General features: G+C 41.6%; 4 protein-coding genes across 14 annotated transcripts; 1 reads left to right on the forward strand and 3 right to left on the reverse strand.

Moving 5' to 3' along the window:
- Positions 1-42233: 42233 nt before the first annotated feature.
- Positions 42234-47779, reverse strand: CUNH3orf38 (chromosome unknown C3orf38 homolog). Its single transcript, XM_041480302.1, has 3 exons — positions 47530-47779; positions 45764-45984; positions 42234-44052 (listed from the first exon to the last, which is right to left on the reverse strand). Exons 1-3 carry the CDS (start codon positions 47660-47662, stop codon positions 43477-43479), a joined length of 930 nt encoding a protein of 309 aa, XP_041336236.1. The 5' UTR covers positions 47663-47779; the 3' UTR covers positions 42234-43476.
- Positions 47780-51421: 3642 nt separating this feature from the next.
- Positions 51422-81241, reverse strand: ZNF654 (zinc finger protein 654). Of its 7 annotated transcripts, none has more exons than XM_041480253.1 (10): positions 81044-81163; positions 79650-79665; positions 72327-72472; positions 69301-69382; positions 67817-67952; positions 63922-64124; positions 63031-63170; positions 58741-58882; positions 54954-57279; positions 51422-54615 (listed from the first exon to the last, which is right to left on the reverse strand). In XM_041480253.1, the coding sequence occupies exons 6-10, from the start codon at positions 64036-64038 to the stop codon at positions 54608-54610; spliced, it is 2733 nt and encodes a 910-aa protein (XP_041336187.1). In that variant the 5' UTR covers positions 64039-64124; positions 67817-67952; positions 69301-69382; positions 72327-72472; positions 79650-79665; positions 81044-81163; the 3' UTR covers positions 51422-54607. The 7 variants fall into 7 exon arrangements, with proteins under 7 accessions (XP_041336187.1, XP_041336188.1, XP_041336181.1 ...); XM_041480254.1 differs by lacking the exon at positions 81044-81163 and adding an exon at positions 80783-80843; XM_041480247.1 differs by lacking the exon at positions 79650-79665 and having other exon boundaries at positions 81044-81241.
- A 365-nt stretch (positions 81242-81606) lies between these two features.
- On the forward strand, positions 81607-93234 carry CGGBP1 (CGG triplet repeat binding protein 1). 2 transcript variants are annotated; one of them, XR_005956198.1, is made up of 3 exons: positions 81607-81629; positions 83813-84770; positions 93144-93234. XR_005956198.1 is itself a non-coding variant. In XM_041480213.1 (2 exons), the coding sequence occupies exon 2, from the start codon at positions 83834-83836 to the stop codon at positions 84335-84337; it is 504 nt and encodes a 167-aa protein (XP_041336147.1). In that variant the 5' UTR covers positions 81607-81629; positions 83813-83833; the 3' UTR covers positions 84338-89066. The 2 variants fall into 2 exon arrangements, 1 of the variants encoding a protein (XP_041336147.1); XM_041480213.1 differs by lacking the exon at positions 93144-93234 and having other exon boundaries at positions 83813-89066.
- N6AMT1 (N-6 adenine-specific DNA methyltransferase 1) lies at positions 90091-97720 on the reverse strand. 4 transcript variants are annotated; one of them, XM_041480207.1, is made up of 7 exons: positions 97174-97316; positions 95708-95797; positions 95217-95307; positions 94616-94699; positions 94392-94533; positions 93591-93718; positions 90091-93211 (listed from the first exon to the last, which is right to left on the reverse strand). In XM_041480207.1, the coding sequence occupies exons 1-6, from the start codon at positions 97305-97307 to the stop codon at positions 93612-93614; spliced, it is 648 nt and encodes a 215-aa protein (XP_041336141.1). In that variant the 5' UTR covers positions 97308-97316; the 3' UTR covers positions 90091-93211; positions 93591-93611. The 4 variants fall into 4 exon arrangements, with proteins under 4 accessions (XP_041336141.1, XP_041336142.1, XP_041336144.1 ...); XM_041480208.1 differs by lacking the exons at positions 90091-93211; positions 97174-97316 and adding an exon at positions 97578-97720; XM_041480210.1 differs by lacking the exon at positions 90091-93211 and having other exon boundaries at positions 97174-97334.
- Between the last annotated feature and the right edge of the window lie 46459 nt (positions 97721-144179).

A 144179-nucleotide genomic window follows, 5' to 3' on the forward strand; every position in this document is an offset into this window, starting at 1 on the left:
GAAATGCAGCCTCTGGTACATTATTTGTATGTTTCTGTGAGGTGTAGTTATTATCTGTCCAATTTTTCCTACAGCAAGTTCAGTGTACTGCAGCCCCAAAATTTATTAAGGTGGTTGAGCTGATCCACCAGACAGTGAGTGGTGACCATAATGAAACAGTTATGGAACTTGACTCAGCTTTCCTTCACACTTAATTCCACCCTCCCTTCCCACCTCAAATCCTAGAAAGTAGCACACCCTCTAAAATTAATCTCCACAGATTGCCTCTTTGGGCAGCAGGATCCAGGATCCAGGAAGCTGCCATGGCCACATTTCTGTCACAAAGAAGTGCATTCTGCATGACCAGTGCTCACACCCTGCACATCACCCAACAGAGCCATCCCCACAAAGCAGCAGCACCTTCGTCTGTCCAGGCTTCATTTCTCACCCTTGCTGTCTCGAGGTGGAAACTCCTCAGAAAGCTAAGAGGGGGGAAAAAAAGCACTCCTTGGATGCTCTCTGGGTGTTTGCCCACTTCCTCTGCTTTGGATCAAATCTGGTTATTTTTCTTTTTAATACACAAAGAGCTGGATAATCATGTCCCACTTCATGTGTAACAGCCCACCCAGAGCTCGCTGGGGAGTCTCTCTCCTTTCATACCCTCTGAAGGCTCAGGAGAGATGGCATCAGGGTTGTCCCCTGCCTGGCTGCATTCTGGACACCAGGAATGTGTGCACAGAAATGTCTGAGGTGCATCAAGGAGGAATCAGCCTGGCTGTACACAGACTTTATTGACTTTAATTCCCTGTAGTCCATGCAGAGTCTCTGTTCCATACAGCCCGCATTTAGTGCACAGATTATTGGTATTCCATTGGGATGCTCCAGATACCTCTCCAACACCCTGCTGAAGTCAGGCTTAAGCAAGACAGCCCCAAAGTAACCAGCTTGAAGTTCCTCTCAGGTCCAAGCACATCGCTGACATCTTGCATCTAACTGAAACTTAATTGTACTTCCTGAAACAGCTCCTGTATTTCCTCCAGAGCTCAGCATGATCACTCCCTACAGTGATATTCCCACAATGTAAAGGAACTCTGATCATGTCACAAGATGGTGTTACCTCCAAACACCTTCACACAATAAAATATTAAAACTGGGGGGCACACACTCTAGAGCAGAGAACTTCCCACTCAACCTCTGCATAGAATCAGCAACTGCCCAAGTTAAATTTAAAATTTCTAAGTTACAAGTGTACAGGGCAGATCAGAATCAAGCAAGCTCCACACCAAACAACTAGAAAAGTTTGCCAGGAATACAGAAAAAAAAAAAAATATGCACATTCTCCTTAAAGTCTAAAATAATTTAGAAGCTTTAACTAAAATGTCAGCATGTGTCAAGAAATATTAACTTATATAATACTGCACCATTTTACTTGCCAGATAATATTGTAGAAACTTGGCATTCTAAGTGCTTCATGCTTTTCTAAGTGTTCTTACATGACTACAATAACTCAGCATGATTGAAACAGCAGTAAATCTTCCCCTGTTTAATTTTCACTTTCCATTTTATTCCACGACTGCTACGAGCACAGTTATATTTGGTTACAATACCAAAGTTGTAATGACTTAGATTAAGGGTTCTTGTTTTCAAATACCCAGGCTAAACTGGTCTTTAAGGAGTTGAACACTTCAGCACCCATTTAATCAAATAGCTCATAATTCTACACCACTAACTTCTATATACATAATCTTATATAAACCTCTGCATCCCTGCATGCCTTGAAAAATAAACATTGACTCAACCACCTTTTTGAGGGTCTGAGTCCATGAGGACCTCCCTTTGACAAACACCTATTAGCACATCTAAGTTTTCAAAGGAGCCAGCCCCAAGACCCCACAACATTTTTGGTGATTACTACGAGAATATTAAGACAGATTAGAGTCCTTTCCTTCAGCATAAATACAAGCCTGAGCCATCTGGACCTTAAAACCTGGCAAAGAGTGGACAGAATTTTATTTAGATTTAAGAAAGATGTTCCATAACACTAAGAATTTGTGAACTGGCTTTGATCTAGGCAAATAGAATATAACAAAGTTTTTTGTTTTGGTTTTTTTTTTTAATTTTTCAGACACCACATCGAGGTGCCTGCAGTTCCATAGCAGACAGGAAGAATGCCATACGGAATTACCCCACCCATTTGCAAACATCCACTGCATTTTTAAGTGCACTTCATACGTTCCACTCAATGCCAGCTTTGAAATCTTTCCCTGTCTTGGAGATGAGTTGAGTGGGAACTGGCAGAGCAGCAATGAAGAATAAAGGAAATCTCTGTCCTAGAAGGCAGAGATGGATTGCCACAAACGTCTGTGGTACAGACACCAAACTCCTGGTGGTTTACCAGGATGATGACTTGATACATCATGCTCTTTAAACTTATTCATAATTTATGTCTGCTTTTCTGGGATTCTGAACCCTGTGCCTGCATTTTAGCTCTCATTAACTACTATAAATTAAATTAATAAATGAACAGTTAAATAACTTGCTGGAAAACCATTAGGACCACTAACCAGATATCAGGGTTTGTAACCTTTCCTAAGACACTGGGAAGAGAATACTAAATAACATTTTTATTTTCTCTTGGTTGTTAGATATTTATTCAGCTTTAAAACAGTGACATTCTAAAGGGTGATAGCAAGCCAAAAAAGCACAGCCAGAGACAGCTGCATTCAATCCACATTTAAAAAACATAAAGACTTAAATTCAATTTATTTTTTAAAGTATTTTTAATCTTCCTTCCAAAATGTACCACATAATTATATATTGTATATTTGGGTTTTTAATAGGAAACAGTGAATTGACAGCCTGACACGGAAATCAATATATTGTTATCTGAATTTTGCTTTCAAGCTGCCAACAAACAAGGGAAGACTGGGGATTAAGAAGGGAGAATTTCTTGGTGGCAGTGTTTTATTTGCTGGTAGAGGCCAGGACAAGAAATTCGGGCTGGCAATTCCAGGAATGGGGGTAGGTAGGGCTGTGCAGGCTGCTCCAAACCTATGGAGGCATCCTACACCCAGCACAGGATTTGATTCTACTAGGCAGTGCATGGGACTCAGGTTGGAATCAGATGTTCTCCAAGCTCCCTTCCAACCCAAACCATTATAAAATAAATAACCAGAAATGGCATGGAATGGTGAAAAAGCCTAATTAATGAAAACAGCTCTTTTTTCACCCTCTGTTTTCCCCAGATAAAAAAATGCACATTTGTACAGCCCTGTAACTTTTCAATTCGAAAACAAAAAGAAGTTTTTGAACCCATTTGTGCTACAAATATCACCTGGGTTTTTGCTACATTCAGCAGCCAGAAGAGCCTAACTCATCAGCCTGGGTGTGAGTGCAGTGAAAACACGAGTCACCCACGCTGGTTAATCCCAGGGATTCAAATCCCATCCCATAAACATTCCTGACATCAGCTGTAAAGAGTGATAACCCTCACCTGGCACAACCAGCACACCTGCACCAAAAAGAGCTCTCATTTTAAAGGTTCCACACAATCACCCAGAATGAAAATATCACCAGATGTGAACAACTTCAGGAGAAAGCCACTCATCTTAAATGTGACATTTTTGGTCATGTACTGACCAGGTAAGTAGATCACACTGTATTGGAACATCTGCTTGAAAACATGAGCAAGTTTTGCAAACATATTTGTTTCAAATTTGCTTTATATGAAGATATCTGTGCCAAATTTCAATTCAGAAAAAACTTCCAAAGCTGAGATATCATCTAGGTAGGAAGAGTGGAAGGGAAAAATCCACCCCACCCCACACACTGTTAGAAAAATCTAAACTTAAATTTTAAATGCACATACACACACAAAAAAAAACCCCAAACAAACAAAAAAAACTAAACCTAAAAAAAAAATGCACATACACACACAAAAAACCCAAACCTAAAAAACTAACCACACAAAAAAAACCCCGCTTCACATACATGGGAAAAAAAAAAAAAAGACACAAGATGGCCACATAAAGATTTAATTCTGTCCCATACCCAGACACTACACAAGTCCAGAGCAGAGACTGAAGATGCTGTAATACAGATTTCTCCCTGTGAGACTTGCATGTGGGTTCTGAATCTGAAAGCCAAGAAAATCCTGTTTTCAAATAATATCAGGCCTCTGTACTTTTTTAGTGTTAATGTACAAGTAAAATATTTCCTACCAGAACCACTACAAGGAAAGCTTGGGATGGAACCCACCAAAAATAGCTGCCCATGTGTAATTTTGGTTTGTCTCTTTATGTAAGTCACAGAGAAATTAGGAAAATCCAAGTAGCTTGCTAGAATACAGTCACAAGAAAGGTGAGGTATAAATATAAATTTCACAAGAAAGGGAAAAAATCACAGGGGAAAAACCAGAAAAGTTTCATCTTCATGATTTTGAGAAGTCACAGCTACATCCCTTTGTGCAGAGATCAGCACAAAGAGCAAAGTGTCACAATGCAACATCTCAGCAAACCTCTCTCTGCAGCTTTTGAATACAAAGGGAAGATGAATTTGGATCTTGGCAGCTCTGGATACAAGGTGCTGAAGAAGGAGGCTCAACTTGGAGAGCTCTTGCCTCGACCTTTGTCATGTTTTTACCACAAGGATGTGCTGCTGGTGTTCCTTTTACTCAGAATGGCAGTGAGACCCTTCCACCCTGCTCTCCTCATCGCTGTTCCACCACAAACAGAATGGTTTCTGCCCAGCCAATGCAGATATCTATGCATTCATGATGTCTAGCATGTAGCAGCAAGCAGATTACCTTAAAAAAATCATCTAACACTGATTTTCATATTCTGCAGTTCACCCTCCATGCTGTTGTCAAACCCCAATGTTGATGAAGCACCAGGCTGACCTACATGAAATTCTGCACTCAATTGGAAATGAAATTTCTTTTCTTTTTAATTTCTCTTGGTTGTGTTGCTCCAGGGAAAAATCTGGAAAACATGATCTGGAGCAGTGCTAGAAACCTACTCAAAGGACAAACAAAAATGCAAGAGTCTCTTGTATCTCCTGGGCTCCAAACCCAGAACTGCTGAACCAGACTTCTGCTTGCTTACATCTGCTCAGAATAAATTTTATTCTACTTCATTTTTTTTTTTTTTAGCATCTTAATGTAAACATTCTCTTGGTAAGAGTGAGAGCTACAGCTACAGCCCAGGAGGATGCATGTGTGAGGCTAAGGCAGCTGCAAAGCTGAGCAAACGTTGCTTGTGAGAGCTCGTGCAGATCACAGGAGCAGCAATCTGCTGAACCTGCACCCTCACAAGCCATGAATCTCCTGTGCCAGTAGATTCCCCTACAAGACAGATGTGTGTATGTAAATAGTTAATAGATCATGTCCCTTTCATTAAGGCAACTCATCTGAAAATAATAAACAAAAACGTGCAAACACAGCACATGAGAAAATGCCTGAAGAGGGCCCAATTTACATTAAAGACAGATGTTGTGACCCTGAGCACACTGCCTTCCTAAGGATCTTTTTTTTGTGTCAGTCTGTCAAGCACACCCATACAATTCACACAAAGTAAAAAAAAATTAAGAAAAAAAAATCTGGCATTACATTTTATTTCTGGTGAAACAGCAGGTAACTCTAAGGAGATCAGACTTCAGCTGAAGTTGGATGCCTCAAAGTTGTTGTTTTGAATGTAAAGACAATGAAAACACTGCCACAAAGACAAATTTTACATGCTCATTTTAATGGGGAATTTTATTCTACTTATCTGTATTACCTACTTCTTTCACCCAAATAAAGGGTTTGATTTGCAAAACCATTCAAACTCAAACATTTAGTTCCAGACATATCTGAGGAGTCAGAGGGCAGGAAATAGGTCACTGGTTTTGCAAGACCTTTATTTACATTTCAGCCAAATAACACGTTCGGATGGATTTTTTTTGGTTCGGTATTGTCATTTCCCATCATCCCTGCCAGGACACCACACAGAGGGGAGGGAGCCTTGGTGTTTTCCCAAGAGGGGCAGCTTGTGGCAGGCACTGCAACCAGGAATGTGACAGATGTTGGATGCTCCCCCTTCCCCTCCCCTGGCAGGGATCTGCCCTTACAAATGCTGGAGCAGGAGTGGGGTTAGCAGCTGCCCCTGGTGGCATCATTCCAGGTGGGAGCTCCTTCTCTTCTGCTCCTTTTCCTTCCTCACAGCCCTACACTCAAACCTGGATTTTGAGCAAGCTGCTGCTGGAGCTCTCTCCTCTGTCTCTCTTCCTAGGAAGATGGATTTCCTACAAAACTTTCCCTCCCATTTTCATTAAGTCTCTGACTGCATCTCCTCTCTTGCCCCTTTCCCTCTCACAGCACTCTGCAGCTGTAAGTGGAATGTGCCCTCACACAGCAAAACCAGTCTCTGTTCACTACCTCCCCCTCAAAAAAAAAAAAAATCCAGATAATTTGTAATAAAATAAAGGTGTTTTCAGGCTAAAAATGTGTCACAACCCTCTATACACAGAAGCTACGCTTTAGGCTCTAGAACAACCAAATGTTGGATCTATGTGGTCTGAAGTTTTGGTTTTGGAGAAACAAAGAAAGGGTTTTTATCCCCCTGAGTGTACAGCATAGCCCACGTCCCTGGGAGGCAGCCCCAAGGAAATGCATGGTCCCAAAGAGACATCCAGTGAATCCTATGGACATTCATCCTATTTTTCCCCCATTTTAAGTAAGCTGACTGCACAGGAACTCAGCTCTGGTATGCCAGGTATCCTTCATGCACTGTAATTTTAATTCCTGCAAGGATTACCAGATAAAGTTTCCTCCAAAGTTATTTTTCCTTACAGAAAAACAAAGAAAGTCATAAAAAGTTTCAACTTTCACTGTCTTAAAATGGGTTAGCAGAAATTAATGTTATCTGGGTATGTTTTGTGATTAAGTCTTCAACATCTTTTCGGATAAAAAGAGTTTATCACTTCACACTTTAATAACAGCTGAGAGCACGAGCCTAAAGCTAAAAAAGTCGTCATCATGCCAACAAGAAAATGATCCAGAACCATCTTAGACAAATATCTTAATAAGGAAAGCAAAACTTTTGCCCTCTCGCTTCAGAAGCGGAGATACACTAAATTACTCAGATCCTCATTAAAGATTTACTTGGGAGGAAGGAGGGGAGGAAAAGAACCAAGGAAAAAGTTGCAGCAGTTTTTCAAAGAAACTTCCAGCAGCAGATTAAAGCCTAAGGAACATCAGCCTTCTCTCCCATCTGTTACACAGAAGTGCTGGTTCTGGGCTTGGATTTCACAGCGGACAAAAGACCACACACAATTCCACTGGCATTATCAGCAGTTCACCTGAGCCTAAAAAATTCTGGTGGGGGACAAGCACTCAATATCCTGAGCTAAACCAGGAGCAAGTCTTAAATTTGCTGTAAATATGCACAAAAAATTTAGGCATTTATTTAGTGTCTACATTTGCTAAGTGCTTTAAAAGACATGCTAAGTATTTTAAAAGTTCTGAAGGTGGGGGAATATGTACATTAAAATAGGGGTGGAAAGTCTGAAATCTTCAGGTGATGGTTGTTTGAAGCACAAGAACATCAGAAAACTTCAGAGTCTGCTTGGCTAGGAGCCTGTCAGTGGAGGGGAAGCAAAAATATTTCAGCTGCTGCTTTGCTCCTGGTGAACTTGTTTCCATGAGCTGAAATGCTGTTAATTGCAGCTGTGGAATCCCTCCCCCAAAAACTTCCCTTCAGCCCATTTTCAACTTTGTTTAATGAACCAGCTTTATAGACTACATAGAAAGTGTTCCTAATGCCATTCAAGTCTTTTTTTCTCTTTTTGATCCCTGCTGAAGCCCTGTGTCGTATTTTGCACAGGCCAAGGAGAAATCCATATGAAACATATGCAGTTACATAAATTGTGGTCAAAGACTTCCTGACATGGAGATCTATGAGGCTGTGGGATATTCTCCCAAAGGAAGTGGAGGAGACTCTAACAAGTGAGACCCTTAAAACATGTCCTAACAGGAGAATGGCAGATATTAACTCTGTAGGAACTGCAGGAATATTGCTCAAAGTAGCTAGTCCCAGAATTTCAAGTTTGTCATGGTTACTCTCAATAGAAAGGCCAATTAAACACTGTAAAATGCAACAAAAGACCATATAAATCTATTTGCATGGTTTCCTCGATCTTTAATAGGTTTTTGCAGCACAGGAACCAGATGTACTTTTATTGAACTGGGACCTTAAATATGGTGTAATCCATATGGCCAAAATAACTAGGTAATAACAGTGCATTTACTAGGGGACCATAATAATTATAGGATATTTCTCTTTATGATGTATAAGCAAAAGTTAACCACAAATGTAATTTATAAACTATTATTTTCACATATGAAATAAGCTACAGAGTAAGTGGCAGTGGGACTGCACTGCAAAAAAAAAAAAGCCATTTCAGGAAGAGAAGACATTGAGTACAACCATAGCTGGATCCTGTTTATCTCCCAACTGAATAGTAAGGAAGAGACCCCCCTCCAGCACAGATCCCCTTCCCATCCAGAGGGAGGGAAAGCAACCCTCACCTCCCAGCATCATCCCTCCCCAAGGCTGGAGCTACAGGAACCACTGCTGGAGATCTGCAGCCCAAGTGCTTCCAGCTTTCAGCTGGAGGACTGGGAGCTCCTGACCACATCCAGGAAAGCCACACGCAGAGCTGCAGCCCTGGGCTGTTTCACAGGGCCCTGAGAGCTTCCCTCCCTCTCACATCATCAGGGCAGACTGGAGCCTTGCAGGCAGTTGGTGCTTGGCCTTTCATTCCTTCACGGATTTAATAAAAAATATTCCCAGCCACGCTTGCCTTGCTCCTCTCCCCAGACTCCTTTCCTTGCAGCTGCCCCAAATAGATGTTTCCAGAAAAAGTAAAAATATCCCAATCCTGACTGCCATCCACTGCTCTCCATTATTTGTTGAGCAAAGGACTAGTTGGGGAAATACCACCCATGATTTTCTTGATTTCTCCAGCAAACATGACACTTAAAAGAAAACTGTTCTAATATAAAGTTTCTAATCCAAAACTAACAGGACAATGTTTAAGACTAATTGCTCTATTCTTGTATTTTGATGCAGACCAGAGCATAATATAAAAGCAATTTTCAGTAAAAAGTAAAATTTTTACTAAAGTTTTACCCTAGAGTAAGGGTACAAAGTGCTGGGACAGAGTTTCAACATGTCCAAACTTAACCTCTTTCTTCATGGGATAACCCTACACTCAACATGGATTGATTACAGAGTTTCAACGTTTCCAAATTTAACCTCTTTCTTCATGGGATAACCCTACACTCAACATGGATTGATTGTCTCATGCTTCCCAGTATCCATCCCAATTCATCAAGGTTTCTGTTTACCTTTCAAATTATCCCTAAATGCTTTTAGGATTGGGATTGTTTTGTTGCTCTGGGGGCTTCTGATTTTTTGCTTTTAATGAAATTCAGCAGCAGGGTATGTACATTTCCAGCACCAGATTTTTTTTCTTCAAGTTCCATCCAGAAAAGTACACCTGAAAAATCCTTTGACAACTTTCAATGAATTCATATTATAATAATAAAACCAGCAATTTAATTTTCTCATCTGCACTTAAAAGAAGATCTTGCAAATATCTCTAGGCTCTTTTTCCCAAGATGTCAGGCTGCCAAATTAGCCCAACAACCACAGTAAGACAAACCTTTAACTTCTTGTGAAGGTTTTATCTATGTAAAAATTGTATTAAATTGGTTTTGATGCTTCCAGATGTAGTGATAGCCTAAAATGTTTTACTCTGTGACAGAGAGCAACATTAACAGGAAACAAAGATTTCTGAGCATAAGTGGAAGCATTTTTTAGTATTTCACTTTAGTTCCGTTAACTCAAATTATTGAATGACTGATTACAAAAATCCCTTGCAGTACTAACAACTTCTCAGATGATGTCTCTTGAAGCGAATTAGCATTATTCCCTTCTGAAAACCTCAATTTAAAGCACATATAGCTGTCATAAATGGGGGGAAATTATGTTAACTCCTCGATTTAACCCCAGAGCAGAGGAGGAGCCACGGAGACCAGCACAAAATCCTTGTGGCAGAGTGTGCGTCCAGCCCTTGAGGCAAAGCTGAGAGCCCAAGCAGAGTCCTGCTGTGCTCCACCACAATTTCCAGGACACAGCTCCACACCCAGCAGGCAGGAGCTGTGCTGGCTCCCAACCAGGCCACCAGCAGCAGCTCCATGGCCTCAACAACCTGTCTGACCGCCCTGGCTGCAGGGGGAAGGCTCTGCTCTCCATCACCCCTCTCACACCCCCTGCTCCTGCCAGCATCCAGGTACTCACTGTGCAGCACTCCAAACAAGAGCCTGCTTCTCTGCCACCATTCACAATCAATCCTGCAAGAGCAACCAGAGCTCATAAAGAACGGCTCGTAATTAATTACACTCCAATGGTCTTCCAGCGAGCTCCCATACATCACAGGCTGCTGGATGCTTTTAATCAAAGTGCTTCATTATCATATAGCCATGTATCACTTTTTCTTTTTCTTTTTTTCAAATAATGGATGACATTTTTATAGCAGTAACCTTAAACTTTCCAGCCACACATCTTACTAGCAAAGAAATGCCAAGAAAAACTACAAATATTATAGCAAAATATTCTTCCCTCTGGAACATGAAGTGGCATCTATACACTTTGGGGATGTGGTGGGGAGGAAACAGTGGGTACAATATAATTTCAACAGAACAAATCAGTATGGAAGCTACTTTAAAATAATTTTCCACCTGTCCCCAGCCAACCAGATCAGGTCCCTACTCTAGCACCAGAGGGAGGTGCTGCTGAACTCCCTGGTGCAAAACCAATTGCTACTTGGCATCACTCCACATCCACCAATCTCATTCAATCCTGGACAAAAGTGGTCAAAGTTTTCACATTCCTGCAAAGTCCTTTCCTGAGGGGACACAGCACACGAAACACAAGACAGGGAGAACACAAGGCAGGAAACACAACTTGTAAATTTGGGTTTTGAAACAGCCACCAGTCATGAGGTGAGACCTGAGCCATTAAGTTCTCCATTTTTAATTTCAAATAACCCAGAATCCTTCCCCATGTTCATTATAGTACCAACAACTCTCTGAAATGCACAATAAATGCTGTTTGAATAAAGTCCCTCCTAAAGCATTCCCAGCAGTGGGCTTTCACCCTTCCCTGCCTCCACAAACATTTGTCTCTTTGAAAAGAGTTGGCCTCAAAAAAAAAAATGTATCACAGAATAATTTAGGTTGGAAAATACCTCCAAGATCCTTCCCTGGACACACTCCAGCCCCTCAGAGTCTGTTTTGATGTGAGGGGCCCAGAACTGGACACAAGATTCGAGGTGTGGCCTCATCAACACAGGTGACAATCGCTGCCCTGGTCTTGCTGGCCACACTATTCCTGATCCAGGCCACTGCCCTTGGCCCTCTTGGCCACCAGCACCTTTTCCTCTGGGCAACTTCCCATAAAAATCTTTGTGGTGAGGTGTTTCCCCATTTATTTCTCCCCTGCTGTTAATCTGTGGGTAGTTAATACATATTTTTATAGGAATTATACCTATTATGGAAACTTCATTTGTTTTGAAGCATAGCAATAATCTGCTAACACTCTCCTGGAAAATTAATTGGCCACAAGCAAATACCTCTAGCCTCTCTGTTCGGAAGTCAAGGGCAAACGGCACACAAAATTCATATTCCAAGACCACATGGCTAGTTTCATGTTCATCACACCCTTCCAAATCTGTTTGGGCTCCTAATGACAAAAATTTCTCACTGGAAAAATTGTGGGAAATACAGCTTTAAAGATCCCAAACACTGCGGAAAGTAAAATAGATCTCAGGCTAGACAGATACAATTTATTAAAATAAAGTAAGTGATACAGAAATCATTCAACTGTTGCGCCATAGGACCTCCCCCTTTCCTTTTCCATGGAGACAGAAGGTACATACCATTTTTTCTACACAGAACACTACATGGTTTAAAAACTATGCCCTGAAGGTCAGTTTTTACCAAAGTGATGCACGGGTTCAAAACTTTTTCTGGGGTACATGGCCTTTGCAGCATGGGCAGTGACTGCTCCTGCAACAAGGGGTGCTCAGAGCTGCCAAGGAACAGAAAATCAAAATATTCCCATAATTTCATATATGTTAGACCAAACCAAGGAGAAATACTTCCACCAAATATTTGCATGGAAATGGATGGTTTCCTTCAATGAGCAATGCCTCACAAGGAAAAGCAAACAGTTCTCAGCTCCAGAGCACTTTAAATAGTCTAAGTTAAGATGCCTTTCCTCACATAAAGCTCCTCTGGGGCTGAGCAGGCAGAGGATGGAAGTTTCTGCAGCACCATTCACTGTTGCTGGCACTTGGCCTCAATTCTTGGCTGCTTGTGATAGGAAAATGGGCATTCATTGTGTCCAGGAGCAATCAAGATGTAAAATAAAGAGAAGTATTTTAAGGAAGATTTCTGTGTCCACTGTGAAATTAATTTTAAATTGCCCCTTTAGCAAGTAAGTTATTTTTACATATATGGGAATAGAAAGGTAGGGAAAAAATAGGCTAATGCTGAAACAGTGGCACTAAAGTTAATGTGCTGAAGACACACACATTTTTACTTTTCATCTTAAAAAAAAAAAAAGAAAAAGAATAGCGTTAGCATAAAAGCCAGCTGGAGAATCTGGGGTATTTTCTACTAGCTCAATCACATTTCTTGTCTTACAAGTAATCATTATCTGGGTTCTGATAGCGTTTGGTACTCAGACTATTTTTTCTGGATTGTTTATGAAATCCAGCTTCCTACAGCCATTCATAAATATGTTTTTCAATCAGAGATATTCAGGTAACAATGGACAATTAAGCTCAAAATCCTCGAGCTGCAGTGTCCAAGTGCTGGGGAATTGTTGGATGCAACAAAACTTGTAGATCACTTCTAACTGAAAATATTCTGATTTTAAACAGCATCCATGCCCTCCAACAGCAGGATGGGCTGCAGGGGGTCCTGTCCATGGTCACAGCAGGCTCTTGGGAAACGATGACAGGAATTCTGTCCCTACAAAACCAGGGATGTGGAGAACAGCCTTTCCTTAGGCATGCGCACTTCTCATCCAGCACTGAAACATTAAATTGCCCCGTGAGCTGCCATTTCTCACCACAGCGACTCCAGCTGATGGTGCCAAGCACACCAAGGAGGTGCGAGGTTCCTTTTCCTCTGCAGAAACAAGAAACAAACCCTTGCCCTCTGATGCCAACCCCTAGACAGCTGTGCTGACAGAAATGGAGCGAAACGTTCACTCCCTGCCACACAAGCACAGTCGTGGGACAAAGCAGCTGGCAAGAGATGGCTCCTGTGAAGAAGGACTCCCATGACAGGCTAAAGCCTCAAGTTTTGGTTCCTGGAAGCCCCCTGCAGACATGCTCCACATCTCCCAGCTCACACAGTCGCTGCCTGTCCCCCGATCCACAGATTGTCCCTGTGAGGGAGGCTCCACACTTGGGGTTTAACTCCTTCTCATGGTTCCTTCACTGACAGCCCTGAAAAACCTCGATTTCGAGCAGCACTTGGCAGCCCTTTAAACACCATAAGCACCTTTGGGTCTTCTCATTACAAATACTTAAAAAGCTAAAAAATGTTTAGACAGGGTCCTGGGGCACGCTCAGTGTGAAATGCCAGCCTGGGTAATTCCAAGAGTGCTCGCAGCAGCCCAGCTTCATTTACTGACAGGCTCTCAGACATTTCCACCCTAGGCAGAAGCGGGTCCATGGGGCATAACTCACCTCCTGAAAATTCCTTCCTTCAGATCTGCTATCTGTCAGTTGAGAGGTGTCATTATTCAAAACAACAAGCCTAAAGAGGTAGAAGGCAGGGGAATAATTCTGAGTCAGGAGTATGAAATTATTGCCACAAACGAAAGGTCATTTCACCAATTATCTCCTGCACATATTTTGTATTAAATCCTGCATTATTAGGTTCACCAGGCTTTCTTCTGATTGCTATAAGGAGAACTGAATATTTATGTAGAGCAAAAGGTTAAATTATAAGTCATTGAAAAATTATGATGATGGATTTCTGTTTAATAAGCAGTGACATAAGGAATAAAACATATATGCATATACATAAAGTAAATATACTGTGCTTAATTGATTGAAAAAACCTGCTTTCCTATTCTAGGTGATCTCCCACCCATGCAAGGAAAGCAGCATCAGGAAGGGTTTCAGATTAAGCACTATCCCCTGCAGTGATTAGGCACTCCACAGCAAGGCAGCTTAAAAGAGTTTAATTTCCTTTAGAATTTACCATTCTGATCGATAAGCCTTTTGTAATTCCATTGTGTTAATACAAAACCACCTCCATTTCCAAACGTTGATACAGAACAGGAGCCACGTTTAAAGCACGATTTTGCGGACGGTTTTTTCCTCCCCTTGCCCGTCTCTTTCAGAGCAGGTCCCTGATTTTGCAGAGGAGCTGGAGGGCACCAGGCTCACCTGTGAGTGATGGGGCCAGGCTGGAGCCCAGGCACAAATCCTGTGGGCTGGCAGTGACAGAGACAGATGCCTCTGTGTAGCTGTGCAGATGGCACCAGCAAGGCATCTCTGGCTCCTCCAGCTTGGGAATGTTATCCCACCAAGAAGTGCCTCTGAGCAGAGATAAGAGGAGCAGGGGGGAAAGTATCAGCTTGCCCATCAAGTGGGAGAGATCTGCAGGCAGATTGAACAGCAGAGGATAACAAAATTCGAGTGTTCCAAAAGCAACGATCTGGCCCAGGGGGCTGAAATCTGGGGAAGTGATAAGGAGCTGTAATAGAGTCTATCAGAAGGAGCAGCAGCCTGACACTCAGGGAAGCTCGCTTGGATGTCTGTTCAGCAGCCCTAGGAGCGGGAGAGAGAGAGAGAGAGGCACAAATGGGAGCTCCAATACTTGAACCAGCACTAGAAGAGATTTTTCTGGGCAAACTCTACAGCTGAGCACCACTCACTCTGTAGGAAGAACAGAGGAATTTATTATATTAAATTCCAAGTGTAATTCAATATGAAATGAAGAAAGAAAAAAAAACAAACCAAAAAAAAAAGGAAAAATAAAACCACAAGGGTGATGTCACTATTTACTATCACCAGAAGCAGCCCAGAAAAGAAGCCACTGATGCATAGGGCAGAGAACTTCATCTAGGGATGTTGATAAAGCAGCACACAGCCACACTGACCACCTGGAATTCACTGGGATAATCTCTGGATAAACTCCTCTAACCACCTCGAGCTACCAAAAAAAAAAAAAAAGATTAGAGAAAGTACTAGAGGAGTTATTTCTGCTCCAGTCCTCACTAACAGGAGAATAGAAGAGAAGCGATTGAGAATTTGACATATGGGAGCAATAAATAACACTGTGGATTAAAGCAGTCCAAAAAAAAAAAAAAGCATGAGTATATACATCCATAATTATTTTAAGCAAAACAGCTTTTCTTCTGATAGAGAGGAACAGAATGCATAGCAAGACCATCACGGCTGTGCCAGAAACAGGCACTTGAAAACAGAAAGAAACATAAATCATATGTCAAAAACAAGTTTACATGGCTGAGGAATACAAAAGAACCAACATTAATCACAGTGCATTAAAGACAAGACACAAAGCTAACTAGAAAGGGACAAAATGCATCAGGAACAAATTGGCTTACATATAACAAGAGGAAACAAAGGAAAGCAAGACCTCGTTCCTAAAGAGAAGATGATGCATTTACTCCCTTGTGCCAAGGAGTTCACCAAAAGGGGAGGTGTCCCCCTCCTCCTGGGGTTACTAATGGGAGAGCAGCCCAAGGGCTTCCTTTCCTCCCTTAGAAGGTCTTTGAAAGGATAAATAGACAGGTACTTCTCTGCAGTTCTTCAGTGCCTCCTTGATCTCCATGGGAAGTTCTCCATTGATAGGGGATAATTAGGGAATTGCACTCTGCTAGGATCAGTGGGAGGGCACAGCTCGGTCTGTAGTGGTTACAAAGTGGTAGGTTGGCTCCAATAAAGCCTAAATTAGGGCAGCATTCCCCTACCATTATCTTGGATTTCTCTGGGAAAACCAAATAGCAGGGAGGGAACATTGAGCTGTCCTCTCCAATCCAGCTGTGTTTGCACAACTGACAAGGACACAGAGCCCAAACCCTGCTCGCCTCAAAAACACACAGGAAAGAAGGAAACACACATCTGGAAAAGAAGGAAATTTTAAACAGTGCTGGGAGCTACAGTGCAACCAGTGACAGATCTTGAAAACAAGCTGGTCCTGCAGGACGTGTGAGAAAGCACATTTTGAGGCAGCAGAAGCTGCTTTTAATCTTGTATCTCACTGATGTCTTGTGTTGATACACTGTTGAGTTGATACTACAAATATTATAGGAGGATTTCTGAAATTTTTCCTTAAATTTTAAACAAACAAACTCTTTGGAAAATTCAGCTGATGGAGGATTTCCCTATATTAGCACTGGCTTAAATCAGTTTTCATAGGAGAAGTACATTAGGAAACACTAGATTGAGTTTACACTAGGAAATACTAGATTGAGTTTATGTTTTCAGAGCGCTTAACAGTGCTCACGGCATGAGCAATGCCAGGAATGCACCAGAACCAAGTTTTCAACCATTCACAGTTTAATAAGTGTTACATTTTAAATGGTTGTTATTGAAATGGCAGCTATAGCCTTCACATTGAAAGAATTTTCCATTTTGTGGGGGCAAAAAAGCTACTCCATCAGAGCTGTGTCTCACAAACCCCAACTCCAAAAGCTTACAACTGAAAATGGATTAATATAATCTGACCAGAAGTAGTTATGCAAGAAGAGGACTTTGGTTCAATGAAAGAGGCTGTAGACATGAAGCAGACGATTTCTACCTTGCTAGAGAGCAGGTGGTCTGCATAATAAAGGGCAGAGAAGCTTTCATTTGCACCAAAAGCCATAAAAACACATCTTAGGAAGGAACAGCACAGAAAACCAAGCAGCAGCCAAGGATCAGATCAGTCAGACATCCATCACAAATGACTTCAGGGTACTTGATGGCTCTCTGGTGCACAACTTTTTTTCCCCAAGTTTCCTCTGCCTTTGTAGTTTGATCAATCTTATCTCAAGGTCTAGAAATCAAGCATGAGATGCTGCTGCTGTAAATCACAATCAGGCACCAGAGTGGTGACGTGGGGGAATTTGCTGTCATTATTTGATCTCCAATGGTTTTCAATACTGCTTTGCTGTGGCAATAATTTGCATTCTTATTAAGATGAATTAAGATCATCATGTTGCATCATAACATACCCCATTAATACAAAGCAGCTTTGCAGCTTTATCAGTGATACTAATTTTCCACAACAGCCCAACATCCTTGCACTAAAAAGCTTTTAATGTTGTTACCATTCTACTGCATGAACACAACAAATCCTTTCTATGGCTTCCCTACGTATTATAAAGTATTTTATGTACATTTTGCTGGGCATATATTGGAAGCACAAGTGTTGTGTCAATACTGCCCTTGTAGTGCTCCTGGCTTTCACAGCCAGAGATAACACAGTGCATTAACACACCCCACTGGGTTCAGTTTAACAGCTGAGCAATGAGAAGATAACCATTTATAGAAGTTGATATGATGTGCTGGAGCCATTTGGACCAGGACCAGGCGTAGATGCTTTGTGTGATGGGGAACAGGAGACTTTCCCTCTACCCCCACACGCTCTTATTTTGACTTGGGAACATGATATACTTTTAAACACACTCTCTTCGAGTAGAGTGGTGGAGAAATTTCCTCTCTAAAAAGCAGGAAGCTATTTTTCAAAGGCTACCTTTTAATTTTGAAAGAGACTGCATTCAGGCCAGAAAATCAGCTACCAATATTTTTTAAGTGATCTAAAGCATGACAAGCTTAGCCAGCAATAGAAAACCCATACAATCTATCCACTATTGTCTGAGGGTTAATATAGTTATACCAAGCCTATTACTTCTGAGCCTCCTAATGAAAAATGTTCTATTTAACAAAGTGAACATCAACATCCTGAAGAGGCTCTTCTGCTATCTGTCTTCTACCTTTAATTTTAATTAAGAAAACAAATGGACAGTAAATTTGAAGCAAAGAATCAACATTAATCTCTAAATCAAAACGATTTACATTGAGATTACAATTAATCATATGCATGAAATATCTTATTTAATAAGGTGATGCCCTCAGTTACTTTGTTTAATCACTAAAACAATTCAATTTCCAAAATTAGAATTTGGAACCATTCCAAACATAACCCATTAAGATTATCAATCCAGCAAGAGCAGTGACACTGAACCTCTGAAAAATAAACTCTTCAAAACTTTTTATTCCTTTGCTGAAGAATGTAAAGTGGGCCCAGACAGAGAAAACTTCAATTAAAAACAGGGAGGGGTAATGCAACATCTAAACAAGGAGATGACCCCAAGACATTTGCACTTGAATTTGTTGGTGACATTACTCAATTCCCATTCTAATAAAGGCCACAAGGCCAGATTTTAACCTTTAGTAAACAAATCAGCTCCACAAAATTACTGGATTTACCTCCAGTTACAGTGGGCATGGGTTTGGTTAATTAATAAAGATTTTGTCAACATCTTTAACAAAGGGCAGAAAGGACACAGTTTAAGCTTTGCAGCTGGGATCAGCAGCTGTAATGGGGGACACTGCACAGAGATCAGGTCTCAGCCCAGATGCACACACAGGCTGTCACCAAAATGTACCAGGGCACACCAGTGATGGCTTCTAAGCCTTTTATTCAGGTTAAACACTTAAAAACGTCTCTTCAGCCACCTTATTTGAACAGAGTTACCATAAACATGGTCCACACCCTCCTGTTGTTAGGGAGAATCACACATCCCTCCCAACAATCTCCTGTTGTCCTCTAAAACAGGTGGAGGCAGGATTTGAGCAGGCAAAGCAAAGCAGCCAGCTTTGATTTAGCCTGGCAATAATATTTCAGCCAGCACATCAAAGCATGGCTCACTTCATGGAGACATGAATTTACACACACACACACACTTTTTTTACCTCCAGCCAAATGCCAGAAGTCTTGAGACGCTGCCTCAGCAAGATGAACACAAGACTATTCATTACAGGGATCAATAAGCCAGTCCTCCAGTCTTCTCAGGTGCTCTTTTCCTCTTGCCCCACTTAGCTTTCCACTCTGTGGCAGGGTGGATTTATTTAAAGGATAAGAGTCTTCTTCACTGAAGACTGCCCAGTGATTTTTGTTCTCTTCTTGTATTCTAGCACTATGTCTTCAAATTTTTTTTTTTTAAAAATAAAGAAGCAAGAAAAGGAATCAAGAAGAAACTGGGTCATGGTGCTCTGGACATCCCAAAATGTGTTTGTATGTCTTTGTGTCACATCTTAATAGAGAAGAGCAGTCATATTCTGCTTTCTTACTTAAATGACACTTCTCATCTAAAAATTCATTTTTCAAGTAGATTTTCCTCGCTCTGTGTGCTCAGAGTCACCCTGCCAGCAGAGGAGAACAAGTCCTTCTGGCTCCCTGCCCCCTCCACGTGCCAAATCTCCTCCGGTGGCACCTCAGCCACCTTCTCCTTTTCTCCCTCACACAGCTCCAGCCTCTGCAAATCCACCAGAAGAGCCAGCAAAGCAAAAGGTACCCCCACAGCTCCAAAGCCAGAGCTGGCATTGAGATCCACCCCAGCACATCCCCACCTTCACACAGGCCACCAAGACCCCTGCTATGAGACACTGATCCACCTCAGCAAGGGACAATCACAAAAGACAATAAAATTCAGTGCTACTCTTCAAACCATTGGCCCAGAAGGGGTGAGCAACGCCCCTCCTTCCTCTCATCCTCAGGAAAACACAGGTCTGGCCATCACAGCAAGGTTCTTCATCCTATAAGCTTCTTGTGGTAGAAATGTACTTTTTATGTCACAAAACTCTCTCTGGTTCTTTTGGGAAGATGGCACATGGCTGGGTTACGGAACACTCCTAACTCTAACCCTTATTTCTCATTTGCTGGAAAACATTATTTTGTTACCTCCAGGGATGTTATAGGCTTGCTTTTGCCTGGATCGCTGATGTGTGTGGAGGAAGTACCTGCAGTTAATGCTAAAATGGGACAAGACACTGGAGGGGGCACTATTTTATTTCATTAATAAATAAATAAAATAAGTTCTGCTCAGCTTGTCTTCTGGACATATCAACTTCCATATCACCTTCAGGCAAGAAATAAAGAATATTAACCAACAAATCAAGTAAAGTCATTCTGTGCTCATTCTGTGTGCTGCAACCTGATAATGGGTTTCCTAAAAAATTCTCACTTTTGCTGGTGCCAAACCAAAGGAAGGACAAATACAGCAGCAGCCCATCTCACCTCTTCTGAGCATGCATTTGAAGGGAGTCAGGAGCAAACTATTGGACTGCTCTGTTCCATAAAACCCATGGGGGAAAAATTCAGCACGACAAGGCCGACACCTGAAACCAAGGGCTGTGACAACAAGGTGACACTTGCTGAACCTGGCTGACACTTGTCCTTCCCAGAGGTGCTGTTCCCCTGGAAGCCGTAAGGACGAGGCCCTGCCACCGAGCCCGTGCTCAGCTGGAGGAGGCCCAGCCAGCCACGGCCGCCCCCCGGGGCTGGGGAGGCCTGACGGATCCCGTTCCTGGGGAAATGGAACACCTCGTGCTGGGGGAATCCGATCCTGCTGGCTGGCAGGAGAGGCAAAGCTGAGGAGAGAGTGATGGATGGAGAAGGACTGATCCTCCTTGCCACTGCTGCCTCAGACAAAGAGGGCTATGTGGAATGCTACCAGGCAGCCACTCAAATCATGCCACAGCTTATAATGCCTCCCCATGCCTCCCCCCTTCCTTTTTAACAGCTACTTATGTGCTAAACAAACCTCTTTTTCTACACGTTTTGAAGACTGACAGCGGAAAAACATCCCTGAGGTACCGCAGCCTTATCCGGCCAGCGGCCCCCAGATCACGTCCCACTTTCTCTCAGAAGCAAGGCCATGAGGAGTTTTCAGAAAAATCCAGAGGAGACCAGGCCAAAGAAACTCTTCCAAAGAATAGAGACAGATGGAGGGACATTTTGTGAAGCTTCCTTGTCGAGACAGCCAACAGGTAAGGAAGGAACAGGAGGGAGGATGAGCAGAGCTTTCAGGGCTGAAGTGTGCTCTGTCAAAACCCAGTGAAGAATTATTGTTGCCTTTTGGCAGTACGCATCACATCCGTGAATTTTTCTCTTTTTTTCAATCTTGATACATTTTTTTTTTCCCCCGAAATTAATTCTGTGGCATGGTGAGGCAGGAGAGTGAATCCCTCCGTGAAGGGCAGGAGCACACCTCTCCTTCAGGTTCGACCCTCAAATCTCATTAATTGCTGCAGCATCCTCAGGGCCCAATGTTTGCCCACGACACTCCCGAAAGGAGAAGGGAGGGAGAGGAGATGAGCGCACCCCACACGAACAGAAGGCTGACTGCTCCATCTGGCTCCCTTCCACCCTCTCCCTCCGAGTCCCCAGGGCAAAGCTCTGCTAACAAAAAGGGGCTCTGCAAATACCGCGCGAGATAAGCACGGTAGCACACACGCGGCTTTTGGCATCTGTTTATCATTAAAGATAACCTCACCTGGATGGCTGGGGAAACGGCCCACCTGCTCTTTAAAGATAGGTTTCATCTCTTCTCTCACAGCAATCTGCCTGTGCTGAGTGATGCTTTAAAAATATACCAAGACATGGTGCTAACACTGAAGCATTTCCTTACCGAGCCGGGCATGGATAAGATCTGCATCTCACAAAAGGCCAACATATGGTGCTGATAGCTCCCTGATTATGTCAACATTTATTAGTTAAGTAAAAATCACCAGCCTTCTTTAAAGGAAGGAGCCCAGATGCCTGCAATTAATATTTCTCTACTCCACCGAAGAAACCGTAATGCAATTCCTAATGTCTCTACTTGAGAAGGCTCAAAACTCACAAATTATGTCATTAGAAACTGCAACGGGGTAACGAGAGGCTCGGTATAATGTATTTTCATTAGCCGAGGCTAATTGGAGCCAAATGAGTAAAACAATGCAGGGAGGGCAAAGCAACAGAAATCCTTGGGTCTTTAGGAGCCGAAATAAATGAGGGTAATCAGCGGTGTATGCAGAATACAGCATGTTCAATTAATATAAATGGGAGAGCAGTCAACTGCAGCGCTCTGCCGGGGCACACGCGGGAGCTGGTGGGCAGCAGATGTCTCCTTGTGCTGTGCAAACACCAGCAGGATGAGACAGGGAGGATGCTCGTGTCTGAGGCACCCAAAACAACAGGATTTGGGGGTAAAAACCCCCACGAGGTTTTCCTGAGCAGGGAAAGCAGCACGGAGCTCAGGAGGAGATGGAAAATGGGAGGAGACAGAGACCTGTTTCAGGAATGCCCAAAAAAACAGGACTGGGGGTTAAAACCCCAAAAATTGCCAGAGCAGGGGAAGCTGAGCAGATAAACCAGCACGGACATCAGAGGAGATGGAGAAAGGAGAGGAGATGACTGCCTAAGTGAGTAACACCCAAAAATCAAATTGAAGGGGTTAAAACCCCCAAAAATCACAGAGGAGGGAAATGTGAGCAGGGAAAGCAGCACAGACCTGGGGAGGAGATAGCTGCCTGTTTGTGGGATACCCAAAAAAACAGAACTAGGGTTGAAAACCTCCACAAATAATCACAAGAGAGATATCTGAGCAGGGAAAGCAGCACGGAGCTCAGGAGGAGATGGAAAATGGGAGGAGACAGAGACCTGTTTCAGGAATGCCCAAAAAAACAGGACTGGGGGTTAAAACCCCAAAAATTGCCAGAGCAGGGGAAGCTGAGCAGATAAACCAGCACGGACATCAGAGGAGATGGAGAAAGGAAACACCTGAATGTGTCACTCACCCTATGTGAGTGACACCCAGAAATCACAACTAGGGGGTTAAAACCTCCAAAAATCACCAGAGGAGGGAAATCTGAGCAGGGAAAGCAGCCCAGACCTTGGGAGGAGATGGAAAAGGGGAGGAGATGGCCGCCTGTCACATTAGAGGAAAGGCAGCTTTAGTCGTGGCAGCTCTACCCTTGGCAGCTCCAACACTTGCCACCTGCACACACAGATATTTTGTGGGGGTGGATTCTCTGATCCATCCTCCTCCTCCTCCTCCATCTTTTCATCACGTCAGTTTAATTGTTGCAGTAACCACAGTAAATTGATTTTGCAATTTAGCTTTCAGACCCTTCTGAAGCGAGAACAACCAACCTTGTCTTTCGCTTCAATCTTCTTCTCAATAAGATCAAGGCTGCTGTCCCTCAATTTTCTTCTCTTTTAGAAGAGAGAATAATTATGAGCTCCCTCTTCAGCATTTGCTTCTGGTCCAATCTGTGGCAGAGCAATATTTTTTTTTTTAATTTCCATTAGGCAAATTCCCTTTTTTCATATTATGCTTTGGGACTTAAGGCCTTAGAGATGATGTTATTTGGTAGCTCAAAAGACACAAAATGCCTATGCTTTTTCAAGTTGCTGGCATTTGTGTGGAATTCTTGATGCACTTTTTTTGCCTTTCCCAAAGAGGAATTGCCAATAAATCTATTATTGTTCTCCAAGTACAAAGCTAAGAGGGTCACATACCTGTAAAACACTGAATTTCACTGTACAAATCCTACTGAAATTGAGCAAATTATATGAAATCTTAGTGAGCTATCCATCACTCACAGCCACAGATACCCTGCCTCTTTTTCCTATTCTGGAAAACAATAATAAGGTTCTGCATCCATTAATAAAATTGCAATTTCATGATCAAGTCTGCACTGACTAACCTTGTCTTTCATCACTTCCCATCAATTAATGATGCTCTATGACTAAAGCACTGTATGATAAACATGTTTTCAGTCAAAGACCAATTTTATCTTAAAGCAATTAATCCATTTTTGTTTTAGCATTTAGTACACAGGTTTAGATGTGGGGTTGATCTTAATTCCAAGATTCTCCTCCTTCCTTATTCACTCCCAGAAAAAAAGAACTTTCACACTGAAGAAATCTGAGGGAAAAGACAGAAATTGAATGCTAGGAAGGTCAAAAAGCTTTATCATTGTGAAAATGAAGATGAGGCAGCATTTCCTTTTGTGCCCTACTGCACTGATTGTGTCTGAAGTTTAGGACAGACAGCAAATTATACAGGAGCTGTCCATGCCATACAGCCAGAATTAAAAAATAGCCAAACACACAAGATGGCACACCAGGAGTGAATTAGGAAAGAATTAAATAGAGAAGCAAATAATTGAAGATATTATGGTCCTAAGTCCTGCAAAATTACTGATGAGCAGCTGAACATTCATACCCAGGATCTTTTAAAATGTGTTCCTAGTTCCTGAAGTTTGCCTAGAAATTTTTCCCTTAGCTTGGTTTGTTGAAATCCGTCTATGTATATCAAATTAAAAACCCAAAGAGTTCCTACTGTAAAAATCAAACAGCCCTAATCCTGCAACAAGTCTTTGAAAGAGGCCTGAAGATGCATCATCCTTTAAAACCCAAGTAGAGGCCAACTTCAGTCCCTGCTAATGCCAAATCCAGAATAAATATATGAAATTCACTGGAAAAAATAAATTAAGCTGAATTAAGACAATGATCAGCTCCTTGGATGCCTTACAGATGCTACAAAAGAAGTTTGACTTAGGTTTAAATTATTTTTTTCAGAGAAAAACATATTCCATAGCTATTTCCCTGTGAAATACCAGAGAGGAAAAAAAAAAAAAACCCAAACAGATTACTGATGTCCATGCAAATTCTGCTCCAAAATAATTCTTTTCCCTTCCTCCCTCATTGATATATGACAAGGAGAAAGGAAGAATATACAGATCTAAGAGGAGATTCAATAACTGTTTTTAAACATAAAGAAGAAGCTGTGAGGATAGGACAAAAGCCACATCACTTATTTGAGATTAAATCCTGGTCCCTATTTAGACTGTGGGGAAACCTTCAAGAAGTCTATAGATTTGCCTCTTCTGTTTTAATACATTCCTCCCTCCATTTTTATGTAACTAAACATTAAAAAGGTTAAAAGAAAAAAAAATCCTGAAGCATTCCTGTAAATCAGCCCTCCCCAAGCAAAAAAAAAAAAAAGCTCAAACCCATACTACAGCCCTCCCCAAACAAAAAAAAAAAAAAAAGCTCAAACCCATACTCAATTAAAATAGTATTTCTCCCAAAATAGCATGAATATGTAAAGCAACATTTTAAAATGCCTGTGTGAATAACTTGACATGGAGAAACTCTGGTGACATTTATTTCCATTTTAGAAATTAATCAGGATGAGTATTTCTAATAATAAATACATATTTTGAGGTAAGAATAATTTTCTAGAAGATGGCAGGAAAAACACAAGTCTAAAGGTGTTATTCCCAAGCACAACATCCAAACCACTTCCAAGTGAAATCCTACAGATTTTGCTATTTTAGCAGTATTTTGCTTCCACATAAAACAATGGGAGAAAGGACAGGGGGATGGTCAGTGAGAATGAGCTGCACATTTTTCAGCACATATTTGTAAACAAAAAATATTAAAATATCTCAGTTAAGTCCCATCTAGGAAAGTCCTAAAGGATCTGCTGAGGGTCAGGAGCCAGGTAGATTTCAGCTCCAGGAATCCACAGACACAAACAGAACACAAACAATTCAGGTTTTCCAGACAAACAGAGCTCAGTGAAGAATCTGTTTTCCCAAATGATAGGGAAAAGTGTGTTCTGTGCAAAACCTGGTTCAGCTTTTCCTATTTAGGTCAGGGTATGTAGGGCAGGCAACTTTTGGGACACCAGAGGTGCCACTACACAGCCTACCTGCAGCAAGTCATTTTTCCAGCAGCCAGCCCATCCCAAAGGTTTCTCTGATAGATTGCTTAGGTTAAGCTCCTGCACCCCAACTCATCTTAATGTTCATGTTTGGGCATCAGTGTCCAAATGCTCCCTGTTTCCCACCAGCCCAGCATCCTTGCTTTTGTCCTTGCCCTACATTCTCTTCAGTATGGAGGGAAAAGGAAACAGTGGCTTCCAAAGATGATAACAGGAGAAGGCAGAGTAATTGAAAATTACCCTCTCAGGCCTGGATATCAGACATAGAAACAAGAGCTGATCCAGTGACCTGCCCATCAACAGTACCTAGAACAGGAGTCTTGTATTATTATTTTGTTCCTTTAAAAAAAATAAAGCTCAAAACACCACTGCTAAACCCACAGAGCCTCGTGTCACTGTATAAATAGAAGAGTATTTCATGTTGCATTTTACAGCATCAACACTTCAAAGGCACAAAACCATCCGTGAGCATTTCCACTGCACCAGAGACAGAGAAACGCTGGCTTTCTGGACATTTCCCAGGTTTATCTCACAGCCAAATAAAATGAGGATTGTTCAGCTGATGTTTATTTGCCAGACTCTCAGCTGAGGCTTCCCCTCTGCAGTGCCCAGCTGAGCAGATTAGAAGGACGCCAGTGAGTGTTTCTCTGCAGATGTTCTTTATTTGCCAAGCAGGAGCTGCAGCAGGGTAAGGCCTTTCTGCCATGAGAGGACATCTCAGGATTTTGGGATTCCTCACATGCCCTTCTTGGCCAGTGGGAGACCTGGGGGCTGTTCCCTAGCAAGGAGGCTCCCAGTATCCTTGCTCTTGTCATCACTCAAGAGTCCTGCATCTGTTATTTCCAAAGAGGAATATTTATTCTCTCTCTCCACTCCCTGAAAATTACATCAACCCTTCAACTTTACACCCCCCAAAAGAAAAACAGCTCTTCCACATCCCTTCTGAAAACCATGTTATCCACAGTTCACTGCTTTGCTTTGACATATTTAGGATTTTCCCCCTAGCATTTAGGATTTACCCCCAGAGAACCAAGCTTTCTGTGGAGGCAGGGGGAGAACCTCAATCACCAGGACATCCCAAACACACATCCTCCCTTACACAGCTCCTTGGATTCAGACAAGGAAGCAGCACAGCTGGCATCACAGCCATGAAGAAAGCCTGAACAGAAAGTCACAGACAGAAGCAAAGGTTGAGGTTTTTTCCTCCCCTCGTTGCCACTGAAGTGCTGATGAAATTGCACATCATTCCTGTGCTTTAAACATTCAAGCAGCAGGTAAAGGTCAGCATGGTTTCTAACTGCCCTCTTAGCATGCAAGTTTCAACTCTGATTTCTCTTTTAAAACAAGAAGTGATTCTCTGTCCTGCCTGTGTTTTTAAAAAAGAGACTGATTTGCTCTTGAGCAATAAATACCACTTCTAATTACAGTTACACAGGGAATAGATAAACCAAGGTATGGGAACAGGAGAGAGAAGAGAGCACCAGGACTTTTTGCAGACACTTATCAGAGACCAGACATGAAGCACTGTGGTTTTTCAGAAGGGTCACCACCAGTGCTAAAGCACTAACACAAACAGAGGCTATATCCATTTCCAAAAAAAAAGGCAAATAACCAAAATAAGTCTTACACTCACGAACACTAAATAATTTCAGAATACCTTAGCTCAGGCCCACAAGCCTGACACAGACACAGGGAGAACAAAAGCTGCTACAGCTGTTCATTGTCAGGTCTCTTCTGAGAGAAATTTCACCATGATCATGAAGACCAAGCCAGCAATAAATAACTCCATCCCTCCATCCAACACCATCACCAGCTTCTAATTTCTGCTCCAATACCCCACCACAAACAAACTCTAGCTCTAAAAATGACCAAACAGGCTCCTTCTAGCAATAATCTCTCTCCCTGGCCATCATTGCTGTTATCATATCAGCTCTGGATACCAGGCCCAGCAGGACACCTGAAAGACCAGCTCACACAGACTGTGGGACACACCAAATGTTCCATTTTTGTGGCCACTGGGCCACACAAAAATGTTCTCATCCTGTGCTGCTTTCCCCCAGTCTGTATTCAATTCACACAAACCACAGGGGATGAGATTTTTATACCACCTGAAGTGACACAGGGTTGTTTGAGGGTTCTTACAATGCTATTTTTCTTTGTTATTCCACCTGATATGGCTATAAAACATTACAGAAATGAGAGAGGAACTTTCACCAACCTTCTCTGCACCAGGGCAGGGGGCACACCAGGGTCAGCCACGGGATCCTTCTGCTGGGGGAAGAGCTCTCTCCACTCTAACAGGGAATCTTCCAAAAGTTCCTCAAAGTAAAATCCCCTTCTGCTCCAGAAAAGAGGAAAAGCCTAACCTCCCTTGCTGCCTAATTTTTATATGACACTACCATCAGCCCTTGCTATTGACAAATCAGCTGTGATTAATCAGCCAAGATTCATGAACCAGGACACTCCACAAAGCACAGATTAGTAGATTAGCATACACAGCTGACTTTGCCACCTCAACAGCACTTTACAAACATCAACTAATCAGGGTTTCCAAAACTCCCTTCACCTGGCTCCCTCCTATCTCTTTCCCCTCCCAGCTGTGAAAAATCTGTATTCTGCCCTACCCACACCTGACTTGCTCCCTCATCTTCTCTTTTCCTCTTTCCAGCCTCAGGCATCCTTGTTCCAATTAAAAACCCCAGATGGAGCAGCTGGAAGGTGCCTAAATATCCTAATGAACAGTGAGATGCAGCAAAAGAGATATTTAAGGCTTCACAAGGAGGTGAGCAGCACAGAGGGAAGGAAATGTGAGTGACAGAAATGGGGTAAGGCATGTTTGCCTAAAAATGAGGATAGCAGAGAGCTCCAAAAAGCAGAGAATAAGCAGAAAAGAAGAAAAGAACCAAGCCCATTAGCATTTGTCTTTCCTTATCAAGAAGGTTTCAGGTGTGGTGAGTTTCTTATTGCAAGCTGCCCGTGGAGACACAGCACCATGTAAGCCTGTAGGAAAGAGCAGAAGCTGATGCTGACAGATATTTAAAATGCACTGAAATTCAATAGCTCTGGTTTCATTCCCCATAAATTTCCAGATATCCACAGAACTGAAGTGAGATGTGAATAAAATTCACTTTGTATTCCAGAAAGAAGAAAGGAAAACTATACCATAAATACCAAAGTCTCAATATAAGTCTTCTTCTTTCTGTTCAGGATGGCTTAGAAAAAAAAACATTACAATAGACATTTCAAGGAGAGAATAAATAATTTCATTTGAAGTCAATGTGTGCATAAAATCCCATTGCAATAACTTCATGGAAACATGGAGTGGTTTGGGTGAACCTTGAAGTTCAACTGGTTTCACTCCCTGCCATGGTCAGGGACATTTTCCTCTATCCCAGGCTGCTCCAAGCCCCATCCAGCCTGGCCTTGGGCACTGCCAGGGATCCAGGGGCAGCCACAGCTGTCCCTCACAGTCAAGAATTTATTTCTAATATCCCAACTAAATCTCTCTTATTTTAGTTTAAAAGCATTTCCCTTTGTCCTATCACTGCAAAAGTCCGTCTCCCTTTTTTATACAAGCCCTCTTCAGGCGCTGCAAGGGGCTCTGAGGTCCTCATGTCTGCAATTTCCAAAGCTCAGGTGCAGCACCTTGTACTTCTTTGTCACCTTCACTAATCTACTAATAAAGTTTAAAGGAACCATTTGAAATTTGCTAAGAAAACAGAAGTGCTCAAAAGGTCTTTCAAGCAAGATGATGAGGAAACCGTGCTGCAACAGTTCCAGCCTGATAACCTGACAGAAATGGCTGTACAACAAAATACAGAGATCCGTAGAGAAAAAGAAGTTCAGCTGGTGATGCCAGATCCCCAGGATCTCTGAGCAGATTGAGAAGGGCTGAATCACTCTTACTTTCACCCTTGCTCATGCTGCAATAGTTCTGCACTGTCAGGTGCACTGTGGGAGTCCACCACGGACTGGATTTCATCCCTTGAGACACAACTTGCCTTTTGTAAGAAAATGTCAAGGTTCCTGTGAGATGTTGCAGACATCAGGCACCTCAGGTGGGAATTTGCAAAATGCTTTTGGTACTCAGTGCTTGATTGTCTGGTTGGGGTAAGAAAGGTGAGACGAAGTGATGCCTTTCTGTCTTTAACTTTCACGAAAGTACGATTTGATTTCCTAGAAAAATCTGGGAATTTGCCGTAGGCCAATCTCCAAAGACAGTCACAATGCAGACAGGGACTGTACCTCAGAGCACACCTGCCTTGTCTGCACAGTGGAATCCTGATTAAAAACCAACGTGGAGGATGGCCATGCTAGGAGTTTCTCTTGTTGTGCTGGAGATGGGGAACAAAAAAAGCATTGTGGTAAAATGGCTCAATAAATTACGTGCAGCAGAGTTAATGCAGGTGTGCTTTCTTGGCCATGGAGCAGGCAAGGGACTCAAGAAGTGACTCTGAGGCAGGGAAATTTGAGACCAGCGGTGCTGCCTTCAGCAGAAAACTGATTATTTGGAATTAATGTTAATAAATCTAGCTCTCTTTTCCTATACCCACTCCCCCTTCTCCCAGCCCTGCCACAAAGACGCTGCTGGCCGATGACAGTATCCAGCACAAAACAAACCCTTCCCCTTCCTTTGTGTCACGTATTTCCACTGATACTGAACCTTTGTGTCTCTTGCCGTGGCTGACATGCCAGCCAGAGCCAGCAATCTTCACTTGGCAGCAATTTCCATGTGAAAGGGATATTTTGAAGAAAGCCTGTGGGCCGGAGCCAAGGTAAAAGCTTCTTACTCTCTCCAGCAAATGCTGCTTTTCCAGTGTGAAAGCATTGAGCCACTGCCCTCCAAACCACCGTTCCCATGGATTTGCCCCAGGTTGGAGCCTGTCATCATCACAGCAGGAGTAGGAAGAGGGTTTTTCAGCGGGATGGGTACAGCCAACAGCACAGACATTGTTTCTTCACAAAGGAAACAAACTTGAGCCCGAGGTTTTGGCCAGCAGCACATCCCTAATGCAAACAGTTCTATTGCTCTAGGAAGGGTGACTGGACCTAGCAGGGAGAGGAATAACCCCAGGCAGGGGCTGACAGCTAAATCCAGGTCACTGAAAATGAGAAGCACAGTACACATTTTTAACAGCTACCCCTTGAAATGAACTGCCAGGGGGTGCATCTAGGCGGTTTAGGTTTTGTTTAAATTTTTCAGATCAAGATTAGGGTGCCCTCCCTGCATCACAAGTTACTGCAGACCTGAGCAAGACTTGTTGAGCTGCAAACACCCTTGCACGGAGCGAGCGCTGCCAAAGAGTGAAGCATTGTAGAGCCGGGGTTTCAGCGAGAATGAAATTACCCATATTGGTACCGCCACGAGCTGGGTTTGGGCTTGCCCACAGTGTCCCCGGGGAGGGACAAGCCCTTCCAAGTCACCTCAGCATCCAAACTCCGCTCCTGGCTTTCACCCCGCCCTGCCACCATCAGCTTTCCTGCCGCCTGCTCAGCGTGCCCGACACCTGCTGCTCAAGGCAGGACGGCTGTACCCAGGAAAACCCACCCAGGGACTCCGGGCCAAAACGCTGGGGTTTAGTCAGCAAATCTGCCTGCTGCAGCCACCCTCTCCTTGCAGGACCTCAGCGCCTTCCTGCTTTGCACGGAGCGAGGCGGGAGAGCGGGGCAGCGCCCTGCCGGCTCCCGCAGCTCCGCGGGGCTGGAGCAGCCCGGTGCGCGGCTGCAGAGCCCCGGGCAGCGCACGGGATGCTGCGCCGGGATCCCCCCGTGAGGCCGGAGGAGAGCACGGTACCCACGAGTTACCCCGAGGCAATTGCCTGCGGAGCTCGTCCCCTCTTGCCGTGGCACGGGCGGGCTCTCATTCCTGCCTTTCCTGCCTTTTTCCCGTGCGGAGCGCCGCCACCGCGGGGCAACAGCTCCGCAACGCGGCCGCTGCTCGCACTGCGGGTGGAGCGGGGCTGGGGGCTCTGCCCGCTCCTGCCGAGCCCTCCCCATCACCTTCATGGCTCAGGCACCTAAATCCCGGGTGAGCATCACCCTGAGCATCATCTCTTCTCCATCCCATTCTCTCCGAACCACCCCTCGCTCTCTCATTCCCGCTGAAGTTTCTTATCCCACCTTTAACGCGGCCAAGTTTTGTGATCCTGCTTGGTTTACTCCACTTGAAACTAGTGTTCAGCTAGAAGACCCTCCTCTAGAGAGTCCTGCCTGTGAAAGAAATGATTGCCACAAGGGTTCTGCGGGCTGTTCTTCCTGTTCTCCAAGAGAATGTGTGTCATTTTTCCATGCTGGTGGTCATGAACTATGGGTGGCAGTGAAGGAGTTTCTCACTTGTCTGTAATATGTGTAATTTTGAGCTGTCTCCCTGCTGTCTCCATAACTGCAGGAAAAATAAAAAACTCCCCAACATTTTTAGTGTTGGAGAATCAAGGCATTACTTTTTGCTGGCCAGGGTGCTGTTCTGCCCAGGATGTGCAACAGAAATCATTTCATCCACACAGGGCCCGAGCCGTGCAGAGGAAATCATTCCATCACACATCAATTTGACTAGATTTTTCACACACTTAGAGAGTCAAAATCCATAGAAATTCGTTGGTTCAGTGTTCATTGGCCCCAAGTTACACAGTTCTCAGTATTTGGTTTCCTATTGGTTATCAATCTCTTCGCCTTCGATGTTAATTAGGTTCTCATTCCCTGATTCTCTCATCAAGTTTTTTTGGACCAGGTTTCTCTGACCATGCCAGGGGTGTTGTTTGGTCGTTGATGGTTGTTATCCTTCTGTGCTACTCCCACTCTGTTGAGACATCAGGCCTTGAGTGCTGAAACAGTCCTTTGAAAACAAACTTAAAATTCCCTTCCCCAGGGGCAAAGGCGAACAAAACCCCTGACTAAAGTGATATAAAAATATTTTCAACTCTGTATCATTTCCAACACTACCACTTAACACTAAGGGCCTCCTGCTTGGAGGGTTTTTCCCTGCTGACAGGCTGGAGCACACAGAGAATCCCACATGGAAACACTGCTAGTACATCACACACACGGGGGTTTCCACCAGCATTAAAGGGAGGCAACCCCACAAATACCCTGCACAGCACGCAGGGATAACACATTCCGTGCAGAAAGGCAAATTTCCCCACTGTGACCTCTGGAAGACCATTCCCTGTGCCTATTCCTGTTCTGCACCCTCTACCTCCACCCTCCTCCCCAGTGCCTCTGCACCCTGTCCCCTTCACCCCCAGTAATCACCAGAGGACCCCTTATCTCTGTGAAGATCTCTAGAAATGCCTTTTGTCTCCAACAGCTCATCTGCCCTGCCCCTCACGTGCTGAGATCAACTGCTTTCCTACTGGGAAAAAAGAAATAAAAAATGAACCCTGCGAATAATGAGGAGTTCTGAGAGCTTTCAAGTTCCAGAAATAAATAAATAAAGAGAAAGAGGAAGGGAGAATTGTGTGCTTCTTTTGATTAATTCCCTTTCTTCCCACCCCCAAAGACCATGCAGTAAATAAAATGAAGTCCAGTCCTGACAGACACAAACCTTGACTGTCTGTTTATAGATGGTGTGAGTGCCAATATTCCAGAGGGACTGTGCAGAACGAATCTGTCAGGGAATCAGAGCACATGTTACAGAGTGTGAAGGTACATGCTTCACATTAAAAACAAATCCTTCAGAAAGTGCAGAGTACCCTAAATCTACATCTGCCACGCTGGTTATTCCTGTTGCCTTCTTAAAATTCATCCTGAATTTTATTTTCCACATCTTTCAAGTGTTAGATCTGCAAAACAGCATTATAAGTGCAGCTGTTGTGAAGTTCAGCTCTGAATAGATATGCAGCTGAATGCTGGCTGGAATTCTGATTTTTACCTCTGAATATTTTCCCATCTTTTGGAAGCTGCACAGTTTGAGAAAACCACCTCTTCTGCCTATGATCACTGATACCATCACATTTCAGGGTGCAATTTTTTTCACATCTGACTCAACCCAGCTCTAGCACCTTTTCCTAATTGCCTCGATTCCTCAGCACCAAATCCCTGTGCAGCTGCTTTTGCTCCTATATTGCCATTACTGTGTCCCCAAGAGCCACATTCAGTGCCACTGATGTCATCGAAAATAATGTCAAGGAGCAGAAAGAAGCCTTGTAAATGACTAATTTATTTCTATTTTTTCAATCCTTTGTCACCATCACCACCTCCTCTCAAAGGAAGCAGACTTGAGGAGGGTACAGCAATTTGCAGTGTAAATTTTGAGCAAGGCCTTTGATCACACCAGAATTCAGTCATCTATCTTACCAGGCAAATACAACACAGAAACCTGCCCAGTTCTGAGACACGGTTTAGTATCAGCTGATGACCCTATTGATTCATTTTGTATTTTTCCTAATGAGTTATAGCTACAATATAGAGTTGCCTGCATTGGACTGCAGTTTGATTTTCCAAGTGCCACTTCTCAGATGTGAGGTTTTTATAAAAGCTTTCCTCACAACAAAAGCCACTTTCATCTTAACAGAACGGTGTTGCAAGTTTGTATCTACAGTTGAACAACAAATTAAAAACTTTTTATTTTCATCTACACACCCATGAACAGAGGTTGGAGAACAGCAAAACAGGCTAGTGTGCTTCCTCTGATCCCATTTTTCCTTGGAGGTGGAGGAGAATACTATTTCTCCTCTGCTCCTACACATCAACACTGCTGGAAGCTATCACCTCTCCCCGGCTGGACTTTGCCAATAAAAATAGAATAAAACATTTTAGCTCAGCATTCCTAACTCACAGCTCTTCCTACAGAACTTTGCCTGAAAAATCTGTTTCCTCAGCAAAGTTCATCCCCTTCCCGTGTTAGCTGGAGCTAACACCAGCCAAAGGCATCAGCAAAACTTTGCCAGGTCTGAGTTGTGTCTCTGCAGACTTTACAAGGTCCTGACACAAAACAAAGATTCAAAAAAGTGAAAAAAAAAGAAAAAAAAAAGAAGAAGAAAACTTTTTTTTCCCTACCACGCTCCCCCCACACGTTATGGATTTCAAACCATGGCTCACACATCAATTCAGAAGTATGAAAATTCAGAAGTATGAAAATTCAGAAGTATGAAAAAAAGCCACAGGAAGGGAAGAGCTGTAAAATATTCTTTTCCCTAATATCTCAGAATCGAGGTCCCAAGTGCTTGCTGGGGTTCTTTGTATGATTGCACGTCCTCCTCATGTGTCTGTCACCAGCAGACCAAGCTCCCTGGCCCCTGCATTTCCTCTGCTCAGAGCAGAGGGGACATCTCAGTGACCCTCAGGTGGGTCACTGTCCCCTCACAATTATTCTGCCACTTTGTTTCCTTGGGGACATTCAGAGTGACCAACACACGGAAGGAGCAGCCTGCCCTGGGTGCAAACAGAAAACATCCCTTTTTCTGCTCAGGAACAGGAAAAGAGCTTCTTGTTCCATCCCAAATCCTTCCTTCAAGGAACTACAGAGCTAATGGTGCTGTCAGAGCCCCCAGACAAAGTTTTGTGAATAACTGTTTGGGGGCGGCACAAAATGAGCTAATGGCGCTGTCAGAGCCCCCAGACAAAGTTTTGTGAATAACTGTTTGGGGGCGGCACAAAATTAGAAAGTGATTTGATCAATGTGAAATGTTATTCTTTGGGGGCGGCACAAAATTAGAAAAAGAAAGTGATTTGATCAATGTGAAATGTTATTTGAGCTGAGAAGGAAAAGGGACACTTCTCTTTGCACATTAAATAGGAGAACAAATGCATACAGGTGCAACATTTGCCACAAGCAAGGCAGCAATCCCCAGCACTGCTCCAATGGACAGCTTCCCTCCCCTTCTACTCACCTCAGGCTTTGGCATACACAACAGGATTTAAAATGGGAAAAAAAGAGAAAAAAAGAGGAAAAAAAAAGAAAGAAAAGGACCCTAATGAGCTTGCAATATTAAACCTGGCATTTCTCCTTGAGGATATTTCCTAGTGTGCACTCAGTAGTTGAGAAAATACTGACAAGATATTCTCTCAAGAGGTCTAAACAGTTTTACTGGCACTTTAGAAAAACCAAGGGAGTTTGACAAAGGGCTTACCACAACATCCAGTCTACATAAAACACTTCTCAGAGCATTAACTTGGCCCATTCAACTTAGCAAACTTTAAGCCCCTTTGATGTTAAGTTGCTCAAAATGCTCAAAGGAGGGGGAATTATAGGAGGAACAGAGGAAGACAAGAAGACAGAAAAGACACAGCAAAGCACACAGGCCACATACACATTCAAAGAATGCAAGATTTGAAATTAAAACACCCTGAATACCATTCAGGAGCACACAATTCATCAGACAACTTTTACCTGCAGAGATCAAACTACATCACAAAAAAAAAGTAGTTACAAATAGAAATCCAGTCCAGCAGCCCTTCACTTTTGACCCAGGATTTGCCACAAGCAAGGCAGCAATCCCCAGCACTGCTCCAATGGACAGCTTCCCTCCCCTTCTACTCACCTCAGGCTTTGGCATACACAACAGGATTTAAAATGGGAAAAAAAAAGAGAAAAAAAAGAGGAAAAAAAAGAAAGAAAAAGGACCCTAATGAGCTTGCAATATTAAACCTGGCATTTCTCCTTGAGGATATTTCCTAGTGTGCACTCAGTAGTTGAGAAAATACTGACAAGATATTCTCTCAAGAGGTCTAAACAGTTTTACTGGCACTTTAGAAAAACCAAGGGAGTTTGACAAAGGGCTTACCACAACATCCAGTCTCCATAAAACACTTCTCAGAGCATTAACTTGGCCCATTCAACTTAGCAAACTTTAAGCCCCTTTGATGTTAAGTTGCTCAAAATGCTCAAAGGAGGGGGAATTATAGGAGGAACAGAGGAAGACAAGAAGACAGAAAAGACACAGCAAAGCACACAGGCCACATACACATTCAAAGAATGCAAGATTTGAAATTAAAACACCCTGAATACCATTCAGGAGCACACAATTCATCAGACAACTTTTACCTGCAGAGATCAAACTACATCACAAAAAAAAAGTAGTTACAAATAGAAATCCAGTCCAGCAGCCCTTCACTTTTGACCCAGGATCTGTAGCCACACTTCTCTGGCTCAATTTTACTTGTGTTTCAAAACAGGAATACTACAAAAAGCCTATCTATAGACAGTAGATCCAGGATTTCCCAGGTTAAAAATAGACATTGAAGGTGTTTTGATTAAACTTTTTTGTTTAAATGTTTGTGTAAACAACCGCTGGGACTGGGAGAAGGGGAACAACCTTCCAGCAGCACCATTTTCCTTTTGCACACTGACAATGTCAGGGATTTTCCAACATGTGTTACTATCTTGTGGGGACACAGCAAAAGGAATCTGGAAGTGAAGTGAGGAGCTCAGAATTTCAAAGTGAAAAGGGTGAAAATGAAAAGATAAAAGAAGTAAAGCTAATTTTAAGCCCATTCCCTAATTTGTAACGCTCTAGTTACTGCCAGCAGATATGGAAATACAAAGCCTCCGATTCTCTCCAGCCCTGCCCAGCATGCAGGAGGCCAGGGGAAGCACACAGGGAGGTGGAACACAAGCCTTCTGATGAAAAGTCCAGACTTAGGGCACTCCAAGTGGATTAGACACAAGGAACTGTCCCAGGTAACTGCACCACCTCCTTGCAAATGAAACATGGCATAGTTACTAATTAAACTTCCACATTTATAGAATCCTTATGGCTCCCAGGACATGAGAAATCACAGCTGACATCATGCAAGCAAGAGGCAGGACACTTGTGCTCAGCAGTTTCCTACATGTGGAGTCTCAAATCCCAGAAACACATTTTAGGATAAGCAGACACTTTTAGCTCTTCCCAGGTCCTGTGGAGGACAGGGCGGGTGGTCTTTTCCAAAGGTGACTCCTTGTGTCACAGGAGCACTGGATGGGCTCATCCACACACCAGCTTCTCCCCAAGGAGCCCACGACCAGATATTTTCCATGGCAGGGTTTAAAAAAATCCTATACATCATGCTTAGCAGTGTCAGCCTGCTGCCAAAGTTTGTCAGCTGTAGCCTGGAAGCATCCAACTTTTTTAGGTTGGAATCCAAGCCCTCTGTTCCATATGTAAAAGCTTTAGGGCAAACACAAAGTTTGCTCAAAATTTCTTGTGGGTGGTTTTCTCCCAGATGCAAAAGCAGTTAACAGTGTTTGAATTAGAATGTTTTTAACGTGTCCATTTTATGATCTAGTGGTTTTATTGTCACCACTGACACTGCTCATGCTTCCCAGCCAGCTGTAAAGGGGTGGCATCCCGGGCTGAAGCAGCAGCTGCCTTGGCAGTGACAAACCAGCCCTCCTGGGCTCCTACAAAACCTGGCAGATCCACAACCCAATCCCAGTCTGGGTCAATAACATGGAAAACCAACCAGCACTGAATTTCAGCTCACCTGGGGAAGAATTTGTCCTTCTGTTGCTCTGAAAGCCTTTATCCTTGCTGTTAACCCCTCACTGAGCTCCAAGTAAATTGTGTGATGTCCTCCTGCCTCCAGCAGAGTCCTTGCCTGTTATATCTGGGGAAAGCAGCTGCTGGAGACAGCTGGAAGGAGACTTTGATGATTATTACAGGAGCTGCAAAGTCATCTGTGCCATGGTTAGCACTCAGATGTTTAGCAGTTTCTGTCACCAACACAAACTGTAATGTAGAAATGAGTCTGCAGGCAGCCAGGGAACCCCCAGCAGCCCAGCCCAGCCATGTTTCAAGAGAGGGGCAGCTGCAAAGGGCTGGCAATCCCCTGGAAGATGCAGGAGAACATTGCTGGGAGCTCACGGTTTGGTCACTGTCAGGATGCCACAGATGTGACAGAATGGAAAATTGAGTTGTAAACTGAAAATACTGAGATCCTTTTAGTGTCATGAGATGTATTTCTAATGGCAGCATTTGAAGAGTTTGTGTCTCGTAAGATGATGTTTCTAATTTCAGAGAAAAAAAATGACTGCTCATCTGAGCCTTTCAGATGCACATCAGCCAGCAAGTAATTGAAGACAAAGTGTTTTTCTGTAATAAACCTTCATAATGAAGCACCAGAGGAAAATCCTAAAGTTCAACTCAATAAATCACACTAATCTGCAGAATGGGATTTTCCTGCCACTAATCTTGTTAGAGCTGGGGCACTGTGCAAATATATCTAAACACATAATTACTGAAGAGATATTAAACGGATCGATTTATTTCAATAAAAAATGCAAACTTTGAGGAGAATTCATTAATACTCAAAATCCAGCCAGGCAATAAATAACACTAATGAACTGAGAAAAAGGAATAGATGAACAAGTACTGACATGATGTCTTATGCTTATTGCTGTTAAAGAGGAGCTGACAACTACTCCACTTGAAATATAAATCCTGCAAGGGAAATGCTAGAAAGTGAGTGAAAGACTTGTTAAAAATACGCATGTACATATATATACACACATTTTAAGAAAGCATTAGGATGAAAACTAATTTAATTTCATCCTAAGGAGGCCATATTACCATTTTCATCACCCTTAAGCTGTGTTTACATTAGCAAGCAGTGCTGTGCAACAGGAGCATGAAACAGCTGCTGCTGAGATGCTGCCAGCACAGCATCTCTGAACGTGTTGGGGGTTTGCTGCCAGCCAGCTCCAGGGTGGTCCTGCAGCCCGAGTGCCTCACAGAGAGCAGGGTACCCTGGCCACAGGGCTGCAGCAGCTCCCTGGTCCGTTTTGTCCCAAGGGAACTCCAGGGTGAGCGCTCTGTAACGTGAAAGATTACAGGAATTGTGGGTGTGGCAGCAAACACAGCATCTTCCTCAAAAGCAGCCTCTGACTGGCACTGAAATGCTTCCTGCAGCAGAAGCACTCGGGGCACTGAAAAGGGCTCACACTAGGACAGCCCAGTGCAACACTCACCCACACAGCCCAAATGACCCAGTGACAACCAGGGGCATCTAAAAGAGCCTTTTCAGTAAGGGCTGTGAGAGCTTGTCAACACACAACCCAAGAACGTGTTTTTCCTTGTGCTTGGGAGGTTCAGCAATTTGCCAAGAGGAAAAATCAAAACATTTGGTTTGGTAGTTTGGAATTATACCATGGTATTCAAACAGCACGCTTGGAGTTATCCAGGCTGCTTCAGAGGACACTTGCAGTGATTTTTCTACAGGCTCCTGAAAAAGCAGGAAGACATTGAGGGGGCTGAGGTGTGTCCAGAGAAGGGAACAGAGCTGGGGAAGGGTCTGGGGCACAAGTCTGATGTCAACCAGCTCAGGGAGCTGGGGTTGTTTAGCCAGAAGCCAGCTCAGGGGACATTATCAATCTCTACAGCTACCTTCAAGGAGGGTGTAGTGAGGTTCTCTTTTCCCAGGGAACAAGACAGAAAGAGAGGAAATAGTCTCAAGTTGTGCCAGGGGATGCTTAGACTAGATGTTATGAAGGATTTCCTCGCTGCAAGGGTGGTCAGGCGTTGGAACAGGCTGCTCAGTGTGGAGTGATGGAATTGCCAGCCCTGGAAGTATCCAACAAGGAGTGGATGTGGCACCTGCAAGTTTTACTCAATCCCACAGTTCTTACAGCAAAGGAGGCGCTGCCATCTCTCCTGGTGGAGGAGCCCCAAATTATTCACTCATTCCTTACCTGAAAGCTGCTCCTGTCCATTATTTAGGACAACAGGCTTCAGTAGCTGAGGAGGAAGAAAGCTCAGATACCAAAGATGAGCCTGTTTCATTAAATCACAGTCAAGTTATTAAAAATCACCATTTCCTTTTAATAGTCTTAAGTGGGAAAATGCTGGCAAGGCACCCAAACCTCATCTAGCTGAGCAGCTCATGCTTTTATTGGTTATAAAATGAGTGATTTATGGCAGCATGTACAATATGATGTTATTTCCCTTGCAATTTATGCTCTCAGAGGGCAGAGAAGAGGTGGCTGTGCAGGAATTACACATCCCCTGCTCCTTCCAGTAGATGCCTCTCTGCACAAACACCACTCTCACAAAAATCTCTGCTTTGTTCCGACCCATGTCTCTAAAGAACTTCTGTAAGGGCAACTACTACTGGCAACAAGCCCAATAAATGTTGTATTTTTGTCATTTCTTTAAGTTTATCCCAGAAATATAAGAGGTTTCTTAGTTTTCATTCTGCTGAGGGACTCCCTTCAAGCTTTCCTTTAGATCAAGGCAAGGGGGAACCTGGCAATTTCAGGGCATTTTGTTGCCAGCAGGGAGTGGGATAAAGCAGCCTGCTCTGCACAGTCTCCTCGGGCAAGTGATGGATCTGCCACCAGATGTCACCCAGAGGCCACTCCTGTCCTGCTGAGACTCCAGCAAGCCCCTGGATTTCCTGCAGGCAGCAGGGATGGTCACAGCACTGTCATCACTGCAGTGGCACTCACATTTAACTTCGGATTTCTACTTTGTGCCCTTAGAAAAGAAAAGAAACTTTCAAGCTGCAGTACATCTTCAAAATGCTCTGAAAGCTGAAGTACACTGCAAGAGTTAAAAGCAAAGTGCTGTGGTTGTTGATATCTTTACTGGAGGCCTGTATTTCTCCTTTTACAGGATTTTATCACCCTGCAGAGCTTACCCTTATCCAACTCTTAGGGGAAAAAGAACAAGCTACTGAGACAGATAATGGATTGCAAGAAAACAGCAAGCAAGAAGCATCTTGTGACAAGGGAACATAAAAGATTTCCTGCCATAATAAAGGCAATTATAACAAGAAAGAACCAGCAGAATAAAAAATGATAGTCTGAACAGATGAAGACTATCAGACACCTTTTACAAACTCCTGAACACACTTAAAACCTTCATTTCATGGGGAGCATCCAGAGGAAGCACAGAGGGACACGATTTCCACTGCTTAACATTCAGAAAGTTCCATGTGCTTTGCTGCAAATCAGAATTTTGCTTTTTACCAAATAATTTACCAGAGAAAGATCTAGAAATCACAAATTTAGCACTGCAGCTTCAGGGGTAGTGAAAGACGTAAGAAACTGTTATTGAAAATATTTGTCGTGATAAGAAACAGGAAAATGGATGATAACAGTTTTCAAGAAATTTTACTTCATTTTTTCAGACTCCTAAATACCACTAAAATGTCCAGTGCTTCCAATGGTAAATCAACAATTAATTCCTTCAGCTTTGAACAACAGCATCTAAAAAGAGGGATGAAATCACTCCTGTAAATATTTCAGCTTTTTGAAACTTGTCCAGCTCCCTTTAAACAAGTCCAGAAACAATTTCAGCTCCATTTAAACAAGTCCCAACTTTTCCCTTAAAGTCAAGGTTAAGCTAAAAGTACTTTCTCATATTTGCCACACAGTCAATGTTTTTCTACTCTTAAAACATTCTGTCTGTGTCAATGATTTGAAAATTGAGGTTGGAACTCAAAGTAAGGATATTTATTTTAAACAACAGAAAAATCAGAAGCCACAACTCAGCTGTTTATTGAGAAAAAACATCCCACCACAGTATCTGACCTTTTGCTTAGAAAATAAATTATTTTAAGGAGAAAGCAAGATTCAGACTGTTCACAAAGATCAGTTCTGTGCATTCCTGAACCTTCTTGTTTCCTCTCACCCAGCCACAGTTCAGCAACACAAACCTGGGAGCAGTTCTTCTGGTTCTGCTAAGTTATGGGGAATGTTTATGTTTTCAGAACTTTAAACAGGGAAGACAGGAAATTAAAACAAAATTCCCAAACAATCAAACAAGATGCAGAAAAAGAAGTTTTCACCTCACTTCACCTCTAGTCCCCTATAAATAGATAGAGTAAAAAAAAAATCGAGTTTTACACTGGCAATAATTTCAATAATTTCTTATTATTAAGTAGTAATTGGATACTTTTCTTAGCATGACCTATCACTGTAACCACCCAGTGGTAACAAATGGACTTTCTGTACCTGTAATAAAGCAGCTCAGAGTAAACAAAATACTTGTTTTGAGAAAACATACAAAAATCACAACTATTATATTAAGAACTCTGTTGTAATTATATAAAAAATACCTATCAGAGCATTTGGTTCACACAGTTTTGCTGCAAGTTTTGAAATCAAGTTCTTGATCCAAGACAGTCAGTGCTAGAAATGGGCACCCATCTCAAGCCTGTCTGGGGACACAAACAGAACAATTTGTGTGCATTCATGACAAAACTGGAGCCATAAGGTAAAAGGGCAGGAAGCAATTAATGGAAAGAAGCTAAAAAAAACACTTCAACAATGCCAAGTTCCCTGCACTGTCCCATCAAAGCACACCCACAGCAGCTGCCTCCACTCACAGGGTTTTGTTTTGGGTTTTCTGTTGGTTTTCCTAGGACTCAGATGTCCCTTTAGACATTTAGCCCTCCCAAATTTCCAAAGCCAGATGCAATGACTTCCTGCTACAGCTCAGGTGAGAGTTCCAGCTGGTGTCCTGAAGAGAATTTGCAGTTTGTGAACCCCTCATTACACAAGGCTGCCAATCCACATTGAAATGCAACCCTGAATAACCAAACTCCACTCTAATGCCAGTGCAAAACGTCAAGGAATGCCCATGAAATATTTGTTAGCTCTTGGAAAGTGCCCACAAGCATCACTTGTGTTAATACCCTTAATTAATATCTTAGCTTGCTACTCAGCAAAGGGAAACTGCATGGCAGCAAGAAGCCAGCCCCTCAGCCAGCTGTGCCAAAATGCTCAGAATGTCTGAGGTTCAAACACAGTCAGCTCATTCCCATCATAGAACTCTCTCAGCTGGTTTGACTCGTATTTTATGGAAGGTTCTTCCATTTGCATCCCAGGCTCCAGAGCGTTCTGCCCTACTATTTTAAGGTTCACCACTTTTATTTTCCAGGTGTTATTGCTCATGGGGCAGCTGATGAGCCCGAAGATTTGCTCAAAGACACCCAAACAGGCGTTGTCTCTGTGCACTGTGCCAGCCACTGCCACCAGCACCAATCCATGAGGGGACATGGCACATTTCAGGCCACTGGAATGCAAATTTGGGTTGAAGAGGAGGCATTCTTCTTTAACCAAGGACAGCAGGCGCAGGCTCACCATGTCTGCACCCACATATTGTTCCACGTTTTTTTCCAAAGTGTTGTAACAGAACTTCAGCTTGGCATCCTCCCAAAAATGCTGTGGTCCCCACGTTGCTTCAGATTTTAATCCCAAAGGGTGCTGAGAGTTCAGGAGTTCAAAGTACCACTGGCAGAATTCTCCTCCTAGACCACGAATGTCATCTTGTGGCGACTTCTGTCCATTTCCATGACTCTGCAGTCAAGCAAATTTGTTTTTCTTAGAACTGTTCAGCAAGATTATCACTTAGAAAAACATCAAATCATGCACATGCTTATATTAAACCTTTTAAGTGTTCTGAGGCAGAGTGCCTGAAGAGAAAGACCAAAGTAAAATCTCATTTATTTTTACTAACATGATTATCTAATGTAGAGAACCAGGACAGGTTCTTTGAATTACACCTAGAAAGTGCTTCAGTGTCTTGGGCTCTTTACAAACAAAGGGGAAAATCCTAGTTCTACTGAAAAAGGGCAGGGAGGGATGTAAAGTGACATTTTTTAGAACTAAATGTACAGTTACTTTATAGGACTTCTCAGTATTAATGAACTGACAGCAAGACTTTTTTTAGAAGTAAATCAAATATCAAGTTTTCTAACACCAAAGTCTAGTAAGTATTAAATTGTGTATAAGCATTAAGCAATTAAGCATGAAAAGTCTGGAGAATTCTGTATAGAAATGCTGTATTTGCTTCACCACAAGTTGAAATAATTCCCAATTCTGTTACATAGGTTCAAGTTTCCCATTTCTTTAAAGTGGTGAAGAAAGAAGGGACAAGAATTAAGAGAAAACAAGTGCAAAGAAAGATGTATGTGATAAATAAATCAACTGACTTTCTTTTAAATTTATGAACATGTTTGAAGTACTTCATTGATGTACCATCAACCAAAGAACTTTTTTTAAGAGAAACATTTCCTTTTTCTCTAATTATGCACACAGAAAATTGTTCTGAAAACAATTCTCAGCCCAATGCTAACTGTCATCAGCTAATCCCAGGTTCCCAGCAGGGACAGAGCTCTCACAGCCCAGGAGGTGAGGCTGCTGCCACGAGGGCTGTGAACTACAGCAAGGAGGCCAATTAGAACCACAAATAAACCCCTCGAAGTTCATTACACTGCGAGGATTTGCTGAATGGCAAAGATTTTAACTTCAAAACAACCTATTATTGCCAAAAGACATTTCTTTTTGCTGTATTAAGTGCTACAAATCCACGGGCAAATTTTGTTCAGCTGTTTCTGGCTCACATGGAATTCATTGCTGCAGCTCAAGAGAACAGCTCTTACTCAGCTCAGTGTGTGCTGCTTTTCCTTCTGATCAAGGGAAAAGCAATCTTCCTGGGACATCTGCATGGACATTTTTTAGATCTCAAAGAGGAAACGATCATCTAAAATACAGGGATAAGGAATGTGTCCTCTGTTCTCATCAGTGTTCTGTTGCAGGTTTACCAGATTTTGGGGGCAGGCATTCCTCACTACAGCTCTGATCAGAGCCCATCACAATGATGAGTTCAACGGTTTGGAAAAAAGGGAAAACAGATGGCACTGACCTGTCACTGCTGGAAACTGCACATCTTATCAATATATAAACTCACTAAAATCACAAGGGCCTCTGCAGGACTTCTGTGCCATTCCTACTCTTTTCAGTTCTCCCTGAACCCACAAAACTATTCGTGAATATCTTCTATTTTAGCCTATAGGACAATCTAAAAACTCAAAGCACGGAGAAGACCCCGCACATTAGAGCTCAAATACTGCGGCAAACAGAGCAGACACCTTCAGACGCTGCAATTTAAAAACCAACCAAACCAAACCGACTAAGAGTGAAAAAGGTTTGGGACCCTCCTACAGGCGCACATCTGCACTGCTCATCCCGTGGAGCAGCCTGAGGATTTCCAGCAGCGCTCACCCACCGGTGCAGGAGCTTTTCTGTGCCCCGGCTCGGGGGCTCGAGGCGCGAGCTGCCCGCTCCAGAGCTGCCTCACACGCTCGATCAGGACGTGTTTCTCCGAGGAAGGAGGCACCGCGATTCCCTGCGCCGCCAAGTACTTGAAGATGATTTCTCTGCAGACTTTCCTGCGCCTCAGAAGCTCCTCCACGTTTTGGCTGTACACCAGAATGGCATGAATGGCCTCTGCAAAGAAAAGGAATTGAAGCTGGAGTTATCTTCTTTCACAGTAAAACCCCAAACCTAAGCCACTTCTTAAACTCCTGACCTCCAAACACAGTACAAGACAAGGTGGCAGGACATGAAGAGGCCAAAAGTTTGTAAACTGAAATCTGGCCTCATCATATCAGGCACAAAATACACCCAAAAGCCTGCAAATATCCTTCTTGGGCAAGAATTCCAGTGAAGTGTTCCAGCAATGCACAGCAGTTTGAGAAAGTGAGGCTCCACCTCCTTCCTCCTTCCTGAAGCCTGCTGGAAATGGAACTAAATCTGTTTCATTTCCACACTAATGTGTGGAAATTACAACTCCTATGTTCATGAGAAAATGCATCCTAGCACAACAACAGTGCACTGAATGGCAGCAATAAACAAAACGCAGCTACAGGGCTCTGTGGCAGAACGAGGAAACATGACAAACTTAAATTCTCTTTTAAAACAGTTGTAGCACACAGTTCCCACCTGAACTGAGGCTAGCACTTAACACGGGACCTATAAAAACCCTAAATCTCACCAGAAAGAAAGCGCTAAAATAAAACACAAAAACCTCTTAATTTAACTTACAACCACTGCAAAAAGTAGGAAAAAAAAAAAAAAAAGGTAAGGAGAAAAAAAAAACCTACAGGCAAAAGGCCTTTTAAAGAAACGTGTTGGGCAAATCTTACAGGTTTTAGTTACATCACATGAAACATACTCAAGGCTTTGGGACGAGCATATATATTATATATATATATATATATATACACACACACACACATATATATATACACACACTCATCAGGGGTATATATATATCTATATATATATACACCCATACATACACATATATATGGTGTATATATACATATACATATATATACATATACACCCATATATATGTGTATATATGTATATGTGTATATATATATATACACATATATATGGGTGTATAAATACACCCATATATATGTGTATATATATATATACATATACATATATATATGGGTGTATTTATATATATATACACCTGAGGCCACTGGGCAACAAACCTAGTGGCCTCAGGTACATACGGCCTCACACAAAAAACAAATTCTTATCAAACGAATCTCAACAAAGTGACGGAGGATGGTCACAACTGGAAGCATCCTGCCGAAAAAGGAAATTCAATGCGGATTCGTATTTTACCCTTTCAAAACCTGAAAGCAAATGCGAGTGACGCCAACAGCGAGACTCTTGAGCTTTCAATACTTTCACCCACTGAGGGCACAGCCGCGCTGGCGGCTCGGTCTGGGAGCAGAGATGCGTGCGGAGCTGAACCTTTGCTACGAGCCCGTCTCCACCGCAACCTCCTCGGCCTGGACACCCCCAAGCCGCGAGCAGCCACCCCCGGAGCTGCTGGGCTGAGCAGGAGAACTCCGCTCCGGCCGCGGCCCCGAGCCCGGCGAGCCCCCGGGGCAGCCGCGGCCGCCGGGCCCGGGGAAGCGAAGGCGGGGCCCGGCCCCGCTCGGCAGGCCCCAAGCGCTGCCCGCGCACCTTGGCGGCTCTCCGGGTGCACCAGGCGGTTGGTGACGGTGTCGGTGAGCGCCAGCAGCTCCTCGGTGTGCAGGAGCTCCAGCAGGTCGCGGCAGCCCGCCCGCTCCCGCTCGCTCAGCCCCGGGCCCGCCATGGCCGCGCCCGGTGCAGCGCCCGGCGCCGGCTGGAAAGAGCGGCCGGCAGCGAGGTTCCGCACGGAGAAACGGCCGCGGGGGGAGCGGCGCGGCGGGGAGGCGGGATTAAATGTGGAGATTGTGTGTTATACCTATGGAGGGCTCATAACTGAGCCTGTCCTAACCTCCCGGCCCGCCCTGAAGTCGTGCTGAGCTCTGGGGAGACGCTGGAGAGCAGCAGCATGGAAAGGGATGTGCAGGTAACGGGCCATGGGCAGGGGATGGGAGACGGCCTTGGAGCCAGGGGCGACATCCCGGGCCTGGGGACATCAGGGACAGCCAGGGAATTGTCCTGGGGACATCAGGGACAGCCAGGGGATTGTCCTGCTCTGCTCTGGGGCAGCCTCACCTCCAGTCCTGGCGCAGCTCTGGGCACCACGCCATCAGAAGGTTATAAAGCCATTGGAGAGTGTCCATGTGGAAGGGCCTTGAGGAGAAGCTGCATGAGGAGGGCTTGCTCTCTGCAGCTGGACAAGAGGAAGGCTCCAACATCCTCGTGAGGGGACGAGGAGGGACAGACACGGATGTCTCTGTGGTGACAGTGACAGGACGCAAGGGAATGACCTGAAGTGTGAGGGAAGGTTTAGGCTGGATATTAGAAAAAGGTTCTCCCCAGCAACAGCCTGGCAGAGCTGAAGCAGCATCTTGGGGATGCTCTTAGCACAGGGTGTGACTCTGGGGGCCTGTGCAGGGCCAGGAGCTGGACTCGGTGATCCTTGGGGACCCATCCAGATCAGGATATTCTCTGATGTCATTCTATGATTCCTACCACTGGGCACCTCATCTGGACCACGCCAGAGTCATCCACTTGTGCCTGAGGCAAGAACTGCATGTTCCCAAGTGATGCATGGCCCCAGGACTCGGAAATCCAACAGCAGCACCTGTTTAAGGAAGCAAAGCCCTATAAACTAAACATGTTTTGTTTTTTTTTTTTACTAAATGCAAGCTCTCAACCTTGTGTTGCTCTTCCACAGCATTATTTTCTCTCAGGGGCAGAGCAACCAGTGATGGACACTTCATAAGAAAAAGAGGAAAGATGAACAAAAAAGAGAATAGAAGACAGCAGAAGCTTCCGCCGGGCTAAGCATCAAAATCTACATTCCAAGAAAAGTAAAGGTGCAAAGAGTGCTTGACCTCCCTGTGGCAGAAAAAGCCAACACTCTCCTCCACCCCATGCTTAAATATGGATGTGTAAAGAGACCACCTTTATGTGCCAAAGCTGCCTGTGATTTCAAACCCAGGAACACCCAGATCCTGTAAAGACACACAAAAGAACCATGTTCAAATCATTGATGATGCTTTTGTACACACGACTGAAATCATCATTGTGGTGGGCTCTGTTCAGAGCTGCAGTAAGGAATGCCTGCCCCCAAGGTCTGGTAAACCTGCAACAGAACACAAGAACAGAGGACACATTCCTTATCCCTCTGTTTTAGATGATTGTTTCCTCTTTGAGATCTAAAAAAAAAAAATCCATGCAGATATCCCAGGGTGATCAGAAGGAAAAGCAACACACATTGAGCTGAGTAAGAGCTGTTCTCTTGAGCTGCAGCAATGAATTCCATGTGAGCCAGAAACAGCTGAACAAAATTTGCCCGTGGATTTTAAGTTCAACATTCAGATAAAAACTCAGTCTGGAAGCATCTGGAAAGCTTTAACATAATAATGCTTATTGTCTGCTGTGCCAAACTTCCCCTCACGTGCACAATGATTTAATATTCTTGATTAGCATCAATCCTGCAAACTACAAATTAGACAATGCATCTGATAAATATAAATTACCTTCACTTCATTTTGCTTGTTTCAATAATCCTTTATTTATATTTGCAGCCTTCAAGGAGTAATACCTATCCAATTCTTCTGGAATTCAGGGGGAAAAACAAACAACCATCAACATGCCATTTTAAAAATTAGATTGTGTGCTGTTTTCAGTAAGAAATCAGGGGGTGGGAGGGGAAGGCAGGGAGAGGTTGCCTTGGAATAGTCACATTCCCATTAATCCTTAGAGAGGAAAAGTGCACTGGCATCAGAGAGATTGGAGACTTTTCAATATTCAGGACTGATGTCTCTCCACAACCCCCTTCCTGTTCTAAACCAAGACCAGCCCCTTCAGCAGGATTATTTATAATATATTTACATATTATCTTACTTGTAAATCTTTCCCCTTTGGAGGTGATGGGGGTGGAAGAGGGATAATCTCAGAAGTAGGTTTCATTTTTTTCTCTTTCTCATAACTCTAAAAACCCTTTAGAGTTTTTATTCAAACTTGTAATTGACTTGAGCATTGAGCAGGAACTGGCATTCCCAAAGGGGAAGAAACAGGAAAATTTTTGGCCTATATAAACCAAAAGGTGAACAGTACTCTTGTAACAATAAATTGCTGTTAAAATTCAAGGAGTTACTACAAGGGCTTTTGTTGTATTTTCTGTCTCCTGTTCATCTGAGGAGGGGCAAAGAAGTTGATATTTGGTGTCAATATATTTAACAATTAATTTATTAAATGGCTTATGCACACATTGCCATTTTGATAAACATTTTTGCTGGTAAAATGTACCTGAGGTTCCTTACCCTTACCCTCACACTTACCTTCCTCAGGTAAGGACTGTGTCAAAATTATCCACAGCAGAAAACAAAGGTAAGTTTGAAGTTACACACACACAAAAAAGTCACCATCCAAAATTTTCCAGAAGACTGTCCATCTGCAGTCAAAAAAACCTAAGAATTTACGGGGCTGTGAATAATAAATTTAAATTATCCAGTAATTTCAGGTGGCAGTATTGAACTTTCTGAAGCAAAAGAAAAAAGCAGCTACACTGTCTTTCTGTCTGAACCTGACAACCAACCAGAAGCAGAGGGATCTTGAAACAGCTGCACCCCTCCTTGTCTGTGGCCCCAAATTTGGATTTTGAGCCCTGGGAATTAACTGCTGCCTCCGTTTTGAAGCTTGGTCTGTTCAAATCCAAATACCCACACACCTGGAACATCAAGACCTGGCACCTTCACACAGGTGCCACTCAACCATCACGTAGCAAACATAACACAGCAGCTCTGAACATCACAGCAGCATTTCCAGTGATTCTCCAAAAGACAAGATCAGTTTCTATCAACAACAAAGACAATGTTTTATTGAACAAATCTATGTACAGTACAAAAGGTCTTTAAAATGAAACACTACTGTAGATTTATTGCAGTTTGATGGCTCAGTTTTAATTTGTACTCTTATATAAAATGCAAAGTAAAATAATTTAACATTCAACAAGGAAGCACAAATTTCCTTTCTTGCTGAACCTGTAACAGCTTTTACAAATTAAAGAGTCCCAAAATGCATACACTGCATTTAATCAGAAAGGTGTTATACAGTACCAAATAAATTAAGAAAATAGTAACACTACCACCCCCTTTGGGTCTTTTGTCCATAGCACTGGTGTTAAACAATAAAAGAAATGAGTACAGCTGAACCTTCCATGTGATATTAAAATCACAAAGTTTAATGTTATAAATTATCCAAACTATACAATTCATATAATTTTTTATGAATATGGCTAAATAACCAAAGTACCAGTGACCTCGTCCCACAGATATGACCACTTGCAACCTACTTTCAGTCTTTTTTTTTTTTTTTTGTGAAAGGTGCCTACACCAAGCTGCAGCTTTTTGAAATTAGAAATTCCATGACCTTTACATTGGAACATGATGGGGTTAGAGGAGACACTCTTAAAAAGAAAGTCCAAATCCAGCTGGAGGAATGTTATTAAATATAATTATGAGCACTGAATTGCACCAACTTTGATCCAACAAGGCTCCTAAGCTCATGGATAACTTCAGGCAGCTTTAAGGTAGGCTGGAGGCTTACATTACACATGTACTTCAGGATTTATCGAATCAAAGTGATACATCTTCAAGGATTTCCAATTATATCACACAATGATGTAAAAAAGAAAACAAAAGAAAAACCTTCAGCTTTTAAGACTTGTAACCTAAGGTTTTCAGCCTTAGAAATTGCAGGCTTTGTATGGGGTATTACTCAAAATAATAAAGAATCCTTAAAAAGCATGGAGAATTATTCCACACATGATCCAAGCATCTTTTTACCTCTGATTAAAGTTGCTTAATACTGCAACTATCTGAGAATACCAACAGGTATCAGAGAGTAGCTTAAAGAAAATGCAATGTCTTTTGAAGTAAAAATAATTCTTTTAAAACATTACCACCCACTTGCTACTTTAAGTCAATTTAACAGATTCCTGATAATTGTTAGATGATGCTCATCTTCACCTAGGTAAGAATTCGTATTTCCTATTCTCCAGAGTGTACACACTGAATACATGAGAGAAACAAATGGTGGTGTCCCAGAAAAGCATCTTGGAACAAAAATTACTTTAATGCAGGTACAAAAAATTATGGTCACAGTTTATGCATGTACACAGATGCATTTATCTACACACTTAAACCAAAGATAATACAAGTCTCAATCATGATTTTAAAGCATCTTCAAACACATGGAGCTCCAGGGAAAAGGAAAAAAAAGCACCAAAGATTAAAAGGTACATTAAAAAGATTTTACACAATCATCTTTGTTGTATCTTTGTTGACTCACTTTTTAGATTTTCAGAACTGTAATACTTTAAAATGAACCTTTTTTCTACTTTTCCCAAATATATTTAAGCAATCTCGAGCAAAGAAGGGAGAGCCTGGGAACATTCAACACAGTACCTGGGTCCTTAAAAATTAGTTGGTATCTTAAAGTAAAAAATGTGAAAGTGCATTTGTCTGATAAGGACCCCATTAACTTTATGTTTAAAACTTTTAATGTATTTATACATGTAAATATATATATTGTGTGTATATATGTATATATAATGAATGATGCATTTAAATCAGGTTTTTTGCAACTGCAAAAAAAATTCTTTGGTGCCTCGAACATGATACAAATCTCTGGAAGTGGGCCATAAGTGGGATTTATGTAATGCACACATACCTGTGATCATAATTTTATAACCTTTTATGTTAATCCAACTCAAAGTTAAGGCAAAACTCTTCTAGAACTCAAGAGCATGATTTTGAATTTGCATTCTTTTTACCTTGCAGGGAGGGAAAAGAAAGCAGAATTAATGCAAATATCTGTTTGGCTCCACAGAGGCTTATTAGCAAAGGCATTACTGAGCTACTGAGTTTATGTTCCAGAACTACTTCACAGCCAGTCTTACAGAGAAACCCTTGGGTTTCCAAGAGTGAGCCACTGCCACAAAGAACGGGGGTTTTATGCACCCCCTGATCTTTCACTCATTAATTTTCACCCACCTGTTGATTTAAGCCCTGCACACACTGTGACAAACTCTTCAGTGGCAGCTGAGCAGGAACAGTTGCTCTGGGCTGTCCTGCATTTCTGGAATGACTCTGAACATCAGTCTTCACCCCCGTGCCTCCCCTGCCTGCAATCCCACTGTAATTTCCATCGAACGGGATGCCAAATAAAAAAATATCATGTGGCAAAACAGTGTCAGATAAATTAGAGGATAAATGAGCACAGTAATTGGACAATGTGCATGTTTGCCACACCTCTGCCTTAGGGTAGGAAGACCAAAAATTACAATGGCATCTTTTTGGTTTCAAAATCTTCTGTATTTCAGTTTTCCATATAGAATTGAAGAACTTCTATTTCCTGTCTTCACATTGTGATTGTTTCTATGAACAGTGAATTGTGAATAAAGTGCTTAACATTTCAGTAACTCCTTCACCAGCCTCAGGGAAAGGCTCTCCTTTCAAGGGATGCTACGAAATAGGACTGCAATGTGTCTTGAGGATTGAGAGGATCCCTGTTTTCTCCTTTCTAGACAATGAATAATTAGTGACAGCACTGAGTTGTGGCCCACCACCATTAAGCAACATAACAGATGTGAAACAGGTTCTTCCTGACCTTTTTGTTCCCCCCAGCCTGATGTGCTCTGCTTCTGTTTGCCTTCTCAAGCTCTTGTCTGTCCTACCAACAGCTGAGGGACCTCTGTACTTGCAGAATATTAGTTTAACTCTGCAAGCTTAGCCCTCCCAACATTCCAGATTTACTTCCATCAGCTGCTGCTAATATCCACACAATCTATCCCTTGTGTTGGTCTTCCCACACCTACAGCAGATGTTTTACAGGAGTCACTTTTACCTCAGCCTTGCAAAGGGCTTCTCTTGCACACATCTGACTGCCACCGTGTGCAAGTCCCACAAAATAGCACATCAACTCACTTTTTCCTAACTGTTCTGTATTTCAAGTTTTTGGCTACTCCAGCATCCCATCTAGCTCAAGATTTCTTTCCACATTCCTCTTTGGATTTCAATAGAAGTTTATGAAACAAGCTCCATGCTTTTGAGCAGATAATGGACTCACATACTCAGACTTTAAAAAAAAATAATTAAAATGCACGGTTTCTTTATGCATTTATCCACAAGGTAAGAATGTAACACCTCCTTGAATGATTCCTTCTCATTCTGTGTGGACAGATACCCATGAACCACACAAACTACAGCAGCTTTCAGAACTGGCTGGTTGGATTTCCACAAGGCAATGAACACCTCTACTTCCTCTGCCTCTCCCCTCTATGCCTCATTGTCCTTCAACCTTCATGCTAGAAAAGCTGTGCCATTAAGCTTCAATCATACATTTGGAATGAACATGGCTTTTTTGGATAACTGGTACTTTGGAGGTTTTGTAGCAACTTTTCTGGACTCAAGACCTGCAGAGCTCCTATTACTCCTTTGTGAGTTTTGTCTAGAAAATGTGCTTTATCAAGGTCATGTTTTTCTATAGGAATTTGAGACTGCTTCATGATTAAGGCCAACTGGGAAACAAACTGATGCTGCTTCATGTAGTGTTTCCTTACACCACTCCTCATCTGATACTTTTCCACAACATTGAATCAGGCACCTATAAAAGACAAAAGATCAGAATGTAAATCATTCCTTACTCTAGAACACTGCATACTTTTTTTTTTTTACCATATTTAGTTTCAAACATGCAAGGAAAGACAGATTGATTGAATTACCCCATTCTGTTTTATCACAAGTCTTTTCCATTCGTTTGCCTACAAATTCTCAGCACCTCATTCTGAACAGCACGTCCAATTTCAACTTCCAATTTAGCAGAGTACTGTGATTTAGTTAGTGTGTGTCTTATCTACTCCTGTTAGCAAAGACCATTTTCTGATTGTTACTCACTGCCAAAGAAACCAGCATGGAAGGACTGCAGGACATGGAAGGACTTACTTTCATCATCTGAATCGAATCCAAAGAGCGTCTGACACTTCTTTTGTGCAAGGTGAGCCTCAAGTGCTTCTGAATTACAGTAGATGGTCAAGCAGTTGCCACATCTAAATCTTTCTGTTGATTTGCTACAAATTTTGTCTTGTTCAGAATAAGCATCTACCTCATCAGCCAAAATTTTTCTCCGTTTTGGCATGCTAATGTAACGTTCATCAAGGTAACTGGGAGGCAATGGTCTGACGTAGGGTTTTGTTAAGATGACACCATATGAAGTAGTCTCTGTTGTCTGATTTGGTTTAGAAGGTACCTGTGAGGCTGCAGGAGCATTATTTTGTGGTGCATCGTGACAATTCTGTAAAACTGGTAACACTGACCCATTTTCTGTCCTTGTTTCATCTGCTACTCTGTCCAAAGGTACCTGGGCTGCCTTGGATGATGTCTGATCTGGGTCACTGTGCCCATTGACCAGTTGGTCACTAACAACATTGCAGTTTTCAGGATTTGGCTGTAACACAGGTGTCTTTTGGTCTATCAAACTTAAAACTGGAGCACTACCCTCAGATGAGCTTTCATTTCCATTGTGAATTACATTATTTGCTTTCTTCTCCACACTTTGAATATATGTCTTTGGTTCTGCAGAATCCTTCCTTGACTTCCAGGTTGGAATTGGTAAATCTACAGTTTCTTTTTCATTAACGGATTCATCCTCATCTTGGTAACTACAAAGTTCTGAAGGATCATCTGAAGAATCTTTTTCACTTGCATCTTCTGAACATTCTGGGCTTTTATTTAAATAATGCTGAGCCTCGTGTTCATACAGCAAAGGGAGCTCCTCAAATAGCTCACAGCAGTTTGAGAAATTGCACTGAGCTTTAAACACACTGTGACTTTTTGTATGTTCTGCAAGCTCAGTCGACAGCTTAAATCTCTGATTACAATTAAAGTGTAAACAAAAGTAAACATTTGGATACACATGTCTCTTCAGGTGGTCTATAAAATGTTGGGAATCAGCGAATTTCCTCTGGCAGAAGCGGCATTTTCCTTTATTCCATTTCATTATATGCTGCTGCACCTTCAGATCAGTTGGGTGAGTTTTTCTGGCGTGTTTGTTGAGGAATCTTATTTTTTTAAACACTCTAGCACAACCATTAGCAGGGCACTTAAAGGTTCCTTCCTCATCCAAAGCATCAATATCTTTTTGAGGGCAAAACACTCCATTCACTTTATGCAGAATGGGTGACTCTTTACTGGAGCTCTCATCATCCTCAGGCAAACTCTCTGTACTTAATGCATCTGGAACATTATTAAAGCAGCTGTCACTACTGTTTTCAGTAGCATCATCCTGGTCACTTAGATGGTTTTCCACTGCCTCAAAAACCTGTTCTGCATTCTCAGCCTCCTCTTGGACCTGATCAGAACTCGGAGCTACCATAGCTACTGTAGCCTCTGGTTCAGTATCTTTGGAACCCTCAGAATTCCCATTTTCAAGAGACACAGAAACACCAGAACATTGCACTTCATGAAGAACAGGGGCCTCCTGACCAGCCTCAAGAGCTGCAGCAAGATGTTGTCTTTCTATCTTCCTGACATGATTCCTTAAGTGCTTCAGCATGAGTCCTTTCTGCCTGAACTTCCTGGTGCAAAGCACACAGGAGAAGCTGCCCTTTTTTTGGTGAGCTTGTGCGTGTTTCACTATGTGATCCCCAAGGAACTCCTTGTTGCAGATCACACAGCGATGCCTTGGTTCAGCCTGATCCAATGTTTTGGATGCCTCAAGAGCTTGGTGGTTCTTTCTGGCATTCCCTTTGGAGCGGGCTCCGGAGCAGTTTCCAGGGTCAAGATCCCCATTGCTGACATCTGCTAAACAGCCACGTTCCTCACCCAGAGCCCTGTACTCTGCTGTTTTCTCTGTGTTTGAAGGAGAACTTTCCAGTGTACTTTCACTCAAGCCATCCAAGGCTTTATCCCCCAACAAGGCTAAACAATTCTGCTTGATCATCAAGAAATTCCAGAACTCGGGATCGAAAAACAATCCTTTCTTCAAGATGGGCAGCAGCTCGAACCGCACGCGGTTCTGAACAGAACTAGTGCACTCATTGTATTCTTCATCTGCACATTTGTACAAGTGCTCAACAGTGTAGTAAGATTCCAAGGTGCGCTCCAGGAAAAAGATGGAGAGAGCACAAATTCTGAGGATCTCCAAGTCATTTGGCAGAAAATGAGCGATTGCTTTATAAATAAGACTTTTCATGTTGGGGTCTTCACGGAGGTCCAGCTGTAGGGCACATCCACATATCTCAACACAGATCTGAAGGCCATCTTCACCAACCTGCAGGAAGGAAACCACAGTGTACGTGAACAATTCCCAAACATCCCACGTATTTATATTCATCTATTGCAAAACAGGAGTTCAGAAAGCATCCTGCTACTGAAATTCACCCAAGGGCATGAACATTTTTAAATATTGCTCAAACCAGGCTATAAATACAGATATAAAAATGGTTTGCACTAAAAGCTGTACAGCTACAAAGCTTCAGCTCTGCCCCATGCAGCTCTGTAGTTAAAGACAATTGTTTGGGGATATAAACCAGAACTGCAAGAGATCATATCTGTTCTATCAGTATCTTCTGCCTGCCTTTTCATTACCTAGGCTGCTTCACACAATAATTGGACAGTTCCTCTGTATTTTGGCCGTTCTATCTTTTCTAGCTTGAATTACATGAAAACCATGGCAATATTGCTCAGTTTTGAACAACCAGCAGGAGAACCGTAACAACCCGTGGCCAAGAAGTCTAAAAGGCTTCATTTTCCAAAACTGATGACCCATTCTTCCAATGAGCAGAACTCCTATTCCACACTTCAAGCTGGGGCCCTGTCATGAACACGGAACTCAAAGGGACAGTCAGAAATACTCTGCCCAACAAGCAGCAGATTAAAGGCAAAAAAGGTACAGGAAATTGAGAAATAATTAAGACCTCCTATATTTGGGTTTTAACAAATACAGGCGATGCTCCATAAGTAGGTGATTAGTAAAAAAATACGACTATTCAGATGCAAATAGAATTATTAACATCACCACAAGCATTTTAGAGTACATACCCCTTGAACGGCAACAAATTATTGCATTTAGATGTGACAAAATAATTTAGAATTCATTTAGGGCATAAAACATGAAGGAGCTCTGTTAAGTCAGGTCAATGATAAATAACATTTGTTGGAAACAACTCTCAGGCCTGTGTGCAAAGTATTCCATGTGACATCTTTTGCAGATGGGGCGGAACAAGACTGAGATCTGAAGCATGAAATACAGCACAATTTTCTGAAGCAAAATCATGTCTTCTCCTGTATTATTCTGCCTTTTCCTTTATGTTATATTAAGCCATTTTTTGCAGTTTTGATTAGAATTGGTAAAAGGATTCAGAATTTAACAAGGATGAAGGGTACATACAATTACACAGATCCTATTTCCTTAAGAAGTCAGGCTGAAAAAAAACTCCAACCCCAATCATTCACATTCATTCCATGGACTTATTCCTCAGAATAATTATTGCTGCAGAAACAGAAAAACTCAGAATTCAGTAAAAAAAAAATCTTAAAACCACACAAGCAATCATAGTATTGAAGCCCATCCTGAAAACTGACAAAATTAAGATAATACTATGTCCTTCCCTAACCCCTCTTTTTTAACTTTCCACCAAAAATGGCCATTACACAATATAAACATCACTTCTCTTTACTTTAACTGGTTACCAAAAGAATGGTGGATGAGGTAAAAACAAACACAACTTACTTCATCCTTAATGACTTTCATGAAAGGGAAAATTACTCTGACATTTGTAGCAATTCTTAGAAGCTGGTAGCACTGGTCCACAAATACTTGTTTGGATGGGTTAGATTTGAGCTGCAGTTTACTCCAAATGAAGATCAGGTCCCTATTAGGTAGAGAATAAAAGATTCCAATTACATTGAGTTTTAGAACTCTCTCACTAAGCACAATACATTACTAAAGACATTTATCTGCATATTCTGTGATTAAAATCATATTTGAGGGTGTAATACTGACCTAACTAACACCACAATGTGCACAACGGAAAATGCAACTTAATTAATTTGTTAAAGCATTCAGGGTATCTCCTATCACCAAGCAATTAAATATTCAACAAAATATTCATGTATTCAGCTCAGTTTCAGAGAGGTGCACAATAAAATCAGATGGAACAGCACCTAGCCCTCAACACCACAGGCAATAAACATCTGTGTGCTCTTGGATTAAGTCACTTCCAGTACAAGGATGAAGAGTCCTTCAGGAAAAGAAGCTTTTGAATGTGAAAAGTGGAAGCAGTACAGGAATCTCCTGATGTGGCAGGAAATAGTGATGTTCTCCAGTTATTACAGCACAGTTTTCTGCCTAGAGCAGTTACACCGAAGTTTCAGGCTCTACAGCTATCCTACATCTCCACGATCTGCAGTTAAATAACATTTCTGCCTGAGAGAAGGAAATGTAAGAACAGATTAGTGCTGAACTCTGCTCAAGTGATGTGTTAGCCTATAAAATACAGCTAATTGAAGTTTACAGCATCAAAGTTCTGTGCACTTTAATGCAGAGACTTAGGAAGGCAACTGGGCTAACTGTAAGTCACAAGAAGATTTCTCAGCACTAAGATCTCACACAGGGGTAGCTCTAGCTAGAACTGCAGAAATCCCACCACAGCATTACAGTGAAAGCAGGACTTGCATTTTCTGAAGGAAGACACTTCTCTACTCCAGCAACCTCCTCCCTTGGAAAACAAACCTGGCTACTGACAAAATATTTGGCTGATTTCCAGAGTCAGACAAACCTTTTGAGGTTAAGCTTTTCTTAGTGAGCTCAGAGTCTGAAGGAAGGGAAGGACAGAACTGCCTATGACAAAACCAACTCCACTTCTAAGTCAGGACAGCTTTAGAATTCTGCTTGACATTGAGACCTTGATTGGTTTCTTTCATTCAGAACCCAAGAGAGCTAAAGAAAGATCAAGCTTATGGGGTAAACTGAAAAGGGTGACCTATAAGCAGCTCTACACACAAAAAATTAGTCTTTCTGGTTTTCTAAAGATAGAAACTGCTCACCTCTGCCTTTACCAGGCTGGAAACCTGATTTCTACATATTTGCAAACTACATATGCACGTTTGAAATTAGTGTCCTCATGCACTAAAACATTCTTAACAACTCAGTAAAAGTCTCAACCTGAAGTACAGAAGTAAGAACTGAGTAGTTTTGCTGTTATATGTTACAGTTCAGAAATCCATCTCATTCTCTGCTTTGCCTCACACCATTTCAGAGCAAGCCATTTCAATACTAATCCCAGAGATCATGAGAAAAATCAAATTATTCTTGAGAGATTAGTGGTTAAAGGGGCTTGCTGTGTGTTCAGACAAGTGCTAGGCTGGCACAAGGAAAGAACTGAAAAAGGAGAGCAGAAAACTGGAAGCAGAAGAAAGAGCTGCAGGACTGAAGAACAAGGTGTTACCCACCATTTACCTAGACCCTGACATGAAACAGGGTTTTAGTCTTTTAGTTTTATTTTTCTATGTCAATACAATGGCTTCTCCTTTTCAAGTCCATTTCTGACTTTGTTGGGACAATTTAAATTGTTATTGGAAGATCAAGAACTCAGCACCTCTTTACCAGAGGCAACCATGCATTTCAGCCTGTTAACTACCTACAAAATACCAAAACCACTGTGTGCCACATGAAATGATGATTAAACCCTCCCTAACTTAGCTGGATCTAAACCCTTTGCTTAATAAACAGGGAACATGCTTATTTAACTTTCCTCTTAATAAGCAGGGAACATGCTTTGCCAAAAAAGAGCGATCAAACCCATGGTAAAAATTCTTTGGCTTACTGAATTTACTGCACAGGAATCACCTGAAAACAGCCAAGATGGCATTTGAAAATCATCTGACAGAGAAGGAAGGCCATTTATGCCTGCTCCATCGAAATACTGTGTGTCTTCCTGAAGAGACAACACTTTGATACAAAGTATTATATATTGATTTCTTACCATTATTTCAAACAAAAATACTTTAGTATGACCAAGCACAGCTTGCTTGATGATGTAATTTCAGAAAAATAATTTGTTCATCTCAATCTAGAATTTATTCTTAACATCAGTGAAAATTTTGTGACCAAGCTCCTTAAAGTTCATCTTCCTCCAAGACAACAGCTAATGGTTTCAGCTTGAAGATTTCATTTAGGCTGTAGCAAATATCTGTTATTTAGAGCTTTCTAATCTGTTTTGTCTTATCTTTGGTTGTAATGTTAGCAGCTAGATCTCTGTTCATAGAGCAGCTAGATCTGCAAGGCCCTCACTTCCAGACAAGGTGAGATGATTTATACTGTGCTGGAGACACTAAAATTTTCCTTGGGGAAAAAACAGACTCTTGTAGGTTAATTTAACCTGGCTCCTATTTCTTAAAAAGATTGGGCTACAGTATAGTCATGCCTTCACAAGCTTTGCTGCAGTTTCCATGAGCTATGGGGTATTACACAGAGTTCTTGCTGGGAACACAATTCTTAAGGCTCAGCATCTGTGAAGAATGAAACATCTGTTTGAGCTGCACAGACAAAAGTGCTCTCTTGCAAAGATCCTCAAGTTCTATATTCTGAATAAATTAAAGTACTGAGACATCAAGATTATCTCCAGGTATCAAACAGTACTCAAGCCTCTACTGGAATTTTATCTTTGACATCTGATTTGCCAGAACAAAAAGAGATACATCTTGCTTTGAACAGGAATTTCAAAAATGGATGATGCAAAACTCAATCAGCTGAGCAAGAGCAAGGTCAACATGTTACTACAGCAAAAGGAGTTTTAATTACAGTATTGAAAATGCATTTCTTCAAAGAGTGGCTCCTCCAAACAGAAAGCATTGATCCATGGAGGTTACACCTGGCATTTCCTAGTAAGTACCACAGAGATGCAGCTTTTGGGCAGGAATCAGCAAAGATGGATTCAATTCCCACTGAGCTCACACAAACTCTACCTTTTGGCTTGAACTTCATCTTTCCTATGGGGACAGCCCTGTCCATCTTTTCCTGGACAGACTGGATGAAAAATGTCAGTAGCCATTGCCAACACATTGTACTATAATGGATGTCGTTATCATAATCCCAATGGTTTTGATTGAGCAATTACTCCTCCTACAGCCCAGTAGTTAAGGAAAAATACTAATATCAAAGTAAACATTATCATATCTAACTTTCATTAGTTTCTCAAGACAACAAAGCTTTTTGATTTCCTGGAATCTGGGAACACAGAAATCCAAGGTAGCTTCTGACCCCAGTATTAGTTAGATTGATAATTTGATCTCTATCAAATCCTTGCTAGGATGTTTTGCTTTAATTACATAAACAAAGCACATTTTGCCAAGGAATATACAGAGCAATATATCTACATGGTTAAGCTTACAGACTGCATTTTGCCAACGCCAAGGAATGCAGATGTTCCTTTAGGTACAGAAATTATACAGGCTCAACAAAAGGATTATAGTCCTTAGCCATCTTTCAGTCCTCAGAATGATTAAATTTGGTGACAGCACTCTAGAAACACTTCTTAGCCCTAAAAACAAGTCCAGGTATCAAGATAATTGAATATGTGTGAAGACATCTTCAATGTTTTCTAGAGAACTCAATCTAGGTGATACCTCTGTTCATGACATCCAAGTTTCCATAATTAACAGCACATTTCCAGCACCACACATTCTCTTTTTAGGCACATTGGTGACACACTACAGTTACAGAGCAATATATCTACATGGTTAAGCTTACAGACTGCATTTTGCCAATAATAAATGCTACATTTCTAGGTAAGGTGTGTAAAGGTTCACTTTTCTGTTACTTGGAAACAGTAAATAAAGAGTTATGAACTATAAGGCTACCCTGTATATGACTGTGTGTAAAAGGGCAAACAGGCACAACAGAAGCACCAGAAACATTTAAAAATCATTTTTATCTGTTATTTTTAAGTTAGGTGAGTTTCATTTTGGCAATAAGCATGTATTTTCTGCTCAGCTGCTTCCCCAGAAATAAAGTATTTACCATATACAATACATGTCCCCATTTTGGAGCTGTGGGACTAGGAAGGATTCACAAAGCTGTAAGGCTAAGGTAGTCTTCCCTTCTTTTTCAGTGTTGCAGATGATCTCAATTCCACTCTTGCAATCAGTCCTCAACAAGTGCTATACAATTAAAATAAAATTGATTTAGATCAATTTGCTGACATGAAATCAAAACCAATCAGACCTTGCTCTACTAAAAACTTCAGGAATTGCTATTAACACAATGTCTTTGGAATGCTATTAACAGGATGTCCTTTGGAATGGCTTTTGTGTACATCTGTAAGGAAAGATTCTGGAGATATTTTGAGCTCTTTCATATTTTTTAGAGTAATAACCATCAGAGTAATTGTCTGAGAAATTAAAACATGACACAAAAGCACTTGTTCTTGCCACTTTTGGGTGGCTTGTTCTTAGAACAAGGTTAAGAAAAGCACTGTTATCTACTAAGTGCTATCAGTGATAAAATAGCTCAAATCAAATCAGCTCAAGTGTCATTTTACATATTGGGGCATCATTAAAAAACTTTAACAAAACTATATAATGTATGATTAACATTAATTAGGCTCAAGTGCTTTTACTAAAATAGTCAATACTAAAATACACTGAAGTTACAAAATATTTACGGAGTATATCTACAAGAATACTTGGCCAAAAAATTGCATTTAGGTCAACAAGACTTGTAGGCACTTCACATTCAACTTTTCCAAGCTTAAGCCAGCACTAAGCTGAGCAACACCAGTGTGGCTGCCTGATTTTATGACATTTGGTTCCACAAAATCAGAGTTCCACATGCTCCTCTTGACAACTCGTACACAGCAAGTATAAAGCACCACTTAATTTTAAAAAAGAAATGTATACTGACAAACAATACCTCCTGGAATAGCTGATCTTCTAATGGTGACATATAAAGACAGGTGAAAAGAGCTTGATGGAAATACAGATCTTTACTGATATCTGGATGATTTATGCAAGATTTGATAAGAGCCATTGCCTCAGGGATGCGTTCACAGGCAATAAGGTATCTGGCACGGAGTTCAAAGAACAGTGGATTTTCAGAGCTTAAATATTTGTTAACTGCACAGAAAAGAAAGATTTAAAGGCAATTAGAATATGAAGTCCAAACAACAAATATATCTAAATGTAATGCTATCTTTAATAACAAATAATATTAAGAAAAAATAAAGGTTCTGCTAAAAAAAGTCTATCAAATATTAAATTAAATACCATAAGAAATCTGTCCTGCTTGGAAACAGAAATTGTTATTTGTCTTAAACCAGTAATCTAATTCAGTATTTTGTTTCTAACAAGTTATACAAGGTGCTGCAAAGGATTGATGAAATTTATATTATATAGAAGCAGATGTGAGCATTTTAAAGAAAGAAAATCCCCTTCTTTCTCAGCAGTGGAATATGTGTGACTGTCAGAAGCATAGGATTGACATCACCTCCAAAGATACAATTATAAATACTTTTAAAAACCTCAAGATATTCATTATCCATTAAAATGTAAGACCTCAAAGTGGTGAAAAAAGTTCACTACAGTTCACATGCTATTGCCTTAAGAAGCTTTGACTGCCTTGATTTTACTTGCTTGGAAAACATATCTTCCTCTGAAAGTGCTGCTGGGCACAATTCCTACCTAAATACCTTTAAATTCTGGCTCCTAATTTCTGGAAATCTGGTTTTCAGCTCTAAAAGATATTTTTAACTCTAAAATATATTTTTAACACTAATATTTGACTGAAATAATTTCAAGTGAGATACTGAAAATACTCATCAATGAAGTAACTGGAAATTCAGAAATACCTGGAAGACATGCTTTGCATTTTTGTTATAAAAGATCATACAGATGATAGTATCTCTTTGGATTATAAGTTAAAATATCACTCAAGGCTACAATTGTAGTATTTTAGTGTTTCATGTTTTAAAGAAAGAAGAATGAGATTGTCAATTTCAAGTCAGTGAAGGCTGAAAGTTCATCCCTTAGAAGGAATCTGTATTAATTACAAGCAACTTAAAGTGATACTTAAGAAATGGTTACTAAAACCCACAAACAGAACAAAGAATTTTTTCCCCCAAAATGAAGAGATTCTTGTACAACAACCTTCCAGATAAAGCTTTTTTTTAAGGATTGAAATCATTCCTTACACTCAAACCCAAGATTTCTCTAGCATCTTGATTTTTATGCAAGCTAGCAGTGCTCCATGCTAATGAACATTTAAGCAGTATAATTCAAGGATGTCAGGTTTCAATTTGATTTGTTAACAGATGCATTGTAAGGAAGAAACATCTCATTCCCATTATCCATTAGCACTTTTGAAAACAAACTCAGAAAACAAGAGGACTAAAAGGCAAGCCAGTGTCTAATGGGGGTGATGAACTGCAAGAAAAAGTAATTATATAGAAAAGTCCTTAGAGCCAAGTAAAGGCCTCTCCTTCACTGAATTAGCACCTTTAGGATAATAAACTACATCCTCTGTTTTGCATGCAAGCATTACTGAAAAATAAGGCTGGAAATACTCAGCTCTAAGTGCTAATGGTAAGGAAATGCTGCCCATCCAACAAGTGGCTGTAACATCCCTGTCCCTTTGAGGAGGGAGAACTGCACTCCACAGCACAGCTCAGCCTGTTCTACCACTCCCACTTAGTGTGGGGAACTGTTAGGTTCCTTCTGCTCCAGAAGGGAGACTCTTGACAGCCTCCTCTCCCAGGGAAGGGCATCTCCACACCCTACACCACTGCCAGCAGGAGCTCCCCAAGGATGGGGGTTCCTACAGCCTCCTCTGATTTCAAAGTTTCACTGCTGGCAGAGCAGTGCTCCCTCCCAGTCCTGGACTGTCCTATTTTCCCAGGGCAGCACACAGAGCTCTTCTAACCCCTCAAACCCAAGTGCCAGCTACAGCAGTGCTTGGCCAAGCCTGAGATACACTAAGAAACAACATTTATTCTTACCCAGGCAGTGATGCTTCACTTTAGAGCAACAGACATCAAGCAGCACCTCAGAAACTCATTAACTGCTCCCTCTGACTGCACCTCTGTCATGTTCTCTTCTAGATGCTCACCTTATTCTCCCTAGTCCATTACAAGTTGATTGTTCCTACGTTTCAACCCCACTATTTTTCTTTCAACTCAATGACTGCTTTGTTTCCAGCCATCTCCAAAGAGATTGTGACATCTCAAAGTTTACTACGACTCCTGTAAAGACAGGCACAGAGGGGTTTGTCTTGGCCTAAGCTTCTCCATGCAGTTAATGAATCCAGGACAGGATTATGTAGTTCACACAAACTCATTTTTGCAAGGAATGGCTGGTGATTCAGCAATAATAGGCAGTTTTTCCTATTTAAATAACCCCTGAGGGAGCTACATGACCAAGTTTCAAATAACACACTAAACCCTGCTAGCCTATAAAGCAGCACAGGATGTTTGCTTTGTGTAAGACTTCACAAGAATCAAATTTTAGATGAAGAAAGAGGAAGAAAGAACAAGCTTTCAAAATATAAATTATCTAAAATAAAACATTTGTCAGCACAGATGAGATGTGTCAAGGATGTGTGTGAGGATATCAAGGCAAAAGGAGAGAAAATCTCTCAGCAGAGGGAAAGGAGATGCAGCCTGAAACAAAAGGGAACAAAGCGCTCATCTAGTGACAACAGGTCTCATTCCTGCTCTGCCAGGTTAAAAACAAACCCATCAGAGAAAGGACTCACAATGACCAAGAGAATCATTATAGCAAGGACTAAACTAATTCTTTGCTGGAGAGATGGAGATCAAGACCTAATTCCCCATCATAATCACTAAAATCATGCAATGTGGAACAAAACGAGGTTCATCTTGGTTTTCATTGTTTCTGTACTTATTTGACCAGAACTTTATGAGATCTCTAATAAAAATCATGGGTAAATCTGTTCTCTAGCAATTGCTTCACAAAAGAGACAGAACAACGAAGGCATAATGATGTTAATTTGCTATCAAAACCCTTGCTCTGGTTAAGGAGGCAGCTCACTGAGCTGTCCTGTCTCTAGTGCTCTTCCTCTCTCAATGAAGACACTGTCACAAACACAGTGATGAGTTTCTATCAGACACTACACCATAATAACTTGAGAAAAGCTGGCATTTTCCATCACTAGCAAACTAAAAACAACTTTTAAGAGATCCCCTGAGAAACACTGTTGCTTGACATGTTAATAAATACTTTACTGTAGCTTGGGTACTTTTCCTCTTAGGAATTTTCATTAACATTCCAGTGATTTTGTTCCCATGCACTGCACCTTTCCCAGCTCCAGGAATTACATATCCATAAACAGAAAGCAGCTGTCACATGTAGCCATGGGCATGGTTGGAAACAGAACCAAGGAAAGCCACAAGACCAAGTATTTACAAGTGAAGAGAAAAATTAAATGAGTCAGAGTGCCAGGAGACAAATACACATCAGATCCTCTCCAACCATGTTATTTCAGGAGTCTAAATGAAGTCAAGTTGGTCTCAATGCTTTGGAGATTTGGGAAATCCACCCTGTGAATTTTATGAACTACTCCATAGCTGCCTTTGTCTGAACAATCTGATCTCTACATTATAAAAGCAGACTTAAATTAGCAAAGAAATTCAGCTTTCTTTCAAATAAAAAAGAAACCAGCATATTTTACTACAGAAAAATAGTTAAAACACTGTCCAATGCCAGCTGATAACACCTGACCCCATATATTTTAAAAAAGCATAATTGAACACATTTTTCAGTACTCTAGAAAATTACTGTGATAAATGAAGTACCTAATTCCTGTGACACAGGCTTTGCTTTAAGAATTGCTTGTAATACTGGATCCTCCCATGGTCCACCATCTCGAATGATTCGAGTCACTAGTTCCAGGTTCAGATTCCTGTATTTGTTTAGAAGGTTCTGACATTCCTAAGTGTAAAAAGAGAAAAAATTAGAAAGAATAAAAAGATGTTGTCTAAAACAGTTAGATTATCCCAGAGATACAAACCAAGAAACCTATGCATGGCTGAGTATTTCCTCAATCAGTAATTTGAGCTACAAAGTCTTTCACTGACCATACAGAAAGCCCTAAAGCAACAACTGATATTATCTACAAATACCAATACAGAACTCTTGAAGGTCAAATTCATGGCTTCTACAGCCTTCAGAAAGAGCCTTCCATTTGTGTAACAATGCAAAACCAACTTGGATTGGAGATATTACTGGCACACACTGAGACAAGCCTTGGCCTCATGGCAACCTGCACAGACTTAGACATGTTGAGCTGGATTTGTGATTTCTGAGGGAAAAACTGAATTAAGCCATGAGTCATCAGCCCTCAAGCAACCATTTTTCTCCAGATCTCTGCATAACAGGAATTATGTTTGCCTGTAATATCATGGAATGCTTTAGCCAGCCTTTATTTTCACATGTCAAGTTCCCTCTCATCCCCACGCCTTATTTGCTGTAAAAGTGTCAACAACACCATTAATCAACAGAAAACTTCAGTAATGGAAGAGTTATCTAATATTGAAACAAAAAAATGCAGCAGAAGAATGGCTTCCATCCACATACAATTACCTGTTTTCACTGCCAGTTTGATTACACAACTGATGCAGGAACGGTGCTGCCACATTAATTTGGAGAAGCAGCAATAGACAGGTATCAACACAAAAACAGCAAAGTCCCAAACTGCAGTTCCATGAGCAATATTAAAAGAGACACAGCCCAGGTTTTCATCCTTTCTTTCACTACAAAGTTTCCTCTCATGGTGGTTCCCAAACTGCAGTTCCATGAGCAGTATTAACAGAGACACAACCAGGTTTTCATCCTTTCTTTCACTACAAAGTTTCCTCTCATGGTGGTACAATCCTAAAAATCCATTCAGGTATTAAAAAACCCCAAACAAACCAAACTTACCTGGCAAAACAAGTTCTTAAGCTAGGGTCATTTATCTTATGCAGTTGTACACAGATATAGAAAACTCTTTCCCAATCTACCCAAGAATAGAACAATTTAAACTATCCATGTTTATGCTGACTTGAAGACTTCATTGAGAAGAAGCTTCAAGTTCAAATTTACTGTTTAAAACCAGAGGGGAAACATGAGATTTCATGTCATCAACTGAATGACATTAAACTCTAAACAGACAGAAACAAACAAAGTTTCTTTCATTATAATGGCACATTTCCTCCAGGTCATACAGTCACAAAAACTGTATGTCTTTACATCTACTAAAATCAATATTAAAAGTTTATATGAAAGTAGGCAACACTACCTGGATTGAACCTAAAATATCTTTCAAAGGATCTTCATAGAACTCATCCTTTCCAAAGAACAGCAGCAATTCAAAAAAACTCCTACAAAACAGAAGTAGCGACAAGTCAAACTACAAACATTGATTCAAAAAATGAAACTGCTCAAGTCTCTTATTTTTAGAAGCACTCAAACCAAAATTAGGAATTCTGTGAATTCTAGATTTGTGCCACGTGGAGTCACTCAAAGGTTTCTGGTAGCCAACAATTCCTGTTTTCAGGCACTTACTACAATAAACACACTTTATTTCATTTCAGCCAGTCTTGCCATAACTGAAGTCTCTCTATTAAGATGTTGGTTTAAAGGTATTAATTATTTTATCTTTTCAAAGATATTTAGAAAGGGACAGCTTTTGTGCAAACATGCAAACAAAACTATGCTCACCTTCTGCGTGGCATTCAAATTCATACAACTTGAATTTTATCACCACCACCAAGTTTTTAAGCAGATCAGGTCTCTGTCCAGCAAGATGAATTCAGAAGTGTTACCCCAAAAAAAAGAGGTGGCAGAAATGGATGAGGAAAGGACTAATACTTTCAACAGCTGCTTAGATTCAAACTGATCTGTGACCTCCATGGTTTTTATCATCTTAAAATACTGGTCTAGCATTTTAGTTCCTTTAAATCCTGTTACAGAATCAGAGAGGAAGGTAAAAAGCAGCTTTCCAGATCTCCTTTCAATTCAGGTTTTTGTTTATAAAAGCCTCCTTCCAGATAATGCAGTTGAGTGAATTCAATCAAAAACTTGGCAGTCATGGATCTGCAGTGCAACTGTTACTGTTCTGCCTAAAGATTCTGAGAAATTTCATTTCTACTTGGAAAAAGTACCAGGCAGGCACTGCACTAATGAGCTGCAATTGCTGATTGAGAAAGTCAAGAGCAGCAGACAAGAACTGAGCAACTCTCAGAGGAACAGGCAGAACTTGAAAAAACATTGTGCAAATTAAAGGCATTTTTTTCTCCACAGTAACATTTTCATTAGACATGTGCATTAAAATGAGTCTTAATATTCACAGACAAAATTAAGTTTTCTATAGGAATAATGGAAAAGTACCACAAAATTAGACTTCCAATAGATGATGCTGGAGTAATTTTTTTTTTTCTAACCCATGATTAACTATGCCAAAAACAGGCTTAGGGAAATAGATACAAACTTATTATGTTCAGTGACAGAATTTCTCTCAAGGCTAAGTCTGTGAATCTCAATTCAAATATGCAATGAAAAAACAATCCCTACCCAAATAAGTATGTGGTTCTGACAAAAACATTAGCTCATTTCACGTTAAACAAAATTCTGCAGCATACTTGACTCTCAGGAAAGGTCAGCCATGAGTCACATCATGATCTGGCAAGCAACCAAACCGGAACTTAAATAATAAGACAAAACTAATTAGAGCAAATGATGCATGCTTGCATTTAAATTCGTTTTGACTGACTTAAAAAGAGGAAGATCTTGCAAAAAAAATCTGGAAATCAATAGTGAACAAGTGTAAACTACGATTTTCTGCTTTATCAATGCACTTGCTCATAGTCTAATAAAGGAAGCCATCAAAATATTTTTATTTCCTCATCACTAGTCTCCAGTTAAAATTACTACAGTCAGTTCCAGCTTTGTTTATTTCAAAACCCTCTGCAGCACTCCATATCCACATTTATATCCATGTAGACTGATCACATCACTGCTTTGGCATCAGAAGATTGCCTCAAAACACCACTGTGGCACCATTATAAAACCCCCTGATATTAATGCAGATACTGCTTCATTTGATATAAATAGCAAGGTTATTAAATATAGGAAATAAACCAGTTGCTCCTGTTAACAGTTTATTGTCTGCTTACCAAGGAAATCTTACTCAAGGATGACAATACAGTCATGCAGAGTTTTGCTCTCCAAGAACTAAGACCTAATATACACTGAATTTTCAAAGGAGATTTGAGCAAGGTTGCCCAGGTAACTGCAGCTACTGAGCCCTGGGATCCCTTTATATCACATCACATGCAAAACTGTGCCAGCCAGGCAGAAGAATAAATAATCTGATAGCCTAGAATGGAAGCAAATCTCATGGAGTAAACTCAGTCTCAAAAATCAAAACAGACAAGGGTGACAGGAACTCAGTGACCAATTTACTTCTTGATTACATCAGAATGTATTCATCAAAAAAAAAAAATCTGAATTTCTACTTTTTTACCTCCCAAGCTCTGCTATTTCAAAGTACATATAAACATGGTTTGAACTTTGTAGGTTTTTTCCTTAAAACTAGTGAAAAAACCCACTGCAACAGATGTCACCATGTTTTGATGCAACTTTGAAAACTGTCATCTTATGATGCCATAAATAGTCCTCTGTCAAACAGTTTCTCACACACAAAACAGGAAATGTCCACAGTGAAGCTTCACCAACATTTGAAGACAGCATTTCTTTTCCTTATGTATTTATTATTCTGACACTTCCAGTCCTCATGTGGGAAAATGACCGATGCATCAAGAAAATTGCAATTACAGCAGAATTTATACACAACATCCTGCAATTCTTGAAGCTGAATGTGACTTTGGGTCAGTTAACTGCATGACAACTAATTCCCAGAAGCATTTTGATGACTCAAACATAAAAATCTGTACCATTTTGAAGTAATTGACTTCTTTCTTAAGAAATTTACCTTAAGAAGTACGTGGCTTATCTAGAAGTAAAAATTTGAGATAAATGATTTAAAATCATCTCTAGGCAAAGGTTGGTCTTCAAATACTCCAAAATAAGGTTATGATGATCATTTCTTTCTTAGATTATTCATTTTGCCACACATCCCTTATGACAAAACACTGTCACAGCCAACTCGAATATTTAACAAGGATACAAAAAAAGATGAAAATAAATTCTAATCAGCAATTTCTGGTTTTGTGTAGCTACACCACCTGGGGAGCTCTGAGGATCCGAAACCCTTTTGCTCTGCTGTTGCAAAGGAAGGAATAACAAAAAAGAAGAAGTACTCACAAAGCAAGGCTACTCAGTACATACTGCACGTGCTCACACTCGGCCGGGAAGGACACGCAGGCAGACGTGAAGCAGCACAGCGCCGTCTGCAGCACCTGCAGCTGAGGCAGAGGGACCTGCCACCTCCCAGCATAGTCTTCAACAACCTAGGCAAAAGCATGCAAATATGCATTGTTATCCAAGACGTTCTCCTTGCTCAGAAAGAAGAAGCAGTTCACGCTATACCTGCTTTAGCTCCCCGCCTTCTCCCTCAGGAGCAGAGTTTGTAACCTAAAAAATGTGACTGTTTTTTGGTTTATGACCTCAGTCATGAAAGGAATATCACAAGGGACCTTCAGCTGTTCTTTTCAGAGGATGAGACAGGAAATACCTTCTTCTTATGCTGTGCCACAGTAGATATTGCACTCTTCATTTAAACGCAAGTTCTTATTTTGCAAGGGGATGCAAATTAGAGAGTCTGTAACAACATCCAGACATTCTAGTCTAAAAACTTTCCAAGAGGGGAAAGAGTAACCTGCACTCTTCCAGCCTTTATGCCAGCAGAGTCAGAAACATTCCAGCCCCTCTCCCTTATCTGATCAAATGAGTAAATTTGGCTTTATTTAGACCTAGGATGGATCTAAGGCAACAGCAGCTGAGATGGACCCATACTTGTATGCAGATTCTAAGTTTCCCAAACTTATTTCAGTAATTTGTTTGAAAAACTATTAGCTTAATGCAACAAATATCTAGGTCAACTGAAGAAGAATTAGCAGACTTGTAGATAAATACTCTTCCTCTTAAGAAGACTAAACATTTTTTAAGATAGTCCTGCCTCCTAGATCTATTAAGAGTTCCCTGAAATAGTTTTAGCCAAGTCCCCTTTACAGAAAACCACAAAAGCCTTAGAAAAACAAAGCAGACAGAAACAAAAAACATCCTTTAGAAGTGTGAGCCTCCAAAAGGTCAAACAAAGGTGGAAATAAAGCATCACTTCCCACCAGGATGTTTCACAATGCTTGCACCTGATGGGCACAGTATAGATATGTTCATAAATTATTTCAAGCAATGAAACAACATTTTGTGTCCTACTGTACAGCCCTCACTGCACTTCCAGCACTTGTCTGAACCCAATGTAAGCTCAGTTACGTTGGAATTAATGGGAACAGCCTCTCCCCAAAAAAAGCCATCAGTGCCAGTCTGCACCAGCTCCTCTGCCACACAAACACCAGAGCCAGCAGAGAAAGGAACACAGCAGCAAAACCACCTCGGCCTGGCAGCTGGTCTGCAACTCAAAGGTACCAAAACACATTGACAGCAACAGTGCCCCGGTCCCAAACTGCTCAGGGAAAACAGCAATAGCAAACTTTTCCTGAATGTAGATAACCTGAAACCATGAACTCGTCAGTCACAGAAGAAATCTAACTGGTCAATTCTCAGAAGACTTGCAACAATCAGGAAAAGACGGCAGTGTGAGGAGTGTGTGGACAAAAAGCTAAACTAAGTAGAAAATAATAAATTCCAAACCACACCTCACACACATTCTATACAGAAGGAGGGGCAGGGAATGACCTATACTTCAATGTCTGTTTTTAAGTAATCTCATGGAATAACTTTTTCTGTGATAGAAACCAAGCTCTATTTTTTTTTGTACAAAATACTCAAGATGCCATGCTTTGAAAGAGGACTGCAAAGAGAAAATAAAAAAGTTTATCAGCACGTTTTGAACAGGCACACCAATTTCAATACAATGAAGTCAACCAAATAAAAAAAGAACATAACATTGCCAAAGCACAGTGGCCTTGTTCAATACACAGGAGAGAAACCAGAAGGGAAGCAACCTTTTTTATGTGACTTTCTGCAACAGGTGCTTTCAAAGTCTCTGTTAGGGTGCAATTTTTAATATCCTTGAAGCATCACCCCCCATTCTGTCTGTACCTGCCATTGCCAATAACCATGAAGGGACTGGGCCTTTTTGCTTTCCCTCCCTCATTCAGAGCAGATAAAGGCACTGAAGGGAGGCTAAGGACCTTCCTGACACCAAACCCCATCTCACTCAGCTCCATCCTTCTCCCACACCAACACAACTGCTTCCCCTCCTTCAATGGGTTTCAATAACTCAGAGGAAAATCCAAGACTCAGATGTGTCCCATTAAAAGAATCAAGACCAGACTCATCAAAAATTTCTGAGCACACAGCTAAGACAGCTAACCCCAAAAATAACAAGGTAGCAAGTAAAAACCTGGACTATAGCAGTGAAACAATAGCTCTTCTTGGAATATTATGTTTTAACTGATGAATTATACACATATTTTAAGTGATTAAATATGCACATATAAAGTTATTTGGCTGTATTTCAAAGACTTAAAAGAAACAGCATTGCAAATAATTAGATTTGCAAATACACAGGACACAAACCCTGAATGTTTTATGCAGTGCTAGGCTGGAAGTTGCTACAGCTCTCCTATTCCTCCACACAACAAAAAAAAAAAGAAACTACAAATCACATCAATTTTAAAACTTGATCATTACTAGGATTTCAAACAAAGCTACTTCCAGAGCTTATTGTGAGATTTAACAGTAGAGTCACCACAGGATTAAATCCACAACAATTCTGTGAGTTTTTCTCTTTCTAGTTTTCAGACAGAAAGCTTCTTGGCAAATATAATGGTTGTCATTAATGATAATAGACATATGTAAGGGTTGTCACATGAGAGGACAAACCCAAAAAGGGCAAGCTTAGAAAAACCGAAGTTTCCTGAAAATTAAAATCCGTAATTAAAACCAACACCCACCACAGTTGCCTCATCAGCAGAAATACCAGAGCAGCTCAGATACCAAAGTTCAGCTCTAGAACTTGAGTAATACTACATTTACTCTTCCTAGAAACATCACAAGAAATAATCACAGCTTTTTAACTGTCTTTTGAACCTGTTCAGTGGATGAAGAGCATTTTGTTTTGTTTCCAAATACAAACCAGCCAACCACGTCCTTACAAATAAGGATTTTACTATCTAAATAGAGAGTAGGAAAAACCTTATGATTTTGGGGTACTATGAAATTTTACTTGATGTGTAAAAGTTGAAAATGGCTTTATACTAAAATATGTAAGCAATGGCTTTACTGCAATTCACATGTGAATATTACATAAGGAGTAACCAAACATAATCAGACTTCTGGCAAAAGAAAACACATCACCCAGCAACAGCATGACGCATCCATGAGACAAGTTTCTACCCTTAAAGCTAAATGCTTTCCCCCTACTCTTAATCACCAAAATCTCGCCCAGCTCCTCAGCCTGCTTCAGGCAAGAACAATTCCCAAGATTGGCTACCATATGTCCACTACGTTTAGCCAGCCAAAAAGTCATGTGTGTTTATAGTCCATCACTTGCACAACAGTGAAAACTATACATTAATTCTAGAAAAGCAGTTTGGGATGACTGGAGCACTGATTTATGGCTGAGAGATAAATATATTTATCAAAAAAGTAGAAATATTCCTCCTCGTCTTTTGATTATCACCTCACCCCCAAATGAAAGTCAACTAATGAAATGAATTGTTTTGCTCACATATGAAAGGAAGAACTGCCAATCTTGTGAACACACAAATGCTCACATGCACATCACTGGTAACCAGTAAAATTCAATTTATTAGGTGTATCAGTGAAGAAGTACAATTATTTCTTTTCCTCGTCTAAACAAAAAGACAGAACTTCTGGATTTTTGCATTAGCTCCTGCACCAAGTGTGCCTTCTCTAACTTGAACAAGCCCATGTAGCAAAGCTAAGAGACAGAAGTATCACTCAATGGAGAGCCTCCCTTTAGGTGTAAAAACCTGCAACGCCTTTCTAAGTTACAATCCTAATACATTTTTCCAAGGAAAAATAACGAGGTTATTGCCATGTAAAAGTTATACTCAATGAAAAGGCATTAAAACCTGGAGAAGTAGCAATACTTCCAAACCAAAAAGTTTGAACGTGTCAAAGAGGAAAGTTTCAGAGAAGTAAAAAGATGTTACAAAGATCAAGAAAAGCCTACCATGTATTGCACAAATGTTCAAATGTTTCTTTTGGAAAAGAGTTAACTCCTTAATCCTACTTGTAAAACAGGAAGATCGTTTCCTAGGGCAAGCTGAGAGGACAGCAGGCACAAAAGCCGATGAGAACCACCCTGAGCATGTGAATAAGAAAAGATTTTATGATGTTAATGACAAGAGCACTGAAGACTGGAAGCCTGGAGGAGTCAATCTTCAGATAAAGAGCTTGCAAATCAGCTGCTATTGTGAATTCTCGTGAGCTGACTGAGGAGTGAAACGCACTTCACCCACCAGAGGCCAGTTTTGCATGACAGACCCTTATCAGTTTTGCCATCAAGTGTCAGAGGAAGGAGTGACACCACCTAACTCCCTTCTGCACACACAGGTAAATCCTCACCACAGCTGGAAGCTCACCTTGGCATCCAACCTGGCTGTAAACACCACGTGTTTTTGCCAAGCCTACTTCAAAAGGATTTCCTTTTAAACATGAATTCACCTGAAACTCAAGCAGCACAATACTGAACTACCAATAAGTAAGCTGAACACACTGGTTTGCACCAGTCCCAATGCAAAAAAAAGCACCATGACAGGGTAAATTTTAAATTTAAATCGTTTTAAGCAGTTATAGTACCCTTTGAAATTCAGTTACTGGAATGCATGCTAGGCCCTTTGCAAGCTTTCACGTAACAAGCAATATCAACATTCAAAAACATGAAAAAGTAAAATATTACTTACAACAGTGCTCTTAAAATTTGAGCCATTAACAAGTATAAAGCATATTTGTTCAGGCAGGTAAAAAATCCCCAAAACATCAACACCACAAATTATTACACGAGCAAATAAATGGTGAAAAATTACAGACTGTGCCTTCTCAGAGAAATAAGCTTCAAGGATGTTGAAGAAATCACCTGGCACTGCTAGTATGCATGTGAGCAAGACTTGTGTAGCTGAGCCTTAAAATGGTGTATGTAGATCAAATATGGATCCCAAAGGTCCAAAATCTGATAAAATAAAAGTCTGGCATAACCTGAAGGTTGGGGAGGTTTTCTTTGCACTTGTTTTGTTTTCAATATAAAAACAACTTAACCACTATTGATCTGAAGTCCAGAGTAAGAGACAAAAGCAAATACTTTCAAATTTAGGCACAAAATGTGTGAAAAGATATTAACCCCGAAGTCAGAAGAACAAACACTTAAAGTTGTGTATTTTTTTACTTCCTTCACCACAAAGCAAGACGAGCAACAGTTGAGTCACACAACCCTCCCTGCCTTTTTTTTGCCTGCTAAAATAAATCCAGGAAACACTATTTTCTCTGGTGTGCTACTATATTTTACTACTTAACTTTTCAAAAGCCCAAGAACTGTTTTTCCACCAATTAATGTAAGCAAAGGAGGTAATCTTTCTTTCAGGAGTGGGATCCTGCTGGAAGGCTGTAAACTGATGCCACAGGAAGAACAGATCAAGGAGTGTTTACTCCTCACAGCATCACCTTGTTACTTGAGATGAACTCACCTGGTGATTATTCCAGTCAGTACCAACAACATAAAATAACATCTAGTACAGTTATGTAGCCCTGAGGACAACTACAGAAACGCTGCAAGCAACTTGTAATATTTTGATAGTAAAGTTATGAGAAAATATCCCCCAAAAGAAATTAATTTCTTTTTCTAGTTAATAAAACTGTACCCACTTCCAGTGCAATGCAGGAAGTTACATCCATTTTCCAGCTCACCATTAAAGTTTGTTTTTAAGCCAAATAAAATTGGAAATTCATCCTTCCGATTACAAAAGTATTCCTCTTAACCCTCATACCAAAAAAATCACCATCTATACTGTTTTCACTGCCCTTCACCATTTGTATTTCAGCCTCACAGGAACCTCTCAATGGCACCAGTTCCTGAGAAACCTGAAAGAATTTCAAATTCTGCATACAAACACAAGCTGAAACTCTTCCAGTTTAGGCTGAGGGAGTTTCTTCTAGGTACCACCTTTCAAATGTCTTTAACTTACAAAGTAGTTACAGATGCGTTGCTCTTTTGCCTGCCAAAGCTGGGAACAGCAGATTTGCTTTTCCCAACATCCAAGTGGGCCTGGAACTCCACAAATAAGAAAAGCCACATCAGCAAATTGCAGAAAGTAACACAGAAACAGCTGGTGAGATGCATAAGCTGGGCACTTGACTCATCTTCCAACTGTCTTTTTTCCCTTCCAGCCATAGAAAGCTTCATTTCTGCTTTGCCCGTGTCATCAATCTCAAATAACATTCCAAGAAAATATTTTATTCCATCTTGCCTGGAAAGATTCAGGCTGTAACAACTCTCTATGACCAAAAACACCTACAAGACACAGATCCCAAAACGACAAATTGGCACATTCCAATGGTACCTTGTATCACTAAATTACCCATAAATTTGGGTGATTACCCATAAATTTACTGAAAATGCTGTCATAATCCTGACACCTCATATTTTTTAACTGGCACTTAATCAATCTAAAACTCAAGCTACAATGCTCCAGGCCTCAAGAGAGCTGAAACTGGCTGCTTACAGGAGGTTTTTTACCTTTCTAACATCACTTAAGGATGAAAGATGTGCACAGCAATGCATTTCAAGCTCTAAGCCACTCTCTTAAAGATGAGTAGGATTTTCTGTGCACAGAAAACAGATCTGACTAAAAAAGGCTTTATTTACATCTTGCTTCATTTCTCCTGTAGTTCTTACTGAAAGATGCTCAGACTTCATCAGCTTAACTACAAGCAATCTAAACAATATTCTTTTCAGGTGACAGCAAGCTCCAGCACCATGTCTGAAGCACAGCCAAGTGTTTTGATAGGCTGTTATTCTGAAAATAAAAATGTTTCTTTTGGGGAGTCCAAATTCACTGCACCATCACCAAGCAATTATTTCTACAACTGCTGTTCCACTTAGGACACAAAACCACGAGTGCAGGAGGCAAACCAGGACCTTCAGAAGGGCCAAATGAGTGTGAAGACAAGCAAAACTGTGTTAGCAGTGCAAAGTGGAGTGAGGTGGGAAGGCTCAGTCTGCCCAGCAGCCAAATATACCCTTCAGAAGATCTGGATAAAAAAGTACAAATATATTTTACATGTATAATTACACAGTGCCAATCCCATGAGGAAAAATGAGTTCATGTGGAGCACATACAACTTCATTTGTTGTCAGTCCACGGATGTCACACAGCTACAGGCTTTTCACACCAGCACAACCCTTAGGATCTCGTGTTTGTGTAGTTAAATCAGCAGAAAACCCCATTACTAAAAAACATGTTTAAACAAAACACTGATTACCTTGAGCACATGACTGCTGTTCACACCAGGCCAAATTTACACAAAACAAGCAAAAAAAAAAAAAAACCTGTTAATATGTTAACTTACCCTCGTCAGGATTATTTAAACTATGCATTGTTGAAAAGAAAGCTTAAGAGGAAAGGAGCAGAGCCTTTTACATACTCAGAACATTGGCTGCTTTTCTGGAGTTCATCAACTCAGAGTAGGGGAGAGGGTTTGGCAATCTCCCTACACACACACACACACAAAAAAAAAATCTGCAGAAGTCAACACAAGATATAGAACATATAAAACACTTGTGATAAAACTATTTCACAGGAAAATTCTTCCTCTGCTCTTGTCCTCTTCTGTTTCCTACTAATTCATACCTTTCCTTGGGATTGGCATTAGTACATGAAGCTATCACCTTGTCTGCACTTCCTCAACACGATAAACTCAACATACAGTAAGCATAGAGAGAAAAATTTAAGATAAAACCCCCAGGGTTGAGCAAAAGTAACTGTCTTTCCAAGCAGCCAACACAATCAAACACGGTTGTCATTCCTTACAGTTGTAGAAAATGCCAGACTTCCAAAAACATTTGCTTCTCCTTTTACTAGCTCTGCAATTTTTGAGAGATCATGAAACAGAAGAAAACATGAAAGGATCAACAGCCCCAAAAAGCAACCCATGGGCTTAGTGAGCAGAATGCTCCCCGAGATTACTGTAAGCACATATAACAGTAAATAATATTTCAAACACGGTGTTTTCACTGAACGACGAAACAGGAACAAAGTGACAACATGGCATCACGTTTCTGCAGACGGCAGAAGGCAGCTGTAGCGGTGAGGAAAGTCAAAAAGTTGATAAAATGAAGCAGTTAAATAAAATAACCTCTGGGCTGTGTTTTGGGCAGCAGCGAGCGGCGTGGCTGGAATACACCGAAGGTACCCAATGTCCCATCCACACCTGCTGATGAAAGCAACCGGGAGAAGCAACCTGTTGGTGCTTGTCACTTTGCAAGGCACACCTTGCGAGGAGCACAGGAATCCCGAGAAAACGCTGCCTTTCAAAGGACACAACCCCAAAAACCATACAACACCCTGGTCTAACCCGCTCACCGAGGCGAGAACTCTTCCCGAGGCCCTCCTCACCTCTCCGCCACGCAGCCGAGGCCGCCCGGGATCGTTCTGCCCGCAGCCCCGGCAGCACCGCGCGTGTCCCCGCGGCCGCCCCGGCTCTCCCCGCCCGCTGCCGCTCCGGGACCCGCCTCACCTTCCCTCCCTTCCCCCCGGAGCCTCCCTGCCCGCCCGGCCCGGCCCCGCTCCCCCGGGCCGCGCCCCGCTCCTCGGCCCGGCGCCGTGAGGGCCCGGCCCGGCTCCCTCGGCCGCTGCCCCCCGCGCCGCGGCGCTCACCTGGCAGAAGCGGCGGCAGTAGTACTGGCTGCGGAGCAGAGCGGGCAGCCCGGCCGGGAGCCCCGGCGCCGCCAGCGCCTCCAGCTCCTCGCTGAGCCGCTCCGACTCCTGGTCGCTCTCGTCTTCCGCCATGGCGGCCCCGCCGCCCCGCGCGTACCGAGCGCCCCCGCCCCGCCCCGCCGCGCCGGAAGAGCCGCCCCCGCCGCGCCGCCAAGCGTCCGGCCACGCCCCCGCCGCGCCGCGTTCCCATTGGCCCGCCCATCCTGCCCATCAACGCGCCGATCACATCTGGCTCCGCCCCTTCGCAGGAGCGCGCTGCGATTGGTGGAAAAGTCTCGTCGTTACTTCAGTCCCGCCCTCCCACTGGCTGCTCGCGCAGTCTGTCACGCCCCCCTCCGCAGCCGCCTGCCCTATGCCCCGTCCGCTGAGCGCCGCCGCCCGCGCTCTGATTGGCCGGCGCACGCCTCTATCAGCGCTCTTACGCCCGCCCCCCATTCTTAATTGGGCACAAGCCTCGCCCATCTCCTCGGCGAACCAATCAGCGAGTGACTTCCGGCGGCGCGGGCGGGCGGCGCGGCCGCTGCGGGTAATGGTGCCCGGCACGGGGCCGGCGCGGATCCGCGCGTGGGGAGGAGGCTGCGGGGCCTCCCGGGAAACAGCCGCGCTGCGGGGAAGGGCCGCGGGCGCGGGGCCTGGGCTGCGCGCGTTTAACCCGAGCGGGGCACACGGCGCCGGCAGCGCGGGGGACGAAACCCGGCGAGGAATGCACCGAGTAATGGTCCCGGTTCTCGGGCGGAACCCGCCCGGCGCTCGGAGATGCAGCCTCGCCGTGCTCCTCAGCCAGCGCTCCGGAGCGGTGACAGCGGGCACAGGCGAGAGCCCGGAGCGTCCCGGAGAGCGGATCCAGGGGAGGCAGCAGCCCTCTGCAAGGAAACCACGCCAAAACTTGGCACCCCCTCCCAAAAAAAAAAAAAAATAATAGGCCTACCAAAAATCCTGTGTTGTGCTGCTCTCAGAATCCCGAGAGATGCTGCTGCAGTTTCACTGCAAACGCCTGGTTTGGCGGGGGAACTTTCTTTTGGCCTTTCAGAAGACAAAGCAACAAGTTTGTGTTAGGCTAGGACTTGTTTTCTGCTCGGTTTCAGGAAATGGTTGCTTAGGAAGCTCGTGTATAAAGCAAGAAAAGGAATGAAGAAGGTTACATTGATGCTGATAAAAGCTGCTTATCTTTGTATCAGTCTTAAGAGTTACAGGTCTGCAAAGCTGCAGTGAGAGCAAAAAAAATATCACTAGGAAAGTAGCTAAAGATCTCTGTTTCCTTTTTTCTAATCTCTTCATGTAGCAGTGGCTTAAGAAAAAACAGACAGTGTTGAAGATAGAATTCTCTTTAGTTCCAGGGCAGGCAAAACCCATTCTGGACAGCAGAAACTGTATTCAACCTTTTTTTTTTCTTAATGTTGCAACAGCAAACTGGGTAACAAAAGAAAACAAGTACAGAGAAGTGCATCTGGAGGTATCAGGATACTTAGAAGAAACATTGTTGACTTTTGGGGTTTTTTTTTTAAGGAAATGGGTAGTTAATGTGATGACCATTAATTTTGCTCAGAAAACATCAAACCTGAACAGAGCTGTGGCTTGACTTCAACTTTAGTTTAAAAAGAAGTTAAATTCTCTTTAGTTGAGATTTGCAGTAGCTACTCCCTACCTCAGCAACAAAAGGACAGTGTTGGATTTCAGAGCACTTCACTGGGTTCTTGCCTGCTTTGGTGACACGGTCTGGTTTAGAGTGATGCTAAACTCTTTGAAAATACAGTTTCTTATTTTGCCTTGCAAATTAAGATGCAATTCCATGTTCCCATCAGGCTGTTCCAGCAGTAATTGCAGTGACAAAATTCTTTGCTCTAAGCTCCAGGTTCAATCTAATAGCTGTGGTTTAAAAACCAGGGCTGTTTCCAAACAAGTGGTTTGGTTTTGGTTTGGGGTTGTTTTTTGTTGGGAGTTACTGACTTTTAAAAGTGACAGTAATGGTTTTCTTGCTTGCTGTATAAAATATACAGAAAAACACTGACTCAACATAATTAAGAAACTGCCAAATATGTTGAAAATGCTAAGAAAGTACCCTTTGTCCTAAAGTTTAAAGGATAAAAAAGGCTTTTCAAGAAAAGCAAAAAGTGTTTTTGTTTGACTTTAAGTGATTAACAGATTGGGTTTTGAGGGTTGTGTTGAATTACCACAATATTAGTGGTGTGAGGATAACTTCAAACAATTATTAAAAAACACTTTCTATAATTACAGTCCCTGTAACTACACATGTATATCCACCACAATCTTAACAGATTCACCATACATACTATAAAAAAACAAATAGAAAAAGCTCTCACCACATTAATATCTTATACTAGAAATCCAAACTCTTACAATAACCCAAATAACAAAAACCACTCCCTGTAATAAACCTAAAAACCAAACCAAGTGTTTTACTTGTAAAACCAAGTAAAACCAAACAAGTGTTTTACTCTTACCCACAAGGAACTTCATTCTCCCAATTACCTGGACTTGCAGATGAAAAGCCTTTCAACAGCAGTGTCACAAACGTGTCTTACGTGGAGCCCATGGTATTTTACGTGGAGCTCATGGTATTTTACGTGGAGCTCGTGGTATTTTAGGTGGAGCTCATGGTATTTTACGTGGAGCTCGTGGTATTTATGGTATTTTAGGTGTCAGCAGGTGCCAGGTTGGATATTGAAGGAGCTCTTGTCTGTTCCCCAGCTTTGCCGGGCGGAGGCGGCGATGGAGCGCTTCGGGGTGAAGTCGGCGCCGTCGCGGAACCGCTCCAAGACCGCTCTGTACGTGACGCCCCAGGACCGCGTGACGGAGTTCGGCAGCGAGCTGCACGAGGACGGGGGGAAGCTCTTCTGCACCTCCTGCAACGTGGTGCTCAACCACGTCCGCAAGTCTGCCATCAACGACCACCTCAAGTCCAAAACGCACACCAAGAGGAAGGCGGAGTTCGAGGAGCAGAACGTCAGGAAGAAGCAAAGGACTCTGACTGCCTCCCTGCAGTGCAACAGCGCTGCCCAGACAGAGAAAAGCAGTGTGATCCAGGACTTTGTGAAAATGTGCCTGGAGGCCAATATCCCCCTGGAGAAGGCAGATCACCCCTCTGTGCGAGCCTTCCTGTCCCGCTACGTTAAGAACGGCAGCTCCATACCCAAGTCGGAGCAGCTAAGGAAAGCCTATCTGCCTGATGGCCACGACAATGAGAACCAGCTCATCAACACCGAAGACCGTTGAGAAGAGAACTGTTTTCATCCTTGTTGTGAAGTTTTACATATTGATGGTGTGGTTTATTTTTATATTCATGCATATATACAGTGTTACATATTGATTTTACAAGCTATTTTGTATTCTTGTAGAAATGACAATCTACTCCTGAACTTAGCGGTGTGCCACAGATCGTTGCTAACCCTGCTGTGGACTTCAGAGCTACACTGATGTAGAGCTCACGAGGAATGTAGGGAGCATCCCTGGCATGCACCTGATCTCTGTTCAGTCCAGAGGCTGAGAAAAAGGCACTTGAATGGAGGACCCCAACTTCACAGTGCATCTAAGAAGAGGGTGTGGTAGGGATTGCTACTCGTGGCAGTGGATTGCTGTGTCCAGTATCCTGTCCCTGAGTGACCAAGAAGAGATGCTGCACCTTTGAAATGCAAGAAGCTCTAGGATGGTTAGTTAAAATATCACTGCTCTGTTGGGGGAGGACTATTGCAACTTTCTATTCAAGCTTGGTTTACGTTTTGAAACAGGAAACATTTTTCTTCTAGAACTCTCTCTTATGCTGTTTGGTGCAACTGTGGATGTATTCATTATCCAGCTTAACCAGCCAGTCTCTTGTACTGACCTCTGAACTCCACTATTCTCATAAGGCTGGGAGTTCTGCAGGTTTGCCATGTCTGCTTTCCTAAAATCACTGTTCCTTTTTCTTGTTCCACACGCCCCCTTCCATTTCAGTGCCAATATTTGAAAGCTGAGTAGACAAACCTGTAACTGAGTGTGGTTTGCAGTGCAGCTGCTGTCAAGTGAAACTTATGCTGGACCAAATTCTTAGCAGAGAAGATTAATGCCTTTTTCCTACTAGCAGGACTCAGCTAAATCTAAATTGGGGATGGTAGAAGCACTAAACTGAGGAGCTGGGAAGTTTTTTTCATTGTTCACAGGAGAAGAGGCTGCTCCATATTTCCCTGAAGGTCCTTTACACATCTGGCCTTATCATCAGCCTTTCAGTCAAGGGAGGTGAAGCGATTAGAATAGATCTTAAAGCAGTTACTGCAAAAGTTCTTCAGTACTTGTAAACACAAGTAAGAAGCCACACAGACTTGGAACTTATAATGGAATTACAGACCTGGGCTGTATTTCTTACTCTGTGCCATGGCCACATCGATTCAAAAGCAAAATGGGAAATTGAAGAATTTCAATAATGTTACTCTCTCCAAAATCTAGTAAACAGTTACTAAGCTATTCCAAATGATGATGCCAAATAGTTCACCTAACACAAATGTTCCATAAGGGTTTGGAATGAAGTGAGGGAGTACTGTGCAAAGTGCTGGAATACAACTGACCTCTGCATGCTCTAGATCTGGAGATGCTCTGGGTTCAGACAAGTGCCAAGCATCTCCTGGGAGCTCAGGAGTCCTCCCTCTCCACGGGTACAATGGCATAAGGATGCTTTAACTCCTGAGGGTGGAGCCAGTTGTCCAGCTTCCTTTCCCCAGCAGAGTTTCGCAGCAGTTTATTTACAGCAATACCAAGGAACTGCTGAAAAGAGACAAAATAACCAGATTATTTTGGGTTTAGAGCTATTTCCCAGCTCTATCTAGAGCAGTCTCCTTTGCTGGGCTGAGAGAGACTTACACACTTAGTAACAACTATTTTTTTGTGCAATTAGTCTGCAGAAATGCACTTGTGTTCCATGTCCTGCTATGAAACCTGCTGGAATAAATGGACAAAGCTAAAAAGCAGGATGTTTCTTACCCATGTGCATCAGTCCAGGGGTGCTCAGCCCACTGCTGGTCTAGGACTTCAGACAGAAATAACAGTAGCAACTTTTTATTCTAATCCTAGAGATCAAGATATGCCTTCCTAAATCTAATTTTTTATTGCACAAGCTTGGGTTTAGCTTAAAATCCTTAAATGCCTTGGGCTAGAACTGTTTAATAAATCTTCTGAAGCCAAGTGAAAGGTAAACTGCCAAGAGCCTTTTCTGTCCTGACAAGAACTGAAAGCATTTTCTCACAGCTGCTGTTTCCTTAAAGTGAAACAACATCCTTTAATTTTTAATCATTATTGAAACCTCAGCAATGCTAAAGCAAATGGAGAAGAATGGGATATTAAGAAAAGAAAAGCAGCTAGGGAAGTGGGATGGGCAAAAGGAATTTGGGCTAGTTCACTCAGTTTTGCTAACATGGGATTTTCCAGGCTGCACCCCATAACAATTTATATAGGATTAGATGCTTTGTGTTCTTCCCTTGACTGACAGACTGATAGGCATTTTGAAATGCTTCATGGGAACGTTAAACAGGCTCCTGCATAACTGAAAAAAAAGAAAAAAAATCAAGTTGCTTTCAAATTTACAGTTTTACATAAAAATGAAGCAATTGGCAAGTGTAATGGACTCAATTTGCACGACACTGCTGTCTTAATAATAGCACATTTTCATTTAAAAATAAAGCCACAATACTTTTCAAGCTTTTTTGAAAATCAGGACATTGATCCATTGCAACAAACATTAATAATGGAGTAAAGCTATGAAAAATAAAGCACTTCCAGGTAATCTAGAAAGAATAAGTTTAAAATCATGAACATAACCCTAATCATCAAGGCATTTTTAGAGAAAATATGAGTAAGTGGTTGCATTCTGTCATGAAACAGAGTCCTGCAAACACTCAAATTCAGAACACCAGATCTGAAAGTTCATTTCACCTTTCAGTTTCACCAAAAGTTCATTTCAGCATTCAGTTTTGCCAGTATGGCTGCAGTTGGATAAAACATAACTTTCTTTTAATTGCAGGGAAGATTTACAGCAGAAGTTTTCTCATCTATCTAAACCTAAGGAATAACTAAATCCTAGTTTTGAGGCTGTAATGGAGTTGTTTGAACAGCCACCATGGGGGATTAATTTCTTGTGCAAGAATGTATTTCCTGTAAAGAAAATCTCAGAAGTAAAGGAAGGATGGTCGCAGTGTCAGGTTTTCACTTTACAGCCAAATGTAGGGACAATCTCTAAGGGATACTTTCTGCCAGGTGGTTTTAGGGATACAATTGAGACCTAAATGTAATAGAAAAAATTAAAGAAGAAATATTTTCTTCTCTGACCAATACTTAAACTAATTTAGCCAAATTATCTAAAATTAGTCCCAAGTGTTTTTCTTGAAACAACACTTGCAAAGAGTCAAATACAAACGTGACCATTCTCTGTTGAGTGACTCCTTCCATGGACACACCATGATAGTATCAGCTAGCATGTTCTTGGAAAACCAGGAGCAAGCTTCAGAATTTTTAATCATTTTGAAGCCTGTAATTTGACAGGTCCCATGGGAAGGTGAAGCTTTCAGCACAATAAAAGGGAATTGATTTTCAGTGGAGAGAGAAACTTGTTCTGCACAGTATGGGATATTCTCACGATAGAAAGACTGGTTTTAACCAGAGCCCCTTTTAGCAATTCTGCTGAACTGAAGAGTGAGATGCTCCCTGTTAGGTTTTGCAGCATAATGAGCTGATTTTCAGGAAAAAGGAAAAAAAAAAGCTGGAAGTTTGGCAAGGAATCTCTATTTATATTACATATAAAAAGAGGCAAGGCTCACTGTTGTTGCATTCACATTGTACTCACTGCTACTTACTCTGTGTAATTTGAGTGCTTGTTGTCTTTGTACAATTTTAAAGTCGTGTCTAACTTTCAAAATATTTTTATTTTAACAAAGTTTCTCACTGTAATAGTGCTGTTAGTCTCTTTTGGTCTGATGAAGATGCTTTATTTTTGTTTTGGTGGTAGGGATGTTTTGTTGATGGTGAGTGGCCACAGAAATGGTTTTATTTAAAAAATAAGTCAAGAACTTATGATTAGATACTAGAGTGAGGCTGAAGATACCTGGGTCCTGCAGTGCCACAAGACTTCCTGTAGGAACAGTAAGACCAGAGTAAGTGATTTAAGTTTTTATATTAAAACAATACTGAAGAGAAATACTTTACATTGTAAAGTTTTCACTTGGTAATGAAAAAACAGTCTCTTAAAAAAAATAAAGGTATTCCTTTTTTATAGAATTTATGCATAATCTCTTATTTTACCAATCAAGTGGATTAAGAACATGTGGTGGTTCATAGAGTGGTGTAAGACACAAGAAATGGATGGGGACAGGAAAATTTAAGGAGCTGCTGCTGTAGCCTAAGGTAACATCAGATATTGAAGCATTTGTTTGATTTACCTGTGCAATGACACTGAAGTCTGTTTCAGGACTGGTTATACAAAACCTCTGCTTCCTGTCAATGCCTGATGTTCTTCATGGTGACAGAAATTCCCTAATGATGCCTTCTGCTCCAAGTGAATACCAGCTGGAATAATTGTGCTTTTTGACACTGCAGTAAACCATTTGTAGGTACAGAGTCTTGCAGCTACCCAAGGCCTCAGATCTTTTCAGGAAGGGCTTCTGCAATGTGGAAGAATCCCAAAAGGTCACAGTTTGATCCCTCTCCCTTGGGGACTTCATGAAAATTGAGCAAATAACATCAACCCATCAAAAATTATCATCAAGTGTGGGTTTGATTGTTTACACATTTCTTTTCCTGAATTCTGACGTGTCTTGACATCTGAGGATGGATCAATGATAAATTCAGGCAACCTCTTGAGTGATGGATTTATGAACCATTATTTTCTCATTTTCAGTCATTTCCAGGTCACAGCACATTAAGACCAAGAGCTTTTTGTTGTGAAATGGAAAAGCAGAACAGAAATAAACATACCCTTTATAAATTTTTCTTGTGTGGACAATTCGTGTATGAAACAGTACATGCACACTTGCAAAAATCAATGTATCAGTCAGGATTTCTGTGGAAGCTGATGCAGAACCAGGTGAAGCAAATATTTAAAGTTTAGTAATTAGGCCATGCTAAATTCTGATGGTACCATTTTACCTTTTTAAGTGAATCAAGGCAGTTCAATCCATATCCAGGATGCAGTAGGATCAAGTACACACAGCTTTCAAATCAGTGATATTGATAATTAGGTCTGACATTTGTTATTTGCATAGGCTGAAGGAGAGTCAATCTCTGACAGTTCTGCTTTTATTTTTTTTCCTGATCCCACCAAGTTTTTTACAAGGGGTTTGGAATTTGTAGCTTGTGTGGCCACCTCTGATATCTACAAGCACATCTCAGGTAGAAAGTGCAGGGTGAGAGGTGGAATACAGAGAGCTACTGCAGCTCAGGTGAAAATACTGTTCAGTAGTTCTGTTCAGAGCTGACAGAAAAGTTTTAGGGACTTTAGAGGTTTTTAGGAGGGGTTTGTATATTGGTTTGCCTCAAGTGGTTTTTTAATCTGTCCTCCAGTGTCCAAAATAGCTCAAATTCAGCATCCAATTTCACTGCAGTAACTGACACCTTCTCACCTCAATTCTTCTATAATTAGCTTTAAATTGCTTCCTCCCTCCCCTTATTTCTGAAGGCTGTCATTACCCCATGACAAATCCAACAGCTACAATACCCATGGTTGCACTTAGGGAAGTGTTTGACAGACAACAAACCCCCCAGTGAAGCTTTAACCAGCTCTTTAACCAGAATGAACCGAGCCCCCTTGTGAGAGCACCCAAGCTCAGCCAACAATTCAGAACCTGGCTCAAGATGTGTGCTTTGGTCTAACAAGGCTCAGCTTACCTCCTGAAACTGAAACTGCTGAGGGAAAAGAGGGGAGATGCAAAGAATCTCATGTTGTGAAGGACTTGCATCCAAATGAAAGAGCTGACCCCTCTTCTAACAGGGAATTAGAGGAGTGAAGCTGCAGGGGCTGCCTTGGCTGGTGCAGCAGTAAATCCTGAGCTCTGTGATCACCAGTGACAGGCAAGGAGCTGATGGGACACTGGAACATTGCTGCTCCTTTAAGGCACTAAAACCTCCTTCGTGCAGTGTTAAAAGGTAATTTTCAGCAGACTTCCTGGAGCTCACTCTCAGAACGCTGTGTCTCACTCTGTGGTTTCCTGCAAACAGGAAAAATACAGCCCCAAAATAGAACTGTGGTCTTGTCAGAAGAAAAACTGAGGTGGGACAGAAAGAACATTGCATAGATTATGGCTGGGTTTTTCTTTTCACTTGCCTTCAGTAAAGTAGCAACAGCCAGGACAAAGGGGACTGAATCGGGTAAAGAACGTTTCTGTTTATAGCAATCCTCAGGTGTGAATTTTACCCCATATTTTTGGAGCCTCTTCCTCCAAAATAATCATATTCAACACAGAGAACTGTGCTAGTTGTGTTTAAATTGAATCAGCTCTTTGAATTCAATTGCACTGAGGGTTTTTAAACACCTGACATCTCTTAGGATTCAGCAAAGAAGTTACTGAGTTACTACAGACAGTGCAAATCAACACCCATCTGGTGACACCTTTTCCTGCCATCTCCCTTTCCTAATCATACAGTTTAGGATTAGGATTCTCATGCCTTACTTTGACAAATACTTATTGTATATTTATTTAGTATTTACTATGCCTTGAAACATGCTTTTAAAGCAAAACTAGACTCCTGCAGTGTCTCAAATTAAATTTTGTTAAAAACCCAAATTTAAAAATCTAAATTACCATTTGGAGATCGAAAATATCTCATTTGTATCTTAATAATATCATAAAAACAGAATGGCTCAAGGTGGTAATTAACAAGAGAAAAACTTCCCTGAATATCCAGTTTTTCTGTTGGAGCTGGCTGTGGATGCAGCCACCAGGTGTCTTCAGTGCACAAAAATGCAATTTGTGGTAGGAGAGTTTTGGTTCAAGTGGAGCCCTGCTGTGTGTGCAGTAACACTCAAAGAGTTCTCTTCCATAAATATTTTCCTTTTAGGCTGGATTGGAGTTTTTGTCAGGCTTTTTCAGCTCCTCATAAACATCTCCTGATCACACACTCCATCCAAACACAAAATTTTCAATAGAAAAAAGAAATCCAAACATAACATTTCAGAAAGTGATTCCATTCTTTTTTCCAAAATATTACTCTGGAAAAAAAGTCCTGTTAATTTAGACTTTGGTAAGCATTTCCATCATAAGCAGAGGTGACAATTTCTATATACAAAATGCCTGTTTGCTTTCAATTTGGCTCTAACTTTATGAAGAAACGTTGCATGGGCAAAGTTTTTGGGAAGGTTCAGCTAAGTCTTAAAAATATTTAGGGGAAGAAAAGGACATGCTGAGAAAGGAACACACAAAATCCAAATTACTTGTCCTTATGAAGATGCAGTAAAAACAATCACCCCCAGTGCAGATTGTTGTGTGAATGGTGAATTTTTTCAACTTCTTAATTGACTGATGTTGAATTTACGTCATGCAGAAGCACTGAACAAGTTTAAAATCCTGCTTTGCATCCTTCCTCTCTGCTACCTTGCTTCTTGTAAAATCAAAACCTCACGTGCAGGAACATCTTAAAAAAAAAAAAACAACAAACAAATAAAAAAAAACATTGCAGCTTTGTTCATTACTCTGTGAGAGGAGGCAGGAGCCACAGAAGGGAAGATGTTTTTTAAACCCTCAGGATCATTTTCTCTTCCCAATGCCCAGATAATAAAAGGTTTCTCCAGTCATGTTGATAAAAAGGATATTCCTGTAGATTCCTCAGGTAATGCTGGCTCAGAGCAATTATCAAGTTTACAATAAGATGTGGCCTCATAATTAAACCTGTCTGTAGCTATTAAACATTACAGGTGGAGAACAGAAACCAAAGCAGTGCTCAGTGCACCCTGGAGATAATGGGTCTTATTTTACTACCACAGCAGAGCCTCCTAATTTAACTGAAGAGGATGAAAATGATAATAACTGAAAAATATTCAGTAACTGGCTAGGTAAGAACTCCAGCACCTGAGGACAAAGTGCTTTGAACCACGGCCAAAGGTTTTGGTAGCATTCAACCCTGAGCTTGAAATCTGGAAATCCCACAAGCTCTAGGTCCAGTCTGCAGTCAAATTATCCTTAATTTGACAGTTTATCTGCAATTATTTAGCTTAACCACATCTAATTATTGTCCCACTTTCAACTCTAGAAGATTTTGAGTAAGAGGCTCTGCTAATTTGGACTGGTGTGAGGACTACCCTGTGCCCAGTACCCTCCTGTGATAAAGCACTGCTAAAATGACACAAATTACTACAAATATCAAAATAATGTTTATAGCAGCATTACACAAACAAAAGTCTTGCAAGTCAGTCTCTACAGAACCATGATGGAATTTTTTTTTTAATGCACTTCCATCTTACCCCTTCTAAACTTGTTTGGTTTTTATTTTGGTCAAAAGTAAGCTGGGAGTTGAAGCCAACTTATTTAAGCTTTGTAACCACAGACAAAACAATGAGAGTCCCAAAAACACCCTCCAGTGTACACCAGAAAAACTCCATGAATGTTTCTTTAAAATGGGGGGGGAAAAGTGAAAAGGACTAAAATTCAATTTCTATTTCCAAAATTACATTCCTCAAAAAAACCCAATGGCAATATAAATACGTACAATTACTAAAATAAAATTTTCCATTATTCCTTGAGAAGCCATCTCTGAAGCTCAGGGAAGGTGTTTAATGAGCTGCAGAACTGTTGTGCTCATTACAAGGGATTGAAGAATTGCAGAATCCTCCTTATCTGCTGCTGGAACATATGTTGGAAGAGATGAGAAGTTCAGTACCCTGAGTAGTAAAAATATTTGACAACTATGTGAGAACAAGTGAAACAACTCCTAACTCTGCTTTCACATTTTGCATTGTATAAAGTGCCACTGTATTTCCATCTGTGCACTGATCCAAACTTCCTCCAAATGCTTTTGTGCTGAACTCTGAGCATCTCTGTATTTTAACCAGGCTCTTTCTTCTTCTCTGAAGGTCAGAGGGACGTGGAAGACTCTGGTCCTTAATCAAGGCCAAAGTGATTTGTGCTGAGAACGCTGATCCTGGGAGAGGAAAGAACTTTATAAGCCAACAGAAGGATACCTTAACACTGCTGCTTGTCAACTTGCAGTTTGTTGTGAATGCTGATGGTGTAAAATGATCCTGCTTCTCACCAATGACAACTGAAGACTACAAATTAAAAGCGATACCATGGCTTGTAGAAGTCAGACTCTCTGGTGTGTGGCATTGGTTATGTCAGGGGATGTTAGATCATCATGAACCCATTGATATTTTGTTCCCTAGTTCAGTTTTTGGGTTCATTTCTTTCTTGATGTTTTGCTTGTAATGAGTAAGTTCCTGCCATTAACAGAGGGCAGACTGCATTCACTTCAGTGTTCACCAGCTGACAACTCTGAGTTCAATTTTCCTCATGCCTACTACCTGGCAGGTGAAGAGAAGTTATCAAGATTTCCTAAATCTGAGGATTGTCAGCATCTCTTGTCCTGCTTGCCTGGAAAGTACTCGTGTGCCTTTTAAGCCACTTTTCTCCATCGTTTCCAGAATTTCATCTGCAATGGAAAGTGCAGTGTTTACAAATGAGTTGAAATTTGAATGAATACAAATTCATTCTAAAATATCTGCCAAGCTGTAAAGCAAAGTTTATAAACTCTGTCCTCCTACTCTTTCAGGCAGGAACTTTCATGCAAAATAATCTCCCACCAAGCACAAATAAAGCTTACAACTTACAAACTGAACTTCAGTGTTTTGCTAGAATTCTGTATGAAGCTAAACTGCAGAAGAAAGCGAAATCTGTAGCACCTTCTCACAAAAGCTGCCTAATAAATCAGGTGTGGAGAATAATCCTGACATTACAGGATCACTTGTGGCCATCAAGCATTAGATCAGAAAGAACAAGTCCAAATCTTTTCTCTACATCTGTAGAATGAAAGACATCACATTTCCCACTAAGCCTTTTCAGTTAACACCATCATTCTCTTCCACAAGAAAGAACTGGCCTGGCATCATTAATTGATTCAGACTTAATTAATCCACCTTTCAGACTTGGAACTGAACTCCTGCAGAGCTGCTGGGGTCCCACACACTTCCACTTTCCAAACTAGCTTGGGGAGTTCTTAGTTTTGATAAATTTGCTTGCATTTTGGGTCGAGCTGTGATCACATTTTCATTTATACCATATGAAACCTGCTTTGGCCCATTTGAATGTCCAAGGACAGTGATCACCTGGATTGTTTTCTTTGATTGTGACCAAGTAGAATAATCCTCCTGGTGAAAGCAGGTCTGGTACTAATGGGAAAACTCTATCCATTACTTCTCTGCCCTGTTTGCCCCCAGCCCAGGATGCCTCTATTCCACAGCTTCTCACCTAGGAAGAAGGAAAGCAAAGATTGTCACAACCACAGACAGTAGCAATACTATTTTTAAGGTGTATTTCAAAATTTTCCTACCTCTTCAGAAGGTGTTACCACATATGGTGGGTTAAACAGCAGCAGATCAACCTTCCCATTTAATCTCGGGGATAATCCTTTGACCTGTAGGTGAAAGTGATGATTGTGTGGGGTTTCTTTTTGGGAACATGAAGAATGCAAATGATTTGTAAAAATATAGTTACATAGTGTAGTTGTTCAACCATTTTAAATCCCATTTATTGTGGCCTATCTACATCATCTTTTATAAACATAAAAGGGTTAAAGAGATGAGAAAAATTAGCTTTTCTCCATATCAAATTTTGTAAGAAACTAAAGGTAACAACAGACAAAAGTTCTAATTAAATCAGAAGAGGATGAGAACCAAGAACTGCATAACTTTAGACAAAGGGCTATGACAATGTCAGGCCACTATAGAATTCCTTGTCCAGCAGTTTCCAAACTACATTTACAGCTTAATTTTGAATTTTAGAGCTTGAGTAGTTGTTTGGGGTTTTTTTGGCAGGGGGTGATGTCCAGAGGCCCCTTCCAACCCTAACTATTGTGTGACTCCATGATCTGCAGTAAGTATTAAAAAATTACACAAACTATGAAGGAGATACTGCTGAAAGCTCTCTCTTACCAAGTCAGTGATGACAGGCTGCAGGTGAACATTGTTAAGCAGAGCTGTCTCCTGGGTACAGTAAGCTGCCATGGGGTTGATATCTGTGCATCTAAAAGGGAAATATTACAAAGTGTAAATGATAGGCTACTGTACCTGGAAGTTTAACCCTATGAACCACAAGCTAGTTTATTATTCTGAATTAAAAGGGACCCACAAGGATTAAACCCAGCCAACACCAGTGTAGGCTCAGCAACTTGTCTGAGAAATGGGAAAATGGATTTCTAGTCACAGCACTACTCATTTGTTACAGAACCTGAAGTAAATAATTTAGGCTGCACCATAAGCTCAGAAATGCTCAACAGGCTCTCTTTGCTTTGATTTATGTATCTATAGAATTGAGAAAAGAATAGTTTTTCAAATGCAAAAATGATAAATATGTGTGAGAGGGCTAAGCATCCTGGACTAAGCATCCTTTAAGCATGCAACAGTTTAGGTGCTGTTATACTTACATGTACAGTGCACTGGGTCCAAGGATGGAAGAAGCCAGAAATGTTGAAACCACACCAGATCCAGATCCTATTTCAAGGCAGATCTCGACTCTAAAGAGAGAACACTCTGGATGACTTTTGTTTGTAACAGACACAGGATTGGTCAAGACAGCATTATAGAATATGCTGTCCTCCTAAACACGTTGAAGTACAGAATCACAGAATATCCTGAGCTGGAATGGACCCACAAGGATCATCCAGTTCAACCCCTGACCCTGCACAGACACCCCAACAATCCCATCCTGTGCATCCCTGAGAGCGTTGTCCAAACACTTTCTGAGCTGTCAGGATGGTGCTGTGACCATTCCCTGAGGAGCTTTCTCCCAGCCTAGGGAAATAGAACCTTTTCCTGATACCCACCCTAACCCTTCCCGACACAGCTTCAGGCCATCCCATCAGCTCACACAGAGCAGGACCAGTGCTGGCTCCTCTGCTGCCTCTCGTGAGAAAGCTGCAGACAGCGATGAGGTTTCCTCTTCTCCAAGCTGAAGAAGCCAAGCGCCCTCAGCCCCTTTCTCCATCTCCGCAGCCCCTCTGGAGCTCCCTCACAGCTTTAACACACTTGTGCCAACAATCCCTCCTCAGCACCCCTCCCGGCTTCGCAGCCCTTCTGGAGCTCTCCAATGGCTTTAACACCCCTGTGCCAGCAATCTCCTCTCAGCTCACCCCGCTGCAGGCCCTTCCCCATCTCCGCGTCCCCTACGGAGCTCCCTCAGAGCTTTAACACCCTTGTACGAACAACCCTCCCTCAGCTCACCCTTCCCAGCCCTTCCCCATCTCCGCAGCCCCTCTGCAGCTCCCTCAGAGCTTTAACACCTTTGTGCCAGCAATCCCCCCTCAGCTCGCCCGTTCCGGCTTCCCTGCCAGCCCTTCTCCATCTCCGCAGACCCTCTGGAGCCCCCTCCGAGCTTTAACACCCTTGTGCCAACAATCCTCCCTCAGCTCACCCCGCTGCAGGTCCTTCCCCATCTCCGCAGCCCCTCTGGAGCTCTCCAATGGCTTTAACACCCTTGTGCCAACAATTCCCCCGCAGCTCGCCCGTCCCGGCTCCCCTGCAAGCCTTTCCCCATCTCCGCAGACCCTCTGAACCTCCCTCACAGCTTTAACACCCCAGTACCAGAAATCCCCCCTCAGCTCACTCCCCTGCAGGCCCTTCCCCATCTCCGCAGCCCCTCTGGAGCTCCCTCACAGCTTTAACACCCCTGTGCCACAATCCCCCCTCAGCTCACCCCTCCCGGCTCCGCAGCCCCTCTGGAGCTCTCTCACAGCTTTAACACTCCTGTGCCAGCAATCCTCCTTCAGCTCACCCCTCCCGGCCCTTCCCCATCTCCGCAGCCCCTCTGGAGCTCCCTCACAGCTTTAACCCCCCTGTGCCACAATCCCCCCTCAGCTCGCCCCTCCCGGCTCCCCTGCCCGCCCAGCCGCACCGAGCCTCCCGCAGGCTGCCCGCGTCCCGCTCCAGCGCATCGAGCAGCAGGAAGGTGTCCTCGGCCGGCTCGTACACGTCCCGAAAGGGCCCCCGCGGGCCCAGGTGCTCGTAGCGCGGGGTGGGCAGCGCCATCCCGGCCCGCATCCGGGGGAAGGGGCGGGACGCGGGAGGAACGGGGCGGGAGCGCCCGCCCGCCCTCAGCACCCCTCCCGGCTCCGCAGCCCCTCTGGAGCTCTCTCACAGCTTTAACACTCCTGTGCCAGCAATCCTCCTTCAGCTCACCCCTCCCGGCCCTTCCCCATCTCCGCAGCCCCTCTGGAGCTCCCTCACAGCTTTAACCCCCCTGTGCCACAATCCCCCCTCAGCTCGCCCCTCCCGGCTCCCCTGCCCGCCCAGCCGCACCGAGCCTCCCGCAGGCTGCCCGCGTCCCGCTCCAGCGCATCGAGCAGCAGGAAGGTGTCCTCGGCCGGCTCGTACACGTCCCGAAAGGGCCCCCGCGGGCCCAGGTGCTCGTAGCGCGGGGTGGGCAGCGCCATCCCGGCCCGCATCCGGGGGAAGGGGCGGGACGCGGGAGGAACGGGGCGGGAGCGCCCGCCCGCCCTCAGCGTCCCTCGGTGGCACTCGGTGTGCTCGATACGAGATTGCAGCGGGTGCGGTGGGATGGGATGGGATGGGATGGGATGGGATGGGATGGCCTCTGTCCAACGCTAAACACCATCGGTGTGTTTGGTGTGCGGTCCCCGCCGCCGGGGAGGATCCTGAGGGCGGAGAGGGAGCGGCGGTGCTGCTCCTGCTCCTGATCGCGGTGCCGGCTTCGCAAATGGTGTTTCCATGGCGAAAACGACCACAGGGAGTCAGCACAAACCCGGAGGAAAGAGCTGAGGAAGTTTCTGAAACGCACAGGGGAAACCCTGATATTGATATCCAATAAAGCTCTGTTTAATAATAATAAAATTGCTATATTTCTGTGATTCTTAGCCAGTGTGAAAAATGTGTGTTTTATGATTGGCTTTTCGCAAATATTAAAATTAATGTTATATGTATTATGTTGGAAAGTTATGCTGTATTCATTTTCTTAAGTAGTGTGCTAAATACAGTTTTAGGTTATAACATAATGTTAAAATAGAAACTGTGCTATGCAGGATACATTTTTTCTAAAGAAAGGACTCGCACCAAGATAGCATCCACAGGACACCTAAATATTTTTTAATTAATTTTCTTTTATTTTTATTTATTTATTTATTTATCTTTAAAAACAAATGATTGACAGCCAGCAACACTAGACAGCATCCTTACGTACCAAGCATCTGAACTTCAGAGTCACAGAAACACAGATTGGTTGGGGTTGGAAGGGACCTCTCAGCTCATCTCATTCCATCCCAGATTGGCTGGGGTTGGAAGGGACCTCTCAGCTCATCTCATTCCATCCCTGCCATGGTCAGACACCTTCTGCTATCCCAGGTGGCTCCAAGCCCTGTCCAACCTGGTCTTGGACACTGTCAGGGATCCAGGGCAGCCAAAACTTCTCTGGGCACCCTGTCCCCACCCAGTGAAATAATTTCTTCCTGATATTCAATCTAAAGCTGCTCTCTATCCATTTGAAGCCGTTCCTCACTGTGCTGCCACTCCAGCCCCTTGTAAATAGTTTCTCTCAATTTTCCTTGCAGGCTCCCTTCAGTTACTGGAAGGCTGCAATTAGCTCATCCTGGAGCCTTTTCCAGGCTGAACAATCCCAATTTTTTCAGATTTTCCCCGCAGCAGAGCTGTTCCATCTCTGTGATAATCCTGGTGCCTCCTTTGGACTCTCTCCAACAGCTCCAGGTCTTTCCCATGCTGAGACCCCAGAGCTGGAGGCAGCAATTAAGGATCGAGGAAAAATTTCAGGCCACAGATTGGATTAATGGTTTTCTCAATGAAACCCAAAGACATTCTGATCAAAAGCAGAAGAAAGAGCTGAACAGATTCTAATTCCCATTAAATGTCTCTGTTGGATTATCAATGCCTTGAACACTAAAATTCTGTGCGAGGTGACTCTCGAGGTCAGTTATAGGAAAAGGTGATGTTAACAAAGTCAGTGCAATCAGATATCCAGACATTAATATTCATAGATCCAAAGATGAGGTTTTGACTCAAGGATTGGTTTTGTCCTGTCATGGAAATGAAACCACCAAGCTTTACCTTAAAATAGGCTTCTTGCTCCACTATCTAAAAAATGCAGTTGTAGAAACTCAGAAGTTCAGAAAATTTCAGTTTCCAGAGTAAATTTATTCATGGACTTGATCTTGTACTAATCTTACCTTTTAATTTAAAATGTTACTTTCTCTTCAGGAGACAATACCAGCTTTTTTTGGTTCCAAAGGAAATCTAGTAGATGCTCCTTCATTTCATCTACCTTCCCGAAGATTTGCTGCTGTGCCAGAGAAACAAGTACTTGTAAAATATATTAGGCTTCCATAAAATTCCATTCCTTTGGCCAAATGAAGTCATGTTAAGAGACAGAATTTTGCACTGTGCCCATATTAGGAAAATTAATTCTTTGGATATATTTTTTTAATCTCTCCAGGTGGTCAAGCTTTGGAGTGCAGTAGGAGAAATGACTTCACCTCCTTCAGCTGTACTGCTTATTATTTTTGGCTGTTTCATACTTCATGAAATCTGGTTAATTATTATTGGGGGCTTTTTTTAATACTTCTAAGTCCTTGTGGGTGCATTTTATAAAACATTTGTTTTTACTGCTTACATAACTACCTACCTAAAATGTTTTTCTTGGTGGACAACGGTACTGTTTTTGCCAAAACAGATTCTATTTCAATTTTGGGAAATTGTTGGAAAGCTGATATTCCCGTTTTTCAGCAGTGCCTGTGCCATGTTATTAAACTGGGCTTTATGGAGATGAAAAATTGATCTTGACAGGAATCATAACCATTTGTTTACACTAAGCTGTATGGCTTCATCCCATCTGGAATTCAGCGCCATGCCTCTCATACAGAATCCTTAACCCATGAATTCCTGTCAGCCCTCAAAGGCTTCCTTTGTAAAATTCTCAAACATTCCACAGATGCATCTCCTGGAAGAGGTCTAGGCCTGTGCTGAATCTGGGAATCCTGTTTTGTTGCATTTGAGGAAGTAGAGCCACCAGGATCTACTACAAAGAGCAGAACTGCTAAGAGAAGGCTGGAAGAAACCTCATAATTTCTTTCTTCAACTGAGCAAGTATCTTCCTAAAAGTAGATAATTTTCTTGCCATCAGAATTTCTAATTAAAAGATTACACTTCAATGCTCTAATAAGTGGAAATCTTGTAGATCCTGGCCTAAAGACAGAGGGGACAGGTTTTACATGCAGTCTTCTGGCAAGTATGTAAAATTAAGCAATTCTTTTCACAGTTATTCTTGGTGGATTTGTAGGCAAAGAGAAGTTCTCATCAGCCCTTGTTCTGCTTGATTAAATAAAACATGCTCTTAAAATTTTCCTGTCACAAGACATTATTTTCATTTCTCTTACCACACTTCTAGACTTTCTGCATGTGGATTCAAGTCTGACTTCAAGTCTGACTTCACCCTGAATGTGACTGGCACAAAATATTACAGTTAATACCTTAATGATGTAATTTACAAGCTTCATTATCTCTTGTGGAACTTCATGGTTCATGCAAGGCTCATGGTTGCCCTTGCTTTGCAGAAATGTTTTTTGCCCTTTTGTGATCAGCTGGTTTTCCTAAGTTTTCCTCGATAATTTCCAAATAACTGCCCATAAAGTGAGAATTCTGTAGCATTTTATTGGTTTTAATAGTTCCCCTTTTGCAAGCCTGTTGCTCACAATCTGATAATTTTATTTTAAATGGATGTCTCCTGATTTCTTGTTGTCATCACAGTGATGCCAAGGATTTTGATAAAAACACTAAGTACAATCAGCCCCAGGACTGAAATTTCAGGAGTCACCAGTAGTGACTGAATCTGTCACTTTTTCAGTATAGTTTATTACTAACTTATGTTCATTTTCTTGTTCACTTGATGCTCCTGCTGCCAATTCCAGCTTAGTTCGTACTTTTCCACATAACATCACATCTCAAAGCTGCATGGAAGCCTAAGCTTCCATGATTCTAAGATTCATTTTTTGGTGTTTAAAAATGGAGACAGACACTGCAGTAATGTAGCAAGGTGTCCTGCCTCTGCCACATGGCCAAAACCATCACTCAGCTGTTATTTTTAATTGTTATCCCATTACAGTGTTTCAGAGGTCCTGCTGTTTTCCTTCTTGTCCTCTTGGACACATGTCCAAACATTTTTGCTGTAGTATTTAATATCTTCGATAGAAATATAGAAACATAAAATTGTTCAGGTTAGAAGGGAATTTAAAGATCATCTCATTCCAATGCCCTGCCATGGGCAGGGACACCTTCCATTAGACCAGGTAACTCCAAGCTCTGTCCAACCTGGCCTTGAACACTTCAAATTTTAATAATTCTTGTTTTACATTATGTATTTTTGCTTCTAAGACGTAGCTTTTTTAGTGATCAGTCTTTTACCCTATTTCTTTTTGACACTATCTCATGCTTGAGATGGTTGTTTAACCAATAAGCTTTGGAGACTATTCCTGCTCTCATTCATCCCATCTCTTAGCTCAGTCAAATGTTTCCATCCCTTTCTGACCTTGGCATCCTTGAATAACATGCTCATCACTTAACCAAGGCCAAAATAATATAATCTTTTTACTGCTTTCCTGGTTATTAAGTGAAGAGCTACTGCTGCTATTGATGTGAAAACCACTTGGATGTTACTCATTTCTAATCTCTGGATAATTCACTTATTTTTCCAAGTGTCACATTTCCCAATGACCCTTTCTAATCATACCTGAGTTCCCTAATCTGCCAAACAACAAACCTTGGGGTTTATCCTCCAATAAAACTCCCCGTTCTCCACAAATACTGTCAGATGAGTCAAATCTGGGTTTACACACAGTTCTGTTGTATTTCTAAGGTGAACAGCTCAAATCTCTTATCACTTCCCTGCTTCCCTCCTGACTGATGAAAATCCTTGCCCTTACATCATGGCATGGCTGAGGGATTTTTAGACCTGCTAAGGAATGGTCCAGGGATGACATATTAGAGAGCAGGAATGCTGGATGCTTGTTTACAGCCCTGCCTGAAACCATCCTGGAGTGCATGTTAAGCTTGAAAAACCAATTGCAAGCTCTTGAAGGAATTATTACATCACTCCAACACTGAAATGCAGCTGCCTCAGTGGAAAGGCAGGGAATTCTTAACAGTGCATAGAAGTATTTCAGCACTTCAGGAGAGAAAATGAATAATGCCATAATCAACTGAGCAGAAAGGGAATGTTTAGTAAGTAGTCATATATAGTTGTTTTAACTGGATTTAGGCCAGAAACCTGGGAAACACCTGCTGCTAATGGCAAAAATGGAATTGGGGTTTTTTAAGTCACCAATGACCAAGTCCTTTGGTTTTCATTTGCATTTTAAGCTGCAGCACCTAAAGCAGCAGAGTTGTGGTGGAGTTTTCTTTTATAACTGGTCACCAACATTTCCTCCTTCAATAAGCAGGAATGATGTCTGATTTCCCCAGGAACTCACAGGAAATTAAGTTCTATATAGGCTTGTACAGAGAAGCAGCAACACCACAGTCAGCTGGTTATTTCAGTTAGTCAGTGCTAGAGAAAGCAATAAATAACCAATTTTGTCTCATCATAGGCATCTGATTGGGTTTAAATGCACCACACCAGCTCTTTACCTATTTTAATTTATAATTTTATTGACTTTGGCAGAGCTGTAACCATTCTAGTGTTCATAAACAGAAGACAGAAAACCTGGAAAACTCAGTTATACATTGTCCTTATACATTTCAGGATAAATTTATTGTCATTCATCAGAAAATAAATCAATATCATGGAAAAAAAGGGAAAATCTGTTTGAGATACCATAGACGTACCTTAGGTTAGAAGGAGAGGAAATAAAATTGGAAATAATATTTTATCATTGTATATATTGATGTTGAGATATATAAGCATACATATATTTATAATGGCATTTTAAAAAAATCTTTATGTAATATATGTTACCTGATGATGCATATATATATATATATATATGTCATATATTTTGTAAAAAAAATCTTTATGTAATATATGTCACCTGATGATGCATATATATATATGTCATATATTTTGTGTGCTGGTTTTGTAAAGAAGCTCATTAATGGGGGATGGAAGGCTGTTGAAGCCAGGAAAAGATTTGGACTTTCTGGAGAATAGATTAGGATGGGAGACAAAGGAAGAATAAGAATAAAATGTGATTGGAGCTTTTAAACTAGTGAATGTTAAAAATTACATCATATGAAAGGAAGAAACTGAAACTATGAGTCAGTTCTTGGGAACTCAGAAAATTAAAGACAATAAAGGTTTGCCCTGTCTGTATTTCCCCGTCTGTATTTTAGTATAAAGAGATATTTTAAAGGGTTTTTGCTTCAAAACAGCCCTTGAAATGTTGTTCAAAAATGACGTTTTGAAATTATACATTGTTCAGTCAAAAATAGAATAGCAAAATTTGGCCCATAATGAGGGATTTTATGGCAGTACAAGACAGGAGCAAACTGCCACCAACACAATCTGAGTGCAAGGGACTATGAATGAGAGGCCATGTTCTCTGTGGCCTTCCATAACTTTATATCAAGACTTTAACTACTTTTCTTAGCTTTTTTAAAGGAAGAGTCAAAGAAAATACACAAAAAAGCATGACTGAAAGAAGAAACTGAATATATTGTGGGAAGGAGCCTGAAGATTAGCATATTCCTGGCTGAGTTAGCCTGATCTACAATCAGAATGTGAGATTTGTGAAGAATTTTTATTTTTGGCTTGTAACATTTTCATTGGACTACACCCAAACGGAGTCTTTGTCCAGTAACAACAACCTCCTTAAGTCGTCTGTTCTTCACACTCACACCTGTTAATATATTTTAAAGGAAATACTAAAAATATGTTACAAGTAGAGACGTAACATATGTCAGGAAGAATGAATGAGGTGATTTAGAATTAAAACTTTCAAGGTGCCTGGTTGGTGAGCCATGCTCCAAAGCACCGCAGGTTGACCTCAGCTGGATCCAGGAAAACTGAGATGGATCCTTGTCACTCCTTCTCCCCCATTTTGGTCTCTTAGTGTGGGGCTCAGGTTTGTAAGAAAAGTTGGAAAATATTTTGTGATGTGGTGGTGAGTTGAGGCAAAGCTCTAGAGATCTACATCTGTTGCGTGTAAAGATTTTTGTCCCTTTCAGCAGCAAATCCCCACCAAGGGGTATTTAAATTACAGAGGCTGAGAAGTTGAGGAGCACCTCACAGGGAGAAATTTCCTAGCAAGAAGAAACACAGAACAAACAAAGAAAACAAGAAAAAAAAAATGCTCTTTGTTTTAGAAAGATTTCTCAGATTGTGTAAGATGAATTGCATTTTTTTCTCCCTTTTGCTGAGTCTGTAAAGGTTTTCATCAGCTGTCACCTGTATCGGAGCTACTTTGGAATGTGCCAGAAGATTTGGGAGCTATTTGAGCTCCTTGGCATCTTTGGTGCCTAAACACAAGGGCTGCCAGCATCTTGGGAGTTTTGGAGTTCAGGAAGGGGAGTGCTAAGGTGGAGTACTGCTTCTAGAGGGAGTAAATCTGTAGTATCTTCACTGTGCAAAGAACAGCCTTTTGAAACATCCCTTTGAAATGTAATGCCCAGAGCAGATGTTCAGTCAAACAAAGATTTAGAGAGAGACGTAAGTAAGCTCTAGAAGTTAGAATTTGGGAAGGGAATAGAAACCTGTAAATAGATACACAAATCAGGTCACTCTTTATTAGGTCCACAGCAATTGCACGTGGAAAAATAATTGTTATAAATCCTTTCTGATGTTACATATGTTAAAGGAAGCAAAACTAATCAATCACTGGGAGATAGGCTGGCAGTCTGATTAATTAATGTAATTCTCCCAAGTCAAATTAATTCTTTTTTTAAATATGCTAGATGTTACCATGAAACCTATCAGATAAAAATTCCTACAGCCGTGGTTGTTTGTTTGTTTGTTTTTTTTATTTCCAGCTTAAAATAACAAAACTGACTTTGCCATGAAATATTTTTTGAGATTAATGGACCAGTTTGGGTTAATGATCCTTGTGCTGCTGACCTTTGTCCCCTCCCAGCCAGGCATTAATCCTCAGGAAATTTACTGCACCTTGATTGTTGCTCACACATGTACAAGCCTCAGGAGCTGGGGCAAACATGTAAGTTGTACATTGCATCAAGAATTCTTACAGCAAAAACCAAAGCAAGAACAGCCTGGAAGCTCTGAAATATCAGAACGGCAAATCATCTGATTTTGATCAAAGAATTAGGAACAGCCTTCGCTGTGCACTGTTCTCTCTGTATGAGTCTTGGAGCAATTATTAAGAAGCATTACAGAATACAAAAAATGTAGCCCTTGGCACTGACTGTCAGAATCAGGCATTTCTGAAACTGCTATCAACTTTGCATTTAAATGCCAAATACAATATTTTGCCTTGATGCAATTCTTCCAAGTACCATCCATCCTCCTTTCGCTGGAAATGGTGCAAATCAGAACAATGCTTTTATGAAGGTATGAAATGAATGGAAGGTTTTGGCTCCTCAAACCTTTTTCACTACCCACGGGTCACATAATTAATTCTTGCACTTAACTACAGCTTGCAGAGGGAGATGATGAGGCAGAGGGTTTGCACGAGACCTTACAAAAAGCCATATGTAGAGTTACAATTTGAAAATGAGATGTTTCTAGTGAATTCTAGTTAATGCTGATGTTGGTGTTCATTCCTCAAGATTTTTTTTCTTCCCTATGCTAAGGATGTGATGTTGTACAAACCAGAGTTACCTTTTCTAGCACCAAGAATTTCATCAGAGCTCCAGATACAGAAACAAATAGGAAGAAAAATGTGATATGATCCTCTTTTCTACAGTTGTTTGAACTGGCAGTTCTGGGGGGAAAAGAATTGCACAAACCCCATGGCTGAAATCAGACATAAATACTTCACTGTATCAGAGGTCTTACTGTTAAATTTGGATCTAACTAAACTTCTTTTTCCTTCTGAAAACGAGCAAATAAGAAGTTTGAGTAGGAAGACATCCTAGAATTAGCCACATCAGTTAATGCCTGTAGAATTTATTTAAGCAAAGACACTTCTCTTTGAAAATTAATGGCTTTAAAGGCCTTGACAGATCCATCTTCTTCCATTTTCTGTGACTTTCTTGTCCCAGTTCTTTACCAGCCTAGGCTCTGCATTGCCTTCCAGCAGTGTTCTGGCTAAGGGGAATTGTAAGAAAACCTTGGAAGTGCTGGATTTTAACCAACTGTGCAGATAACTCATGAAGAATGTCAGGGATTTATTTCCCCCACAAGCAATTAATCTCAATGTCTTCCCAGCATTCCCATGTCTGCCTGTCTGAGAGGCAAAATACCTGAGGAGCAGGAATAAAACTCCTCCAAAATGTTTTTGACATTTCTGACTGTGCAGATGTGGGTGGAGCAAGCGAAAGAGTGGTTGTCCCAAGAGAATAAAAAGAATCAAAATGCTTTTTTATGAACTTCATGAAGACTGTTAAGCATTTTTTAAATAACACTAAGTAGAGTCATCTTTCTTCCCACACTATATATAACTTGGTAAACCTTCAATCAGAACTATTTGCATGTAACATAAGCTACATCCAGAAATCCAGTGAAGTCTTTACAAAGTGGGCATTTTATGGATTGTTTCTCCTACTACATTTTGATAACACAAAATACAAACAATTTGGCCTTTCTCTAGTTCTAAGAGGATTTTGCTAAGATAAAATGAGAAGTTCAGAGTTGTTTAAAGCTCTAGTTTTGGTGTAAATTTAGTATCTTTCAGTACAGAGGAGAAAGAAGGAAGATTTTCTGGGAGATTGAAAGAAGTTAATATGAAAATAACAGAACTTTATTGTTTTGGATGATCCCTGACATGAACTGAAATGTTTTGTTCTCCAAATCTCTTTTGACCTTATGGCATTTCACTAACATGAAGTTTATCTAATTTCCAAATATTTGTTCTAGTATCACACTGACATGTGTGGAATATGAGTGATCTTTTTAGAAATAGCAGTGCAGGTAATAAACATTAATGATTTAACTAAAAGTAAAAAAAATTATGGATGGCTCATCACTCAACACTATTCCAGTTCTGTCTCAATATCCCATACCTGAGGCAAGAATTCTCAAATACTTAGTTATTGATTAACAACAGCCAGCTTGAAAAGATTTTGAGAAATGGAGAGCTATTGGCAATGAGGACAAGAGCACCAGAACAGGACAAAAACATCAGAACAGGGCAGGAGTGGGAGGATATTCCCATTACAGTTCTTTGTCTTACAGTATGTATAAGGCCTGGAAGGAAGTGTTTTATTTACTGATCTCCCAAAATCACCATGAAACATCCATCCAGGGCAGAGACTCCAGCCTGCCCTCCTGATGAAGCAGCTCTGTCACCGCTGGGGCACAGGGAAGGACAGCTTTGGGCTCCCTCTGGTTCACAGCTTGCAAATTTGGGGGCCACAGAGGGTGGGGGGAGTATCTGACCTGATTCAAAGCTACACAGAGCACCTGGCACAGCTGAGTCTTGGACAAGCTGCCAGAGGGGTTCTCTCTGACCTGTTTTCTTGTGAGGAAATAGAGAAAATGCTCAAATCTACCATTACACCCACTTCCATCCACATGAGGGGTTTAGATTGTCTTTCTCCCAGGCTAGGAAGGACCAAAAAGCCACTGTGGTCATGCCTGACACGTTCTTAAAGATATCCATGACACAGGCTCCAGAGTTTTCTAGGCACATCATTTTTCTTAAAATTACAAATGGCTTTTCAAAATGCCTATCCCAAACAGCTCTCTTTTCAGGTCAAGCCTGGGACTCCTTTTTTCCACAAAAAAAATAAGATAACTCCTCGCAGTGTGTCCTGCAGTGAAAGGTTGTTGTCATGCCTGCCACTTTGGGCACCGTGGTGTTTAACCCCAGCTGGAGATTCGACTCCAGATAAGCTCCTGCCCTTCCTCCCTGCTCCCTTCAGCTCGAGAGGGACAAAGGCAGACTGAGGGTTGAGATAATTTACTGAAAGCAAACAGCAAATTGTGAGGAAATGCACAGAAGCAGCAGCAACCTGTTTGGATAGATCAAGATTAAACACAATCACACCTGATTCCCTCTGGATGTGCCAGAACAAGAGGGAGACAATGAGTCCTTATTTCTATTCACATCACATTTGCTGCACAGAAAAAGTTCCTTTCTTCGTGCAGGACCATTTTTTTTTTTTCAAAGGTTTCTTTTTTCTCTCTAGCCCTGCCAACATTCCTTTCACATGAAGAAACTTGAACAGATTGAAGCCCTTGTTCAGAGCACGGTTTGTAGTACAAACATGCTACAGTTATCAACTCACAATGCCCAAACACACGGGGGCAAAACCAGACTGAGCTCCCACAACTCAATTTGGTACAAAAAAATTAGTGTTCTAAAAGCAGATCACTATTTTGCCATCTCTTCACAAAAAAGTGGTAAAACTAATGTTGTCTATAAGATTTAAGATATATACTCAATAATTAAAATATTCAATATAAATATAAATTGTACAAAATAAAATACAAATTACCTCAGCACACTTTTGCTTTGTCTGCTCAGATTCCACAGCTTTATAACACAGCCAAGGTGACAAGAGTTATTATTGAAATTCCACCTGTCCCACTGGTATGTACCCAAAACTGAGGCCAAGTCTAGTGTGATGTCAAAATGGATCCACTCACACAAGAACAGAATTGACCTAACTGACAGCACTTGATGTTATCCAGACGCTCTTAGAAAAAGGAGAAAAGCTAAACTGGGCTGAATTTTTGCTAGGGAAAGTATGCAAAAACGAGGTGCTGAGATTTCTGCTGAGTATTCATCTCTGAAAATTATGTTTTAGCCTTCTCATGTGGAGTTGGATGCTGCTAAGCAAGGGGATGACAGCAGTGTATGCACATCTTGCATCCTGGTTGAACAATAAGATAAATTCCAAGCTCTTGTACACGTGGCTAGAGTGCAAATTCATGGGAGCCTTATCTTGTGAGATGGCAGAATAAACCCACAATCATTCAGATTGCAGTGCCAGTCCCAAGGGGGTCTTCTGAGAGAACAAAAATCTCTTTTTTGTTTGCATGTGGCCACTCATATTAGTTTTTAAGCTGAGTTTTTGTGGAGGCTTGTTTTCTGTCTGGAACAGGAACTGTTTGGAACAGAGTACTGGGTTGGATTTTTCAAGATCGTTTAGATGTTTAGATTTATCCTTATTAAAAAAAAAAAAACCAAAAAAACAAAACAACAAAAAACAAAAAAAACCAGAGTAGGCTATTCACAATTAAACTGGCAGAGAAGGAGATCTGAACCCACAATACAGTGGTTTTTTGGTGGCAATGGTTCCATTAGTTCCATTAGTGGAGAACTAGGTTACTAAGACAAAAAAAGATTGTCACCACTAAATGATTTAATGCGTGATTTCTATTTCTCTCCATTCAGTTGCTGAGTCATCCCTTTTAGTGTCCATAAGGTCTGTTAAGGTCAGAGCTTCTTTCTGGTCTCATGTTGCAACTGAATTGATTCATGTAACAGTTAACAAGAAACTCATGAAAAGCTATTTTTCCCCTGAAAGAGATATTTAAGTGAGAATGCTCAATTTAAATTGGGCAGATTTACCAAGAATACAGGATCAAGAGGGAAAAAAAAAAAAGGAGAGGAAAAAAAAGGAAGGAAAAGTTCCAGTATTCCCTGGCAGATAGATCTGTAATGACTAATTGTGTCTGATGGTTGTAGTAGCATTTTGCTAAACAATGTTTATAGCTCCTGTAGTGTATAATTTGGCAGGACACTGTTGTTCCTTGAGAACGTGGAATTCAAATGCCTCAACATTGGAAACATAGTGTAATTAAAATTGCTGCTTTATTAATGGCTGGCTTGTGAGGTGTGTGATCCTCCACTCCAGCACAATTGCAAATAGTCTCAGCAGTTATGCCTGAACTGAAATAAAACCTAGAAATTCAACGTAAGTGCAGGGAAAAAGCAGGGAAAGCATCTGCATGGGTCACAGAGTATAAGCATGGAAATATATGAGATTTTGAGTTGAAGCTCTAAGAATAGTTCTAAAAACACAAGTAGTCTGAAATCTGCATAATTTCCTTTGCCAAGCTATACATGAGATCATCCCTTAACATTTTTCAGGAGGGCACTGGTGAGTTCAGAGGGAGTTGTGTTAAGCTTCAGCATTCCTAACCCAATGCCACAGCACAGGCAGTAGAAGGTGCTCTTGTATCAGCAAACAGTGGTGCTTGAATCCAGCTCAGAACCCTCCTGCACGTCATGCATCCCGTGTTCCAAAAGCCACGGAGCCAAAGGATTGCACAAGCTGATTGTTTTTAATCAAGCAAGGCCAGCTTTAGCCACACTGAAGTGGAGAGAGAGGGAATTCCTTCATGGTATAGGGATTTACTCCATTGCTTTTGTTTTCTCTCTCTACAGCACCTGGATTATCCCACAGCCCTGGAAGATCTGACAGCTCTGATGGTGCAGAATAGTTCTCTGTTTAAATAGATTAGAAAGGTTAATTTCTACTAAATATGGTTTACCTGCATAACAATTAGGACAGGTGAGTGTGAAACAACTTTTACTGCTTCACAGTGTCAGATATTGGGAATCCTGCTGCTGCAGTCTTCAGGAAAGGGAGCTGAGCTTTTTCCTGGGCATCTGTTAATGATGAATGGCAGAAAACTCAACAGTTTTTCAGTTGTTTTAACATCCTGTCTGCTTTTACTGACCATTGCACCTACAAGAGAGATAGCACTTCCCAAGCCCTTTCAAATGCCCAAACAAAGCATGAAATTGTGAAAAAAGGGTCTTGTGAGTGGGCACTTGTTGATGGTTCTGGTGCCCATTGTTGGGACATGGATCTCAGCACTCACAGAATGAGGTCTGTGGAAGGCAAACAGATAAATAACACATGTTAGTTTAACTGAAGCATTTGAAAAAAAAAAATGTTAACATTTCTCTTTAGACATTAGTGGATGAATTTCAATTTGTCCCTTCAAGACTTGAAAGAACTTAGAGCTGTTACTTGCTAAAAGAAGCCATATTTTAATTCTTACTATGCCCTGGAAAGGACTGTGTGTTTTCACTCACATCTTAGTATCAGTAAACCAATACTACTAGAATTATTATTTAAATAAGTCCCTTCTATGAATTTTTATAGTTCATGGTGATTCCCAGTCTGAAGAAGAATAAGTGCTAGTGAGATTTTCCCTGAAATTTAAAGGAAGAGTTGTCTTGGGTATCTTTTACAGTAGTGTTTCCTGATTAATGACAATATTAATAACCAGACAAACCAACAGGGCACAAGCTTTAAGAAGCCTCAAGCATCACACATATTGATTAATACGTAAGAACTTGTGAATGTTCAGAAGAAAAAAGGAAACTGATGTGTTGAAGTCACAAGAACAAGTTTGTTTCCTTTTATGTCTTAAATGTGATTATTTATTTACAGCCCACTGCAGTTGTGCTCATTAGTGATGACTTAAAAGCTGTGCCAACAAGTCTCCATTAAAAAAATCTAAATAAAAAGAAGAAGCAATGTAGAATTACATGATCACATACCTAGTTGGTTGTTTCTGAAATGTGCATTGCAAGGCACAGAATTCCAGATTCAACAGGTATTTCCCTAAATGAACTGTCTTGTTCTTCTGCACAATATATAGAGATTATCCCTGTAATAGTTTTGGCCTTTAAGCTGGCACAGTAACCCACACTGTACCACCAGACAGCTTGATGCTTTGTTTGGCAGAACATTTGAACAGAGAATACAGGTAAATAAATGACAGGTAAAAATGATTAATTCACCCAGAGAATTATCCCTGTCTCCTAAAAGACAACCACACTTGTTACAAGCCTAGTCACTGCAATTATACCTTCTAGAAGCTGAAATTATGCACTGATAAAATCACAGGATGGTTTGGGCTGGAAAAAACCTTAAATATACTCTGGTTCCAACCTCCTTGCCATGGGCAGGGATGCCTTCCACTAGATTATGTTGGTGCTTAAAGAATCACGAATTTATGGAAATGATGCACTGCCCCTGCTGCCTCAGAGACAGGACCAGCAGGGACCAGTGTGTTCCCCTGCTCTCAGCAGTTTCCATTTGCTTTTTCCCATGTGTATTCCTCACACAATTCTCTCCTCAAATGGCTCTGACATTCCCCCAGCAACCTCCATCCCCACATCCTGTCAGAGGATTGTCACCAAGGCAAAAGAGCCAGGCTGGGTTTCTTCTTAGATGGATTTTTGGCAAATGGGCAGACAGTTTTGAGCACAAATGTTATGAACTGCACTTGCCAAGTCACAAGGCATTTTCCTGTTCTCCTTGCTGCTCTCAGCTCTGTCTGATACAGGGATTTTGGTGCAGACCTTTGCCAGCTGACCTTGGGTCTCATGCTTCCAGCATCCTCCTCCTATTCCTGAAAAATTTCTTTTCATCCTCCAGGTGCCTGGGAAACCAATGTGGTTCTAGTTCATCCTGTCCTAGCAGCAGACAGAGGACTTTCAGGAGGATTCCTTGGCCTTTTTGAGCCACACGTGATGTTTTCTATGAGTGGACATCACTGCCCTGATCAGAGGCAGAGAGGAGCCAGGAGACAGCAAGCACTGTGCAACCCCCACACGTATTTATGTCATGGATCCTGATGTCCAGCACCTTCTTCGACCTCATATTCCCCTTCTTTATAAACACAACCTGCCAGCCATGCTCCACCAAGCAATGTTTTTGCAGTGGGACCTCTGAGGCATTGATGACATCATTAAGATATCCCAAAAAACAGGCAGGCTTTGCATCTTCACATCTGGAAGCTCTAGGTTTGTGCTTGAAAGTCCCCTTATGTCTCCCAGAAATGCAGATTTGCTGCCTCCCCTTTCTGTTTTCCAAAGCTGACTTTCAAATGAACAGAGCAGTAGGAATTTTATTTTGTGCTGGGTCTGGGCATGTCCAGTTCAGCAATTTGTAATTAGTTAGTTGATTTCACAGAACACTGCATGTGGTGTGCAGCAAGTGATTGCAAAATGGGTTATAAATGAATCCTTAAAAATGTGGAGCTTTGGCCCATGATGGATTTCCAAACAAAAGCCTTGGATGCTGAATGTTATTTTGATTTTTAACACCTGTAAGAAATTGAGATTTATTTCTCCACCACACTCCTGGCCTGAAGATTTATTTTGCTCATATTACAATCAGGCTTATCTGGGGTTTAAGGTTTAACTTCTGGTTAAGTTTCCAGATGCAATTACTGTTTTAAGATGGGTGGTTGTACCTATTCCAGTGATGCTGTGCTGCTTCAGCAGATTTTTAATTCTCATGCATTCATTTATAAGGAAACATTCTTCATGAATCCCTTGAAATCCCAGCAGCCTTCACCTTTATGGGCTTTTACATGCATTCTGATAGGAAAGAATTCCTGACAGGCTGTAAGAAGTCTAATAATTTTATTTCTGATCTGGACATTTGGGTTGTGCAAGTGTGCTGTAAGAGGCTCTCCTTTATTTTCCTATTCCTTTCTACCCAATTGGCTCAGTGAGCTTGCAGTAATTTCCACATGTGACATCTGAATTTAGGACTCCCCTGGTACTCAGTAGAGAGTGAATTGATGTCACTACAATGACACAGTAGATTCTTTTGTTTGCAAGATGTTAAAACATGCTTTTTATTTTAATATATTTTTGTTCTTCGCTTGCATTCAAACTATTCCCAGCAATTAGAGGAGAACATTGTAAATTCACTTCTGATTTATGGAGCTTGAAATCATTTTCTCCAGTGGAAATTATCCTGCCGGTTGTATGGTCAGCACATGTTAAACACTTACTCTGTAAAAGCACTGCTAAGCTCATTAAACTCAGGAGAAAACCCCCAAGAATTGAAGAGAAGCTAAAGTAACAATGCTAATTTAAAACAAATTGAGGGTTCAGTCTGTTTTAAAATGGGTAACTTAAAAATATCTGCAGGTGGATGGGAGGCTGAATATGCCCTGGCTGTGTGCTCTGGGAGCCCAGAACCCCATTCTGTGATTACATTTTAATTACTGCATTTATTTAAAGTTGGGACTTTCTTCTCCACGATTGGGCATTCTTTTACTTTTTAACAAAAGAGTATCTTTGCTTTTCTTCAATTTTATTTTAAAATGTTGTTTGTTAGCTGTTGATTGCTTATCTTGGAAAACAAGCTTCAAAAAGTTATTCAAAACAAAAATGTTTTGTGCAACCCTTTAGAGTGAGGATACCAACAGTGTGACCTGTAGCCTTTAATTAATAGACACAGTTTGCTATTTATTGACTTCTAGATTTAATTGGTAGTGCTGTAAGGATTCCAGGAGTAACTGAAGATTTAAATTCCTCCAAAAACACGTTGCCAAGACGTCCTGCCTCAAATCTGCAAGAATGTTTTTGTTTATTCAGCCTTTAGAATGCTTCATCCACATATTTCTGAGTGGAGCCGATCTGGGGTTTTGCTGAGGGAAAAGGTTTTCTCCAGACCTTGATCAGAGCCAAACCACACATGTTTGTGTGCAGATGGATGTACAGGAGGCAAATTACAGTCTGCTGAAGCAAGGAGGGAGCACTGATGCTGCTCGTTTCAGGTGCAGTGTGAACTTGCCTCCTGAGTGGCTGTATAAAGAGGAGAGCTGGCTTCTTTCTAAGAGGTTCATTCCATGGTTAAAGGGATTGCACTGGAGTGTCCAGTCCAGTAAAAAAGTGAAAACTCAGAAGCCAGCATGGCTTGAGTTGCGTTGAACATGAAGTTCTGTGATTTGTTTTCCAACCTGGACAAGCCCCAGAAGGTGTTCTGTGGAAATTTCAGCAGAATTGTGGCACAGTGTTCCTACCTGGATCACCTCTAGTAGGAACCAAGGAAACAAAGGAGCTTGTAGAACTTGTGGAGATGGACTTGGTGGCGTCCTTGGTGCCACCTCCCTTTCATCCAGGCACTAATGGGGGCCTCAGCATCAGTGGCTGTGATTTGTGCCTCCTGTGCTGCTTTGCTCCTGCACACACAGTTCCTTGGAGTCACCTTTCTTCTCATTTTTTTACCCCTGCTCTTCCCTTTCTACTTCATCCCTTTGTTTTTTTTCACCCTGCCAAGACAGGAGATGGGCAACCCGTGAACAGCAGACCATGAAATCACAACAGAATTTGCAGAATAAGACTTTCCAGCATAAAGTGCCTTTACTTGTTCTGGTTTTGAGCTCTGTCTTGTGGGAAAGACTGCACTTGCATTTGTGTTTTTTCAGTTATTCCTTTTCCTGTCTTTGGAGAGCTGCCTGCTCTTCTCATCATTCCCACACTGCTTTTCTCCCTGTACATTGCACTGCTTCCTCAGTGCTGTGATATCTGTGCACTGTGATGAGGTGGAGTGGGACACTCCATAACAAAAGACAAAGTTGTGTTGGGTTTTCTTGGCCAGGCTTGGTTTCAGGATTGGTGAGAGAAATAAATTTGAAACCAGGATGTGTCTAGGTGGGTCTAAAATTCAGCAGATGCTGAACAGGCAGGAATTTCTGCAGAGATACAAGAAAGCAGTTTATATTTCACGCTTCTTATGAAAATGGCAAAAAGTCCAAATCAACTAAACAAGCTCCCTGAAGCAATTCCCGATATTTATAAAAATCCTAAGACATCAAATTGCAAAATTAAGCACCTGGTTTAGGAAGTGCCAGTCATAACATTTCCTGCCCAATCACAACACCTCTGAATTATTATTCTGTTCTGCAAGAATTCTGGCCCACATCTCATTTACATGTGAAACACTGCAGAGAAGTTCCATATTTCACTTATACGTATGAAAGAAGAGCATTTGTTTTTGCAAATTAAGTGTTCATCTCACACTGGCTGAAGAAGACTACAGATGTAGGGTCCTAGACCTTGCCTGCAGTTTATTGCATGTCTCCTGCTGAAGAGAGTTAGTTCCCTGTCCCAGCTGAGCAGCTTTGCCTTGGTTTGCACAGAGGAACCTTCAGCAAACTCATATTAACCACATTTAAAAGACTTTTTACTGAACTGGGGCCCTGGCAAATGTTGCCCACAGAATCCCTGGATGGCTCAGGCTGGAAGGGGCATCTGGTGCCACCTCCCTGCTCCAGCAAGGCCATCTCAGAGCACAGGGCACAGGAGCGTGTCCAGATTTCCTGGAATATCCTCAGTGAGGAGACCCCACAGCCTGTCTGCTCTCTGCTCAGGGCTGGGCAGAAGTTGTGCCTCCTGTGCAGTGGAACTGCTGGGATCAGTCCCTGCCTGTGGCTCTGGTGCCACTGCTGGGCTCTGGAGCAGAACCTGGCCCTGCTCAGAGCCCTCCCTGCACCCAAGGAAACCCAGGGACACCCAGAGACACCCAGGGACACCCAGGGACACCCAGGGACACCCAGGGATGCCCAGGGCTGAGGTCTCCTGTGAGTACAATATCCCCCCTCCCATCACAGAGCTTCCTCAGAGCAAGCTGTGACACTGGACCAGACCTGGACTATTGACATCCAGGGACATCCTGCGGGCTCCTGAGCTGGCTGCTGACCGTGTTTGACTCTGTGGAGTTTGTCCAAGCTGGAATCCTGATCTCTCATGGCTGGAGCAGATCAGTAACGTTCTGCACTGGTTTGCTGGCGCCTCCTCCGATTTGGAGCCGTGCCCAGCTGTATCAAGTCCCCAGGACTTTTTGTTCAAACTGGCAGGGGTTTTGCCTTTTTTAACCATTAATCACTAAATTGTGCAAAGTGGAGAGTGGGAGACAGGGCATTGTATAGCCCCAGACATAATAAATAGTTTACCAAGGATATTGCGTGAAGTCACATGGAGAATTCTTTAGTTATTTATCTTTACTACGCACCAGCTGAGAGCAGACTGGAGTGCATTTGCTGACAAGATTTGTGTGCCATCAGGAAAACATTTTACAGACCTACCACAATAGTCCAGATATTATGCTAAGAATAATAATGACAGCACTAACAGAGTACCTGAAGAAGTCTTTCTAGCCAGAGGATGCTTTCAGGTGCACAAATGGAAAAGATAACAAATATGCCTCATCAGGAAAAATTTGAAAGCCAATTAAAATATTTTTCCTTTGCAAAGACTGTGATTTGGCAGCAGATTTTATAAATGTTCTTTAACTCAAACAAAACTGTTTTCCATTAAAAAAACCCTTATTCTTTTGCTCTCGAGTTGCGTAAGACAAGCCTGAGACAGACATTTTATTGCTGAAGTCTGTTTAAATTTATCTTATGACTAATTGGGCTTTGATTAAAGTATAATAAAACATTAAGTGTCTGTAGGCTGAGTCCAAAAACTACTTTTCCTTTTTTGCAAAAGATGATTTTTGAGCGTGTATGACTCAATATTTCAGTGCTCTTTAGTCTGAGGAACTCCTGGTACTGTAAGTACTTGCAAATGGCACTTAAAATTTGTGGTTACTCGTAGTGTGCAGCAATTTGTGGTTACTTGCAGAAGAAAGCCTCCACATAATTTACCCTATTGCTGTGCTATCTTTATAAAAGATTACCATGGTTTGATTAGCTTGTAAGAAACAGCAAATCTTTACTCTCAGAGTGGGAGCTGGGAACTCCACGTCTCCAGGACTGTGAAGGATTTGAAATGTCTCTTGCTCTGAGCATCAGCCATAAAATCTCCTGACTAAGCCCCTAACTCAATGTTTATTGCCATTTATAGTCTGCTTGCAGTTGCCATAAGATGAAGGGTATCTATTCTGGTTTCCTACTGTTTTCATAAAGAAAGAAAGGGATGTAAATAATACAAAGAGATATTTATTTCTTCCACTCCTCCTCTGCCCTCACTGAAATAAAACTGAGTGTTCCTAATGGAGGAGCTTGCCTCAAGGTCAGTACAGCATTGGGGATAATGCTTGACCTCTCTTCTAATATTTTTGCATCTTTTATTAACATTGTGGTTTATTTTTCTGACTTTCTCATGGGACTGATGTTGTGCCAGTAGTAAGGCTGTACATGACCTATTCAAATGCAGTTTTCCAGCTCTGCCCACTGCTGGTATCCATCTGCAGTGGGTTTTCAGATGTGCTGCTGTCCAAAGAGCTCAGCCACGCAGAACAAAAATCTCTGCCCCAAAACCTGCAACTGTGAAAGTGTGAATTCATTCCATACATTGAAAGAGCAATTAAAAAACTTAGATGCACAACCAGAATTTTTATTTTTTGCATTCTCTGGAGTTGTTTGGGTTGTTTGTTGGTTTTTTTTTTACCAGAAGGGAAAATGTGCTGAAAGGCCTTCTACACTACTGACTCATACTCTGAACAATAGCACAGAAAATATGGCATGATATAGTTTCATGCCTATGTAACAACAGCTTTTATGGCATTTTGTTGAGTCCACAAGACACATTTGTCCATCTTCCAGCTCTGCAGGCTTCTGATCTTGAAATTCAAGCTGCATTCCCCTCGACATCTTCTTGTCACGATAACTTCCCACCAGCCAAACCGTGTCATGTATTGCATTTATGCAAGCACACATTCTTCAGATTCTGTTTCTGGTTAATCTTTCTCATTCCTTGTCTTGCAGAGGCTGTCTGGAGAGACAGGATTATGGCCTTGGATTTTCAGCATATTGATACGTGATGCAGAACAGAAATCCATTAACTCACGATGCAGAACGGCAGAACATACGGAAACATGCTGCAGAGCAGAACTCATTGTTCCTTAATGGATGTGGCTTTGCAATACTCAGAAGGGGCAGAAATGAGAATAAGTATCCACTTCAAGGAGAAAAAAATATAATGACTCTTAAGATCAGCAGGAATATATGATTTTTACAGATTTTCTTGCCAGAGCACAAGTGCAGCTCTTATTACGTGTTAGAGTTGCACTCACATGTAATTTAGAGGCTAAGGTGAGGTGGTCCAAAGAAGGGGATCACAAGAACTAAATTTGCTTATCTCATCATACACTTCTATAATGCCAAATAACCTTTATTCTGTTGAGTTTCCCAGAGGACCTGTTAAAAGCACAATAATGATCATGCAGAAATTGCAAAATTCATGTTTCAAAGGTGGTTTTCCTGGAAGTGTTTCCTTCCAGGCTGTTCTGTGTGATATTGGGATTTTTCTTGATCTGCAGGATGTTGCTCCTCAAAAATCAGAGATTATTCTGGTCTGTGTAAGGAAGTTTCACTTGCTGGCTCATTGAAGGCAAGGGACATTGCACAGCATTTTAAGTGTATGTGTCCTGCATCCTCAGGATTTTGCAAATGCCAGGATCACAGAATGGGTCAGGCAGGAAAAGGCTTTTGAAAGGCATCTAGTCCAGCCTCCCTGCTGGAGGAGTCTGCCTTCACTGACTGCTGACTTCCACTAATGATGCCCTTACACCTTGTGCCAGCATTTGCAGGAATATTTAACACATGTGAAGGTGGATTCTGCAGCTTTTCATTGAGGGGCACAATTTTTCCTCAGTGTCACAGAGCAGTCAGGAAAATGGGCAGTGGGATGTGCTGAGTGCCACCTTCCTGACTGTCCCCTGCAGTTTGCAGGCCACAAAAAATGTGACATCATCTTACTCCTCATTGCTCAGCATCTGAAATCTCTTGATATGACCAATGCTTTTGTAGGCTTGGTTTACTTGTTAGAGTCATCCCTTGAAGGTGAGGAGTTAGAAGTGTGATGTACTAAAGTATCACTGTGCAAAATTCATGCAATCTCCCTTTTCCCTGGTTTGCAGCCTGATTTAATAATGGAGACAGGGAAGAGTCTGGCCAGTGCAGAGTGTCAGACAAGGCAGGCTGAACTCTCCTGTTGGAGAAGGTGTCTGTGAAAGCAAATTAATTTATGGGGGGCATATCAAAATGCTAAGGAAGGGGAAACAAAGCTGAATCAAGAAAGTGGAGAGAGAAGGAGCAGTCCTGAAAGCAGTGTGTGATTTTGGCCTTGCAAAAGCATGAAAGTTGACAATAGAGAGAAAAATCTGTGTAGGTGTGAAGAGCTGGGTAGCTTTAAATGGCTGAGTTTATAACAGAGAGGTCTTTGAGAGGCAGCAAACACAGAAGGAAAGCAGTGAGCAGAGAAGAGTATAAAGAATGATGGAAAAAGGTGAGAGAACTAGGAAAAGGGAGAAACATGAACACTAAAGAGAGAAATTAAGAGTTAATTAATTCCATTTCAGTGGGTGAAACTGAAATTGATAAGGCAGCACTGAGAGGCACCAGCTGGAAAGCATTGATGAGACAAAAAAATTGGTATAGCCAAGCTGCACACTTGAGGTGTCATTTAAGTATTCTACTGGTTTATCATAGTGCACTATTATCATATTGTTCTAGGAAAAGTTTGAAACTTGGAATTTTTTGCTTGGTATTTCTGAAGATTTTCTTTTGGCACTCAACCTTTGTCACACTCCAATGACAAACGAAACATCTTGCCACGTAAATGCAGACATTTATCACCAAACCCTGCATTTCCCATATTGGAATAAGAGCTAGAATTTGAAGCTGGAGCCCACAGTACTGCTGGTATAAAACATAACAGGGTGTGACCAGAGATTTTTGGCTCTCACTGAATCCATTGGAAGATTTAGTGTTGACGTCAATGGGAGGAGAGTTGGGCCCACGGTAGGAACTACAGTAGTAAAAACAATGCATTTGACTTATTTAGCTGTATCTCTGCTTGCCAGTGGCCCTTTGGGCACTGCATGTAAATGAAGACAAAACAATAAAAGAGATTAAAATGTCTCTGATTCCAGCAGATTTAGAACAAACAGTGACAAACCAAAGTATGCAGTGATGCAAACTGTGTCATCACACTGTTTGTGGCAGAGCATCCCACACTCCCATGAAACCACTGCCTGCTTAGGGGTTTGCTAGCATACAAATCAGCACAAAAAGGTGGATATTGATAAAAGAGAATATTTTTAGGCCTGCAAATCAGCCAGAGTCAGTCAAATTCTTGGCCCCAGCCATGTGCTGCTGAGCAGTGTCAGATGCTCACACATACACAAATTGACATTTACAAGGCACGCTGTGTCTAGTGCCAAGTTAGAAATAAATTGCCTCTTCGTAGGTTCACCAGAGCCTCCTAAGTACACTAGAGCCTCCTAGGATTCATTTATTGTTTGCTACTGGAGGGATTGGACTGCTCCTGGGCAGAGAATGAAAATGCATTCAGGGCAGCGTAAGGGAAACTGCATAAAATGAAGTGCAATAACTGCAAAGCTGCAGCTTCATGGGGTAATGCTGTGGGTGTGCTGCATGTGGAGGATTTGGTTTGACTGTAATTAACAGTGTGGGCTGCATAATTAGCTCCAGGGGAATGCTGCTGGAAACCAACTAAAATAAATACCAGCAGCATTTACCTGGGGAGTGTAGAAGAGGCTTTGCTTGTGAAGAATTCAGCCCTGAAAGGATTTCCCTCAGCTGCACAGAGCTGCTGACTGCTGGTGGGTCTCTCCAAGAACACAAAGTATTTTGGTGCTGAGGAAGGCTGAAGATCCTCATTTTGCTTCTTCACTTGTCCAGGCCCAATGTGATATTAAGTTCTGCGAGTCCACCTGAGGAAAAATCCAGGCACATTTACAGGACAAGAAGGAGGAGAACCTCAGCTGTTTGGATGAGCCATTGGTCAAAAAATCCAAAGTCACCTGGCTGTCTGATACAGCTCATGGTAGCTCAAAAGAAACATAAAATTCACTTGGGCAGTGCTGCCCACCAGTATGGGACACAGCAGCTCTGAGCTTACATCTCAGAGCCAGCAAAGCCTTGTCTAAACGCCTTCCTGAAGCCCTGAGAGCCAGCAAAGCCCACACCTACCAGCCCTTGTCCTCCTCCTTGGACTGTTTTCCCTCCTGGAGAAGGTGCAGGCCCGGGCTCTGCTGATGAGGCCAGCTCTCAATAGCATTGTCTTCCTGCAGATAATTACAGAATGGGTTTGGACAGCTAAGAACGATGATCTCTACCACATAGTGCTGTAACAATTAACAAGGGAGCTGAAGAAGACAAAGCTTTACCACAGACTCCCCTCATGAGGCAAGATGGTGCCTGTGGTGAGAGGTTCTGTTCCCTGACACAGGAACTGAAAACACGGCAAGAGGAAGAAGGACAGAGGCCTTATCTCTAGTCATCTTGCTGAAAAAGAGCTACAGATGCATAATAAAAGAGAAGACATGTATTGTGCTGGCTTCTCTGGTTCTTCAGACCTGGGGCAGGCCTTGAGCTGTGTTGGTGCCAGCAGCAGTTTTCCTTTGGTTGTGATGGTCTCTCCTGACTGAGGGAAGGTTTCTAGGGAGAAATATGATCCTCTGTTGGGTTACTTCATACACATGGGAGAAATCAGACAAGATTTAGGACACCCAAGCCCCTTTGGGTGAGAAGGGTTTCAGCTCTGTGCCTGTTTATTCCGGTTTTGTCAGTGGGTCTAATGTAAGGTTGTCTCACCATGAAAACCTTGCTGTGCTTGCATCTGTAGTTCCCAGCAGCTTCAGTAATGCTTCCAGGAGTGTTTATCCTGATTAAAACTGGCCTATGCAGCTTCAAGCTCTGGGATGAAGTGCTGTGAGCATGACCTTGACTTGGCTTTAGCAGTGCCAGTGCTGCCAGCTGTGGCTGGGGTGGCTGCTCTGGATTTTAAGAAAGCTCAGAGGTCTCCAAACCCTGCTCAATAGTGATAGGTGAATCTCTCAGTCTTTAGAAAATGCTTGTAAATTGTAAAGACAAATGGGAAATAAGAAATTGAATGAGCTACTGTTCTCTCTTATTCATGGCTGTGGGGAAAGAAGTGTTTTGGGAACAGAGGGCAGAGCTGGGAGAGCTCATGCAGGCATGGTAGCCCCTCATCCACACAGTCCTTCAGCTCTGCTTTAAATACTCTGCTTTAAAATATTTGCCATCTTTTGAGGCCAGAATTTTGAATTATCTTCTGGGAAAAAGATGGGAATATCATGAGGGACATGTTCCCCTGCCTTTGCCCTTCCTGTGCCAGAGCTGGATGTTTTATAGGCGGAGTTTGTTCAAAATGCAAAGAAGCTGAGAAATGGTTTGGGAGCACAGTTAGGAAGGATGGGAACAGCCTGGAGATGTGAACACCAAGCCCTGCTTATGGCTGCCTTAGTAACTGCAACCAAATAGCTCCCAGTCCACTTTTATCAGCAAACTTTATGTGTTTAGGGATTGAACTACAATTTGGTGTGAATGTCAGGTGTTGATGAAGAGCAGATCCCAGCTGGGACAGCAAGGACATTTCATCCAGGCTGTGTTGGAGGTGCAGGAGTGGAGCTGTGTGGGAGACTCCTGGCTGAGTTTATTGCTCCAGGCCAGCTCGAGCTGCTGATTCCCTGTAACTTCAGCCCCAGTCATTTGATGTGCTTGGGCATGTGGCTCCAGTGTGCCTTCAGAAACACCTCTCTTAGCATGGTGACCTTAATTCCTCCCCTTCTATTCTCTCGTGTTAAAAATGAGGAGGAAAGAAATCCAGCTTTTATTGGCAGAGTGCCCTGCTTGTGCCACTTGTCCTCGGGGCACTACACCCACGCTGAGCTCCAGTGCTTGGGCGTGGGAAGCCTGAGCACGAATATTTGCCCAGGCATCAGGAGTGCAAGGTCTTGCAAGGATTGTTGGGACATTTGTCCCTTAGTTTGGGTCAGCCTAAGTGTCCTAGGTTAGGAGAGAGGTCTCACTCTTTCTTCATCCTCCACGGAGAGAGGGAGAGATGATGACTTAGGATACTTCCCAGCTTTAGGTGTGCTCTTGCTTTGAATTGTTCTTTGGAAGCATGCACAGCATTTATGGCTTTAGCAGCTGTGACCTGTTCATAAGAGGAGCCCCAGCGTTTCTCCATTTCTGTAAGAATTCACACTGCAGGAGACATTCAGTGCCCTCAGGTGTGACCCTTGGGGTGTCTGTGCAGGGCCAGGAGTTGGACTCAGTGATCCTTGGTGGCCCCTTCCAACTCAGGGTATTCTGTGCTTTTACAATTCCAAATTTCCTGGCTGCAACCAATGGATGCAGTGAGGAGTCACACACTGTTCTGCTGAAAGAAAAGCGTGCAACTTTACAATGCCCTAACAAAGTTAATTCCCCTCAGATGTCCTGCACAAACCACAAGATGTCAGTCTGGCTACATGAAAATTCAAGCACAGTCCTGCCCAGGCTCATGCAGTATTTTAGACTCGAATATCTCTGGTAACACAATCTCTTCGTATACCACTACAATTTGTCCTGCCACATAGCCATAAATCTTCTTTCTCTTTGCAGTGACTCCTTCACATAGGGCAAAATATTTAAGATAAAAAATGATGTCAGGGAATGTAATTTACCTCTTGTTAAAAATAGTTTTTAATACTGAAGTGTCCTTGATCTTTATGTTCTGGCTCTGGTTTTGCTGTGCTAACACTTGCAAGGACACACACTGGCAGGTGGGATTAGTTGTACCCTTACAAACCATTTCCTTGAAGCACTTTGTGCAGAAAGCACTTTAGGTATTAAATAAGTCATGGGTCACTTTTTCTCCATGTTTCCCTATTTGACTGATCCCTGTGCTACAGTTTAAATTTCCACATGCATTCCCACAGACCTTTGCTCTGGAAATTAAATGGAGCAAGTGCAGGGGAGGCAATAAAGATGATCCAAGGGCTGGAGCATCTCTCCAATGAAAATCAGCTGAGACAGAGTTGGGGCTGTTGGTCCTGGAGAAGAGAACTTTCCAGGGAGAGTTCAGAGCCCCTTCCAGGGCCTAAAGGGACTCCAGGAGGGCTGGAGAGGGACTTGAGACAAGGGATGGAGGGACAGGACACACAGAATGGCTCTAAACTTAAAGAGAGTAGGTTTAAGTTGAATTTTGGAAGAAATTTTTCCCTGTGAGGATGGAGAGACCCTGGAAAAGGTTCCCCACAGAAGTTGTGGCTGGCCCTGGATCCCTGGAAGTGTCCAAAGCCAGGCTGGACAGGGCTTGGAGAAACCCTGCCTAGTGGAAGGTGTCCCATGGATGATAGAGGGTTGTAACTGAATTATCTCTAAAGCCCCATCCAACAATTTTTTTTTTAAATTTTTTTTTTTTTTTTTTTGTGTCATTGGTATCTGGGGAACTGCAAGTACTCATTTCAGGGTGCCCAACCTCATCAGCTGTGAGGCTAGATCTCAATTTTGAAATCCTTCTTGCTGATTTCCTCCACGTGACATTTTTCCTGGCCATGTGCCTGTGTAAGATTTGCCTCTGGCCCAACCCCTGCCCCCTAAGAGTTTCCTGGGTCTGTTCCTGAGCACTTTGACTTGACCAGGCACTGGGAGAAGCCTTTGTTCCTTAAGATAAAGCCATTTCCCCTCTGAATCGTGGGGCTGTAGGAGGATGGCTGCAGGCAGGACCTGGCCCATGTGCTGCTAATGAGACAGAAATCTTTCAGAACATGACAATCACATTAATAATTTTCTTGGGATTGTTGATCTTTGCAGGCTTGTTCTTTATTTCAGATCAAATCCTACCAAACTTATTTATATTTCTCTGGTGATAGACGTTAGGGGATATATTCAATTAAACCTCAGTTTTAATCATTATATCATTAAACCTCAGTTTTAAAACCTCAGTTTTAATGGTGTAAATGTAGCTAAATGAATTTAAAACAACCTTTAAAAGGGTCTTATTTCTCAGTGTATTACAAACCTTCTGGGTTAATAAATATCTTTCACTTTGTATCTAACATTCAATTTCAATTGGCAAAGACAGTGGAGTAGTGGGATAAAGCAGAAAGTTAAAAAAAAAAAGCTGGAGAAAGAACAAACACAATCTTGAAAAAGAGGAATCTTTTGGTTATTTTAACATGATAATATTAGTGGAAAAAAAGTCTGCCTGCCACTGAACACTCCTAGTGTTTACAGGGAGGATGCTGCTGCCAATGTCGACGTGAGCCTGCTCGTGGAGAAATCTAAATATCGTCAGGCAGCTGCAGATGGCAGTGCAGGACTGTGCATGGAGAGATGGCAGCTCTCAGGGGTTGGGTCTGGGCCAGTTTTGTAGCTAAACTTACTCATTCTTTGCTACTATGATGAAACCCCACTGTAATTAATGCAGGTCGCTGCTGGTGTTGCTCACTCTTGCGGGGATTGCAGGTGATTTTCCTTCATGGGACAGTTTTCCTTCCAAGCAAGTGTAACAAATGATAACAGCTGAAAAGTGTGATATATTCTAGTAAAGGATGTAAAAAGGAATTACATATTACATATTACATATTTTTCATTGGGGTACCACTGATCCATACATTCATATTTCTATTTTCACTCATTTTCTGGGGGTGTAACAAGCTGCTGCTGTAACTGAGCATGTTGGGAGACTGAAGACAGGGCAGCTATCTGCCCAGGCTTTGGCACACCTTTAGGCTTCCTCCTAAAAACCTTCTGAGATGTGGCTTGGGGCTTCAGAAGATAAATAACTTCTTGTAAGAATGACTGAAAACAAATCTAGGCCTCGATCTTGCAGCCATGTGTTTCAGCAGTCTGACTTCAGACCCTGCGTAGGATCAGTCACGTGCAGAAAGTATTTATGGAACTGATGCCCATGATGGAATATAAAAACCAGAAGGCCCTGCTTCCAAATAGTAACATAAGATGCATAACATTTTTTCTTGCAGAGGATAAATTAATTATAGAACCATAGTAAATTTGGTGTTTAAGAGACCTGGATTTGAATTCCAATTCTTTTACAGAGTTCCTCCTGTGACCTTTGAGCAGGGCAGTGAGGTGTAACAGAAAGCAGGGCTCTTGGAGACAGTCCTGCAGCCTGGAATACTGATTATTTGAAATATGGATTATTTGGAATACTGATTATTTGTTCCTAACAGGACTGGCAGTGGCAGATAAATTCCCAAGGATCCGTGTGCGTGACCTCTGATGTTTTGCCGCTGCAAGCAGGGAGAGGCCTCGTAGCTGCCACCTTTGACCCAAAAGTATAAAAACTGCAGGGAAGAACCCCCCAAACCCTGTGAAAGGTTTTGTGCTCTGTGTGTGTCCCCCTCAGCCAGTGCAGTGACATCTCTGGTGCTCTCCCTTTCCCAAAGTTCTTCCCGTGGCTGTTGGGAAGGCCAGGAAGGCACCAGGCCTAGCCAAGCCTTTGACGGTGCCTCCACCTACAAGAAACCACAATTTGTGGCTGGGACTGGTGCTTGGAGAAGCCTCACTTTTGCTGGACTGGGAGATTTTTGTGAAGTCAGAGCCAGGACCGTGTGGTTTGGAAGAGGCTCTTTGGAGATTAGCAGCAGCTCAGTAGGTTTCCCAACTGCCTCTGACAGCCATGAGCAGGAGGGACAACAGCCTGGGGTTTAGGAGAGTCAGTTTTGTGTCCCTTGATCTTCCACTTTCTCCTCTGTGACCCTGGAGCATGGGACTGGAGCCCAGGTGAAGATCCAAGAGCCAGAGCCTGGGAGGAGAGCAGAGGAAGAAGATAAAAGTTGTCATCAGGCCAGTCTCAGCGCAGGTGTTACGGTGACCTCCGTGGTGTTCCTTGCTGGACATCTGCACGGCTGAATTCCCTAGGGAGAAAAGTTCCTTGTATCCTTAGGGTGGCAATAGGTTAAGCTGTGTGTCTGTTTGGTTATTTTAATCTGAATCAGAAGCCAAGTTGGAGCTACACTCAGCCCTGGGATAGCACTGGAGAATGTACTGTGAGGGGGTCATGGGTGTGCTTTTAAATTCACCCTGATCCTATGTGAGATAGTGGGGAGAGCTGAAATGGTTGGGTAGACATGGTAAAAATTCAAATATTGACACAGGCTACCACATCTGGATGTGAGAAGATCCAAACTTCAAAACTGTGAGGGCAAAGTCCTCTGTTTATCCACAGAGCAGGTCCTGCAGTTGAACAATTCCTGATTCCCTCAGCCATGGGCCATCACTTTGTCCTTTGGGGACCACTGGGGAGCAGTACCTGACCAGGGCTCACCTTTGGTTTTTGGTTTAGTTTTGGGTTCTTTGTGGGTTTTTTTTTTTGTTGTTGTTGTTTAAGAAACAGCTGGTGAAATTGTGGTTGGCAAGATATTGGTGGTCTTTATGTAGGAAGGAGTTTACAGTCAAAATATACAGATGGGATTTGGAAAACAATCTTATATATTAACTATGTAGTACGTGAAAGTAATAGGTGAACTACAAGCAGATTGTCCAAGTGATAGAGCACACCAAGAAAAATATTTGTCAGGACTGATTGCAGAGGCCTTTGATTTTCTTGAACTCTACAAACTCACAATAATTATCAACTGCAGCTGGAAAGAAGCTGTTAATTGGTAAAAAGTGTTCTTCTCTCCCCTCTGCCTGTAATGGTTTGAACTGAACAGTTTTCCAGTTCCACCCATGTCTTGGAAAATTTGGAGTATTCAAAACTACACTTCATTAAACACCTCATGTAATGTCTGTAAAGGCACATTGTAGGTTTGAAAATGCCCTATTCACTTTTCCCAAAACATTTTCCTTTCTTATGTAAGAAACTTGTTTAATTTTTAGTTTGAATTGTCACTGTAAACATGTTTTGAAACTTTGATGGCCATGAACAACTGACCTTCTTCCATCTCATTATGATACTACAGCAACTTTAAAGACCGGACTCTTTCAGCTGTTTTGTTGAAGAAGCTGGGCTGATTTAACAAATTTTAGAAAAGAACTATAAAATACCTGACCTGCTTGCCCTGAGGCTGGTGGATGTGAGCTACATGTGGAGTCTGGCAGCTGAGGCGAGGAAACAGGCAGAACTTGCTGGGAACTTGTATTAAAGTTGTTCTGCTCAGTCATGACCTTCAAAACTGTAATTCAGACAAGAGAACTGTTGGATTAAGAACAGACAGCTCAGACCTTGATGTCTCCACTACCAATGCTGTTCTTACCCTGTATACTGAAATAAAAATAATGAAATGGCTTTGCAGTGGTGATAACTTTATTGAACTTATATCCTTAAGTCACTGTTAAATGAGAGCAAGTGATAATGACTTTCTTTTGGAGTACTCTGAAATATTTATGATGATTAAAATATGATCTGTAGAAATTCACAACATTATAATGCTCAATCTGAGCTCTGTCGTGAAGATTTGGAAAGGTCCTAAATATCAGAGTATTTTATGGCTCTAAGAAGCTTTTAGAGTCACGTGACTCTCTGATGTAAATCAAGACACCTCCACTGGCATGCTTGTATTTTTCCACTGAAAATTTAATTATGTCATCAGCAAAATTCATTGTTGAACTATTGTCTGTGAAATCCAGTAGTGGAACAACAATATATTCCCTCCCACAATCATGCAGCATTTCACAATCTTAATTTCCTTTTTAAAGACTGGAGATATCCTGCTAATAGCATTAAACCATCCTCGGACAATTAAAAGCAACAACAACAACTTCTGCAAGTACATAATTGTGTTAGGGTGGAAAATGATCTGCCACTTATACAACTTAGCTAACACAAATAACCAAATAACAGCTGCTGTCCTCTTTGGCTCAGGTCTTACTGACTTAGTTCTGAGTTCCTTTTGCCCTTTTCCAGTTGCTTCTTTGGATGTTTGTTGTGCCTAATAGTGTGAGCATCCACAGAGGGGCCCAGGCTGCTTTTTGGAATGGTAAATGTTAAAGGTGAAAAGTGGAGTATATAATGCCACATGCTTGAGCTTTGAATTTCCAAGCTGTTCTGAGATATTCTGCGTCTGAATCAGCCTGTGAAATACCTAATTGTTTTTGTTCATAGCTTATTTTTCAGCTGGGAGAACAAGAAATCTAATTTCATCATGACACAGGAACAGTGGATTAAAATTACCCGATGTTAACCAAGCTCACTCTTGCTCCAGACCTTTACCACTTTCTTATTAAATTTTGTGCAGCATTTAAAATAGATATTTTTAGTACCCAGTAAAAAAAAATTGAATCTTCAAGAAAATGTTCCATTTGGAACTTTAAATTCTTGACATGTCTGAGAACCTTTATGAAGAGAAATCAAGTAAAAATGATAAAGAAATCTCAGGGTCACTGCAGGGATGCTGCAGGAACTCACATGGTGGTGTCTCTCTTCCTCCTCATTGTGTCTCTCTCTCCCCCCATCTCTCTCCTCATCACATTTGCTGTTAAATAAAATCCATATTTTTTACTTTGGCCTACGGTTTCATTTGCACCTTAATTTGGGCAGAGGCATCTTTTAATAATCAGATCCTACCGGGTCTTGGCTTGAGACTGCAGCCAATGCAGTTTGGAGTTGATTTAGTGATTTAGCACAGTGAGAGTAGGCTTGTTTTTTCTTTTCCCTTTTTTTTTTTTCTTTCTAATTTTATAGGGTACTTTTTCATATAAATGGCAAGCAAAAATACTCTTGATAAGGAAGCAGGCATGAGACATTCAATCACGCTGACTTTCAGCTTTTTTTGGGGTAAAAAGAAAGACATTTGCTGACATCTTGCATTGCCATGTGACTGCTTTCAGCGCTTTCCATGACTTTTTTCCTGGAGCAGGTTTGTTTATAAGTGATGTATTTCCTAGCCAGGAATTTTAGCTGTGCTCTCTCCATCCCGGTCCAGAGGCACATTGCGAGATTCCGTCAGAGCAGCTCAGGCTCTCCGAGAGCTCCTTGGCTGGAGTGCACTTCGGGCACATATGGAGAAGATATCATCTGCAGAGATTGCACAGGCCCTCAAAATCTCTTTCTTTTTTTCCTTTTTTTTTTTTTTTTTTCACTCGAGGCCTGTTTGAAAACACCCATCATTTTTGTTTTTAAATGTATTTATGGAAATGGTCTAAATCCCCTACACGTCGGTTCAGTTTGCTTCCCGAGGCCGCAGCAGATCATTTACGGGTTAGTTACACTCCTTGAGACTGAAAAACCCGTAAAGAGCCACAGCAAGGCCTGGAAATCTAATTATTACTTGCTTACAGCTTCCAAGGGTGAAACCTTGCTCTCAGGTCCTCACCACAAACTGCTGATTTTTAGCAATAATTTATGTGGGTGTGGGTTTTGGTTTTTTTTTTTTTTTAGTCAAGAACACACTTTGTCTGATCTGGACAATTTTAGCTGGGGGCTGAGGCAGTCAAGTGCTTCTTTTTGTGGGGAATATTTGCAGCAGATCCAAGGACTGGACAAGTAAGACATGAAAGCTGTGGTTTGATGGATTTATTTTTTTTTTTTTTTTGCTCAGCATTTCAGTCACTTCCCGATATTGGAGCTTGGTAGCGTCACTCATGGGCACGGCAGTGGGCACAGTGCATTTTGTGGGACAAAAGCAGCAGTGTGTTTTTCAAGCTGGTGATCATTTCTCTTCACTCAGAGTTCAGCCCCTACCAAGATGAGGTATAGGAAGCTGTCATGCCAGGCATTTAGTAATTTAATAAGCTTTGGGTTATCCTCTGATGCCAGCAGGAAATAAACAAGCAAAGCTTATCCATAACTGGCTCTCAGCAAAGAGTCAACACCAAGTTATAAAGTAAAGGCAGCCTTTGAGCAACCTTAAATTACTTTCACACTTTACCAGCACTTGGAGGACTCCAAGGCAGGCAGTGAGAAGATCTGGGCAGAAAAATGCATCCCCATAATTTATCTCCTAGATATTTGTGAGCACGTGGCTCAGATAGTGTTTTGTTTAGGGAGTCAGCACTGTTTCTGCAAAGACTTCTCCCAGGTTTCATCCAGCATCATTGAATTAAAGGTAAATTAAAGGTAAATTAAAGAGTATTGAATTAATATTGAATTAAAGGGTATCTTGCAGTTTGAATTTAAAATAAGAATCAAGAGAAGTCCTGATTAAAAAAAGAAATTATTTTCTTCCTCCTTATTAAACTTTATTATCCCAGACAGAAAACATTTTTTTTTAATCTATTAGAAGAAAATATCCCCTTGCAAAATAATAATTTGCTAAACATGGTGGATGATGGTGTTAGCACAGATAAGAAGTAGCAGGTTGGATCTCTCTTGTAAGCTGTTTGAAATCACTCAAATAGATTTTTATATTGAGCCAGAGAGAATTTGAGAGATAATGTAAGAAGATTCTTCAACTTGCTATGTATTTTACATCCACTTGGGGAAAACCACTGTAATTCCAGTCCAAAGATGCTGAAAACTCCTCACTCAGCAGCATTACCTGTTCTTTGTATTAAAAGAATTCATGCTCAGTACTGATTTGTCAGTGGAACAAGATGAATAAAGATTTATCAGTGAAATTATTCCCTTGGAAAGAGCCAGAGCTGACTCTGGGCACTACTTAAATATGGCTCTGCCCCTGCTCCATAAAATCCAGTGACTTTTGAATGGTGGCCAGGCTTCTGACATTCTCCATATGGAAGAGTTTCATGGGGATGAAAGAAAAGGGACATCTGTCTTGAAATTGCTTTCCATCCCCCTGCATGCAAATCTAACCACCAGAAAGATTTAATCAAGAGAGAATTAAAACTAAGAAGAAATTGCCCACTCCATAAAATTCAAAACCTCTGATTGCCAACTCTTCAGGAAGTCACAGAATTCCAGAAAAAAAAAAAATAGAAAAAAAAGTAATGGGAGATTTCAGCAAACTAAAAAGGCAAGTAATACATATGCCTTTAATAATGTACAAATACATTTGTATACGTAATATTTATTTTAGTCACTCCACTCAAGTCTATTTTTTTATTGAGAACAGATTGAAAATCATCACTTATTGCCATTAGTTGATGTAATTGTGCAGTGAGATGCTTCCCCAAACGAGCAGAGAAACCACATAAGAAGCTGGCTTTGTGTTGTTAAACACAAATTTTTACTTATTTCTCTTCTATCTCACCACTTTTTCACTGCTGCACTCCAAGTCAAAGGCCAGATCAGAAAAAAAGTTTGTCCCAAAAGCTAAATGGTGATTTTCTTGGTTTTATGTTAGAGTAAACAGTTTTGAGTTTTTGAGGAAAAACCTACAGGAAAATGTAAGTAAGGAGGCATTTTCTACTGCAGGATATGAGTAACTTCTCTTCATACAACTAGGAGTTTTTTATGTGTAAGGTTTTGAGAGGTTTGAATAATTAATAAATGCAATTAGACACTATTATAGAGAATAAATGAAAAAAACAAAAGCAGGATACTGTATCTGATACATGCAGGGGGTCCAGTTTAAGATATTTAATATTTCATATTAATCTTTTGGAGGCATCTCTGAAAATACTGTTTCTGAATTGAAATGAAATTATAGGAGCAGAAATTAATGTTTATATTCACATGTGGACAAACCCAGTTCAAAAAAAGCTCTCTTATGTTAGAGATCACATGAAAACCACAGCTGGATCTTAATGCATCCCAAGAGTTGATTAGGACAATATTTGTTTCTTCACAGAGGCAGTTACTAAAAAAACCCTAAATGGGTGAGCTTTGGAACACGGTGGTTTAGTTATTCAATGTCAGGACTGTCAGCCAGCTGAGCCTCTGGAAGAGGATAGAAAAGACAATGTATTTACTCTCATGTTCAAAGAAAAGAGACTCCTTTGCAAGCCAAGGGTAATTTTACCAATTGTATGATGAATACAAAAGGAAAAAATAATATTCTTTTACATTCAGCAATTTTTTTAACAGGATGGTGTCAGGAAAGGGCTGAGCTGTGCTAAGTCTTGCTGAGAAACCTTCCTGGATCTAGAAGTCATCAGAGGTACACTACAAACATCTGAACAAACTCTGCAAGGTGCCCTCTGGATCTCACAGCTCATATTTGCACTATTTCAGATGTTTTTGGCCCCTGTTTGGGCTGTGTAATGGAGTATAACGTCAGGATTGCATAAACCCCAATGTTTTCCTTGGAATTGGTGAGGATTTCACGAGGCCTATGGATTTGCTTTAAATATACAAATATCTCTTCAGACATGTGGCTGCAGGGGAATTCAGCCCTTAGTGTCTGAGCTCTTCTGCTTTGCAGCCTGTGAGAAATTCCAGTCAGCTGAGGGCGTTTGTTTAAGGGTAGCCCAGCTTGGAATTTGGATCATTCCATAGGGATGCTCAGTAGCTGGCCATATCTGAGCTGTTTCTACTTCTGTTGTGTCCATAACACAACTCCACTCAATTTCAGCGAAAACAATGTGCTCGTGCCAGTCTGCTGAGAAAAAGAGAGAGAAACAGGAAGGAAGGAAAGAAGAAGGAAGGAAGACCAAGACAAAAGGAGAGGAAGAAGAAAGATAAAAAGACAATCCCTCCCCTCACCCACCAAGAAGAACAAGGCCTAACAAAAGTGTTATTCACTGCTGAGCTGTAATACCTTATTTTAGCTTCTGATCCGAAATCCCTTGACGTCAATGAACTTTCTTTGACTTTAATGTGCTCTGGCTCGAGCCTGTCATGAGGATCTCAGACTTGCTGTCTGTGAATTAACATGAATCCATGGATTAGTTTTCCAGAACAAACAAATAGCTCCACAAGGTAATTAGGCTGGCATTTCAACATTAGCTGGTTACAATACCCAGGCTCCTGAGCAGATACGTGGGGTGATGGGTTTGAAGGGTGCAGGATGAAGTCATTTCTCAGCAGTGTGCTTTCTGGGGGGGCTGACAGAATTTAGGTTAATGGGAAACATGCCTGCCCTGCACAGTATTTCCACCAGAATTATTGGAGTCTGAACAAAAACCTTTCCCTATTCTGAAAAATATGTGTAGCTGCAGTAATGTGCTTTTTTTCCCTTTGGTGTGTACACCTTTATAACTGAGAATATCCATGTCATCATCATGTGTACATGCAGCAGCTCATGTTATATAAACAAATTGAAATGTAGCCATATCTACCTTATACATTTACAATAAATACCACTTATTATTCCAGAATAATGATTTCTTCAACTCTGCACACTGAATCCTAAATATTAAAATAAGAATTTTTGCTTTCAACACTTATATCCATATGTTGTTTTTACTTTAAAGGACCATTTTCTGACTCAGCAAAATCAGTAAAATCTTTTTAAGATCCCACTGCCACTCAAGGAGAGGTTTAGTTTTAATATTGTTTATTTTATGGAAACAGTAGTGGATGAATATGTTTGCGTGCATATAAAGAGGATAAAGAATTCTTTTGTTAACCTGCTAGGACTAAATTTATATGGTTGGTGTTCTGTATTATATTTAAATCTGGAACTACCTATTTTAAACCATTTACTGATTTTGTCTGATCAGTGTCCCAAATGTTGCCATTTCAAGTGGCCAGATCATATTATACTGCAATTTCTAAATTGTGCACACTTAAAAATTCTGCCAAAATATGCAACTTAGTACACAGAAATTAATGGTTGAGGAAAAATATATGTAACAGTTAGCATATTACATGTCATTGCTATAGATTTTATGCTCAAATATTTTGGCAGAAGCAGCTAGAGGGAGACCAAAATGACACCTATTGAGTAGGAATGAATTCCAAAGTCTCTGTGTTGTTATTACATGTTATTTAAAGTGAAATAGAGTAGGTTTAGATGGGATATTGGGAAGGAATTGTTGCCTGTGAGGCTGAGCAGGCCCTGGCACAGGTTCCCAGAGAAGCTGTGGCTGCCCCTGGATCCCTGGCAGTGCCCAAAGCCAGGCTGGAGCTTGGAGCATCCTGGGCTAATGGAAGGTGTCCCTGCCCATGGCAGGGGTGGGATGAAATGAACTTTGCTTTGAGGTTGTTCAGAGCCCATTCAAATTGTACCCCTTTAAATTCCATCCCCATTATACCCATGCAGTTTTCATTTAGTCCCATTAAAAGAGAACCAAAACACAGAATATGGTTTTATGCCCGTATTTGGAGGCAAAAAATCTGTATCTAGTTCAGGGGAGAATCAGGATTTGTCCATATGCTAGGCATTGTTAATTCTTTTTCTTTTCTGGTCAGAAAAACCATTCTGGAAAGGCTGGAGGCCACTAAGGCTCTGCCATAAACCACATTCCTCTTTCTATGCATGTATGCATTTGTGGCGTATAATTTTAAAAAATGATTATGTTTTATTCAAACAAGAGCCAATCCATGTAGCAGTGTAACAGGGAGCCATCAGGAAAAAAAAAAAAAAAAAGAAGAAAAAATAAAGAAAAGAAAAGCTATGTTCTGAATTTGAAAGGGAATAAGTGGTTGGTGTGTTTAAAACAAAGACTCATTTTCTCACTGCACGCTCTTGCACGAGCGCCAGTGACCACAATTGAAAACTCCTTGCCTGGGTGATGTAACAATGCTGGTCTGAGCCTGCTGCTCTGATGTTTTCTCCTTATAGAGGTCAATCACAGCTACTCTGCTTCTGTGGCTTTTCTCCAGGGCAGCCTGGCTCCTTGCTGAGCTCTGTGACCCAGTGTCACTGTCATTGTCGTGATGATCTCCTAAAATATTTATGGGCTGGCTCCAGTGCCCTTTGAGACACCCTAAACAGCACCAGGGGCTGGCTGCTGGACCCAGGAGCAGAACTGAATCCTGTCGCTTTTATTACACTTTCTAATATTTTTCTTAATTTGTTTAACCAGAAAAACCCAATTCATGCTCAGGGCTAATAGAGTAACATATGTATTTATACACAAAAATCCCCTGTATATATATATGTGTGTCTGTGTCTGCAGTTATCATTCAAATTTCAATGTTGTGCTGGGTTTGGCTGGGACAGGGTAAATTATTTTTAAATGAGAAATGAGAAGAAGCAAGTGCAGTGTGGTGATGCAAGAAGAGAAGGAGACAGGGAAGCACCTGGCTTGTGCAGGGGACATCTGTTTTTACTGGGTTTTACACAGTAGGGAGGGGAGAGAGGAATAATTTCACAGAAAAAGACAACGAATTGACAGAATTTTATCTGGATATGGAGGAAGGAAGAAAAAAAAAGAGAGAGAAGCCTAAAGCATGAACAATTTCTAAATATGAAGACCTGAATTTTCGAGTAACTAAATAACTGCCATTTTATTGAAACCAGATTTTGTGCTCAGTGTCCCACCTCCCTGGCACCCTGGTGGCCATTTCACCTGCCAGTCTGACACGTGTGACCATGTCATTCCCTTTCCAAAGGGTTTCTGATTCCTTTCCAGATGGTCCAAGCCCCAATGGACCAAAGTGCATTCAGCCATTGTGGCACAGAGCTTTGGTACCAGTGCCACTAGCACATTTAGGTGTTAAAAAACTTATTTGGGGCAAGAACTGTGATCAGAAAAGAAGATGAGGAGGGGTCAGAAGACCATTTCTCTGTGTTTAATTTGGGATCATTTTGCCTAGGACAAATTCAGTGAGTGCCTCTCTGAGGGCATTGCACATGCTTATAATTGGCCTGAATTTAGCCTAATTGGCACCAGGCACTTGGCACCAGCAGTAGACAGCACTTCTGGGAATCTAATTACAGCAGCAGAATGTCAGAGCTCCCAAAACTGGAACAGCACCTTTCAGGGCAATAACATTAATAGCTCCAAAACTCCTGTTTATCCATTTTATTTCTCTGTGGGTACAAGGATGAGTTTATCACTCGTGACAAATATCTGCCCCTTAGGACAGGCCCAAGATGGAGATGGACATGTACAAAAACATCTGGGACTAAGAAATTTCAGGATAATTTCTAAGCCCTGCTAGAAGAAGTGACAGAATTCCCGTGGGGTTTGGTGTATCTGGAATGCTCTCAGGTGGTGCCAGGCTGTTTGTGATGGCCCTGGGAGCTGTCCCTGAAGAGATGCTGCGTGGGACAGACAAGGCTGTGATGTTCTGAGCGGAGAACTTTGGGACAGGAGAAGCTTTGGGATGAAAAACAGCAACCTTATTAATCAGGGAATTTCCCTTCTCTGCAGAGGGCAGCTGGCATGGAACTTTGTCTGAAATATCCTAGAAATGGGCAAGTACTGGTTTCCTGTCCCAGCCCCACAGAATGTCAAACCCCTCTTTCTCTGCTTTTTGCATAATATAAACAATGAAGTGATAGATAATCATTTTTATCCTTTCTCCTCTTGCCTCAGCTTTTCATTTGTGCAGTCACAAAGTCCCTCTGTTTTGACATGAACAGATTGTTTCTTTCTGTGTTCCTGTCTCTTTTGGTCTGCATTAAAAATGTGTCTTCCTGAAAATAGAAGCCTTTGCTTGCACATTGGCCATGCTCTCTGTATTTTGAATTGCTCATCCTTTACCCCTGACTTGGCCTATTGGAGATGCAGTCAACAAATCACACTATTTCCAGTCATTTTTCTTGCAGGGCTAATCTGGGAAAAGTTCTTTCCAAACAGAATGTCTGGGACCTGCTGCTGGATTATTTCCTCTCCCTTTTATCACCTCCATAAGCAAATAATAGCAAGGGTAGGAGCAGAAGGGTCCTGCAGCAAAATTAACTTAAAAATTAGCTGTAGTATTCTCTGCTGAGAGACCAGTTGTAAGAGAGATGCTGTATCCCTCTTCTCTGCAGGATAATTAAAACTGATTAACAAGTGGCTGTTTTTCCTGTTTTCCATAGAGAACCACGTTCAAAATTTGAAATAGATGCTGCTATTCCTCAGCAGTACCTGTTAATTTAGCACAAATTGTCTCACTGAATCTATTTCAGTCACCAGTTCTAAAATCACAAAAAATAATAATTTATGAGAGCACTGACAAGAGTCTGTGTTAGATGGAGTCAAGGAGGATAATAAAGACTGTATCTATGGAAAAAAAAGGGCCATTCTGGGAAAAATTGCCAGACTTGACTCATTCTAAGCACAAAAGGTTGGAAAAGATACGAAAATTCGAGTATGGAAAACAAAGAGAGGAAATGACTTTGCAGGACAGTAGCCAGTGGGTTATTTAGTTCTTTGTAGGGCTGAAATACAAAGCAGCTTTAGTTATGGGACTTGGAGAAGACTGAGGCTTAATTTTCAGACATATCTACCTAAATCCATCAGATGTACTTCAGGCTTTAAACTCCTTTATTTTTAAGCTTTCTGCTTTTTTTTTTCCCCAGATATCTGTAAATCTTGGGGTATTTAATCAAGACATATTATGGCACTGTGAAAAGTTATATTCTGAACAATGTTTTGATGTTTGCTTTCAAGTTCAGTTTGATATGTGTTAATGGGATGGAAAAAAGGCATTTTTGCATATGAAAGACAAGCAGGTACATAGAAAAGTGTGGCTGAGTTTTTGGGGGTTTTTTCCCCCAGTATTTCAAAGCCAGTGACAATATCCTGACTATTAATGGGATGGGGAAAAAAAAGGGAAAGGAAAAAAGGGAAGGGAAGGGAAGGGAAGGGAAGGGAAGGAAAGGAAAGGAAAGGAAAGGAAAGGAAAGGAAAGGAAAGGAAAGGAAAGGAAAGGAAAGGAAAGGAAAGGAAAGGAAAGGAAAGGAAAGGAAAGGTGTAAGAGTGTTCTGGGACACTCGTGTATCTCAAATAGAAATTAAGGGGAGAAAATAAAAGAATATAGTTTGAAGATTAGACCTCTGAAAACAGCCAGGATAGAAACACAGGCCTTGTGAAGGCTGTGACATTTTCTGGCACAGGGCAATGTTTGGTGTTCACCATGGAGATCATTTAACAGGGAGGATTATCTGGTGTCTTCAGCTGGACACCTTGGGGCAGGCGCTCAGGGAGAAGGAACAAAACTGAATCCCAGGTCATGCTCCAGCTGGGAAAGTGCAAAAGAAATCAAGACAGAGCAGTCAGGTCCTTGGCTCGTGGTTTAGTTAGAATATTTTGCTGCTACTGGCAGCTCTGGTGGCTTTTCTCTGCATCCAGCAGTCTCTTAGAGGTGCAAAATTCCTCATGACACCATTTAACATAAATTTAGGCCCAGAGATAAAGCCCCTCTGCTGCCTCCCTGCCACGGGCAGTGGGCAATGATGACTGATAGCATCATGAGGGTGTTTTTCTCACACTCAATATTTGCTTCTCCTATAATTTCAATTCATTCCTTGAGGATTTTACCTTTATTCTCTGTAATTTTTAGTTTATTATGAATTAAAGTGCAAATACCTACCCATCCCTCAGACCCACTGATGTACTTTCCACAACGGGGTCAGAGGACGTGACGTCTTCATTTGTGCAAATCAGTATTTACTGACGCCGCAGATAATTATTAATGAGGTGTTTCCCATGCAAAATACAGAGCAAACCTTTAGTGCTGGAATTGGCAGCTCCCAGTTTTCCAAGTTCCTTGGCCAAGACACAGCTCCTGGGTGTCCCTCAGCTGCCTGCCACAGCCTGAGCTGCAGCACGGATGCATTATCCCAGCTCAGCCCTCAGGCTTAGGCTGGGGATTCACCTCAGGTTAGGATCTGCTTCATCCTTTTTTGGGATTATTGCTTGATTCCCACATTTTCAACTCGTTTTGGTCGCAGTTTTCCCTGAGGTCACCAGCTCTGTGTTGGCTTCTGGCTGTTCTCGTTAATATCACAGGATCTGACACTAGCTTTGTGTTCTGTAGCTGCATGATAATGAAATTAATTCAGTTTATCCAGCATAATAAAGCTTATAAAGTTTTCCTAAAACTTAATGTTATGAGATAAAGCATGGGAAAAACCCCTATATTTTTATACATAATATCTTTTTTACTAATGCAAATAATTGAAATTATTTAAACAAATCTGATAAAGTTCTTCATAAAAGCTCATAATATTTGATCAAACTCTACTGAAAGAATAACATTTATTTTAATATACATTATTCAATGTATATCCATTATACTGAAATAACAACCCTAAAAAAATATGTACATGACACAGAGAAGTACTGTGACAACAACAAATGGGATTGCTAATAGCTGATTAATTGATTTGCTTAGATAATGAAGATATTAATACAAATTTTTGATATATAGGGTTATTCAGAGTTTTTTGCCAAAAGATATCAGGAATTATCAATGCAAAAAATTAACAATTCCAGATGAAAAAGAGAAGTTTCCTAAGAAATTTATTGTTTCTGGTTCACCTCATTGAATTTCTGACTCATTTACTCACCTATTGAAGTTGTTGTTGAAATATTTAAGGTCCTGCATTACCCATGGCTCTCTTAGAGACTGCTTTACTGGATTATTTCCTGAGGGATGTGGCAATCCAAACCAGGCAGATTTTGTGCACAGAAACTCCACATCTCTTAAGTGTGTTGGGTTTTTTTTTTTATTTTCTCCCAAAGCTTTCGGGATGGGCTGGATTTAATGTGCACCAGTCCTAAGTGTCAACTCACCGTGCTTGAGCGAAAAAATAAGGATGTGCTTGGAAAAAGCCAGATGTATGATAGCATTAAATTTAATTATAGGATCTCACAGGTAAATAAAACAGCAATGTGCTCTTTCTTGCTGGATAAATTATATATATATATGGGGGGGTGGTTTGGGGGTTTTTTGGTTGGTTGGTTGGGGTTTTCTAACCTGTCTTTTTTATTCATAAACATGTCAAGTTGTTTTAAGGGATCATGGAGCTGGTGCAATGGTGGGCAGGTTTCTGAGGCACCTTGCAGGCTGCAGGGAAGGGAACATGCAAACCTTCCTGGGAGCAGAGGGTAGAGAGTGATGCAAATCAGAAATCTCCTGATCTTCTACCTGGAAGCAAAACACCTGCAATGGGACAGGAAAAGCTGTGTATCAATCCTTCTAATTTCCATTCCATTTCCCACAGACAATTTGAATTTCCTCTGTTTGAAAAGTTAAATATTCCAGTCTTCTTGGCTATTTTGAGTTTTAAGGCGTCTGGGTTTCTTTGAGGGGTTTGCTATAAAAGCAAGGTCTAAGCACATCCATCACAAGGTTATGGCTGAGTCCCTGGGCCCTTCCCTCACCCCCCTTCCCTAAAGGAGTCATCCAAAGGGAGACCTTTGGAGGTGCAGATGTCCTTTGAGATCCTGGCTCTCACCAGTGCTCTCTGGAATGAAAATCTGCTTTTTGTATCTGAAGGAACCACCTGAAAACTGTCTGCTTGTGTTGCAGTGCTTCCAGCTGGGCCAATGGCCTTGCTCTGACATTTAGTGCCCTTTAAACACAATATTTTAACTTTGATTTCTATGGCACTAGCTGCAGAACCTCTGCAGCTGAAAACCTAAGGAGTTTCCTGGCTGTGAAGATAAACTCAGTGTATGACACACAGCTTGGAAGTGGGAACACTCCAGGGGCAGATCTTGTTTGTTCAGTCTGACTGAAGCCAGTCCCATTGACTTGACAATTTCCCAGCCCTGTGTTACCTTTGCTTTGCAGAAATTTAAGGGGATTTCTGTCTTGGCTGTGAGATGGGGATTTTCAGTGTCATTTTGCAGGTGAGGAACTGAAGCACTGGAAGACCTGTTCAAGTATTTACAAAAATCTACTGCCAGGATAAAACTGAATTTAATTATCCCAGTCCAGTCCCTGAATGAAATTTCCCTGCTATGACTTTGTCTGCTTAAAAAAGAGAGCATTTTGTTGTTGATACATTTTTAACTGAAGATAGATTTATTTTAATAACTGACAGGTTTTGTTTTTTGTGATTTCAATGCTTCATGTCAAATATAAATGATACCTGCACAAATGTACTGTCCAAACACAGCAGACAGACCCAGACAAATATTGTGCTCTCACCTGAGAAGGGCAGAGGGGCAGAATTCCCCCATCCCTGCTGCCCACGGGGCTTTGGGTACAGCACAGGGGGGATTCTGGGCTGGGGCTTGTGCAGCTCTCGCCCAGCAGCTCCCCCAAATCCTTCTCCCCAGGGCTGCTCTGGATCTGTTCATCCCCAGCCTGGGGCTTTCCCCAGCCCAGGTGCAGCATCTTTCACTTACTGGGACATCCTGCCCTGCTGAATGGATGTCTTTGTCCCCATCTTACACACCTCTGCAGATAAAACATGAGCTGACAACCCCTGCTTTATGTGTTCAGCTTTGGGCACTGCTGTCAGCAGCTTGTTTCATTTGGAGGCACAATTACACATGGGTTTTTTTCTCATTTAATGGACTTGCATGACCTTTTAACTGAAATTCCCTTTGAACTGGGATTCCTGTCCTCTCCAGTGCTGCTGTTCAGGTCCCTGCCAAGGAACTGGACTGGGTTTCTTGCTTTTCAGTCCCCTTGGTTTCTGTGTCTGGAACTAATGCTCATGAATTTGTCCAAGCCCTCTTTGAACCTGCTGATAATAATTCAGTTTCCTGAGGCAGTAATTCCCAGAGGTTCACCGTGTGCTGTGTAAAGCAGGTTTTTTAAAATCTATTTAAATATCCTACTAGATTTGTCAGGAGAATTCTAGTTTTTGGATTTGCTTGATAATCTTTGGGTTCATTCCCATTTGTCTCTCCTGAGGTGGATTGGGAATATTTGATCTGATTGTTTAAATCTGAAAGGATCTAAAAGACAATAACTTTTCTTCCTTCCCTCCTGAGTTATGTCTCAAAATATCTGCTGTGCATTTCAGTACCTGATAAACATGGAAAGAAGATATTTAGGATTTTTCTCTTCCAGTGCCATAATTCACCCATGACTTAAACATTATGCTACCAGTAACTCTGGAAATGTTTTTTGTGCTGTTTAGAGCCCTTTTTACATTGTTTTGAGAGCTAAAGATTAGAAAACACAAATTATTGAATCAACTGAGATAGCTACAATGTGAATATCCTGTGTAAATAAAATCTCAGTGTAATTGACACTGTTTTGTCAGCTTCACATTTAGACGTCCAGGACAGCCATTTCAAGAATATATTTAAATTTTTATTCCATTTTCCATGATTACTGAAGCTTAAAGCTCAAATATTTTTAGCATTATCTAGGAAAACAGTTATTTGAAATTAATCACATGCAACAAGTCTTTCAGCAAACAACCAAGACATTTGAGTTTCTTTTTTATTTCCTTATTTATTTATTTGGGTTTTTGTTTGTTGGGGGGGGGGGGTTGCTTTGTTTTGTTTTGGTGTTTTTTGGATTTTGGGGTTTTTTTTCTTTTTTTTTTGTTTGTTTTGCTTTGGGTTTTTGTTTGTTTGGTTGCTTGGTTGGTTTAGTTTGGTTTCATATGGTTTTGGTTTTGTTGGGTTTTTTGGGGTTTTTTTTTGGTCAAACTGGGCCTCAGTTTTGGAAGACAATTAGAAGAATTTGGACTTTCTAC

The sequence above is a fragment of the Pyrgilauda ruficollis genome, unplaced genomic scaffold (assembly GCF_017590135.1).
Source record: "Pyrgilauda ruficollis isolate IOZ18807 unplaced genomic scaffold, ASM1759013v1 scaffold50, whole genome shotgun sequence".
Taxonomy (NCBI): Eukaryota; Metazoa; Chordata; class Aves; order Passeriformes; family Passeridae; genus Pyrgilauda; species Pyrgilauda ruficollis.

Bases quoted from the DNA above. Each gene is read 5' to 3' on its own strand.
- CUNH3orf38 (XM_041480302.1), bottom strand. From the start codon at position 47,662: ATGGCGGGCCCGGGGCTGAGCGAGCGGGAGCGGGCGGGCTGCCGCGAC. The intron at 45,985-47,529 runs GTGCGCGGGCAG...TTTTCTTTGCAG, and splicing joins GCACCCGGAGAGCCGCCAAG to AGGCCATTCATGCCATTCTG. The intron at 44,053-45,763 runs GTGGGTGAGCGC...GCTTGACTGCAG, and splicing joins ACAGAAAAGCTCCTGCACCG to AGTCATGGAAATGGACAGAA.
- ZNF654 (XM_041480247.1), bottom strand. From the start codon at position 81,175: ATGGCGGAAGACGAGAGCGACCAGGAGTCGGAGCGGCTCAGCGAGGAG. The intron at 67,953-69,300 runs GTAGTGTTGCCT...TTTTACACTTAG, and splicing joins ATATTTTAGGTTCAATCCAG to GAATGTCAGAACCTTCTAAA. The intron at 63,171-63,921 runs GTATTGTTTGTC...TTAATTGTATAG, and splicing joins AAGATCAGCTATTCCAGGAG to CACTTGTTGAGGACTGATTG.
- CGGBP1 (XM_041480213.1), top strand. From the start codon at position 83,834: ATGGAGCGCTTCGGGGTGAAGTCGGCGCCGTCGCGGAACCGCTCCAAG.
- N6AMT1 (XM_041480210.1), bottom strand. From the start codon at position 97,319: ATGCGGGCCGGGATGGCGCTGCCCACCCCGCGCTACGAGCACCTGGGC. The intron at 95,798-97,173 runs GTGCGGCTGGGC...TTCTCTCTTTAG, and splicing joins GGCAGCCTGCGGGAGGCTCG to AGTCGAGATCTGCCTTGAAA. The intron at 95,308-95,707 runs GTAAGTATAACA...TTTCCCTTTTAG, and splicing joins GGACCCAGTGCACTGTACAT to ATGCACAGATATCAACCCCA.